Source organism: Empidonax traillii, unplaced genomic scaffold (genome assembly GCF_003031625.1).
Source record: "Empidonax traillii isolate 1590-97213 ecotype Southwest subspecies unplaced genomic scaffold, ASM303162v1 scaffold159:size1039807, whole genome shotgun sequence".
NCBI lineage: Eukaryota > Metazoa > Chordata > Aves > Passeriformes > Tyrannidae > Empidonax > Empidonax traillii.
The window spans coordinates 1-143,556 of record NW_020955352.1 but is presented as its reverse complement, the minus strand read 5'-3'; the positions used below and the strand labels follow the sequence as shown (position 1 = coordinate 143,556).

At 43.0% G+C, this 143,556-nt stretch overlaps 3 protein-coding genes and 1 long non-coding RNA gene across 5 annotated transcripts in view; 3 read left to right on the top strand and 1 right to left on the bottom strand.

Annotated features, from left to right (window-relative positions):
- SLC25A17 (solute carrier family 25 member 17) overlaps positions 1 to 5,538 on the top strand; it is a 17,954-nt gene extending 12,416 nt beyond the window's left edge. For both annotated transcript variants that reach the window (XM_027885034.1, XM_027885035.1), the window contains exons 7-9: positions 522 to 617; positions 4,313 to 4,395; positions 4,892 to 5,538. In XM_027885034.1, the coding sequence (XP_027740835.1) occupies positions 522 to 617; positions 4,313 to 4,395; positions 4,892 to 5,039 (327 nt within the window). In that variant the 3' untranslated portion in view covers positions 5,040 to 5,538. The remainder of the gene's footprint in view (positions 1 to 521; positions 618 to 4,312; positions 4,396 to 4,891) is intronic.
- A 31,656-nt stretch (positions 5,539 to 37,194) lies between these two features.
- LOC114058043 lies at positions 37,195 to 55,549 on the top strand. The gene is made up of 4 exons (XR_003571365.1): positions 37,195 to 37,260; positions 45,611 to 45,673; positions 46,591 to 46,707; positions 55,439 to 55,549. It is a non-coding gene; the product is annotated as an uncharacterized LOC114058043 (long non-coding RNA).
- Positions 55,550 to 84,567: 29,018 nt separating this feature from the next.
- On the top strand, positions 84,568 to 132,593 carry MRTFA (myocardin related transcription factor A). Its single transcript, XM_027885000.1, has 14 exons — positions 84,568 to 85,068; positions 103,084 to 103,149; positions 118,038 to 118,093; positions 119,628 to 119,703; positions 120,365 to 120,526; positions 121,935 to 122,110; positions 122,559 to 122,714; positions 123,216 to 123,466; positions 123,819 to 123,990; positions 124,258 to 125,373; positions 126,549 to 126,662; positions 128,499 to 128,675; positions 129,053 to 129,113; positions 129,551 to 132,593. The coding sequence occupies exons 1-14, from the start codon at positions 84,942 to 84,944 to the stop codon at positions 130,048 to 130,050; spliced, it is 3,210 nt and encodes a 1,069-aa protein (XP_027740801.1). The 5' UTR covers positions 84,568 to 84,941; the 3' UTR covers positions 130,051 to 132,593.
- Positions 132,594 to 134,226: 1,633 nt separating this feature from the next.
- Positions 134,227 to 141,715, bottom strand: SGSM3 (small G protein signaling modulator 3; the record flags this gene model as incomplete). The annotated part of the gene is made up of 11 exons (XM_027884999.1): positions 134,227 to 135,423; positions 135,833 to 135,893; positions 137,303 to 137,425; positions 137,771 to 137,856; positions 138,075 to 138,123; positions 138,462 to 138,532; positions 138,632 to 138,784; positions 139,989 to 140,038; positions 140,468 to 140,522; positions 141,078 to 141,233; positions 141,533 to 141,715. Coding segments are annotated over 11 exons (1,071 nt in total), but the record flags the coding sequence as incomplete, so codon positions are not given.
- Positions 141,716 to 143,556: the final 1,841 nt, after the last annotated feature.

Sequence of the window (143,556 nt, the reverse complement as noted above, 5' to 3'; positions counted from 1 at the left end):
TAGGGGATGAGATTTTTATCCTATGTCATCAAGGCAACTAAAATTCTGCCCGAGAGCATAGTGATTATGCCTTGGGATTACAGGGTGATGTTCAAGGAGTCTTTCATTGTCACCTTTTCACAAGCACCATGTGACTTGTTAGTTTTACTTGCAAAACCTGAAATGCTTATTGATTGATGGTATGTTTAAATGAGACTTCCTTATCTTTTGTCTACTCTTGGTGATTTAAATTGGTCTAGTTGTATGGCCTTGTATCAACTGTGTTTTAGTAACCTAGTTATAGTGAGAAATGCAAGAGCAGGTAGAAGTAACAAAATAAACTCGAGTTGTGGGAAAGTAATTTGGCTGAACTATAACTAACTCTTTAAATTGAGAAGATCCAGAGACTTCCTGAAATCTTCCTGTCAAAGATCCGTAGATAATCTGGTAGCAGGTACCGCTTCAGAATCCCCAAACATATATGGGTAACTGGTTGTTTTGGTACAATCTGGAAGTAAATATGTTCTTTATCTATTGAACAGCTCACATCTTTGGATGCTTTTGTCATTGGTGCAATAGCCAAAGCAGTTGCCACGACCCTCACTTATCCTCTGCAGACAGTACAGTCAATTCTGAGGGTAAGTAATAATTTCCTTTCAGGGTAACTCTGCCTCTGACTTGTTTTGTATCATGCAAGCCTTATTCATATGGCTAGTTTTTATTTGAATTAATGGTCCCATCATTTTGGGAGGTATTTTTGCACGGTGCAGGCCTGATCTTATCAGTATCCAGAATGTGATTCATCAGGGGAAGCTGAGCTCCCTCATAAATGTCTTTAACCACTTGCCTGGCTGTGTAGGCTAATTGTAGTGGTAATGGTAACACTTGCACTTACTCTTACTTTCGGTTCGTATCTCTGCTGGATAATGCTGCTGCTTTCAGGATGTACCAATATTGTTGAAATATTGACACAAGACAAAACTTGTTTGGGGGAGGGGGGGGGGAGGAAGGAGGAGACCTGGCCATGCATAAGCATATTGTACTTTATTTCTGTGCTTTTAAATCTGTTTTTATAACAGTTAAATATTAATAAACATTTCCACATGAAATGTGATGCTATTTTCCTAAGTAAGGAGAAGCCTTAACTTGAATGTATGGTAAAGCCATTATGTTCTAAAAGTTGTATAAACTTTGAGAATTAGTTGAATTATTGAAAATTATCCTTCCATGCTAAGGGTATCACTTTTCAGACTTCTCTAATATGGGAATTTTCTTGTTAATTGTACGTCTGGAAGAAGTAATTTTCAAGCAATTTTCAAGCAATTTTTAAATTATTTGAGTTATTCTTCTCTCTAATTAGAATGGAATAAATGTATTTTGATTTTTCATAACCTTTAAAAAAGTGCTTTGGATGCTATATTTCAAAGCAACAGGACTTGAATATGTTTACTGTGTAATTTTGTCAGGAGCCATCTTTCCTGAAATTTTCATAATTTTTGATCAGCTGAGCTAGTGCTTTCATTCAATGTCTTATACTGTTTTAACAGCCTTCTCAGGAGCTAAAGTAATAAGACGGCTTCTATTACTGGAGTGACAGACACAGAAAAATATTTAAGCAAATATAGCTCTGTTTGGATAAGGTGCAACATCAGTCTGTTTTTAATTTGTGATGTGTTTTCTGCTGGTGTGAAGGAGAACTGGAAGGAAAGTTGGAGTGCTCTGTTTTAGCCTGAACATTGCACAGCAGTGCAGGTTTCATGGGGCTACATCCCTGTAAGAACTTCAGCCCTTGTTCCTTTCCATGGTTGCTATAGAAGTGGCTACAGTCTTGTGGCTTCATGTTTCATCTGTCTCCTTTTAGCTTTTTGAATAAAATTCGTCTGTCTCATGCTGACAGTGTCATTCTTTAAAAAAGAATGACAGCTCTGGTAAGCTGTGCTGCCAGCTCGGTGTACTGCCCAGCTGCAGCTTCCTGCTGACCTCAGCTGCAGTGAGCCAGGACACTGCTGGCTTCCCGAGCAGTGACGAGTTGCCTTTCTGCGGGAGCACAGCTCGCCATCTGTGTCCTGGTGGGAGCGGGGATTTTTTTCACACTGGCCCACTGTGAAATGAAGTGGCCTGTATGATACTTCTCCATGCAGGGCCGTCCTCTTCCTGTGATGATGGGGAACACAAGCACCCTCTCTCTAGTTCTGCAATCACTAGGCGTCACTTCAGTCCCTTTGCTCTGTGAAAGAATAGCGAGGAGCCCTGAACATTTCTGCTGAAAACAGAAGAAATATGCATCTGTTGTACCTGTGCTGTCCAGTTCAGACTTGCTCTGCTTCATGATGCATTTTCTAATCTAAAGCTAGCATTATTCTGTTTAAAGTTTTTGATACTCACACTAAATGATGCTAAAGAAAAAGACTATGAATAAAGGTTTTAGTATTTTCAGAAATAGCATTCTGCATGAAGTATGCTTTATATGGTTGTAGGCAGTTTTTTGAAACAATTTTAGCAGATTTGCACATGAGCTAATACAAGCTGAATGTAATTCATATAAACTTACAAATCGTAACTAAGTTCTGTCATCAAAGTAGAAGTATAGGACTCTTTCTTTTTTTTTCTTTTTAGCCTTTAACCTTTAGAAACCTACTTTTGTTTGGAAGTTATTAGGGTTCTTTGTAATGAAGGTTCTGCACCTTTGCTTTCAACTCTTTGGCACAGCACTCTTCTTGATAAAATGAACAGTTATCCTGTGTAATTGACAGTAGTGGCAGCTTCCAGCTGTGCTATTTGGTATGTCTATCTTCTTTTTAGGATGACACGTGACATACATGATACTGGTTTTACTCATTATGCAGTGAAACTGTTCTTTAGCCTATGTGTCAGTAAAGCTCAGATAAATTAAAATTGCCTCTGGAGATACAGCAACGCCTAATGTTCTTAGTGATCCCAATTGAAGAAATTCTCTTTAAAGTCTCTTTTCTCTGTCCTGGAGAATGCTAGTCCCTTTAGGAAATCTTCTGCAGTAAACACTGAACTGTTAACATCCTAGTGAGAAATTAATGTGGTTTTTTTTCTCTCTTGATGAATCTTTGCAGTACAAAAATTGTCCAGTGGTGGAGAAAAGAGAACAAAGCACCTAATCCTGGTGTAGTTTGGAAGCCTATGAGTAATTGGGACAGTGACCGACACTGTAACTTGGAACGTAGTTAGCAGTTTTTTGGGGGTGTGTCTGAGTCTTTGACAGTAATTCTTAACATTGATTAATCAATATCAAATTAGTTAGTTGCTGGTGAGAAGATTGTGGATTTTGAGCACATATTTTTCCTAATAAAGGGTTCCACTAGCATTCTTTTGTTGCTGTTTCCATCTGAGTTGTTAAGACACACAGTATCATCCTGGCATTTTCCATAATTTTCTGAACTGCCTAAATCAGCTTGCATACTTTACCTACTGTCAATGGTAATTTCTTATACCTGAGATGCAGCAGTTGTTTCAGCAAGTTCTGGGAAGAATTCATGCACACGCAGTTGCTCAAGTTCACCTTTCTTAGCACAGATGCTTTATATAGGCTTCAAAATCTATTAGGCTGTGCTGTTATAAATACAGATGTGCCACTCTTGTATATTAATAATTCATAGTTACAGCTTGCTGACAGTACTATCGACCTGGATCAGATAAGAGTATCAATGAACGCTAGAAAAGAAGTTGCTGAAATTGCTGGTTTAACTCTGAGACACAAAACTACAGGAGCAGCTATTGTGCGTGCTAAAAACCAGTTTGGGGATAGGCAAGTGCAGGGAGTAAAAGAGAAATATTGTTTAGGCCAGGTAGGTGTATTAAACAATTTTGGATTCTTCTACAGCAGTTCACACATAAGTGCTTTGCTTCAAGACCATTGCTGGGCAGATAAGTTTTGTGTTCCGCTGTGCAGTCTCAACGTAGTAATGGTTTGCAGATGTGTGAGTGTTTGAACCTTTGTCAAGTGAAAGCTGAGCAAGCCAGAAAGAACTTGCTTTGAATGTCATATCCCTACTAAGACCCTGCAAATTATGCTTTTGAAATCTTGAAAACTCTTTCTTCCACAGCAACCAAAAGAGAGGAAATGCGGCCATGTGTAACACTTTGTTAGAATCCGTCTTAAACCCAAAACAAAGTATTGTAGCCTACAGAGTTTCAATGCTTGCTTTGTGAGCTTTGGCCTCATTTCCCTGCTGATGGCCATATAACATGGAAAATGTTTAAGGGGGTTTAAGATAGGCTCTCAATATTTCATGTATGTGTGGCATTCTCTGCCAGGCACTGTGGGGAAATAGTACAAGAAACTGCTCTTCCTTTTTTTCAGTTTGGACGCCACAGGTTGAACCCAGAGAACCGGACACTGGGCAGTCTTAGAAATGTTCTTTACCTTCTTCAACAGAGAGTGAGGTGAGCTTTCTAATTTTTTTTTCTCCTACCATGACATAGAAGACTTGAACATTACTAATACAGTGAAAATGTTACTGGATCTGAATTTTGTTTCTTTTTGCCTCCCTTTTTCTTTTTGCCTCCCTTTTTCTTTTTGCCTCCCTTTTCTTTTTGCCATTTCAGTCAACCTGGTTTTTATAATATATTGCAGAATAAGTCCACAAACCCAAATTCTCCTAATTTGTAAGTAAGCGGCATCAAGGATACATATGGATACCAGTTCATTCCACCTCTCATCTTGAAAAGCAGGTTTCTTGCACAAAAGACCTTAAGTTTCTGCAGAATTTTCTCTTTAAAGTATTATTAAAGGTAGCTGGCACTGGAGATCAAGAATGTGTTTAAGATTCCTAGAGGTGTCTTTAACTTGTGATATTAATTCTTTGCTGTAGTGTACTGATTTACTTATAGAAAGCTATTCACACTTGTTTTCTTGTTTGATTTTTTTTCTCCTCCTTAGGCGTTTTGGATTAGTGGGACTCTACAAAGGCCTTGAAGCAAAGCTCCTGCAGACAGTCCTTACTGCTGCTCTTATGTTTCTGGTATATGAGAAACTGACTGCTGCAACCTTCACAGTCATGGGATTAAAGCACTCACGCAAGCACTGATAAAGGAGCCTATGCCAAAGATTATGGGGTCTAGAAAACACATTCCGTTTCTGAGACCAGGCTGGGTAACAAAGGGTCCTCACTTCCTCTACTTCTTTTTTTAGCCAGCTGTCTCCAGTATTTGGAGGAATCTGGAATATGCTCTATAGGACCTGTTGCCACAAATTCAGGGATAGCCCATTCCCTATTGTTTTGTGGACTCACTGCTTTAAGAAACAAACCAGAGACCATATTTAAGCATTTGACATGAAATATTAACTATTATATGATTTGGTTGACATTCTTGGCAAGAATTACTCTCTCTCACTATGCTTTCTTGTTTTCTCTCAAATCGTCCTTAATTATTCTTGTATCTTTACCTTCTGTCAGCAGCTGGTGGGGCTGGTTTTGTTTCATCTTCCTTGGGTGACTCAGACACAGCACCCAAAAAATTGTGTTATTTTCCTTGACCTGTGTTTATGTCACTTCATATTTGGTTCATTAAAATAATTCATAACGAGTAAGATTTTTGGCATAGTTTTCTTTTACCTTCAAGTATGGTTGTGGCATTGTTTTGCCCTGAGTACCTGGTGGTGAGATCTCTGAACTGCTAGAATGTGTGTTACAAGCAAGTGGGCATTCTGTCTTCTTGAATCTACCTATTTTGAATCTTGAAAATTTTGAATGCAGATACTGGCTACATAGAAGGAACACAACCTCTTGCTTCTTCAAGCTGCCTCAAGAAAACGGACTTGCTACACAGAAATATGTGAACTTTTGTAACCCCATTCCTTGTGAGAATATGTGAATTCATTTGTTCTCATGCAGACAGGGGGCACTGCCCTATGCTTCAGAACTGCTCTGCCATCTCAAAAATGTGCTTTAATTATTTTTCCACTGATCTTCCCAGACCATAAAGCATTAAGGTCATAACTGTTGTCCCAGTTAATGTATATGTGTATGTTCTTTTTGCATAGTTTTGGTCAGTAGTCTTTGCCCATAAAATCCACATTAAATCCTGCTGTCCATCATTAAATTTTCAGTAGGATTGTTCTGAAGAATAGTTTTGTATTTAAAGTATATGGCAGTTTAGCACCAAGAACGTATGGCAAAAGACTTAAAAGCTGCAAGAAATACATTACTGAATAGGAAAATGGCACCTTTTTTGGAGTGTTAATTTTAAGTATGAAATTGGAAAGCAATTCTGCAGATGTTGTCTTTTGTATAAGAATAAAGGCCAATTTCTTCTTTCAAGGATATTCAGAGTATCTGTACAAGAAAAATCCAGTTCAACGCTGGATGATTTTCAGTCCAGGTAGGATTTACATATGACAAGTGAGAATGAAAAAGTGCAATGAGCTGTAATTATAGTTTTGTTAAAGGATGAAAACTAAGGAAAGACTGGAGACCTCACCCCTGGACAAGAATGAATGACAATTCTGAAACTTTCTGTGAAAATGCTCTGACTGAAGCAAGGTGCCCCATGGAAAGGTAGTCTGCTGTTTTTTTGGTGTTTTTTTAGTAAGAAATTTGGACTTGGTAGTATGGCTCTTGAAAAGCTACCTCACCTGAATGGTGTTAGAATCACTGTAGGGTAGCATAGTGGTTCTCATGCCACTCTGGCTGAAGTCTCTGGGGCTGCTGGGAGCTGTAGTTCAGCAGCTCAGGTTTCTGCCATCTGTAGCGTGAAGGAGCAATTCCTGCAGAAGTATTTTTTGGTTGCTATACCTGTAAGAAGAAAGTAAATGCTTGCTAGAATTTACTCGCCAAAAAATACTTGTCTGCCTGCCAGTGTGGATTCAAAGGGATAAAGAAGTATCTCATTTTTGCAAAACAGCTGAATACAGAAGCCCCATGTAGCAGAGCAGTGCTGGCCTTGGCTGCGTCTGCATTATCATCAAGTTTGGAAGGAACAGACATTTTGCACTTAACTCTCTGCTTGGCTCTGCTGACCAATTATAATGAAACAGTTTCATAAAGGAATGAAAACAAAAGCTACTGAAGCCAGGAACACCTCTGGTCTCCTTTTAGTGGGAGACCTGTGGCATTTCAAACTTTTTTTGCTTCGCCATTCTCTAGTACTGATTTAGGTATTAGTCTGAAAAAACTGAGAGACTAACGTAGTGTAACTGAGCCAAACTATGGATGGTTGAGGAATTGTTCAGCCATTCGTTCAGTCAGCAGGCAAATGTTCATGTTACACCTGGTACTTCTGCCTTAGTTTTCTCAGGTGTAGTTTGAACAGATGATGACATTTCTGTTAGAATGCCTAAAATTATTTCTGGCTTCGGAGGTGTAGGTGAGTATCTTTGAGATTAAAAAAGTGTAATTTATCAAAGCAAACTGTGAAAGACTATTTCTAATCTTTGTACTTGTAAGTTGTAAGTCACCCTTGGTAGATAAATACTGTCCGGAAATAAAACTGAAATACAATCATTTTACTCTACATTAAAACATATTTATGTAAACTGTTATTTGCTGATGTCCCCCCTCACAAGCAAACATATAATTTCAGGGGGTAAAGACATGATTCAGCTAATCTGGCTCTGTGTAATTTGGTCATTTCACTGGAAAAAAATAGTTGTAGGAGAACTAATGACAGAGTTCCATGTCAAACATCACAAAACATACAAGTGTTCTTTTGGACAAAAATGACTCCTAACAGACACAGTTGTGGCAGTTGAAGCTGGAAATAGGCATGGAGACGGAGTACGAGGTGGTGTGGCAGCAGCACGGGTACCTGCAGTGACAGCCTCAGTTGCCAGTGCACTGTACTTCTGCTGTGCTGTCAGTATGTAACTGTGTGTTCCATTCAAAAAATTGTGTCAATTCACTTATAGAGAACCTAACGAGAAGTATTTTCATCCTCAGGTGAAAAACAGACCTTCTCCCTAATTTTTTTAATACTATTTTTGATGGAAGAGAGAAAGGGAAGATGATTATAAAGGACAGCAGCAGAGAGGATCGTCCGTCTTAGCCAAGTTCCGTCATGGATAATTCTGTCCTTGGCTCAGTTTAGGAGATTTAAATTTAATCCTATGCTGTTCTTTCTCTTCCCCACCCCACACTTAGACTGAAGGTAGGAAATTCCTGTGGTACCGTAGAGATTTTGAAGCAAGTGGCTTCTCAGCTATCTGTAATGTTTGGAATGAATTCTGCTCCTATTTGCATTCAAGACCATGTTTCTCATGATCATAGATTGTTTGCCTCTATAGTAGGACAGTATTTAACACATTTTAACTTATTTACTAATGTTATTTGCGTATATACGTCATATCGTATAACAGAAATGTTGTTCACTAAGCTTCAGTTAGGAGGATGCAGCTGATAGAATATATTCTTCTTGTCTTATGTAATGTTGTTGAATTGCTGAGGGCTGCTAAATAACAGTATCTGCTGCCAGACTGGCTGTACTTTGCTGGAAGCGTCTCCCCATCAAACGATTTTCCTTTTCTGGCTGCACCGGAGAATGTTATTAAAACCTGAAAGCTGATGCAATACCCTATGTGGGAGGAAGACCAAGATTTACCTCCAGTCTGTCCGAAAGGAATAGAGTGTGCTGCACTGCAAAGCTTCTTGGCCAGATTAATCCTTTCATTACATGTCTTACTGCTGCTCATCTGCTGAGGAAGGAAGAGGGGAGTACTGACCCTGGGCCTTGCTGGACTTTTGTAGTAAAGGCAGGTAAACACACTCCATTCAGAGGAAAAAACAGATGAGCTTTCAAGACTGAGATGTTCCTGCGCAGTGGTCTGTTAAAAAAAGGTAGTCATTGTCATCATTGGAATTATTTTTCCACCACATGTCAAAAACATTTCTCAACTGATGAGCGTGTTGCAGGAGAGTGCAGGGCCATGGGAGAGAGGGAGTTGTTTGGGAGGCCTGCAGTGTTTCAGGGACTATGCCCATTGTTGGGTTTTATATCTTTTTTTTTTTCTTTTTAATCAGTATGACTTTGAAAGCAAAGAGTTAGATGAGGAAGATGGATATCCAAACCAGGTGTTTTTATATAACTGTTTAATCACCTAATCTATAAGGCTGAATTCTGTGCCTGAAAGGCTGCTTCATAGGCATTATAAAACTCTCTCTGCCTCTTGCAGTTGCCGTCTCTTGCAACAGAAACAGGGGGGTGTTAGGGCACAGATGGTGTTTGTGGGATGCAGAGTCCTCTTCAAGGCAAGTTTCATGGTATGGAGAGGGCCAGGTCCACGTCTTGCACAAATAAAGCTGTGCGTGACCATGTGGTCTGTATGGGGCTGTTGATGCTGACCCAGTGTAAAACATTACTAGTGTGAGACATCATGTATAATAAAATTTATATAATATTTATAGCTTACAGGTTTTGATAGTGCTAGATAAAATAGGGTGATTTTAGAATTCAGTGATCAACAGCAAAAGAGCTCATTTTGAACTGGCACTACACTATGCAATAACTGCCTTCTAAAGAATTATTTTAACTTCTGTATTCTTTGGTTTGTGTTTGAAAGAAATAGACTCCAGAACTTTCTGGAAAATAATAACTAAACCGAGATCTACCCACCTCTCTGTTTGGTGGACAACATTTTTCTCTGCTGTTCATGGCAAAGTAGTGAATCTGTCAAAGCAGCCTGGAGGACAGCACAGTCACTTCAAGATAAGGAGCAGAAGCTTGGAAAGAGATGGATTTATTTCCCTCTGCAATTGGGGAGGTACCAGTGCAATTACTGCAGCTGGAGCAGAGGGAAGAACAGCAGTTTGGTGTTGGTCCAGATCAGAAAGCCCAGCAAGACAAGAGTCTGCCCCCATGTCTTGCAGGGATGGCGATGTACAAGTGATAACAAGGCCAAAATCTATCTCCAGCACGTTAAGAGATCCTGACATAGCACTTGCACAGTGGGGCCTGACTCATGGGGGTGCTATCGCAGCACTAATGAGCTACATGGATCACATCATCCTCTCAGCTGTACCAGTGCTGAGAGTCTTGGTTTTTACAACCCCTGACTGAAAAATTGGATGCATATTCTTTTGGAGCTGTAATGATCTGGGTAGGGGTTTTTTTCTTGCTGAATACCCCATTACTCAGCACTTTTAATTTGCTGTGATCATTGTAAGAGAGTTGGAAAGGACTTAAAGGCACACGGTTATTGGTCACACTGGGAGCAGTACCTCAGAAAAGCAGATTTTAACCACAGGGAAATCCTCTTCACAGAGTTGTGGCTTTATCTCTAATGCCAAACACCAGACTGATACACATGTGCTGGGTGCAGGGATATCTACGCAGAAGGGGCCTGGGATCAAACATCACCAGCCTCGATACAGTGGTATCAGCCCTAGTTTATCCATAGGAAACCACATTTTTTTAACTTCAGCCAGTGCTCAGCTCACACTGGGAGAATTGCGATTGTTAGTGCTTGTTACCCAGCTGTCGTCACAGTGCACGTTGGTCTTATTCTTAGTAACAGCTAATCTCTTCTGTACGCTTACATCCAGATATGGAGCATGAGGTTGGGGGTTTTTTCCCAATAGGATTTATTTGGAATTAGAGACAAATGCCAACCAGGCTTTGGCAGGCTTTGCTGTGGCTTCCTTACTGAAAATTGTCACTTTTTAATTCTTGGCCTGGCTTTTCTGATCTTCATCTGTGGAGGACAGATTTCAACATGTCTTGGTGGATTTAAAACACGATAGGACCTCTCTTTAAATGCTCCATTAGCTGAGTGATGGTACATGAAGGCCCAGAGCTGCTGTTTTGAACAACAACAAAAAAATCTCCTTTGTCTTGTTGTTTTGGGAAGTTCATTGTTCTTTTAATGTCCTTGAGGAGCTGTGGTGACTTGCTGATGTGAAGGTTTTATGAAGCACTGTCTTTCATGAATGCTGATGTGAGAAAACTAATTTGATGGATTTTTCTCATAATCTTTCCTCGTGCTCGTGTCCACGCAGTCCCAAGGCTCGGAACCACCCTTTGCATACAAAACAAATGGCTTCATTTCTTTTGATTTTTTTTCTCCTAGGCTTGCCTTGTGGCCATGAATCAAGAATACTTTGACACCACAGTTTTCTAGTTTTGAGATTCCCAGGATTACAGCAGGAAACATGTGAGGGTTTTGTATTTTTTTCACAAGACAGCCTTTTCTTGTACTCTTTCTGTAATATCTTGAAAGATGTAATTTGGAGATTTCATATGATGCTTTCAAAACTCTGAGAGTATTTATCAAGAATGAAACAGAATGTTGCAGGAAAACAGAAATACTGTGTTTAGTGGATATATTTTATGTTTAGAGGATAAAGTGAGGAAAAATTATCTTTTTCTCATAAGCAGGGAAGAAGATAAAGAAATGGAGAAAGAATTAATAAGAATTATTTCTTCACTGCTTTTCTCTGGAGCAAATAAATGTAAGTTTTATTGAAAGCTGAAGGAGCAACATTCATGGAAGCCTTTTTGTAATGGAGTGGCATATTGACCTTACCTTTGAGAAAATGTATTTTGTTTGACTAACCTTTTAGAAATGAAAACAGACTCTGGATGCCTTGTAGCTCCTGTCTGCCAGATATTAACTGCTCCTGTAGTGTGCCACAAGCTTTCATATTATTGCAAACTATAAACATACACATATTCATATACATAAAAACTATAATAATTTGTGAAACTCGGCTTGCTTAAGCTCAGCAACTTGATCTCACACCCTTTCTCCTTTAGGAGTCTCTTTTATTCCCTCTGAGTAGGAAGGGGCTCAATTCAGGAAGCCAGAGGGCAGTGCCGGTCTTATTTGTATTTTTGGAGTATTCTTTTTTCGTTGGGGTTTGGTGTGTGTCCAGCAGAGGAAGGAGGCCAGACGCCAGGAGGTGGCAGCCAAGCCCTGCTGCCCTGCCCTGCTCTCCCTCGTTTCTAACAACCCAAGCAGAGGGACTTTTCTGTGAGCCAAAAGAAATCAAATTACAGTCTGAAGATTTGAAACTTAGCCTGGAGAGAGGGCACACCAGAAGGTGGAGATGAGGATAGGGCTGATGTTATTCTGCATAGAAAGGCTGCATCCCCTTGCTGGGTAGGGGGTTGCTTGCCTTTGGACTGTGCTGTGCATCTAGCATTGCTTGTACACATTGGTGGGGTTAATTTTTTTCCTTGATGTCATTTTATCATTGTGGTGAATTAAAACCCTAAGCGAACCTCAGGCCTTCGTTTCAATACAGGTAAAATTTTTGTTTGTTGCCATGTCATAATGTCAGTGAATTGAATGTGCTGCCTATTGCCTTGAATACTGCTGGGGGAAAAGAATTAGCTAGTTGGGAAAATACGTGTTGAATCAAGTGAGGGACAGTTTGGTGGGAAGAAAAAGAAATACTCAAGTGGTATATTTCAGTGCAAGACATTTCAGAGGGGAGAGTGGAAACCATGAAGTTACATGGAATGGAAAAATGAAGTTGCAAGAAGGAAGGATTTGTAATGTGATTGTGGCAAAAGGTTGTCTGAATTCAAACCACCCCAGGGATATGGTAGGATGATATTTTCACATTGCTGTCACCAACACAAAACCTGCCAGTGTCTTGTTTATTTCACAGATTTGGCATGATTTTCTGAGGCAGAGTGAATTACTTGGGCTGGCAGAAGTAGATATTGTTGCTGTGTGAATGTTTGCATTTTGGACAGTTTTCTTATTAGTACTTGGCCTAAAGATATCCCCAAATAATTTCATGGTACAGCCACCATCTGTGATTTCAGTCTCCGGTTTGTGCAACTGAGTCCCTCACGGTAACCTGAGTCTTGAGCCATCCTTCCTCTGCCCAGCTAAAACTACACCATAGCTCTCATCCTGCCTAGAAATAATCTTTTTTTTTTTTTTATTTTGGTGAGGAGTTTGCCTTCTAGTTACATTATAAAGTCAGAGGTGGATGAGAGAATGTGTCCTCATACCTGTGGAAAAACGCTTTTTCAGTTGTAAAAGCCTGTGTGGTTTGTGGTGACAGACTTCCTTCTTTTGAGGTGACAAATGAAGACTTCAAAGCATTGTGTAAGGAAAACTGACTCTTTGCAACAAGAACTGTCCCAGGCAGCCACCTCTCTAGTTGCTTTCCAGAAGCTAGCAGAATTCAGGTTAGTGTCCACAGGGCAGTGTTATGTACACTGGAAGAAATGGGGAGGAAAAGTCAAAAGTGACCTGTTAAATGACAGCACAACAACCTTGAACTGCTTTGTTCTGTCCTGACAGATCTTAATGCTCTGTCCTTTTCTGTTGGTGGAAGGAGGTGTGAGGTTCTGGAAGGCAAAGGAAGGGACAAACGATGTAGCCAAGGAAGGACGTGCTCGTCAAAAGGCTCCTTGCAGCTCCTTGCTCTACAAACATAATTAGCTTTAAAACAGCATTAACAAATCTTGACCGTCCCTTCCTAACTGCTGGAGCAGCTAATGTGATGTACAATATGATGCCTGAGTATGAAGCTCGGCTTTCTGATGCCACACAAAAAGACACCTGACTGCCCCTGGCAGGGGTTGGCAGCAGCAACACCGTGGCAGAGCCTCCCCAGGCTCTGCTCAGCCAGCTGCCCTCAGGAGCAGAGGTGACAGCTATGGCCAGAGCAAGTTCTCCAACCTGGGGCTTCCTCCTGGTCCCTCTCCTTTCCAGATATCTTTCAGACACAGGCTAGGTGAATTTCTCTCTACACCTGCAAGCCCTCTTTGCTGAAGGACTCCAGAGCCCCTTGAGCACTCTATAAGTAGAACTGAAGCTGTGGCCCGTGGTGTGAGGATGATGGGTCCCATCAAAAACTGGTGCCTTTGTGCAAGCTGGGCCACGTGGTGCACCAAGTGGATGAGGCATTGTCCAAAATCCATCTGGCTCTACTGTATGATACAAAATTGAGCACAGGACATACAGTGCAGTTCGCTCCATGTGAAGAGACCATGGGTCTGTGGGCTTCTGTGGGCTCTGCAATCCTCCAGCTCTCTTAGCGCAGCTCAGATCATGTCGTAAACCTTTTCCAGGTGTCTTATGCTGAGTAGAAAAGGGAACATACGCTTGATTTTACAGCAAATTGTGGTCCTTCTGTTTGTCTCATGATCTGAGACCTTATGAAAGTAATTTCCTTGTTTAGTGCTTTGGAGTCAATGCAAATCCTATGTGAATGTGACCTGTTTTTAAGCTGGAAGAGTAAGCTGGCTCAGTGCTGACATTTGGGTGATCACTGCTGACACAGCAACATCAGCTTGCAGAGATGTGGCCAAATCAAGTTCAGGGCAGGTTATGAGGCAAACGAGGTCTCTCTCTGAGAGCTTACAGAGCAGGTTTGATTTCATGACCCTGTCTATGCTGCTGGTACTACTGAGAATACAATTACCTGAAAGGAAGTTGTATAGAGGTGGGGGTCAGCCTCTTTTCCCTGGTAACAGGCAACAAGAGGAAAGGGCCTCAAGTTGCACCAAGACACATTTATATTGGATATAGGAAAAATTTCTTCACTGAAAGGATGACCAAGCATTGGAACAGGCTTCCATGGGAAGTGGTGAAATCACCATCTCTGGAAGTGTTCAAAAACCATGTAGATGTGTTACTTAGGGACACGATTTAGTGGTGGCTTTGACAGTGCTGGGTTAATGGTTAGACTCAGTGATCTAAAAGGTTTTTCCAACGTTAATGGTTCTATGATAAAATGAAGCAGGGATTACAGCTTGGTTACACTTAAAACGCATTGCTGCAATCTAGATGCAGCTGCAGAATGTCCCCTCATCCACTGAGCACATAGTGAGAGATGTGAACCCAACACATCTCCTATTTCTTCTAAACACAGGCAGAGGTGCTTGGAAAAGCCCAGTGTTACCACGAGGAGAGGCTTTGAATAACCCAGGATGGAAGTTTAACATCTTTCTTCTCTTGGCCACAATGCAATTTGTGCTGGGGAAGTTCACTGAGACCTCTCACCTGGTGGGAGACCTTTTAGGAGACCTCCTGAACCTCAACAAGTCTGCCCAGGAATTCCCCCTCTGACTCTGCTTTGATGAGCCAGGCTGAGTTGTTTGATGCAATCAGCTGTTTCTGGAAAGGAAGCTGTGCTGTACCAGCACCGTCACTACTGGTAATGATTTATTCTTGCCTTATCTTGCAAGGATTCTGGTAAGAGAAGCCAAAAAGATCAGGGACTACGAAAGTTGCCTTCATCCTGGTCTCCTACTGATTGTCCTTTGCATGGTGCTGCATCTAATGGTGAGTTTGTATTTTCCATCTGTTGTTGCAGTGATCACTACTATGGAGTATAGGTTAAAAATTTAAGAAATATGAGTATGGTTTGAACTCACAATTGTTTTCAGTAGAGGAATCCTGGAAAGGCAAGTTTGGCCTTTCTGCTAATCATACAGAAGACATCAGAGGTCTTCCTGTTAGCTCTTTTACTGAGAGAATGATCTGGCAGGAATGAGAACAGTCTCTATCAAGCCATTATTTTATATTTCTGCTATCTAGTGTTGATCATTTCAAAAGATGCAAACAGAAAAGGAAAGGCGGGCCTCCTTTCCTCTTCCTACCTTCATTATACCAACTCCTTCTTGTCATGGTAATACACGGGAACCTTATGCTTTAAATACTTTCCAGTGAAAAGCAGGTGTGAAGTTCCTGGTTTAGTTTTCCATGTATCACTTTGATAGTATTGATACTAGTTGGAAAAAGGGAGAAAATACACATAGTGGGAAAACAGTTTCATTCTCAATGGCTGGAGTTATTTGTGCAAAATAAGGGCATAATTTTTCTCTCTGCTTCTCAGTCATAGTATGCGAGGTTGGGGTGAGGGGGAATCAACTGGCTGAACTAATTCTCCTCAGAAGAGAATTAATAATTTTGCAGAAAATTAGTATTTTTTTCCTTTGTCCTTTTTCGTAGTAGTTGAGTGGTGGCTCCCTGTCCTGAAGGGTGGGGAATCATCACGTCCCTTGCCTCCTTCCACTGCTGTGGAGCAGGCTTTGCCCGTAAGGTGGGCCACAGCCAGAAACATCTATAAATTCTTATCATGGGGATAGTGGTTGGCTTCTAAAACTTCATACATGTGTCAGAAAGCAAAAGGAAAATAAATCTGACTTCTTTTGAAACACACAAAAAAAGCTTGGGACTCTCCTCTCGAGTGAGAGCTAGTCTCGTGAAATTTGGGCTGTTTGGTAAAAAATACTGGATGGCCTCAATTTGTGATGCTGATTGAGAAAAGTTGTGGGATCTGGGTTGATTTTCAAAGCAAGTTCCTCTTGCTCTGGTTCAGTTCTCAGGGAGGTCTCTGAGTTGAAATCAGACAGCAGCTATCCATCTTGTATTAAATAGTATATGTCGGTCCTGATACAAACCCCCCTCATATTAAACAGTGTGTATAGGTCACTGATACAAAATCCATGCTGGATTGTTTGAGTACTTTTGAAATATAAGACTACTCTTATAATTTCCCTGGTGAGTCACATACATACGATTTCTACCTCCCTTCACAATCTAGACCACTTCAGCAAGGCAGTGTAGCTGTCACTACATCCCCATGAGCATGTCCAGACAGAGCAGTCGCCAGTGTTCCCGGCTGGGATGGGCAAGAATCCAGTGCTTCTTCAAGCAAAGGTTCCTGCCTCTCATGGTGGTTTCGTAACATATTTTCAGGGCCTCTCAGTATCCCCTTTGGTATTCCCCAAAGACAGAAGAGGAAAGAAATCCTGCCAGGTTTTGCTTGCATAGGAAGGTATTCAGGAGCAGTTGATCAAAATTAATTTCCTGACTATGTAATTGCAGGAACAGGCAAGCCCACGTGTGCTATTCAGGTTAAGTCACATTATTCTTTAAATCCTGTCAGCTCTTGCAGGCAAATGTGTCCGTGAGGGGCTGACAACCCCATGGCAGGGACAGCCAGAGGCTCTCCCACTGCCTGAAGGAGGGGATACATCTGCCATTTTTAGGGCCTTTCTTTTCACAGCCCATACCTTCTTTACCCAGGTGTAATTAAAAAAAAAAAAATAACAAAAACAAACAACACACCAAAACCCAAACTGAACCAAACAACCCCAAAATGAAAAACAAACAAACAAACAACAACAACAAAAACACACACCCATAAAAACCTCCAAACCTAAGTCTTCTCCCTGGAAACATTTAAACATGCAGGAAAAATAAAATAAGTGAAAGGCAACCAAATCAGCCTTTCTGGAGACTTATTTCTATTGCCACCAACAAAAAATCAGCAGTGACACCCCTTCCCACACAGATAGGGATGGTGCCAGGCCTTGCATTGCAACCCAGCTGGGGACCTCCCAGCAGAGAAGGGCTGGGTAGAAGTGTCACATAGTGCTGCTGGTTGCCTTGAAGGTGACTGGGCAGCTAATCTGTGGCCAAACCTGCTGCCATTTCTATCCCCTGCTGATACCGCAGCCTGCCCGCTGCTGCCATCACCTGCCAACTCCTTCCTCTCACCCCGGAGGCCCTATGGAGCCTGGCATCATCAGGAAGTTCAACAAGGGAAAGTGCTGGTTCCTGCACCTGGGATGGGGCAACCCTGGATGTTCATACAAACTGGGAAATGAGATGCTGGAAAGCAGTACCATGGAAAGGGACCTCAGGGTCAAAAGCAAGTTAAATCTGAGTCAGCAGTGCCCTGGCAGTGCCCTGGCCAGGAAGGCCAGCCAGTCAAGGGAGGGGATTGTCCCACTCTGCTCTGCACTGGTGTGGCCTCACCTTGAATATTGTGGCAGTTTTGGTCACTGCAATATAAGAAAGATATTAAGCTTTAGAGAGTGTCCAGAGGAGGGGAACAAAGATGGTGAAGAGCCTTGAGGGGAAGCCGTGTGAGCAGCGGCTGAGGGCACTTGGTCTGTTCAGCCTGGAGAGGAGGAGACTGGGGGGAGACCTCATTGCAGTTACAACTTCCTTGTGAGGGAAGAGGAGGGGCGGACACTGATCTCTTCTCTGTGGTGACCGGAGACAGGAGCCAAGAGAATGGCCTGAAGTTGTGTCAGAGGAGGTTTAGATTGCGTGTTAGAAAAAGGTTCTTCCCCCAGAGGGTGGCTGAGCACTGGAACAGGCTCCCCAGGTGCCCACTTAAAGGTACTGCAAAATGCAGTACTGGTAAAGGTACTGGTAAAATGCAGCCAACCCTGTGGTAAAAGTTCTCAATACTTTTCCTTTCTGTGCACCTGGTCCCTCAGCATCCCTGCCTTCTAGAGCAGCTTTGCAGTTGGCCCCCGGAAACACTGCATTGGAGTCCTGCATGAGTATCCTTCTCTTCTTGTCCTTGCTCCTGGAGGACTTTCTATCTCCTTCGTGTCTGTGCAGTTGTCACCAATTCCCTGTTCCTCTGTGCTTGACAGTCTCCTGCCCCCTGGCCCACAGTGTTTCTTGCTGGTTGGCTGCTCCCTCAGCCCACACGAGGGTCACTGGTTATTTTCAAGTTTGGAATCTGACACCACGGACATGCACGTCCACCAGTGGCCTCAGCAAGCAGAGATGGATTGCATCTGCAAATGGATGGGCTCCTTGTTCCGGGCTCTGAAGTTCAGGGACAGGTGCCCCCCCCACCTCTTTTAGCTGTTTTTAATAACAAAAGCCCTCTTCACCCATCCTAACTGTCATTCAATACTCCTGGCATTTCACACCCATACAGCTTTGCTTCCTCCTGCCTCCATTCCAACCCACCTTCCCAGTAACTCTGCTTTGTGCTGAAATTTTCATCTCTCGGGCAATTGGCAGCTTCACCCCCTCAGTGTGCCAGCAGCCCTGGAGCCAGCAAGAGGGATGCACTTAGGGAAAAGTCCTGCTCTGTTGTAGCAGGTGTCAGACATTCTTTGTGCACAGAAGCTGCTTGTGAGGGAGGCACCGGGCCAAGAGCCAGTGATGGGAAAGAAGGAAAATAAGTCATGTTTTTTTACAACATATCACTTTTCATTGTGAGTACACATGTAAGGGTGGGTGGACGAGAGCCTACAGAGCCCTTCAGAGGAGGTGCTGTGGGGACCAGTGACAGGGATTGCTTCTCTCCTGTTCTTCCCATTCATCTTGCCTTTGTTTTCCCACTCCCTCCCTCATTTCCTCTCCCTCGGTTAATTTTGTGCTGATTCAGCTATCCTTAACAGGAGCTTAGACTGCAGTGCCAGCTGTGCCTGCCTCTGTGTTGGGATCCATTCCAGCTTTGGGGTCCTTCAAGAAGAGGGTACTGCAACTTGATTTCTCTGTCAGTGGTTAAGAGTTTCCCACAATCTCTGGGATGTTCGAATCATAGTAAGGTTTGGGTTGGAAGGGACTTTTAGAGACTCTCTAGTGCAAGCTCCTTGCAGTGAGCAGGGGCATTTTCAACCAGACCAGATTGCTCAGAGCCCCATCCAGCCTGACCTTGAATGTTTCCAGGGATGGGTCATCTACCAGCTCTCCAGGCAATGTGTGCTCTCCAGTGCTTCACCACCCTAGTTGTAAACTTCTCCCTATATCTAATCTAAATTGACCCTCCTTCAGTTTACCTCTTATTCTATTGCAACAAGGCCCTGCTAAAAAGTTTGTCCTCATCTTTCTTAAAGGTTCACTTCAAGGCTGTAATAAAGTTTCCCCAGGGCCTTCTCTTCTCCAGGGCTGGGGTGGTCGTGGTGCTCCAGGAGCCAAGCTGCCTCTCCTTGGCATTCCCTCTGCCCCCTCAATCAGGCCCTGCCTCCTCTGGGAGCAGCTACGGGCTGGATTGCTGGAGGGAGCTGCTGGCCAAGAACAGTTTATCTTTTCTGTACCAGGGCAGCTGCCATGAGATGACAAAAGCTCCTTGGAGCAGCTAGACAATAGCAGAGTAAGTATGTCAGGGTTCTTTATTTCATTTATTGGTAATTTTGCCATGACTTCACTGATGAAGTTGAATACTTTAGTTCAAATCATCTTTTTAGCAATAAAAATGAAGCTTATTTCACACAGAATTTCCCTTTTGTTCTCTGCTTAAATACTCCTGCCCTTTGGTTGTTATTAATTACATCCACAGATTTCTAAACAACTTAATCTGTGGAAATTAGAGTTTATGGGGAGAGCCAAGCTCTAGTACATCTGAGAGCAGTATTCCTGTCCCTTATAAACATGATTAATTTGCATTGAATACAGCAGTGTGAAAACAAAATGCCAGCTGCACAGCAGAGGATAAAAATAAAGGGCAGAGAAGCCAATAATCAACTGCTGTGGGCTTTGCCTTTCCCCTGACTCCTCAGAAGGGCTGGGTTGCAAGGCTGGCAAACATAGGTGTGGGCAGAAGGGCACAATAATTGTCCTCTGAATTTTAAAGGCAAATCGTCACCACCACGTTAGTTACTGTCACCAACCATTAGAAAGGGGCTAAGTTGCTGTTTCAGCTCTCAAGCCATCCTGCTTGACAAATTTGCTTTCAGTGCATCAGAGAATCCTTCGCATCCAATTTTGAGCGATCAAATGGTCCAAATAGCCCCCCAAAGGGGGACAAACTCATCCTTTTATTAAGAAAATCTATTTAAAACTGAAGGGAGAAGTGATTGTTCAACTGTCTGAAAACACTGCTTTTTCAAAACAGGCAGGTAAGGTCTCCCCTAGGACAGTGTGTGAGGCTGCTGCAAGGCTGTTACTATTTAAGGTTACTTCTGCAAGAGAACTTGCAGTTTTGACTTCTTCCAAGCTTCTCTGGGATATCTGAAATCAGCACGTTATCCTGCAGAGCTGCTGGCACTGTAACAGGGGAGTCCCCATCTGTGTGTTCTCTGGGCTACAAAGATAGAATAGAATCATAGAATTGTTTAGGCTGGAAAAGACCTTTAGATTATAGAGTCTGTTAACTCAGCACTGCCAAGTCCACCACTAAACCATGTCTTAAAGTGCCACATCTCCATGTCTTTTAAATACCTTCAGGAATGGTGACTCCACTGCTTCCCTGGGCAGCCAGTTCCACTGCTGGACAATCATTTTGGTGAAGAAATTTTTCCAAATATCCCATCAAAACCTACCCTGGCACAACTTGAGGCCTTTTCCTCTTGTCATGTCACTTGTTACATGGGAGAAGAGGCTGATCCCCATCTTGCTACGATCTTTTTTCATGTAGCTGTAGTGATAAGGTCTCCCCTGAGCCTCCTTTTCTCCAGGCTAAAAGATCCCAACACCCTCAGCTGCTCTGCATCAGACTTGTGCTCCAGACCCATCACCAGCTCCATTGCCCTTCTCTGGACACACTCCAGCCCCTCAATGCCATTCTTGTAGTGAGAGGCCCAAAACTGAAGGATTTGAGGTGCGGCCTCACCAGTGCCGAGTGTGGGGGGATGATCACTGCCCTGGTCCTGCTGGCCACACTATTTCTCGTACAAAATGTCACAGCCAATGTGTTCACGATGTTTATTTTGAACAAAGTTGCCTGCTAGGATTTTCAGCCCTCAGTCACTGGCAGAGGACAATGAGGCAGAGGTTCCATCAAGCATGTAGCTGGTTTGGATGCAGCTGAAGGGGTCCATGTGGTTTCTCAGTGGCTTTTCTTCATTTGTGTTGGGTGAAGGGAAACTCCCAGTGCATACAAGAGCATGCCCAGGGCTTTCAGGACACTCACCCTTCAGCTCATTTGCTTCCTTTTTTTTATTTGCTCCCGATCATATCTCAGACTGAGCAGAACAGGATGTTGGTTTTGCAGTGTGTAAAAGGAAAAGGTTACCATGAAAAAGATTTCCCTTGAAATCTCTTGCTGCCCTCAAGGGCAAACCCTCTGTGTGGGTTTGGGGTGCTGGTGGCTCACAGCATCCACCCCCCAGCACAGGGGGGGACAACTATAGCTGATGTTCTCCAAAGCCATGTTTGAATGTGGACAGACACTTTCTCAAGCTCTTATCTCTTTCCATAAGGATTTGACCAGTGCAGTCCAGTTGGCTTCCACATCAAGCCCGATCCCATTTATCATGCCATGTGGGACTGCCAGCAGCAGCTGGTTGACATAAAAACTGCATTTCCCAGCACTGGAAATAGTGTTTCCTGTTGCCCGTCTTTCATTCCTGTAATCCCAAGTGGAGGGTTTTTCTCTGTTCTTGTTTTATTTTCCTCTTGAGGAAGACATAAACACATTTCTTAATTTCCTGTCTGGAGCAAAGCGGCTGACTCAGGAGCAAAACTGCCTCTGGATGCCCTCTTGGGGTGACAATGGGGGGTTCTCAGATCCCTGACCCTGGGGACTGCAAGCAGTGCTGTTTGTCCTGCAACAAATCCCCCGAACAGCCCAGAAAACTTCTTTGCCAGGTCCTGGGGAATCGAGCTCAGCATCTCTCTACTTTCACCTCTTGTTCTTTCTCCTCTTGTTGCTATCCCAAGCATTTGCATGGTCAAACTGCTCAGGCATCCTGCCCCCCAGATGTCACCTGGTTTATTCTACATCTGGCATCTTCTGCTTGAGTGCTTTGTGCCACCTGGACAGCAGCCAGGCAGGGCCAGGGCAGGGGCGATGCAAGGATAGGAGTAAGTGAGGCCATCCTCACCCTTGTTTAATCCTCACTGAAGCATTTAATGGGCCAGTGGAGGGAGCTTTCCTGTTTGTTTGGTTTTTTTTAAGAGCTCTGCTTAATTTTATTTTATATTTTTCTAAACTCTATCTACTTAGATTGGTTCTCCGTGGGATCAGACAACAATGTTGCCGTTGGTGGCACAATGAGGGTCAGCAGGGTGGCTTCCCTCAGTGGCAGAGCTCTCCTGCCAGGAGGGAGAGGATGGGGGACCATAATACTGAGTGGAAAGCCAGTTTATGAAGGAAATGCTAACATTTTCAAAATCACCAACGAAACTTCCCACCTGCAGACTGAGGGATGGCAGTACCATCAAGCCTTTGCATCCTTGTTTTCCCCTGCCCCCATCCAACAGAAACGGAGTAGCAAATGCAATTCCTCAAGTATTGCTAATATAATAAAACAGCAAGGACAGGAGACACAGGATGGGGAGGACAGACAGCAATTGCCTGGAGGTTTTCCTGGCCACAAGTGAGCTCAGGCCTGAAGCAAAAAATGAGTGACTCGGACCAGCTCTTCCTGGGCTTTGCTTGATGCAGTCATTCCTAGAGAAGTCACAGGCAGCTGGGGCCATGGGGATTGAGCTTTACTAGGGCCTTTTGGACAGGTTACCACTCAAAAAAGGCTTGTAGACAAGCGCTGGCTGAGTCACTGCTGTGGGAGAGGCTGCAGCCAGCAGATAAAAGGTCTGCATCACCAGGAGCTGTCAGAATGAGTGTTAAATTAAGTATAAGAGAGACATGTTGTTCTTAAGGCTCAGTTTACCATTCCTTTTCATCACGAAACTCATGCTTTTACTATGCCTCCTGCTTTTTCACTGAGCTGTATCACCAGCTATTTAGCAATAATATCTGCCTGGGGTTCAGCCCACGTCCATGTGTGAGCAGCTCCTTCAGGGCTGTGGTTGAAGTGTGTGGTGAACTTCAAAAAGGACAATCCCATTTCCCCAACTGAGTAAGCAGAACTGGGGCTGCAGGAGGCTCTGAAGGTGGGGGTAGCTGTCAGCTGTGCCTGCACCAGGAAGCCCAGAACATGTAAGAGGAAGTGGAACTGCAAGTAGAATTGGGGTTTGTGGATGTGATTTGAGGGAGAGGTTTAATTAGGGTTCAGCACTGTGGATAACACCCACTTCTGGGAGTTTTTGTGTTTGCAAAGTGAATTTACCAGTGAAATCCTGTGCAATGACTGTTTCTATATTGTTCTCAAAAACTTTACCTTTCATTGCTGCTTTCTACTCCATTGGTCTTCTCAGTGGCACACAGTGGTCTCAGTGAACTGATTTACCCTCTCTCAGATTTCCCCTGAATGTTGCTGCAGCTGGTGATTCACACAGCTGCTCCTGCTTTATCACTAGAAGCTTTCTAGGGAACCAGCTTGCTGAGACCTGGATTTTTGACACAGTAGACAAATTTGAAGGTAGGAAGGGCACTGTGCCAATCGCTTTTTTTTTTTTTTTTTTAAATCACTGAGTAGTAGAAAAAGTGGGGAAAGAAAGGCACTCACCTTTTTTTCCATGTAAAGAATGAGTGCAGAAACAGTCCCATTCAGTCTTCGTGGATTCATGTGGGGCAACTGCATAGATGGGTTTGCTTTGGCACATTTGCTTTTCCCAAATCAAATGGTCATCCAGATGGCCTCTGGACATTTGTATGGGGTTTCCAGCCGTAAGCAGGTTTCAGAAAGCCTGGAAGTGCAGTACAGGCACAGACTGTACAGTGCCTGGTACCCACCTGCTCTGCCAGGGAAAGGCAGTAGGACCAGGGAATGCTCACGGACCATGCTCACAAAGCCAGGGAGGGCTGCTCATGCTCCTGGCTGGCCATCTGAACCCAAGGACTGCCTTTTCCAGAAGGGCTTTTTGTGGCAACACCAATTTAAAGAGCCCTCTTGTCCTTTTGCCATATTGGGGTGTTAGCCTGGATCAGTTTTCTGTTGGGGTTCAACACCTGTTTCTATAACCCATCGTGCCGGTGCTGCAGAGGTGGCGGTTGTGCTGAGGTGCAGCTGAAGGAAGAAATGGCTGGAGATATAAGGAGGAAGCAATGGCTCCATGAGCATCAGCGTTGCTAGTGAGGACCCTGAGTCAGGAGATGATGGCCTCTGAGATAAACTGCACAGGCTATAGAAACAAAGCCATGGGGCTGGATCTTTTCTCCCTGAGGACCCCCAATGACATGCCTTTCCTCAGCACGGTGGCTCTGCTGCCGGGGATGCCCTCCCTGTTCACGGCACTGGGTTATGGAGCTCTGCTCACAGCAAATCCAAAACACCAATAAGCATGGACTGAGACAGCCTGGCCTCATTAACATCTGTGTGTTTTCCCTCTTGATATCACTAATGAAACAGATCTTGAGCTGGCAAGTGGAAGAATGCTCTGATTATTTTGGACAGTGCGTGGTTTTCTCAGGATATGGATGTCTGAACTTCAAGAAAAGACACACAGTCACATTTGTTTCTGCTGATTCTGACCTAGGCTATGTCCAGCTCCTTGCACGGTCATATTTTCAGGGGCAAGCACAAATCCCACCATTGAATCATTGGTGTTACGGACACATCACTAGCAGCAATACACGAGGTGGGTGCTCAGAGAGGACGCAGGTGTTCTTCCTCCACACCACAAGTCATCCTGCTGGATATCCCTTGTCCTTTTACATTGCTTCCTCTGCCACAAACCAAAAACAATAGGTAAATATTGCATCTTTCTAAAGGTACATGTATGTGGCTCTTCCAGTGCCTCCCCTAGCTATAAAACTGCTGACCCAGCAAGATGAACAAGGCCAGATCTGATTATGAGAGGCACAGGGAGGAAAAATACTAATGACTGAGTTTACCTGACCGTTCCTCTTACCAAGTCATATTTAAAGTTGCTGATAACATTGACAAGTGGTGTGGGCACAAAATTTCTATTTTGAGTGTCTGTCCATGGCCTGTGCTTCTCAGGAAGATTTCAGCTGAAACAAGTCAGTCATTTCTCTATACCTGACTAAGGGAAACAAGGTTTGTTAGTGTAAAAGGAAAACCACATCCTCTTTCATTAAGATTTTCTAACACAGCTATGCCCTGACTTCAGACATAAAGCTAGTCTGTCTATCACCTGCTGCTCCATGCCTGTTGAGGTTATATGCCTTTAAATAAAGACAGAGGGACAGCACGGCAGGACTCATTGGCAAAACAAGACAGAGGATTTAAACTTGCCTCCGTGTGCTTTACCATTTGAGGGGTCAATGCAGTTCATCCCCCACTCTGCCCCAGCTGAAGCAGTGCAGAGCCTTCTCCATCATATCAGCAGTGCTGTCACCCCGGGGCTGCTGTGCCGAGCAGAGCAAGAGCAGAGCACTGCCCGCACGTCTCCCTCGCTGCTGAGGGCTGGGACGGGCTGTGGGCTCTGGCCTGGGGCCAGCTGGGAAGCCTCTCCTGCAAACAACACCCAGGCGCCACTTTGAGCACTGATTTCTGCTATCTGGGATGGGATGGCAAGCATGGGGCCCGCGGGCTTCGTCTTAAGAAAGATTGCAGACATTTGTACGTGCTGGTAGTTCCCGGGCCTCGTACATCTATCTCGTAAAACATGCCAAGGATTTTCCCAGATAAAAAAAGGCACATCATTTGGCAGAGAGTCACATCTGCAAATACACGGGAATGAAAACATCCGGAGAGCACTGCCCTTGAAACAAAACGACAGAAAACTCAAAAACATGGAGAGGATTGGAGAGTGCCGTGATGGTGGCGCATTCCTATCACCTGCCTCCTTCCTGCCAGCAGCCACCAGCCGTCCCAGCCATGAAACACGGCAGAGTTGAGCGCAGAGCTGATGCCTTTGCCACAGGAACCAGGGGAGCACAGCCCGGCCCTGCCAGGTCCATGCAGAGTGGGGTGATGTGGGGACTTGCTTCCCGGCGCTGTGCCCGTGCCCTTTTAAACTTGTCATCTCACTTCTCAGCAGGAACCGTAGGCCTCCTTCACCAAAGCATAAACACAGAACAACGGAACAATGAGTGCTCATTCACTGCACGTTTGTTAGTTTTAAGAACCCGAGTTTATATAGTTTAAAACTTCCACATGCCGCTTTCACCCGTGCCCCTGCAGCCTAGTAACTGGGATGTGATAGAGAGAAATAAGCATTAGAGCGTTTCAGCATGATCTAACAGTGGAGTTATTTGATCTGGGGTTTGGAGTGCACTGAAAATGCCAGCAGTTAATGTACTGTGAACATGGCGCAGCAGCTCTTTGCCTTCCTGCTGGCACAGGAATCGTTGCTTCATAAAGCTCACGAAGATGCTCTCCTTTGCAGCATCTGTCCCACTGATCCAGTGACCAGCCTTGTTTTACCACTCATCTATCAAAGTGCAGCCATCAGTATACAGATATTTCTAGCCTTCATTTTAAAAAAACCCTTTGTTGAAAAATAGAAAAAGTCTGTCTGGGAAGATCAACTTTGATCTCTGTTTTTGACCATTAACCTGACTTTAAATTTCCATATCTTTAAACGTTTGGTTTATCTCCTGCAATAGTTTTCTAATAGGAGACTCTGTGTGTTTTTATCCGAACTTTCAACATTTCCTCCAGTTGGACTGAACATTCTTTATCACATCCTCTAAACCCCAGGGACACTCCAGTGAAGAGAGAGCACTGACAATGTGAGAAGCAGCAATACTGTCCCTATTTCAGATCCCTCATCTGTGCCAGACTCTTACTCAGATCAGACACTTTTTTTTTTCCCTCTGCATTTAAAGCTCACCAGGGAAAGGAGGAAAGAACAAAAAAAAAAAAAAAAAGAGAGAGAGAAAAAAAGGAAAAATTCTTAGAATTGGAAAAAAAGAGAAAAATTCTGTAATGAGAAGACAAATCACTCTTGTCAAATTTATTTGTCTCCATAACGGGAAGAAGTACTTTTTATAGTCTTTTTATTTTAGACACGGAAAATCATGATGTGTCTGTCCTCTATGTGCAGAGCCCAAGAGAAGATTGTGCCATTCACTGTATGCGTCACTTACCATACGTGCCAGGTTTCTGCTCAGTTTTAATTTACTGCTTCTGAGGGGTTGCAGCCTCTCCCTTCTGGGGATTGTTCAAATCAAACAGGGATTATTGTTGGCTCTTTTCATTTTAGGCAGCCACCATCACCGTAACTTTTTGAGTGGCTTCCATACAAAAACCCACAACAAGAGCGAAGCTCACAGAGAACTCAGTGTAGTATCTGGTACTTTTCCTCTTCCAAAATAACTGCTTGGAGGAAAGGTTTTGTTTGGTTTCTTAGGCTTTGTACAGTTACTTATTTTAGGTCGCTTTATTTAGTTTATATTTTTGTTCCTTGTACTGAGCCAAAATTTTCCTTTTCTCAAACTCACTTGGGTCCTCCTGGCTATCACACTAGTACCAGCACAACCACTCCTCCTTCCCTGACATTTATATTCTCCAAAGTTTCGTGAATTATTATCATCACCATTCTCTTCTATATATATAGTTGTCATTCAACCAAATGATATATCGGATTTGTTTAAACATTTTAAAGCATGGAATCACCAGGGACAATTAAACACCCTTTTGAAGTCTTTCTGGACTCCAGGCACCTGTTTAGATCTCCTTAGGTCCCCTTTAGATCAAATAGTTTTAATCTTTGGCTTGCTATCTGCCTCTTGGCAAATGTGTGGTCAGTCCCTGCCAGTCTCGGGCCAAGAGACCCAGTGACAGCTCTCACAACCCACCAAGTACAGAGGGGGATGAGCCAGCTCAGTGCACAGCCCAGGATGATGTGCACTTTCAGGTGCAAGAGCAGATGAGGATCAGGGGGTGTATGTATCTACGGAAGCAAGTGATTCCATGCCCAGTAGGTGGAGAAGACCAGACTGAGAGCAGTTGTGGCTCACTTCACCCTCCGCTGGGCATTTTGCTGGGGCAGAAGAAACTTAATCTTTTGGAATAGCTGCACACAGGTAGTGCCATGTGAGGAGTGAAGGTCACTGCAGGACAAAGCGAGAGTAGAGACAGTGAATGTCACAACCTCTGGGACTAGCAGGGCCAGGTTAAACCTGCCATAGAGCCAAAGCAGGGTAATGCTGATGAGATTGCGCCCACAGGAGGCAAACAATCAAGTCAGCAGGAGGGGACTCGCAACATCTTAGGGAGAAGATTGGTAAACAGTGGCTAAATATCAATCTATGGACATAGCAGTGAGAATAGGAGTGCCAGAGAACTGCTGACATCCATAGGGGGGAGCAAACATAGAGTCTCCCACCATGCCAGATGCCACTGCCCATATGTTGACAGATTCCAAAGATTAAGATGTCTGGAACACGGGAGCAGCAGAGAAGAATGGATTTCTTCACTACAGCAGAAACAGCAATAGAGATGCAGACAATGTTCAGGAGAGAGATGATGCTCAAGATACAAAGTTGGACAATATTAACCTAGGAGATGCTCTGAAGATTGGGTTGCTGTGAAACAAGAAGCATAGTCACAAAATACAGATTTAATATTGTTTTTCTTATGTTTGGGACAGAACTTAGTGGTCAAAAAAATGTGTCACTCAGTCGACCTCTATCTTGATCTGTCACACTGTGTTTTTCAGCCAGTGAAAGTAGCCTGGAAGCAGTCTTTGAAATCCCAGCTCATACCTTTACACCCCAGCAGTAACAAACATGCTGAAAAAAGCACTCCTGCAGGCTATCTGAGACAGAAACTAGCAGAAAATTATTCCCAGAGAAGTTCAAGAGAAGAATAGGATAATTTGCCCACACAAGATGATTTCTAGTCATGGGCTTTTGGAGGTTGCTCTATGCCCCGCAGCTAGTGGGATTTTATCCCTCAAACATGAAAGAGAATAAGAGTAACAACCTCTGATTATCCTCTTTTTTCCCCTCACTAATCCTATTTAAGGCTTAATCTGACTCTTGCTCTCAATGATAGTCTGTGAGATTCTCACAAATAACATTACTCTGTAGTAAATACATTTTCTGTACACACCTAACATTACTCTGTAATAAACACATCTCCTGTTACCCAGTTCGAAACGTGTCATCTTTCAGGTTCACTGCATCCTCCTTCGGGATAGGAGCAATCAGAGTACTACTAGAACACCTTTATAGTCTTCTTTTCTATTAGGTTCCCTTTTCTGAATGACTCCCTATAAACTAAATAATCACAAGGGGCTTCAGCATAGCAGTATCTCCCTCCCTTTAATCATATCTGTCCTTCAATTCCAACCTACCTCCTTTCTCCAGTATCCTTCTTTTTTTAAAAATGACATCCCCCAGATACTTCAGGCAAAGCTGCCTCCTGACATTATGTACCAGCATCACACACATTTCTGGAGAAATCAGCTCTGTGAGAACGCTTTATCATCGGCCCCTTTAACCAGAGCTCTGTCAAATGGCTCCCTTCGAGCAGAAGGAGTTGCAGAGTGTTGGACTCCAAGAAGCTGAGCAGTCCCCAGTGCTAACAAACTGCCCACGAGCACATCTCTGATTTACGTGGGCTCGATTAGGAGAGCCCTGGCCAGGAGCCCGTCACTCTTCCTACGCTGCCAGCAGCTGGAAGAGCTTTTGGTGTCTGACAGGCAACTCTGCCACACAAGGATATCTTTCTTCGGGAGCAAATTGATCGCTCAGTTTCAATGTTGTGCTGCAGCAGAGGCAGGGGCTAGGGGAAAGCAGCTCCATTTGAATTTCACTCCTACTTCCTTTTTTTGTGCCTCTTTGGTTATCTGGGACAATCATTCCTGGACTGGTTATTTTGTAGGAACATCAGGCCTGTCTGAGAGAGGTTGCTGCTGTGTTCCCTAGACAGCATTAAGCACTCCTTTTCTTTTCCTTTCCATTTGATCCCTCCTTTCTCAAACATAAATTAGAATACTCTAATTTCCCTCCAGAGCATTTTCCTCCACTTCCTCCATTATAAGATATATTTTAAATCACATTTAAAAATGTTTCTTATCACAATTGTAAATCTTGTTATTAAGGCTGGAAGGTCGAATGTTATGTTAACAAGCCTTACCCAGATGAGGGAGAGTTTTGGAACTACCAGGCATGTTTTTTGGGTCGAGGTAAACAGATAAATGTAAACTGGGGCAGAAGAGGAGGCTGCATCATGTTGGTGAATGTCAGTGTGCTCTGCCATTGTGCTGCATAATTTCCCTGTGGTCCTTCTTTGTCTGGACACTGTCAAAATCCAGCTCCAGGGACTATTTAATGCAGCTCAGCTATGTGAAACTGCCTGGTAAGATCAAAATGCCAAAGGAACTCTTTCCCAGTGAATGGCCATTTTTTTCCTCTACTGATTTCTGCCTTTGCACTCTGTTTGCTTCGAAGCCTGTGAGGTCATGGCAGTGTCCAGTTTTACTGAGCCTCTTGGATGGCACACTCTCTGCCTAGCACCTCTTTCAGAGAGTGGGACCCCACAGTGCAACTCCCCCAAGCTCCGAAAATAGCTCTGAACTTTCCCAGCCTCTGCATGTGTTCCTTGGAACTGCAGCCCTGCTGGATGAGTCAGCGCTCTAAGGATGACATCGCAGCTGCAATCAGACCCAGGCTTTGCAAAGAGAAATCCAAAGATCCCCTTGTACTCACTTGCTTCATGGGAAACATCTAAACAAAGTAAAGACGGGAGTGTGACACACTTCCTCTCCCCATGCTGGTTACTCACTACTCCAGGGAGCCCCAGGGTTGTGTGGGGATCAAATCTCCTCTTTCTCCAAACCCTCTAGCTGCATCTTCTCTGGCAATGGAAGAAAGCTGGAGAACATAACTCCTTCAAGAGCAGACTTTGGAGTCAGAACAGCAGATGGGAAATAATACGGTCCTGATGAGGTTGTGCTAAACTAGATTGGGCTTCAGCTCCTCCTCCTGCCATCAAGCCTCTGGAAGAGGAGGCTCCATCCAAAAGACTGGTCTGGCACCAGAAAACCCTTCCCAGCTTTCTCAGTAATTTGGTTGTCACAACTTCTTGCTGCATTCCATATGCCTTTGTGAAAGGGATAAAATGACTTCTACAAATGCGCTGATAGGTGTAGAACCACAGGGATATAAAACCAGATGTGGGCTTTTCTCCAGTTAGTTGCACATTACTATCACTAGGATATTACTGACATAGTCTCCATGTATCAATTCATCATGATTTAGTATGAACACTGAATAGCAGGAAAACCAGGCAGACCCTTTAAATGTAATGCTCTTTTGAGAAAGCTATCTGCTCTATGATCTTGCTTAAAAATAAAAGGCTAGCAAAAGGGCACTCTCTCTAAGTTGCCTCAGATGTTTCCACAACACTTTCAATTCCAGTGTAATGAAAACTGTTGCCAAGTAAGTAAAATCAGTGTGGAAATATTTACTCTTGTCCCTTACTGGGATATGAGTGGCTTTGCACTGTTGTGAACAGAGATGTGAAGATGCCTTCCTTGACTCTTGAAATGAGGACAGAACTTCATTGCTGTCAGGAGGGTAGCTGTGGTTTCTTACTCCAAAGATTGGAAATGTTCACTTCTTACCCTGTAATGCTCTTATCCTAGTTTGGCTTACAGTTGTGTCTGTCTTACTTATGCACCTTTTTGATCAGATTGCTGTAATTTAGTTACCACTTCACAGGTGGCAGAGAATATAGAGTCCTCCTCTCTGTTCTCTGAAGTTCCTACTTTATATTGCAAGTAATTGCATTGCATCCATATAGATCCCAAACATTTTGCAGTGGAACACCAGTCACAAGGCCTGGTTGATCAGAATTTTGCCCAAGATCACAGTGTGGCATGGAAGGAAGAAGCCCCCAAGACATGCTTCTTAAGACCATTTCGAATGCCTTATCCATTCAATGTGCAGATGAATAGACCACTAGCAAAAGCTGTGATATAACGTATTGCAAAGGTAATATTTGTAACATCTGAAAAACATTTCCCCTCAGGCTGTAAGGGAAGGTCAGTGTCAGATTAGTGCTTTTGTGTGTCACTGCCTGTAGCTGCTGCAGTGGGAGCTGACCTGGGAGGCACTGAAACAGTATTAGGAAGTCAGTCTAGGGGAATGGGCAGGAAATAGGGCTCAGGGAACCATGACAAAATCTCCTGCTGCATAGTTCTCTGATTTTGGGTAAGCTGCGTGCACTACTGATGAGTCACAGGCATCTGGACGATGTGAGTTTGGCTCCCTCTAAGGGAAGCAGTAAAATACTACAGTAAGCCCAGAAACGAATTCTGGTGTCTTTTCCAGTCCTTTTGAAACAAATGATGGCCAGCCTTCACCTTTTCTCATAAACCACAATGTGCCTTTATCACTTCACTTTTGAACCTATGAGTCTGTAAACTGTATTGTTTACAATGGTAAATCCTTTCCTACCCATGTGGATCACAACTTGGAAGTCACAGCCTTAAGTTAATAATTAATGTATCCTTTGATAGAAGGCACTAATTATTAACCCTGAACTCTGATACTAGTCCCTGCACTTTTTTACAGGCCCTAACACTTCCGAAAACAATTTTTATTCAGAAATTCTTGTGCTTGATATTTGCCTAAAGGACATGCTTTTAAAAAATATTTCAGTTGCCTTTGTTCTCTTTTTCCTATATGTTGCTCACTCTTTGAGCAGCTGAGCAGGCAAACCCTCTTTTCTTGTGAAAGACATATAGGTAAGTAGATTCCTTGCCCAGCAAAACTTAGATTAATAGAAATACGTTATTGTTTATCAAATTGAAACTGTTGACCCATTTCAAAACAGAAAATCCTTATCCTTGGTAAGACAGGAAAATGGGTGTCTCTAACACTTCAAAGTCATAGAACTACCTCTGTAAGACGTTTGTGTCCTCACTCAGTACAGAGTGAGACACTTGTACTGTAGGGATTATAGGAAAGAAACCAGCCACTGATGTGCAGGACACGGAAAATAAGAATAAAAACCATGTCAACAACAGGGTTCAATTAAAAAAGTGAAAGCAGCTGGCCTCTCTGAAGGCAAGGAATTTTAGTAGACACTTTCTCCAGTCATCTCTTATTCTTGCATGTCAGGACTTGATTAAACAATGCTGAGAACACACCATCTCCTCCTAGTTTTACAATGCAACCCCAAGTCAACCACTCCCTTTAAAGCTCTCTCAAGGACTCCAAATGTAACAGGACTGCAGTACCACCCCGGTGAGTTGCAGCAGCTGCCTGCTCAGAGCTGGACCATGCACAGAAGGGGGTCTTCATTGCCCTCTGCTCTCCATTAGGAGCCCTGTCTTCAGTGTCTACAGCCTGCTACTCCTCCTGTGTGCTCAAACACACGCCTGAACTCCAGTACCCGCTCCTGCACCCTCCTATTCCTTTCCCTTCCCATCCTTGTCTGGCACACCCTCCTCCTCACAACCTTTGCCCTGCAGTCTCTGAGGGAATTGTAGGCTCTGGCTCGAGGCCATAACGCAGAAGCTGAGCTGATCAAGTGACTGACAGTGAAGAGCTCATCCAGCCCTGATAGAGGCAATTATGGCCCAGCGGAATCCGTCTACATGCAAGTGCTCCCAGGGCTGTTGCAGGAGAGGCGCCACAGGCGTGGCTTCGCTTGAAGCCCAGGTCAGTGTCTTGCAGGAGCCTGGCCATGGCAGCCAGTGTACAGGCTCTGCCTGAGCCCAGGGCTGGCAATCACCCCTTTTTGGCCAAGTGCCTCTGGATGGAGCTTCCCCAGAGCCCTGGAAAGTCCCTGCACACTCTCTTGTGTGTACACAGACACACAGACACACAGACACACAGACGCACACGTGAGCATCTGCTGCTGTGCTCTGTGTAAACCCTTGGGAAACCTGGAATCTTGCTGAGCTGCTCAGATGTGTACTACCTGTCAGGACCCTAGTTAGCAGAATTCATTACTCCCCCAAAAATTAAGCAGGAACAATTATCTCTGCCAACCAGGTTCTTTCTCCATCAGGAGACAATTTGTCCATCAGCCTAATGCCAAGACAATAAACACTATTAGGCATGTTCTGAGTTGTTGGGTCATTAAGGTTTCTGTAATAGCTTATGGTTCTAAGCAGAGTCATCTTTAGATGGCTGAAGGCCATCCAGTCTTAAATGTTAAGCACAGCATTGAGCCATTTTAAGAAGTTCACCTTTAGAAACACTCTTAGGGAGTGTTTCCCTTTACCTTTGTTCTCGTTTGATTTTCTTCCCCCATTCTTATTGCTTTTCTTTAAAGAGAAAGGAAATCCAGATGCAAAACTGAATCTAATGCTAAGTCAGTGATAACTAAGACATCATGATAGGCACCCAAAAGTAACTTGATTTTGAAATTATGCAATTGAGTTCAGAACTGCACTTAGGATTAGTCCCACTGTAACTGTATTGAATTCTGCTGTATTTTGTTATATTGCACTGGCGTCTCCTTTGTTCAGTGTAAACTTTCATCTAACATTAAATTGAAGTAATTTAATATACTTGATTTGCTGCCTTTACCAATATGGCAGACTGTTCCTATGCATTTCTTAATAAAACGTGAATTTAGTTAATTCATTATGAGTCTTAAGGAAATTGAAAGCTGCTGAAAATAACAAGGCCTTCAAAACTAAAACAAAAAAGCGTAGCATGCAATATGTGTTCTTCACTTTTCACTGTTCCCGGTGAAGACAGAAAGCTTTTATGGACAAGTGAAATGATATCTTTCTGTTTTCCCCTACTGTATATTTATCAAGGCCTGTAAATACCTTTGAAAACCTTAGAAGAACAAGTAACATGTAGAGTTTGTAAATTGGTAGAGATATTAGCAAACCAGTGAAACCTACATATGGAAAGGAAGAGAAATGCTTCTATCTCTTAAATGTTCATCTGTTTAAAGGAAGATACAGCTCAGTGAGTAGGACTCCAGCTTGTGAACTGGAAACATGGGCATAGCTGTGAGCTTTGCCATCACTTTGTGGTATGTCCTTGGACACATCATCTGTCCTCCTCTGTTCTGTAAACAGATCTATTAACAAGTCTTCTAAGCAAATGATTTCAAGAATAAGCCATGCACTATTGTTGCTAAAATTGGCGACATTGTAGAGGAGGAGGACATCCATGCTTTCTCATTCACCTGGAGCATTTTTCTCAGATCCCTGAAGAGCTGTTAGAAAACATGGGAAAAAGGAAGGTGAATATTCCTGACTTGTCATTTAACCTAAAACTCCCAGAATCACCATCATGCATGGGAATGTTTTTTTATTCTATTCTTCAACTAAACTACCTCTGAAGGGCTAACCCTGTCAAACAGCAGGCAGAAGAGTTATGTTACTTCAAAGATTTATGTGCACAGCCAAAGCTGAACTGGATCTCCGGGAATGAAAAGCAAAGAGCTGTAAATGTCAACATTGGAAACTAGGGCAAAATAGTGGCTGACTGGCAGTAACTGGCTAAGTATTTGGTTCTTCTTAACATAACTTGTACCATCAAGTTCTTATCGTGAATTTCATAGATTAATTGTACATGGCACGAACATTTTTTCCTAACTACTTCACATACATTGCTTTGCAGTTATATCATGTCCTCTAGTTCTTTGACTATATGAGAGAATAAGGAAAGGCCAATGACGCCTTCTTTATACCATTTGTTATTGTATACCTCGCTCATGTGCCCTTTTCTTTGTTTCGAAAGGTGATCCTACATTTTTCAGCTTCACTGTGTGAGACAATCCTTCACTGAGCATTCCTATAGTCTCTGTCATGACTCAACGTCATTTTGAGATACAGTAAGCAGGGGTGAGAACAGCATTGCAGGTAAACCACACCAACTATTTATAACGATATTATAATAGTCTAACTATGGTCCTCTGCCCTGCTCTTCAGGGACGGCATCATTCCTCTACTTTCTCCACAATCCCATCTCCGTTAACTGAAGTTTTCACTATGGGCATTTCACCCACTTGCACTATTTATTTTTCTGGCTTTGTACTATATCAAGAAACATTGTGTTTCTGCAAGAGAAGGCCCAGACCACCCAGCCAGGCGCTTGAAGGGGCAGCTGAAACCTCCAATTCAGTCACAGGTTGGGCAGCGGTGGCAGCACAGCCCCCATTGTTGGTTGCTTTGGGATTTTTTTTTCTGAGGCTCGGGTACTCCTGAAGCCTCTTTACACAGATGAAAGTGCAGAAAAGTTAAGGATGCATTTCATTTGAAGATTTCTGTTGGCCAATCCCTGATTTCCAGTGATCTTGGTTCACTGAATATTCTCTCTCAACTTAAGGTTACAACAGCACTGGTAAAGCTGCACAATCGCCGCGCTGATGCATTTAATTTCCAGCATGTAAGATCCAGCCTGTGCTGGGGACCCTCCACTCCCATCCCAAGGATTTGGGGGGGGGGGGGGGAGGGGGGCAGCGCTGGGAGAAAACACGGGATAAAGGAAGGTAAATATTCTTGACTTGTCATTAAGCCTAAACATCCTAGCATTAACATCATGCACCGAAATGTTACACGGTTTTGACCCCCACAAAACACCCCCAACTCCCGCGACCCACGACACCCTCACGGCCAGCGCTGCCCCTTTAAGCCGAGGTCGAGGCCCCGCCCCTCCCCGCCCCTCCCCGATGACCTCATTTCTGCCTTGCCATTGGCTATTCGCCCCGTCAGTCAGACGGCACCCGCCCCGCTCCCGCCCCTCGCCCCCGTTAGCTTCCCCAGGTGCTCGCAGCCCATTGGTCGGCTCCTGTGCCGCTCACCTGCTTCTCGCCGCGCTGATTGGCGGGGACGGCGCGGGGCGGGCGCTTCCGCGGTTGCGAGGCGCCGGCCGGCGGTGGCGCGGCCGCGCTGCGGGAGTGGGGGCGGCGCCTCTCGGCGGGGCCGGGCGCGGGCGGGCTCGGGCGAGATGGAGCCGTGACCAGGTGAGAGCGGGGCTGCGCCTCGGCCGGGACCCGCGGGGCGGCCTCGGGGGCCGCCGCTGGTACGGAGAGGGTGGGGGTGGTCGCGTGCCCGCCTCGAGGGGCCTCCCCTGGCCGAGGCACGGCCGCTCCCCCGGGCGCGGGGCGGCTGCGCCCCCTTCGGAGCCCCCCCCGCTCTGCCGGCGCTGCCCGGGGCGCGCTCGGCCCCCTACCCGTCCGCACCTCTCAGAGGGCTCCCGGGCGCCCCGCGTTCCCTGGGTCGGCGGTGGGGGTTTTCTTCCCGACGTTTCAGGCCGGGCAGTGCTGACAGGAGTCCCCGAGGGCTCGGGCAGCAGCCGCCTCCTGCCGCCCCCACCGGGCTCTCGGGAGCGGGGGTGACTTTCTGACTTTCCCCACTGGAAAGATGCTTGTCCGTGCTATGCCTGGGTGCATATTTGAGGTAACATCCCTGTGTCCCAGCCGTCTGTCACCCTCTCCGTGACTGTAAAATCTTGTGTCAAAGAGGACCGTAATTTCTCATACTCTGCGATCCCGGATGAAAGCTCACCGAGTTCCATGTGTGTAAGTGGAATTGCCTTCCTGAGACCTGGATCTGTGTGCCCTTAAACTGCAAACTTTGTGTTTCACGCGGTTCTGTATGGTGCTGTTTGACAAGATGAACCGTGAGTGGGCTGATTAAGGGGTTTCAGGTTTGCTGCTGCTTTATAGCAGTTCCTTTCTGGTATTGTTTGTCCAGACAGTCTCCGGGCCTTTGCTGTGAAACTGTATCTTAATCTACCATCCCCAGGAATTACATTTTGAAGACATTAAAAATGTTTCTGTTTGAGTCCAAAGCCTCTTTTCTGGATCATGAAAACCAAAATGTGCTTTTTGTTTTTGTTAGGGTCTGAAGAAACAGCTCGGAATATTTGGAAAATATAAAATGTAGCTATTCTGGGCTGAATGTGTATATCTCAACATTCTGTCTGTATGTCAGATTTGTCATCAGGGCTGGTTAGCTATGGCATAGCTGACTTATTATAGCTGAAATTGTGTTTTCTAATTGTGTGGCGGTTTTACTTTCAGGTATGTATACATGTAAGCTTTGGGCACTGATTTCAGAATATACCTTCTACTTGCACAGAACCCTCAGTAGGCTTTAGTAATGCTTTTAGATCTTCATAAGTATTTCCAAAAATACTTCAGTCATTACTGAATATGAAATGAAAGGGACACCCATTTGTTCCTATTTGCTGCAGAGAGTGATCTAATAGTTGTGATTAAATAGAATCTAATAATAGAATTTAAAACAAGTGTGTGATTTGAAGCTGATTGTGAACTCCCGTTCTTTAGATTCATGTTTTCTGCTGAAGGGAGAAAGAGACTCAGGGCTGAAAGCACATGCCATAAGCTTTTCATAAGTAGGCGAATTTGCCCTTCTTAATTAATAAATATTAACTTATTGAGCGCTTTCCATTCCTTTCTCTCTTATAATTTAGATACCAAATGTGATTTTGGGAAAAGAGTGAAATATTGCCAGTTATAGTTTCTTGAGCATCATATTATTCTGTACAAAATGTAAGCAGTGCTGTGTTTGCTGGTTCTAGCAGTTGTGGAAACAGCTTTAATTTCTATTTAATTAAGGCCATCCTCTCTCATCATCATGTGGGAGAAGGCTCCCAAATCCTGAGGCAACAAGCAGATCATGGAATAAAATGCAAAGAAAGGGAGTACAGAAGACATTTTGATATAAGACTAAAAGAATATGGCATTTTCCCAAAAGCAGTCTTTAATTTTTCCTTCTCTTGAATATGAAGTAATGGGAAACCCTTAGGTTTGAGGAGGAGTGCTTGCTTGTGAGTGTTTTGTTGTTTTTTTTTTTTTTTTTTTAACTCTGACTTCTACTGGTGTGGTAAAGCAGCGGCATATTTCACAGACTCTTTCATCCTGATACTTCCAGGTGAAATGTACATTCAGGCAATCAAAATAATAATTATTTAATAATAATAATAATAAAAAGCCATACTGGAATTCCTTCACTGTTGAGCCATGATTGCATTGCTGAATGGTATTTAGTGGGGAAGAGGGCAGCTGTGCTACATAGAGAGGAGGATCAGGACCAAAAAGTTTTGGATGTTAGAGCAGAAAGATAAATTCTTAGGATGTGTCAAAACATTATCACGAGATTAATTATTGCTTGCATTTGGAATGTGGAGGATATCTCCATATGTGCTTTTTACTTCAAAACCACAATTTATAGCAACTCCGAGTCTTTTGTCTTCACTCTCTATACTCAACTGTCCTTCCTGTGTTGTAGATAATACAATTTGTCTGTCTCAATGTCTGGTTACTTACTGATAACTCAGTATTGTGATTAAGGTCCCTTTTGAAGAGTTCAGTTGATTTCCTCCATGTAGAAAGAGGTAACAATTAGCAAATCTTATTATAGTTACACAAGGTTCTTCCTCTAAAGATTTTTTTTTTTAATCAACTTTGTCCTGAGGGTCATTGTCTTTTCCTGAGAAACTGTTGGAGAGGAAGCAGAAAAGGCAACTGTTCAGTGGTCTCAAACTGTCAAACACCTACTCTGGGAAAGCCAAACCTAATTATTTCCTGTTGGACATATTGCTGAACTGAGACTGCAAACAGAGGATGTGGTTACACAGACATTTCTTTTAGTGGTGGGGCTGTCTTAAACAGCTCATATTCCCATCTGCCCTTTTTTTTTTCCCTCCCCACCATGTACTGTCACCTCAGTAGTGGATGTATGTCTGTGGGGCTGCATGCTGGGCTTGTTCTATTCCTCTCCCCCTCAGACCCCCAAATAAAAAATGGGGGAGGGCTGAAGGAATGTGTAGCTACAGTGGAGGGAGAGCAGAAGCGGATTAGTAAGAGCTACAGCTAAAGGGAACCATAGTTTAAAACTTTTCCTGTGATTCTTTTATGCCTATGTGTCAGATGAAATGGATGAGTTTGTGTAAATTCAGGAACTCATTTCTTTGTCAATACTCGGTTCAGTTCTTCAGGGACACCTGTGTGTGGTTAATGTGTATGTTTTTCCTTCCATCCTTTGAGTGCCTTATGGAGTGCAAACATTGGTAAGTGGCTTCTTCGGGGGAAATGAATGGCATTGTGGTGAGGGCAGTTTTCATTACCAGTCTTAGGTATGCCATACTGGTCAGTCAATGCCTTCACACTATTAAATGTGGGTTGTCCTGGTGGAGAACAAGCAAAAAAAAATACAGGAATCTGCCATCATCTGATAGTCTGTTTTCAGACGTGAAGAAACTACTGTTAACAATATCTCCCTTTCTTTGATCCTTTCCTATTTCTTATAAAAGGCAATTATTTTCCACCCAGATAAATTTTAGAGTTTGTCACTGAGCAAGGTACTGTAGTTGTTTAAAATAGATTGGTTTATATTTCAGAAATTGGATTAATGAATTTAGTTTGTGCAGCATTCCTTTCCCCCTCCCTCCCCCATTTTCTTGTGTGTGTGTGCGCAGCATCATTACTCTTGTGTGAAGAAATATTTTGGATTGAGGCACATGGCCATATTGATAACATCTGCTTAAGAAGGTGAAATTTAACACAGTCACAAGTCTTTCTAAGTCTTGAAAGCTAAAGGCTGAGCTTTTAATTGGGGATTTTTTTGCACCTTAACCTCATGCTATCCATCTGCTTTTGCTCTCCTACCACAAACTAGCTTGTTGACTGCTTCGACTTACCCTTCTTAATTAACTTGTGCTCCCTATTTCAGTTTGTTTGGGCCCTGCTGATCCAGAAGAGCAGGGTTTTTGTGGAGCACAGCAGAGGAAGCGTGGTAGCTGCTGCTGCATGTGCCAGCACGTTATTTGTTAAGAGTTGATCATTGGGGGCTGCCTTTGAGGCACTGAAGTAAAAATTTTCCCCTGGACATGGTCAGGAACTGCTGGTACTGCCACTGGCTCTGCTTGCTATGGGTGTGTATTGAAATGTGTATGTACCACAATGCAGGGGCCCCTGGCATAAGGCAGTGCAGAAATTTGCCTATTTTGTCATCTTCAGTGAGGCAAATAAATGTCCTGACTACACGTCATCCTCATGTTAGGGGAACAGGAGCCTGAAATGATATGTCTAGTTTTGTGAAATGAATTTTGGTTTGGGACAGTCTACATCACAGATTGTTTCAACCTCAAATTAATGCTTCCTGTAATATATGGCAATTACGAGTACTTCTAGCCACACTAGGGAGAGGGGGTGTGGTTCCTTGAGTTCTACCCTTTCTGTGGTTTAGTGGAGCACTGAGGATATGTCTTCACTGCACGACTGATCCATACGTTCAGCACCCTCTTTGGAATTACTCAAATGAGATCATCCTTTACATGCAACCATACCCCTGTTATGATGAACTCATTCTTCCTGCAACTGTTTATGTGTGTGAAGGTACAGCTCTGAGCAAAGACGAGACAAGATTCACTTTCTGTCAATTACAGGGAAGCTTTTCCTCCTTCAGGAAGAAATTTTTGGAAAAAAGCATTGAAAGACTCAACTTGAATGATTTCTTTTTAAAAAATTATTACTACTTTTGCCCTCTTTAGTGATCTTTATAGCAATATAGGAAGTTTTGCAACATAACGTGATTACAGTCTGCATTGGAACTTAATTTCTATTCCACTGTGTAAGATGGACCCAAACCTGGATGAGAGTTTTCTTAGGGGGATTGGTAGGGCTAACTTAATATTAGGCCTAATATAACTCTCTGAATTCTCTCTCATATGTCCTGTTGGGCATGCTTTACAGGAACAGATCACTTGGAGTCCGAAACTTTTCAAAGCCTCCACCTGAGAGCAGGATGGGTGTAGGAAGGATGTGATATGAGTTCTGCATTGCCACGTTCAGATCAGACTCGCGAATCCTGTCAGTGAGTTTCTGCATTGTTCAGACGTGCTCAAGCTCCAAGTCACCAGTGAAGGCAATAAGCCATTGTAATCACCGGAATAGCAGCCATTTGGCTTGAACACGTAAACACTGACATATAAACATTTCCATTGGATGGAGAAGTTTATCAGCAAGATGAGACTTCTGCATTTCTTAGAGATGACACTATTTTTTCTTCAGAAAATCTAGGACAGTAGAGTTTTGCCTGCATTGACTGTATAGTGAGAGGAAAAAAGAGTGTTGGAGGAATGTTTTGATTGTGCTATGAGCAAAGAATAATAAAAGCAGTTTAACTGTGGAATTTTGCCAGAAAATGTTTCAGTTATCAGAATAATCTTTGCTTACTCGCTGCAGTATAGGAGGAGCAGTAAAGAGCTTGTCTTTCATTACAGTTGTAAGGCTGTTCTGGTGAATTTTTGTGAAGTTTGATTTGTTGTTTTTGAAGGCAGGGTGTGTCTGTGTTTCTGTGTTCTGTCTTCAAGCTGGATTGAAATTAAATGGAGTGAGTGGATAAGGATAATGATAGGAATATATTATACCTGCAGCATCTCTTAGTTTAATGGCACACACATATTAGAAAAAAGTTGATGACTGTCCATGCCTCTTGCGAGCCAGTCTGTCTCCTACTTGGGGTTCAGATGGCAAGGAGTAAATCTCAGGATGCAATATTTTAATCATCTCTGATTGAGCAGGAGCTTCGAGGACAAATAGGACTGAAAGTTTTAAAGTTGGCCTTATATTGGCCAGAGTATCTGGAGTAAAACTTTAGTCCTTAGAGAAAGAAAGATAAATATTTGGTGTCCTGGAGTATGCATTTTGCATGGGAGAACAAGGATATCTGGACTCCTGAGAAGGCTGATGGAAGTGCTGGAAAGTCAGGAGAAGTAAATAATCTGGGGCAGGGAAGTTATTGCAATAATTTGTCCTGTTTTCTGAGTGTGTGCTTGCATGTACACACACACACATACACAAAAGTTCTTTTTCACAAGGATAGTGCTAAGTTTTTGCAAAGATGCCAAAATCACTGAGTACATGTGTGTCCTGTATTGTGCCAGGTGAGGTGTCTGTCTGGCCTGGTGTTTGGTTGTTGATTACAAATGCCCTGGAAGGGATGTAGAACTAAGGGTGTACAGAGAGGTTCTTCCCCTTCTGCCTCACCCTCCCAACTGAGTAGGGATAGCCTGACACATTCTTTGGAGCTGGAATATTTAACAGTTTGAAGTTTTCCAGAAAAAAAAACTTACTGAAGAAAACACAAAGGTTATTTTGGTTGGTTCTGGGGTTTCACTTCTGTAAAAGATTAGCAGGAGCTCTGTACCAAGTGGTAGGACAGGCTGATCAAGAAAAGACTCAGTGTGGGAGCCATCTGGATTCAAATGAGATTCAGGAGAACGTGGATCATAAGTGCTGGAAATTAAATGCAGCAGCCTGATGTTTGTCCAGCTTTATCAGTGCTGTTCTAATCTAAAATTGGAAGATGATATTCAATGAACCAGGATTACTGGAAATTAGGGATTGGCCAGCAGAAATCTTCAAATGAAATGCATCTCTAACTTTTCCACGCTTTCGTGTGTGAAAAGCGGTTTCAGTGGTACCCGAGTCTCAAAAAAACCCAAACTCCAAAGCAATCAACAAACACTAAATTAAAAAAAAAAATACCACTCAAACCCAAATGATAACAAAACCTTGCACTAAAGATGTAATATATGGATAAATATCACTCATTTATGATTTCTGATTTAACCAACCAACACCATCACAACCAAGCACTGCATACCTGAATTTTGATGTTATGTGCTTAATGCTGTCAGAAGAATACTCCAGCAAAATTATTTTACTAAATTATGTCAGGTACTTTGTTCATCATGTTGGAATAGCAAACTCTTAACAGTGTTTACATCTTTGTAAAAGACTTTCCTTGACTTTCTGAGACCTTTTTGCCTTGACTTTTAGGAAATCTAGTATCTGGAATTCTGTAAAAAGTACATTTTAAATATATACTTGGTTTCATAGCCTTGCATCATTATCATGTTTTCAGTTGTATCAGTTTGGCTACTTATTAAAGAAAAGTAATTGCTTGTTACAGATTATCACGGTAAATTAATTAAGTGGTTGTAAGTAATTCTAAATATTGACTTGATGACAAATACTGTAAGAGGTGGCAGAATGACTTCTTGATTCTGTGATAGGGCCATGATTAATGCGTGCTGACACATTTTATTCAAAGAAAAATAGAAACCTTCTCTGTAAGGGAAGCCTCTAAAGTAGTAGTGTCACTTCTTTTTTTAAATCTGTATCTGTATTGTAAATTGCTTCTTCAGATTTTTAACTGGAGAGTGGACCTCGTAGATGTGCAGTTCATTACTGTAGCTGCTGCTAAACAGTGGCCTTCTTTAATTTGTTGGGTGGGGGTCAGAAAACTTTCACATTTTGTGACATACCAACTATCCAAGCATCGAGACTAATCAGTCTAATTGGTCTTATTCCTTCTGATGTTGAAGTAGTAGATAGCTCATTCTATTTTTTTTGCTTTTTATTGGAACTATGTGTCCAAAGTCCATCCGGTCTGAAGTTTGTATTTGGGGAGGTGCCTGTTTTGTTTAATTTGATCTTATCGACAGAATATCATGGCATCTCAACTGCAGTTCTGTGCTTCTGGTGTCTAGGAAGCCTTGAAGTCTGAAGAGCTTGGAGGGGGAAATGGAATGGAAACTTCATCTTAAAATCTTCCTATGATGATTTGTATTTTTTTAACGGTGGCTAAGGAAGTAGAAGTGAAAGTATGGCAGCTGCAAACCAACTTCTGACCCCTGCCATGTGAGACAACAGTCTTCCAGAGCCTCTAAAGTAATTATTTCCTAGTCAAGTACTGCTATGCTCACCTGTTCAAGCTGTATTGCCAGAGAAAAGTGGTGTGTTACTTCAGTACATTTAGGAGTTTTTAAGGTGCACAGGAAGGTTATCCTGGGCCCTCACCCCCTCAAAAAATGGAATTCTCATTACAGTCTGGACAAATCTCTGAAATGTACTTTTTTACTTTTCCTTGTTTTTGTTTGCATGGATGTAATAAATTAATCAGAACAGGCTACAGCTTCTACCATCCAGTGTTGAAGAATGATTTCAGTACAGGGACAAGAAAATTGAGTGTATCATTTGGTGAATATTCTGCCTTAGTAGATCTCAAACACTGCATTCTTCAGAACTGACAAACCAGCTGTCCTAAAGTAAAAGTTCTGCTCTGCAAATAGCATGGGTATGTGTATGCAAGTGTGGCAGTCTTGATGGTGTTTCAGTCCAACTTCTGTTGCGTGTGCCAAATGAGTTAAAGATTCTATGTAAAAAGAATCCTAAAGAACTTTGCTCCTTACTCTTAAAGCAGAAAATGGGCTGTGTGTGGTTTTGTTTGGTTGTTTGTTTTTATATATCTGAGTATTTGTCCTGTTTTCTCTTTCAGTGACGGGGAGAGAGCTGCTGGCATGGAAGTGAGCTGGGTCTGTCCGTGGGAACTGTGAGTAAGGTGTGTGTTGTGTTCTTTTTGCTGTCTTTAGTCTGCCCCTTTTGTTCTTATGTGCTGAATTGAGAATTGCTTGCGGTCACTAAACGTGAGGGATAGTATTGTTTCGAGATAAAATATTTAAGTATTTTGAATTTGCATTAGTGTCAAGTGTAACAGCTCTGCAGCAAGGACTTTACAGTGTTAATAGCATAAATAGCACACTCGTCCACTTTTCAATGCTGCTGAGCAATTAGTAAGACTTGTTTTAAAGAAAGAGGCAGTGAAGGTTGAATTTGCTTTCCTCTGAACTGGCAAAGAACAGCAACTGTTCCATTTCCCCCACCCCTCCACCATGCTCTTTACCCACATTGATTAGATTTACATGTTAGAGAGCACCTCTTGAGGACTTGCTACTTCATTTCAATAAGCTGGTTGACTTAAGCAAGACAGTAGTATTGATATGTGCTTCTCTGTGAATCCCTGAAGAAAAATCTTACTAATTTTTCAGGAGGGGGAGATCCAAGGGTAGAAAGTCGGTTCTTGTAGGGGAAAAAGGGAACAGAGTATCTAGAACTCAGTCTCAATTGCTGGGCTTTCCTATTACTGGGTGTCGTGCTGGGTAGTAGAATGTGCCAGTAAACGCAAAGAAATTTGAATTCCACACCCAGTGTCCGTTAAAGGGGAGGAGAGACAAAATCAATTCAGATTGGTTTAATTTCTGTAGACAATTTCATAGTCATGACTAAAGAATGCGACTGGGGTCAGAAAACTTCTTGCAGACTCTTTTTCAGGCTTTGGTTTCACATTGTACTTGAGGTAATTGAAAGCTGTCATTTATCAATGGGCCCTGCTCCTCTGTTTGTTTGTTTGTTTGGGGTTTTGTTTGTTTAGGTTTTTGTTTGCTTTTTTAATGAGATCTAACAAATCTGTGGTTGCAGGGTTCAGATTGCTAGCACAGTGGGAAAACAAGCATGTTCCGAGGTGTAGCTTTCCATCAGAAGAGCAAGGTGAATTGACTTGCTCTGTGGCTGCAGTCACTACTTGAAGGAGAGAAGGTGAGAATTCCAAACTGAGGTGAGGTGATACAGTGTGGACCTACACTCTCAGTCACAGCCTAGGATCAGACTGAATTAGTTAAAATGTAGAACTACTTCCTCAGGCACACTAAAGTAAGTTGCCAGAAAACATCGCCGTAAAATCCTTAAGATTCTATAAGTTCTGCACTTTTGCCTGCTACTTTGTGCTGACATGAATGCTTGTGCCAGGAACTGAACTGACTGAAATTTAACTACTTTATCTTGTTTTAACTTTTTCTTTTTCTTTAAAAAATTTATTTTCTTTTAATCTAGATTTGTTCCCTGAGCTGTCTTTCCTTTCTTGCTCAAATCACCACTTTATTAAGTCCTAGGTCATCCAGTTCTTGTCCCAAATTCCAAATCTTCTGTGTTTGAAAGTGTGTTGTTTCTTTCGAGGTCTTATTTTGACACTTCTCTTGTCCGATGTCTGTCTCATCCCAATCTGCCCTAAATCCACATTCAGCAAGAGTTTTTTCATACTTTCTCAGCCATGAATTTCCAAGTCAAAGCTCACACCTGGCTGCAGATTTTCGGCATTCGCTTTTCTAGTTTGCTGCAGCCTCCCTGTTTCCGTTGGCTGTTGGCATCTGTTGCCACATGCCTTTGCTGCTGGCTGAATCCGTTGCTTCCACTAGTTGCCCCAGTGGGGTGGGAAGGAATGCTTTGCCTCTGACATGAAGGAAATCTTAAAAGATGCATCAGACAGCAGTTGCAAGAAAGTCAGTCAGAACGTGGTAGAAAACAGGCAATCCTGTTCTAAACACACTGCAGTTCATCATGTGTTTCTTTGGCAGCAGTGCAGGCTCAAACAGCTTGCTCCCTTTCTCGGCTCCCTCTGTTTTGCTGGCATAGCTGTTTTTGTGGCCATGGTGAGCCACTCTGGGGAACACATGCTCCTGGAAAGAAGTGTTTTCTCCTAGATTATTTTTCATCTGGTCTAGTACATGTTGTCTCTGTAAGATTTATGTTGGTTTCACAATGAGGAAGGTATGAGAGTGGGAATGTGTAGCAGGCTGCTTAAGTTGGCACCACTGCTAGATGTTTAAGTGTGCTCTTTGACATTCCAGTTAAGTTGATCTTTCAGCGTGCTGCTGTTGCAAAGGCCGGTCAAACCTCTGCACAGCTGTGTGCTCCTGCTTCTTCCTTTGCATCAGATCTTGTGATTGTGCAGCCCCAGGGCACATCCAGCTAGCTGACTGATCCTGGAAAAAATGGTTTCTAATCTTTTGCAGAGTGAATTGTCTGCTGGTTCGGCTGACCTGAGTCACCCTGTGGGTGCACAATCATTAGATCAGACAAAAGGGAAGCTGCAGGAACCAACAGCTTGGTAGCAGAAGGCTGGATTCCTCTTTTAATTAGGATGTTGAGCTATATCATGGCCAAGGCTTAAAATATACCGGTGTACCTATTGACACATGACACCTGAACATCACATCTTTTTTGGTCTCTTTTGTTCTTTGAACTTCAGCAGAAATTGTTGTTTCTTTAGTTGCCATCATCTTTAGTCTCACAAACTGGATCGTTCATTCAGCACACTAAGAGGTATGATAGAATTATACATCTGTAAAGTACTTCACCAGTTTAAGGCTCAACATCCTCTGAAATTAGAAGAATGTCTTCCTCATTCATGCTTTGAGCTTAAATAAGAACTTCAGAAATTGGTGGAGAGTTCATTCTTTTTTTCAGCAAGGATTGTTTATTATAAATCTCACTGTGAATCTCAAAACTGGCTTTGGTGTTATCGGTTCTTCTGTGTGCCCAGAGGTCATGAGCTTGAAAGCCACAAAGTTCCTCCAAATACATATTGAATCATGAAAAGTATTTCTTAAAAATATCTGGAATGGCAAGCTACATTTCTTAGCCTATTTGTGGCTTTAAGAAATGAATGTTTAACTATGATTTTTCAAGACCTCTTGAAGGCTTTCTATCACTGTGGGATTGAGTGAAACAAATGTATTTTATGAAGGAAATACTTAGGACTTAAGAAATATCATTCTTGATGAGTGGTTATTAAAATCATGTGCAAGGCTGTGTTTGTCTACAGCACAAATTATGCAGTTGATTGCTTTGCACAAGATATGCATCTTTTCTCCCTCAAGTCCTCACATCTCTATACAGCTGTTCATGCCTTTTGTCTGATAATATTGCTTGCCATTTTCTTGCTGACCCAAGCATGTTTTGACTCTTGTGCTGATAGATTTGCTGAAGGTGGTAGCAGAGAAACACAATGATGATTCAAAGATACCCTCTCTTACTGTAGTGTTACTGGCACAATACAAATACAGATTCAGATTCTTTAGCTCAGATAAAGTTGTGCTCGTTTAAGTTTTACCAGCATCTTTGTTCACATGTGTTGCAGTCTTTGCCTTTATAATACAATCTTTGTAGAGTAGTGGCTTGTGATTATGGTGAAATGGACAGCTTATACCTCCAAATCACAAGTTCTAATCCAGAAAGAATTTGATTAAATTTTGTCTGCTTTTGCCTCCTCCTGCCCCCAATTACTGTGAAAGTGAAGGGAGCTGATGACAGGTTCATTTTGCGGAAGACAAATGCGTGTGGAATGTGTGTGTTAAAATAAAATTCCATGATCTAAGAAGGTCTCTCTTTAGTGGTCTGCATAGTTTGATTTCTTAACTTTGTTCCTCAGGAACAAGTTCTCAAGGCTGTACCCCCTCCAGGGAACAGTCTGTGATGTTGCTTACTGTATTATATAAGTAAGCCTTGTTGCTTCCTGTATTATATATACTTTATGTTAACTCTCAGTTAAGTGGAGAAATAATTCTGCCAACAGTTACGTGCCTGAGTTAAGCTGACTGCCAGGAAATGAAATAATTTTTAATACAAGTTTGGAGGTGTTCCTCTTGGTGATTTTCTTCGATATCTAAAGATAAAAGGAACATCTCTCACTATGAGTATTATAGCTTCTTGAGCTAATGTGATGCTTCTCTTCCAGCTGCTGAAAACTTCACTTCTCTGGGGTTATTATTTTGATTTGTGACGACGTGGTGGACAGAGTTGCCTTTGGGCGTGTCATGGCATTCTCTTCTCACTCATTTCAAAGATTTGCCCACTTAAAGCCTCTTTGCCCCAAGATTGCCTCTTCTCTTGGCTGAATAATCTCAGCTGGCATAGTCATTTAACAGAACGCTGCTCTTGAGTTTAAAATATAAAAAAAAAAAAAACCTGTCTTCTCAAAATAGCCCAGCTGCACACACATGCCGTTGCTATTAGGTGCTGGAGGTTGCTTAGCAATTCTTAAATCAGTAGGAAATTACTATTGCCCTGGCAACTCAGCCCTAAAATGCAAACAAGAGAAAGCAGTTTAGAGAGGTGTCCTTTCTTGATCTGGAAATTGTGCTTTCCTCCCGCTTCTCCCCCTGTGTTTCTCTGATTTTTACTTACTTATTTTAAAATTCCTTTTATGTTTTAATTTTAAAGTGTAAATTCCTATATAGTTTGCTCTGATTATTGAGGTTTCATGTTAGGGAAGGTAGTACTGTTCTTTGTTTCATTTAAATACTGAGTGTCGAGATCTTGATTATGCCATGAGATTGTGAATGTTGCCAAAATCACGCAGGGGCAACAGCATGCTCTCAGGAGCCAGGAGCGCTCAAATTATGTTGCTATAAAGCACAAACCCTCTGTCACAACAATACAAGAACGAGGGGGAAGATGGGACTGCTTAAAAGAAACAATAGACAGTACTCGTAAATATATAAATAATCATTATCCATTTCTGAGTTCTGAAGGCATTCAAGACACTTCAATTTAAGACAGAGAAATAAGGCAGAGTCAGTTTTGCAGAAGTTACAAAATTAAGAACCACGGCCATTAAGAATTCTTATAAAAATATTATCTTTATCAAACCTGCAAACCACAAAGATTAAACTGCTCGGAAGCTCGTTTTACGTGGTAGCTTTTTAAGTGCATCCTCTTGCTGTTGCAGCACAATATCACAGTAAACACACAGTAAACCTGACTAGCCTACTTGCTGGTGAAAAAGGTGTTCTACTTTGCATTTATCATACGACAAAATTACTTATAGAAACTTCTCCTAAAGCTGCTCCTCCGGAAACACTGAAGGACAGCTCAGACCCCGGGAGGTGAAAGGGAAACAAAATAGACAGACGTATGCAGTATGGAGACCTGTCTGACCAACAGTAAGCTAGTGAAAAGAAAACTGGGAGGGGGAAAAAGGGATTAAGATTAGTTTCCTGTCATTTTAGCTCCATTAATCATCCCATCATGAGGGCAGACAAGCACCAATGTTGGCATAGGGAAGCAAAAAAGGCATGCATCCAAGACCGCCCTTTTGGCGGGTGCTTAGGCCAACTTAGCTGTATCATACAACCACATCCTCTGGTTAGACACTAAACTGGCATTGCCAACAGAAGGAGCAGTCCAGCCTGCTCATTCCTCACCGCCTGTCAGCCAGCACAAGCTAAACCAGATCAAGGAACTGATCTGTGTTAAATTTGACCTGGCCGCACACACAAACTACTTGTTTTAATCTGCATCGGTTGCTGATCTGGCTTGCCACCCAGCCACACAAAAACTTGGGTATCGTGAGGGACTATAAGGCACAAGGAAGTGAAAAAGAAATCAGGATGGCTACCTTTGATAGCAGTTGTCTGAAGGTTGGAGATGGTTTAATGTATCCAACACAACTGTCTGTGTAGTTGGCAATAGACTGGGGAACTGATTTTGTTGAATACTCAGGAAGAAATGGCTGGTTTTCAGCTAAATAGATTCCCCAGTTGAAGAAGTGTCAGTGTAGGGATCGAAATGAGCAGCTGGACAGTGGAGGATTTAAGGGTTGGTTAAGCTGGTGTTGCTGCTGTAGAACATCTGTGGTATCACAGCCACTCTTGTCACAGAAGCAACTGGCCCAAAAGTAGAAAAATGCCATGATAGAAAGCTCTTGCCTGGTTAGGCAACAGATACAAGTCTTTGAGGGTACTCACCCTGAAGCCCTTATTGGGGATAAGAAATACTTGCTCTTAATACTGTCCATCAGCTTCTGGATGACTCACTTAAAGATCATGGTATGGTACATTTCTTTATGGGAAAGTTTCTAGTCTGTTCGGAAATGACAAGAAAACAAACACTGTAAAATTTTAATTAGGTTCTAAATATTAATGTGTGTAACTAACCGATTGATCATTTTACAATGACAGTTATAGAGTGATATAACTGCCCGGGAAGTCTAGAAACAGCCTTATGTTGGTTGCAGACAAGGATTCCATGTCTTTGACAGGACTTCCAAATATTGCAGCATGAATGATTATAAATCCTCAAAGCATCTTTCAAATGCCTCTGTGCCCTCATCAGGCTTTTAATTGAAAACATTAAAATCAAATGCATCCAATTATAGCTTTTATTGTAGTCTTGAGGACTGGATGCCTTTTTTTTTTTTTTTTTAATGTGGGAATATGTTGCATACTAAGACTTGGCACTGATCTGAAAAAGAGTTCTCTTTCCCTTAGGTAGAGGCTGGATGTTTGTATGTAATAGTGGTATAAGCTGGTTCTCTCCCTTGTGAAGTGTTGGCACAAGTGTTGGTGATGCTGCAGGGCAAAACTACACCAGGAACCTGATTTAGCAGCATTGTAAAACACAAGACTAGCTTTTACACCTGGGTCAGTTTTCTTGTGGTTTTTTTGTGTGTCATTGCAGATTCTTCTTGTGGCCTGAAATGGGAGGTGATGTGGAGGAAGGAGAAGGCAGGCTTACCTAATGCATTTACTGGTTCATCCCACTTTAGTTTCATTTGAGCTGCAACCCTGCTTGGAGTAACAGAATCGTTGTCCAGACTGTTTGAGAGTCTGGACAGTCAGACTGATTTTTTTGTGTTCTGTGGTGATGCTGCATTGTACTGTGCTGGTTGAAGTGTGCCTTGTATGGAGGAATTGATCCAGATGAAAAATAACTAAGGAAAAATTGCATTTCAGCTGAATCAGCAGGATGTAGAGGCAGAGCAACAATGAATGTCAAGTCAAGGTTTGCTTAAGTTGTGTTCCTTTGATTTGGGACAAACACTGGATGACATGCCAACTAGGATTAAGATACCTTTCATCTGTGTCGTTCTCTGCAAGAGTTAAGTAATGTGCAAGTTCAGGTACAACTCTAGCTAATCCAGCTGCTGTGCTGAAATTTCATTGAACAATTTACTGGAGAAACTCTGGTTTATAATCCCAGTACCAATTAACACCATTTGGTATGGTGTTGCTCAAGGTCGCATAGCAAACTGGTGTGTGAGCACCGATCTCTTATTCTGCTTTTTGTTGTCACTGACTTGGTTTGACTGCTTTTACTGTGGCTTGGTGCTGTGCTTTTACCTAAATTGTATAGGCCTGTATAATACCTAAATTTCAGTGGCCTGGATAATACTAATGTATTTAGATTAGGGAAATAGATTCTGTTTTACAAGTGTTGTTAAAGTGGTGTTTGAAATGTAATTTTCCTAGTTCATGCAGGTTACAAATTCCTCCTTTAAAGAAAATCCATTATGTCAGAAGTTCCTAAGGGCATTTGCTGTTTAGTTGAAGCAGATCTGACGTATTAGAGACACATGAAGCTTGGTTTTCCCCTTTTGGGAGGAGGAAGGAAATCTTTCTTTTTTAGGGTAGATTGAGGAGGGAAGATTGAGTCTGCTGCCATTCCAAATCCCTGCAGGGTGGGTGTTAGATGTGTCTGTCACCTGTTTGTGATTTCAGGCCTGGCTGCGCTTGCCCTTCCGCATGAGCTGACCATCATGTGGAACCAGGCAAAGTGTAATGCCTCCAGTACATCTCCTTCCATAAAGCGAATTGGCTTTGGCTCCTCTAAGATGGTGAGAGCAGTCCTTACCAGCCAGCCTCCTACCTGAGCAATTACTCTTCCTTTTAGCCCCTTTCCACAGGTTTCCCATCCTACAGGGACAGGCCTGAGGCCAACTATATTGGTCATGATTTAACTCTTTACAGCCTTTCAAAGATTGTCAGAGTTTACCAAACTCTGTTCTTCTAAGTCTGTGTGTTCTCAGGTTTTCTCTATCCATTGTAAAGAGAGGGGCATGATCCCAGTTTTTTCTCTTTTCTAGTTACCATTACGATTTGCTTTCAAATGGATGTGATTCTGTGTTTACTTTGGACAGGAAAAATATCGGAGGGGTAGAAGTAGGCACTTTCTAGCCAGATTTTAAATGAAGTAAAAGCAAATGCTTCGTATGGCAGTAATGTTTGGCTCAATCTCATTTGTTTTGTTTTAACAAGTACTTTGTTCAGTTGGTGGTTTTTGTTGTTTTCTGGGTTTTTAGCTCCACCCCTCTTTTCTTTCCTTCCCTTCAGATCATGACATAGGGTCCTGGGAATGAATGTATGACAAATGTATGAAATAACGTGTATTCATTACCATTAAATTCTTATTGTTCACTTAAATATACACTGAACAAATTTTTGAAACAAATGTACTGCCACATATGACTTTGTTCTGGATATTACAGAACAAATGTTACTAATCAACCAAAGTATGAAACTGAAATGCAAGTGGCAAAAATTACTGTTTGAATTCCTTTGTCAGTTTTCAATTTGTTGTTGTTGTCACACTCATTCAGTGTAATTATGAGTGTTAAATGGGGAATACTTAATAAAACACTGTATTGTTAAACACCTTGTTCCAAGTTTATGCTTTTTGATTGATTTCTGGAGGATTATCCTGATGGTTTTTACTTTGCTTCTTTGCAGGTTGCTTTACCTGCATCTTTTTGAAGCTGAAGGTTAGCCTCTGGAAGTACCTTTTGCTTGCTAAATTACGGCAGTGCAGCAGAGTCTTCCGAGTTTAGGCGGGTTGAAACAGCAGCATACTAAGAAGCAGGAGACTTCCATCTTCATTAATCAAAACCAAATACGATTGCCCTTGTATAATGCCCGTTACTGTTTAAATGTTGACACAGTAACCGTTTCACTGGAGACTTACAGCTGGTTTGTTTCTCTTTAAATTACTGAACAGAAGAGAATTTTAATTTGAACATTGACTACTCATTTAAAGAATTATGGAAATATAAAGAAACACTTTAAAATTGTTTATTTCACTAATGCCCTTTATATGTTGCACATTTTGGTTACTGTAGCTGAGGTTTTAGGCAAGTTTGTTTACTTTATGTGGAATATTTTTCTCTTACTCATTTTCACTGATTGTGACTGGGGAAGAGAGAATGAAACAAGAGAACTATTTTTTGAAATGCAGTTGATTTTATCTGAAAATTCTCATTTGTTGTACTCAGCTGTCCTTCCAGATTTATTATGAAGGATTACTTTACCTGATTGGATTTCTAAGAGGCAGTTGGTAGAACACCACAGTTGATATGAAAGGACAGTAATCAAGAGTTTAGCAAGGTTCTAGATTAAGTCATTCCAGTGAAGTCATCCTATCTATGTCTTCTCAAGATTGGGTTCCTAAAGTAGCAAAAGTTGAGAACGTTCTTATACTTTTAAAGAAAATTATAATAATCTGTAGTTTCATCAGTAGTTGCAGTGATGCTGTTGGAGGTTTATGTAAGTTTTTTAACTGCTGAGTGTAGCTAAAGTTTCGATCACTATTGGATTTGGATTGATGTTGATAACACAAACTCTGTACTGAACACGTTTCTCTATAATGTAGAAGACACCATGATGAACTGGACACATGGCTGAGAGTCTCATGTGAGATTTATGGGTTTGTCTTGCAGGTTGCCATCACGAAAGCCAAAGTGGATTTCTCCGGCGTGGTGTGCCTGCCCCCTTCCGTCATTGCTGGAAATGGGCTGGACGGAGGCGGGGCTGGCGAAAATGATGATGAGCCGGTGCTGGTGTCCCTTTCGGCGGCCCCCAGCCCGCAGAGCGAAGCTGTTGCCAATGAGCTGCAGGAGCTCTCCTTGCAGCCCGAGCTGACCCTCAACCTCCATCATGGCCGAAACCCCAACCTTCCTCCCCTCAGTGAAAGGAAGAATGGTAAGTGGGACAGTGCACTCGTGCAATGTGTCCTCACTAAGGATGTACTGAGGTGGTGTAACCGTACATGTTCTGATGACAGGTCTACTTTTTATTACTTCTTACAGCATTTTTTTTGTAGGAAGAACTAGTAATGTAGAGTTCACAAGACTGATTTACATTGGTCAATTGGAAGGATTGATGTTACTGGCTGTGAAAGTTCCACAGAGCTCCAGTGATAAATACTTTTTATTATTATTTTACGTCAATATCAGACACAGCTCCCATGTCCTTTGTGATGACTAAATGTTGTGCAAAGCTGAGACAGTCAATCAAAGGAAGTGTTAGCTCATTTTCAGACTGTAGCCATCTGTAGATCTATTTGCTTTGCCACCTTGGTCTGCACTTACCAAGGGTGAGTAGCTTGCTCACTGCACATGGCTGAAGGGTTCTGTCAGGCTTATTGGAAGGAGAAGCAAGACCTAGAGTGAAAAATTTAATATCCCAATAGGCCTTCTGATCCTAGAATGAGAATGACCTGCCTATGTTTCTCAAGTTGCAGGTACCTTATGGGCAACTATTTAGTGAGTGGCAGTTTAGTGGCAAAATACAGGGTCACTCAGTGACTGGAATTTCTGGCTTTGAAAGACTGTTAACTGTCTGAAGCTCAGGATCACCAGGCTGCTGTGAAAGCCTTTGCATGTTCAGCCTCATCCTGTGACAGACCAGTGAAACCATTTGATAAGTGGTGTCTTCAGTTTGTGACTTCCTTTTGGTGATCTCCCTTCACTCCATCCTCTCAGGTGTATGTTGGTGACTCTTGGCAGTATGAAGGTCTTGCTATAGTCTGAATTCATGCTGTCACCTGTGAGGTTACTATGGATTTGAACATGGTTGGGTTCTGTGCGCCTTACAGTGTTGGGCATTGTAGAGTTGCGTGGCACAGCGTACTGGAAATGCTGGGGACCTTTGGAGTGGCTTTATACCCAAAACATAATGCTTATGGTAAAGTGATTTAGAATATTTGCAGTAATTTGGATTAGAGGGCTACCTCACTTAACGTGCCTGGATCTTTATCTCCAGAAACTAAGCATGCCTTTCTCTGAATAGTGTATCAGTATTTTGCTGTTTGGAAGAATTAATTAACTTAAACTCAAAATGTTGTTTTTTAAGAGGATAAAAAGAGTTTCCTTACATTATATCATCATTATGTGATCACAGTTATGTTTACAGGCCTTAAAATGGAGAAAATAGAAATTGCAAAAACAGAACTAAAAGCTTTTAATACTTAATGTTTGCAGTCTTCTAAATATAAGATAAAAGACAATGGGTAGAGATAAAGGTGGTGATGGTAAATAAAAGAGAAGAAAATTGGAACGTTAGCATGGTAGACTGATCTCAGCACACCTCAACTAGTGGTACACTGGGGCATTTTATAGTTACGAAGACAAGGAGAGATTTCAAATGGAATTTAATTAAGATAGTATTGAAACTGATAGAGAGCTTGAAGGCAACGTGGGAAAAGCACATGAGCCTTTGTTTCCAGCACCTGACAGCTGGCCACCTGAAGGTGAGACTGTGATTTTTCTAGAGGCAGAGTTCTTCTCTTAGCGAATAAGGTGTGATTGAGGGTCCTGAACTGGGAAGAAGCAATTACTTCTTGATGCCACAGGGAAAGGGATACTAGTGTTGGGAACAGATGAGAGTACCTTTTATGAGAATGAAACTTGTAGCAGCACTTTGAATGATATTGTTATGGTCAGAGGAAAGCATATTCTGTTACAGGAATGAAAGTGTCTTTGTAGGATTCAGTTGTTTGGATAAGTTTAAAAATTGGTATCTTGGGAATATTTTACAGAAATAGATGGTTTTCCTCTATCAGAATAATGTTATTTTTATGGACTCAACCTTGGAGCTATATCATTGTGGTCTGCAAATCTGCTTGACTTGAACAGGTTGTATTTAAAAAACATTTGAAAAGGAACACCCCTGCCCATACCTTTTGCCCAAGAAAATTGGGATATTCCCGGAAGTGACTCATTAGGTGGGTCTTTACAGAGCTGATTCTTTATCAGGGCTCAGCACAATAGTGGAAATTTTACTGCTGGAGGGGCAGCTTTTCAGACGAGGCATAAAGTCCAAAGTTCCTGATCTAGATTACCTGAATATTCCTTATCTTTGGAGGTACACAATGCTTTTTTCTCCTAGGCTGCAGTATGCTACAAATTGTTTGTGTTTACATTCATTATAGTACTATCAGACTGAAAAGTGCTGTTGAAATACGGTTATCTGCAAACTGTCACAGTGTAAAAGAATACCTGCTTTGTGAGCTGTTGAGAAATATAGCTGATGCATTTGAATTAATAAATGTCTTCCTTCAATTGGGAACTTCTCAGTTATCTTGGGGTGGAGGTTGCACAGCTGTTGAAAGCTGCTGAGCTCGTTAAAGTTCTTTTTTTTAAATGTGGTGCGTCTTTGTTGTTGTGCCCTTGGCTTCAAACATGTTTAAAAACCTTTAGAGACGATCTCCCAGTTGAGATGGCAATCTGCTTAAACATTTGAGCAATCCAAAGTAGTTGCAGAAGCATATCTTGTGCAGTGGAACCGCTTCTGTGACAACTTGCCAAATTTAAAGTATGAGGAAGATTCAAACTGAGTGGCAGTGGGAGGTGAGGAGATGGTAAGTAAGAGACTTGCTGGAAGCTGCCTATCTGTGTCAAAGGGTCTCCTGTTTGCAGTTCTAAACAGGCACTGCTGACTCACAGCTAAACTAACTACTTATGCCGAGAGCTTCTAACAGATTAACTCTTTGTGTAAGTTTTGCTAAACAGACTTTTCTTATCTATAGATATCTGTAGAAAAGTATTACATGGATTTGTACGGAATTTGTTACTTCAGGCTGTGGTTCTGGAACATAAACTATTAGCAGAGTTAAAATAGAAATTTCTTTGGCCTGTGAAGCATCATGGAATTATGTATCCCATGGGAGAACGAGGAGTTCAGTCCTGTATAGACATGCTGCCATATGCCCTCGGACACCAGATTCCTTTTTTTTTAATTTTTTTTAACTTGTCTTAGAACTGAAGAGCAGCAAGACACAGTTTCTGGGGGTTTTCTTGTTGGTTTTGGTTTGTTTCAGACCCAGACTTCTTTTCGTCTTGTCCCTTCCCACAGCTACACGTTACCCTTGTAGGCACGCGTGCCCTAGAAGGATAGGTACACCTAGATACATGGGTGTAAAGACATTGAACATCTTGACTGCACAGTTTTTACTAACTCACTCTAAATGGAAATGCAATGAAAGATAATAAGGGTATGGAGTTCCAGTATGAAGCATTTGAACATAAGAGATAACTTGGAAACAATTTTTTTGTTACCTCGGTGGAGGGAAGCCTTGTGTGGTAAGGTGTTAGTAAAGTATTTTGATGCAATCATTAGGTTCTATTCATACATCAAGCTTCATGGGACACTTAAGGTGTAGATATTTAATTTGTGCTTCACAGTGAATTTTCTACCCAAAAATCACATTCCTTTTTCTTTTCTACCCATGTTCATCAACTTTAACGATGGGAGATTACCTGTGACTGACTCATTTGTTGCCACAGGAGCCAAAAAAAGTCATTACAGAGTCATCTGAATCTCTTCAGTATATCTTGATTTTTCTCAGTCACCTGTACTAAGATGCCAAGATAACTTTTCCCAACCCTTAGGGCAGGGATAGAGCAAGTCCCTGATGAATGTGTTTACCAAAAAAAAAAAAAAAAAAAAGAGAGAGAGAGAGAAAAAAACCCCCAGATGATGACTGTTCAAATCCTATGCAGTTTGATAATTTCTAAAAAAAAGCCCTTCTACTTAACTTTCATTTGAAATTATAGTAATTGCTCTATTATCTTATTGACCCATTTTCCCCAGATGAATTCACAGTTATCTTTGACCAGTGGTCATGAAAAACATTATGTTAGAACTCTGTGATGGTCTTGGTTTCTTCTCACTGTAGGCTTGTTCAAGATGAGTCACATTCTTTTCAATGAACTGTTGCAGTTGCATTTTATGATTACAGGTTTGGATGAAACTTGTACCAGCTTGCCAGTGTTTGGGGTTTACTTGATTTCTGGGATGCTTGCCTTCCACAAAGTACCACATGTGTTGGGGGAAGAGAGACTAGTTGGAATGTGCGGAATTTCAGTGTGACTCAAGTCATGTAACAGGCATGTGCCTTAGGTATCAGAAGGTACTCCTGTTAGCATTGTACAAAGCACGGGATAAGTAGTCGCTACGTAAGTTGTTGGTAATTATACTCACAGATTGCAGAGCTGAACTTTTTTAATGCTCCTGAAGAGCTAATTTAGTGCCTATGTTCCTATGCCCATTTACTGTTAAAATACAGGAATATTAGGGCACCTTGTTTTATTTTAAATAATTGAGTAGGTGATTGCTCCTATAATTCTTTTATTAGGCTAGACATTCCTATCTCCCTCCCCTTCTTTCCCTTTCCCATCCAGAGTTGTCATTACACTGAATGCAGTCAGTTTCAAATATTTCAACTATAAATTTGCAGATTTTTTAAGCATCTTCTTGCTATCGTGACTTTCGCAACATTAATAATGTGTTCTTAAAATCGTGTCATAAGCTTTCCTTTTAAAAAGTGTATGATATGACTTGTGAACTCATTTTAGAAGTTAGGCGTGTTTACTTATCAACAAGGATGATATTTAATTCCTGAGAAAGGGTTTTAAAGAGACAAGAGTATTCTGAAATGATTTTTCATGTTTTATGTGGTTTGTTTTTATTTTTTTTTCCTAGTATGTGTCTACCTTCTGGAGTAGTGTGAGTCAGAGTTACATTTAATTACCAAGCAGTGGTAACTGCCTCATCCAGAACTTGCATGTGAAGAAGATTAAGTCTGTATTGCAAGAAAAAGACCAAGACAGGAAATATATAGCTTTCTCTGATCTGTCCTTCACATACATTCCAATGAGGCTTGCTGTTTTCTCTTGTGTGAGAGTAAGGGGAATGATTGTTAGAATAAAAACAACCAGTCTGTCTTGGATAGATTTGTGTTAAGAGACTTCATGTCCCTGGAGACTATAAATTTAGCATGCTGTCTGAAAGTTTCTGATGGAGCTCTGAGATTCAGAGCGTGATAGAAATGACTGGCCTGTTACTGATGGGACCTACCAAACAGCTGAGAAGTGGTAATCTCCTTGAAATATTTAAAACAAACTTTTAAATAGTGATGGAGGAATAGTTGAGCTGGAAAGGATAATGCCAAAGGCAGCTTTAATGTGGTGGATTTAACAAGTTGGCTCTCAATAAAGTTTGTGTTTGTTCCCGATCGAGTTAACAAGACTAATGCCCTTCTCCAGTCACTGACTTGTAATATTCCTCTCCCTTCTGTTTTTCCTTTCCAGTTTCTCTCTTTTTTTCAGTTTGCCTTTGAGGTTTCAAGGTTCAGAGGTGGGTGGACATTAGAGATAATTTGATAGCTGTTTAAAAAGCATTCCTTTTTCATGAATTTAAACTGCTTGCTAAACAAGTCAGGCCCAAATCTGGGCAGCTGTTTTGTCTGGGTAAGGACTTCTGTTGCTGGTTTTGCCATTTTAGCTGTTCAAGGTAGGAATGGGGAAAGGAAGTCTGGCCCTTTAAAGGGAGAATGCCATTCAGCAGGATTCTCAATCTGTTCTACTTAAACAGAGAGTGACTGCTTCACGCAAGAAAGATTGCACTATTTCACAATAGTCAATTGCTGCTAGTACTTAGCAAACTAAATCCTAGCTTTGGGATGTGTGCTGCTTCTGTAACATGTGGCTTTCCTTATGAAACTGTCAAGGTTTCTGCAATTCTTTTTTATTGGGATACTATCAGCCACTTCTGCAGCTGTGACTCTCCCCCTGCCTCGATCAATACATTGCTGTGAAGTATAATGAAGCAATCTGTCCGAAGACATTTGGTAGGGCAATCTGCATCTTCCTTGCCGGTCAAATAAGCACCATCCTGGTTAATGCTTTAAATTTCATGTGTCTGTTTATGGTCACTGGCAGTGCACCCATACATACTTCAGGGTACTTCAGTGATGTTCCTGGACACTGTGGAAAAGATTTCCTTTCCACTTCAGTCATACTGCTTCCTTGTATATTTCCATGTATTACCACAAAAATAAGTGTACGTTCTGAAAATTGATACTTTCCTTTATTTATTATGAATATAGATATTCAGGGTAGGTGATAGAGCAACTCATTTCCATCTCTAGTGTCTCTAAATTCTTGGAATACAGTGCACCCCTGCAGTTCCTTTTTGTAAGATTTGCCCTGTGAGAATGAACATTTAGGCCTGCAATATTTGCCTACTCTGGCTGCAAATTTAGAACTGCATAGTATTTGAGTATGAGAGAATCCCAAATGAGCTCATTGTTGTCCTTTTACCACCCACTACTGATGTAGGAATGAGTGGGGAAATCAGATAAATACTACAACATCATCACTGTAAGGGATTTTCCTGCATTGTTTAAAGCTGATAAATGAGTTTTGCTACCTCTTTTTAAGCCCCAGAGGCGTTTCTGTGTGGGAAGGCAGATAATGTTTCTAAAACCTGCCATGCTCTTCTCTCAGCAGCCATGCAGCTGTTGGGGAGCTCTTGCATCTGAGTGCTAGAGAAGCCCTGGAGTTATTTAAGATTGGAGGGGTCAAAAACCAGTGCTGAAGCAGATTTGCACACCCAGTTACTCACTTTTATGAATACTAATGTGACAGGAGAGGGGTTAGGACTTGCTACAAAGGGATTTAAAATCTAAAATTTGGTGTGTATCTTAGATGAACAGCTCAGTGTATTTTTGGGCTTGGTACAAATACGTGCAGTTACTTACTTAGATGACCTAATGAGAAATGATGATGAGCTTTGTGGAAAGGTGGGGAATAAGGGAAAGCTGCTCTGGGGACAGAAGCATTGGAATTAGTTTGTGAAGATAATTAAATTATCTGTTGGACAAATTACTTGAGACTCTTTAGAGACCAAAATTGAATTCCTTTCTGTTGGGAGCTAGAATCATCTAGTGAGGAAAGACTTAATTCTATTTTTATATTTTACTCAAGAAATATCTGTCTATAAAAGTTTTATCCACTATCCCAAATAATTTTGAACTGTTTATCTGGATGTGGGAAACATGACTTAATTTTTTTTTAACCTCTAGACCGGTTGGATGGAGGGTGTGATCCACAGGGCTAAAAGTCTGAATGAGAGAGGCTGGGGTTTTTTGATGTTTTTAAGAAACAGACACTACCATCTGTTAGAGTAGCTCAGCTTTAGTGATCAGCAAGGGCAGTTAATCTGGGGAGTAGTTTAAGAAAAAGGACTGGTAAAGACTGAAGAAAAATGACTGATCTGTCAGCAGGATGTGTATGTTTTCCGCAGTGTTGTTTCAAAGCTGAGGATGTCTGCATGTTTATGTTAACACTGGGTCTCCTTGTCCTTGGAACGAAATTGCCTCATCAGCAGAACCCCTTAGGGGATTGAAAGTCTGCCCAAGACGTCATCCTCCTCTTATAAAAGGGGGAAAAACTGCCAGTTCTAGTGTCTCTGACCCCTTCCTCCCTCCTCCCTTTACTTACAGAGCATCAGGGGGCGGACCCTACTTCTGCAAACTACACATCTTGCATTCTCCTTTGAGTATTCATTTTTCTTCTAGCAGTAATTTGATTCTGGGCTGTTGCAACTTGCCTGTAGTGAATAAGCAGAGAACTGCATGTTGAAAGACTTGAGTTTTCTCACTAGGCACAGTTTTCATACTATATATGATGAGAATTCTTGCAAGTTTTGAACGAGATTAAAGTTGAGAGGTCATCTTGGATTTTTTTTTTTAACATATCTATGTCTATCTCTATAAAAAGAGAAGTCTTTAAGGACTTGTAACTGTTGAGAAAAGGATCGACATGACACTGCTGGAACCAGAAATGCAGATGACAACACTCCAATCAGGTATCACCTCAAACATATCCCATGGGTAAATTTTGCTAGTGAATCATAGTCGCTGAACTCTATAGGAAGTGCCAGGAGGCTGGACTGAGTAAGGCAAATTAGAGGGCTGTGGTGACTTCATGTGCAGGTTGCAGATGAGGCTGGATGTTAAATACTGTTCATGTTAGAGCTTTGTCAGAGATAAAGTTATCTTTCTGTTCTTCATTTGTTGGTCCCCGTGTTAAATTTAAGTGGTTTATGAAGATTAGAAAATCCCAGTCAAGGCTAGTTCTTTTTCTAAAGAAATGTCCTCCATTTAGCTTTTGACTGATTTATGTGGTTTCACTGTTAATTACTTTCTGATGAAACGTATTCTCATATTCATATACTTTGGAGAGCTTTTAAATTGCGTATTTTGGGAAAAACCCTTCTCCTTTGAAAATTTCCAGTACTTGTTTTACATCTTGAAAGACCGTTTCCTTTGGAATGGCAATGGTATTTTATTTACATGATTTGGGCATAAATACTATGGCCTCTTTGTGATACTGTGCTTACCTGTTAGAGTTGCAATTCTGTCACTAAGACATGCTAGAGGAGAGTTATCTGTTAGTGGCAGTATGATGTACTTCTGTAGGGTGTTTTTATCTGAGGCTTTGGGACATTATGTAGTCATGAAACTTAACAAATATATGTAGATATAAATGACCTTTTCTCTGTGGATGGGAACAGATACTGTAACCTTGGTTAGATTTGACTACAGACTAAGTAGCCTAGGAGTCTGGGTTTGCATTTGTGTGCTTCTAGTCTCTTGTGCAGCATTGCCTGAAAAGCAGCACATAGGTAATGCCAAAAGTGTCAAGAGCAAGAACAAGTTTGTTGTTTCTGAAAGTTAAATGCTTTTTCTTTTCCTTAAGTAGTGACTTGGAAAGAGACAAGTAAAACAATAACTTCATAGTTTAGTGTAGGGTTTTGTTTTTTTTTTTTTTTTCTGTATTTGTGGTGTTAATTTCCTTAACTTAATCTTATGCTTGGTAGAATTTCAGTGAAGATTTTGTATGTCTATAAAGATCCTGTATGACCTTTATTTTATAGTCTTGACATACGATTATATTCTTAGTTGTTTAGAGAACCATAGTATGGTGGTTATTTTTGTACCTGTAGATCGGAAAGACAGCCTTACATTTTACATGGAGTACATAGTGTTTGTCTCAATTCAGAGTGATGTTTGGACACAATACATCATTCCTTCAGTTGTAATCTTGTAGTCTGAGAATTTTGGAGGTAGGATGTAGACACTCACAAGGTGTTTGGTATTGAACAGGATGCATATGGCAGGTCAGTATCTAATCTGTCTTTGTTGTAAAGAAAGCTGTTACGCAAAGGCTTGAAAAAAAGATGTTTACCTTAATGCGCTTTGTTTCTAATAAAGTTTTCAACTCTTTTTTCCTCCAAACAAGGAAGAACCATGGAATTTGCATTTCAGGTTCTTTTAGTTGAATTTGTGCATTATATATTCTCTGGAAATTCACATAATAAAGTAATACTTGTTAAAATTAGGGAAACAGCCTTCATGTTAGTATTACTTTTTCTCAGAAGTTTTTTTGTGGCTGTTTATTTTTTTTTCAAATTATGGGAACTCTTGAGGCTCAAATTTAATTCTTAGGGTGAGAGTTTCTCCCACTACAGAGTACTTGTATGGAGCTTTCACTTAAGTCAGCTAACCCTAGTCCTAGATTATGCAGTGGCGTTCTGCAGTGTTGAGGCAATTTCCTGGCAAGCTTAGCTCACATAATGAAGGATACAGATTTATTGCACCTCATCCTTCAGTGGCTGCTCTCTTTTCTCATGGATCAACCGCTGCTAGAAAAATATTAAGCAAGAAGGGGGCAAATGTTTACGTAAATGGATTCACAAAATTGGTGGGGAAATTAAGTGTGACAACAGGATCAATCTTGAACAATGGAAGTATATGACAAGCTTCTAGATAAGGAAAATGGCTTGATGATGGGACCAAATTGTTCAGTTATAATATTTAGAGACTTCAGCTGCTCTTGGTGGATACTCTTATTTGGCTTAGTGAGGTAGTTATCTGTTGGACAAACTGCGTGAGAATTTGGAGACTGAAATTGGATCTCCTTTTAGAGCTATAATGAGGAAATGAGGGAAATTACTTAAATGAGGAAAGACTTAACTTCTCAAATCTTCTTGGTCCTGATGTTTATCTCCAGAAGCCCTACTGGAAAGATGGAAGCCTGAAACACTTGTCCCAGTCAGCTCATCCAAGTTTCTGAACAACCATTTAAGAAATAGGAGAATCAGTGTCTAAGCTAGGTGAATAAATTATCCTGGTAGACTCTACACAGCTTGTACTCCATAGACCAAATGTTCTTAGAGCCTGCAGGTCGTGAGGCTGTGCTTATTTAATGCCTGGGTATAATGGGAATCCACTGAAGAAGTAACAGTATCTGAAGCCATAGCTGACCTAGGACATAGTGTTTGTATTCTGTGTTGGTGGGCAAATAAAAAGCAACACCTTTGATACTAAAAATGAGAAAACACTCTTAATGTTCTGCAGAAAGAACTGAGACGGAGATTGCAACTTTACTATTCTGGGAGCAGAATAGCTTAAGCAGGGAGGGACTGTTTCTTCAGAACAAAAGATAACTGAAGCAAGAACAATATGACTAGTGAGAGGTGCGTGTTGTATTAACCAGAAAAAAATCAAACACACCTGTCAAACTAAACAAAGGAGTAGTAAAAAAATCAATATAAGTGATAATAGTGGAGGAAGGAAAAAGTAAAAGTGAAAAGCAAGCTGAAAAGACATTCCAGAAAGGCAGTACACTCAGGAAAAAATTGCGAAAATGAGAACAAAAGCTTAGCTATTTGACCTCTCATTGGACTACTGAATTACTTGAAGAACTGTGGTGTTACTGATCCAGTCATTCAGAAAGTGGTCATACACACTGAGGCAAAGTTCTACATTTCAGTAATATAGTTTTGGAAACAGCCCGGTGCCATTTTGTGTGTTTTCATTCTGTTGAAAGTGAAGAATGTGTAGGATCTGTACCAAGCTCTTAGCAGTGGCAGCTCCCTCATTAGTGCATTTCTCCAAGAGTTACGTGGTCATGTTTGCTGCCTTGACTGTCTCAGCATCTGACTCATTTGTTTTCTTTATATTTATTAAAAGCTTGTTGTTTCTTTCCCATTATCTACTTCAACCAAGGTTAGTAGCATCTTTTTTGTTCCCCTGAAGCCTTTTTGTTTTTCATGTCACTATCTAAATAATCTATATAGAGATCTTGCAACTTCTTTTGCTGTTGGTCACTGATCAGTCAGGACAGGGACCAAATAGTTTTTGATATGACCTGTCTTTGTAACAGACTATTTGACCACTGAAAGAATGAGTCATGTTTTCTTTCTCTCTTTTTTTTTTTTTTTACCCTAATAAGGAGGCAAGAGTGTTGGAAGCATACTTTTTGGACACAATCTACAATTCAGTAACACTTAAAAATGGGTTTGAACAGCCGTATGAGAGACTCATTTTTAATTGAGGAAATCTCAGGATGTGCTGCTGGCCTCTATATACAACTTTTGTTCTTAAGTGGCAAATGCAAACTTTCAAAGATAATTTCACTTTCTTTTTTATTTTAGTTGTTTTTGTCAGAAATTTTTTTTATGACTTCTGTCGGGTGGCTGGGCAGAAATGTATGTCTAGTACACATACAGAGGTGCAATCAGTGAGAGAGATGAACCCTAAATTTCAGATCATTTCTTTCAGAAGTTTTGCATGGATTGTTAAGAGTTATGGCCTCTTAGGGTCACGTAGAGTCTAATAGTGCATCACCAGAATTAATGGATGTTAGCACTTGGCCAAATGGCCACTTCTGTTAATGAATTCTATTTCCTTATAATTTTGCTCTACATAAAATCTTTGTTTACTGTTCTGGGTAGCATTAGTTTGTTTGCCTTCTCTTGTTATATGTTACACATTAATACTTGTCTCTGCTTAATCTAATTTCTTTCTGTGAGCACACTGAAAAATAATTAAGGTGGTTCAGCATAGAGTGATTTATCAGATACCATCTTTGTGTTCTGATATGCTTGTTTTATTGACCCGCTGAAAAAATATCTTAGAACCTATTACAGATCAAGGCAGGTATGCAAACCAGAAGAAGATTGTTCTAAACTGTCAGAAGGCCAGTTTAGATCAACATGAGTATTTTTTCCATGCATACTTGTAGAACAAAAGAAGAGATGTTTTGGAGTCAGCACTGTAATTGAGCTTAAAAATAATTGAGTTCTCTATAGTGGATAAAACTTGACTTCTGTGGTCTAATTTGCTTTGCATCCAACTGGTCTTAAAGGGAACAGACAGCTTATCTGTATATTCATAGAAAGGAGATGTCCCCCAGCTCTTTCAGGAGTGACAAATATCAGAGCTGGAGTTTGTGTGGTTGGTTTTCTCTTTTTCCTGTTTTAAATAAAGCTTAAATTCAGTATTGGCTTTTTGTTCTCAAAGAATGAGCTCTTAATTGTGCAGTAAAATGCCTTTTAACTTCATCTTGTCTTTTTCAAGTACCTGTTACTAGGATTTGTTTCATTATTGCTGTTTTCATTTCCCAGTGAGAGGTTTTTCTAGTCTTTTTGCGTTTCATTTTGTTTGAAGAGCAGAACTTTAATAGGAAAAAAAAAATTGGTATTTTCTTTCCCCTCCTCTTTGCCCCCCCCCTCCAATTTGGAATTTCAAGGTTGCAATGAGTTCTTTATTCGACACAATTGGGATTTTGATTTGGATGAAGGGTGGAGCTGAGGGGAAAACACTCCTAGCTTTAGAGTTTGCATCATCACTACTTTAAAAATAGAACTTTTGATTTTGGTTTGGAATCTATGGCATTTGGAAATGTAACCTTTTGTATCTAGGTAGCAAGTTCCTGGGGAGTGTAAAGAGTTCCCTGGTTGCTGGTACAGTTCCCTGAGTGTGTATATTCTGAGTAGTGATAAAATGACTCTTCACTGGCTTTTAACCAGAATCCTGCATGTGATTCAAAGACTGAACAAAGTTATGTGAGCTTCGTCGTCGTCATGCAGCGGGAATTCTTTCCGAAGCAGCAAATGGGATGTTCCTGAAGTCAGATTTAAATATGGAAATTTTCATGCCAGACCTACTAACTGCACAAAGTTCTGGGTTGGCTGTTGCAAGACATGGAGTGAGGAGTGTACGACTGTAAGCTGCACACTACTGAGTTATTCCATTCATGAAAGATTTGAACATAACCTTTTACTACCTTTTATCCCTGTGATTAACTATTGAGTAAGCAAATCACTGTGTTGTTGTGTTAGCCAAAAGAGAGTTAAAGGGTTGTACTGAAACTTAAATATATAAAGGATGCTTTTCTTTTTTTTTTTTACCCCCTCTTCCCCCTCCAAGAATGGCAGCCTACAATAAAAACTACTCTTAGAATCACTTAATTCAGCACTACCTATTTCTATGGACAATCTTAAATTTAAATAAGAAACTCCTGGAAATCTATTAAAACTGGGAGTAAGTATTAGTTGAAGTGTTAAATCACCTTTTAAAAATAATATTTTTTTCCTCCATCTGCTTTGAAAATATTCTGTTTATTCATTTAATCCAGTGAGCGTTACACTGTAGGTTGAGAAAGAGGGAGTAGGAAAAAACCCCATTCAGGCAGCTTTTTATCCTTATCCATTTCGTGAACTGAGAGGAACTTGTAAGGGGGCACACACAAGCTGCACTTGTTCTAAAACAGTGGAGATGTGGTAGACACGTCTTTGTTTCCTAACTCTTCTTATAGCTCCAGCTTACTTTAACATGTACCTACTGAGAAATAACTTTAGGATGTTACTTTTAGGTCTGTGCATGTGTGTATGTGTGTGCATGTTAACCAGTTTCCAGTGTACATAGTAAGATTCTCATCATCATCCAACATTTTTTGTATCATTCACCAATTGCTATGAAAAATGAAAGTTTAAAATGCATGTGAAGTCGTGTCAGGTTTTATTGTAACTGTAATCAAAGCAGAGTCTTCCTTGCTGTGCAGTTAATGCGTTATGTGTAATGGGCCCGGTTTATTTTTTGTCTTCGTACTCTGTAAGTTACCTACTCATTTACATGATGAATATGAATTAACCTTTCTTTAGGAACATAGTTCAAGTGTATGAGAAAAATGAAATAAAAAAGAATTACTTAGATCAGGTTCTTCTTCGGGGTCTTTAGCACAATTTTATAGAAATTACTTAATGATTATGTCTGTAGGCTCAGACTGATCTTTGCGGCGCAGGCGGATCAGAGTCACCTTTATGGCCTGTCACTGATTTAGGTTCTGTATTAATAACTGAATGTGTGCTGTGCTGACTTTCTCTAAACTGGTATGATGATTACACCAGGCATCCTTTGCCTAAAGGGATACAGCACAGACACGCATCCATTCTGTCTTCCAGTTACCTGGTAACTCCTTACTATCCAGTGTTTGCCAGATTTAAGAGATGACTAATGTTTAACGAAGTGCTCAAGTTTCCATTCCTGTGTGGAATGTACATGAGCGTTTAGAATCCGGATTATTATTTTTGTAATATTTTGTTTTAATAATGGGATTCATGCCCAGTCTACATTATGGTTGTAGGCATTAAAATACAAATTTTTTTATGTCTGAGCATCTGTGTGAATCAGTCTCTAATGCTCTAATGTGTGCCCAGAGCTTTATGAATCAGTGATGGGGATTACAGGTAACTGTTGATGTTTTGGGAATGTCTCTGATGTTATTGTTTGATGTCATGTGGAAGCTAATATAAATAAATTTTAATATCTAACTGTTTTGTCTGATTTTACCAGTCTCAAATGACTGGCAGCACAAAAAACCCCACCCCAAAACCGAACAAAAACCCCCATGAAAAGTCAACCCTCAAAATCTGAAGTAACCTACTGCTTGGTGTTGCTTTTGGACTCTCCTTGCTGCCGAGGTGCTGCACCTCAGTTCAGACTTACAGCACCCTCTGCTGTTCTGACCTTAGGGTTCTTCCAAGGAGAGATCGGCACTTGTTCCAAATTGCCTTTTCAAATGGAGAAACCTCAGTTGGTTATCTCGAGGTGGGCTGATTTTTCATTTGTGACTAAGGAAACACGAGCCCTGCTTTATGGAGGTGAAACTGGAACTTTTATCTTAATGGAAGAAATATTGCCCCCCTCACCCATAAATTTCTTAGTAAAGAGAATTTTACTAACAGAATCAATATAAGGAACTAGTTCAGTTACATTGGCACAGCTCCCTTTTGTGATTAACCTTAGCATGGTTTAAGAGTGCTGTATAATTTAGCAATAGTATAAGTAGGTAGAGAGTCATAAGGAAACAGAACTGGAATCACTCTTCAGGGTCGCAGAGCCCACTCCCCCACTGCTGCAAGTAATCAGGTCATATATTCCCCTTCATAATTATATCAAGCACCATTTTAAAAAGCATTAGATTTCTCACTCATACTGGAAAGCTGTCCTAGAATTTCTCTCTTCGGTTAAAAATCTTCTCATTTTCAGTATTAAATGAGCATGTGTGCCAGTGGCTTTCAGTGCAAATAACTTCTTGTAGTTAAACTGATGCAAACCTTTAAAGCAGGCGAACTGTTTTCACTAGAAGAAGCTTCATGTACTTACAAGATCCTTAAGTAAGCAAATGCTAAAATAGTATCTGCTAATGTGACCTGCTCAATGCTTTTTTGTATCTTTCTGTAGTGATGCTTATTTTAAAACATCCTCTAAGTAATGTTCGTGGTGCTTCCCAAGCATTATGCACAGCATTGGATTCCCAACAGATTAGGAACCTATTTAATTATCCAATGTGAAAAGTAGGTTGAGAAATGTATTTATGGTTCTTTGTAGTCTTCCATTTTCTTTGCCCTGATTGTTTTTCCTCAAAAATGAGTGTATCCCGAATAAAGAAGTTGCAGCTTCCAGTGCAGCACAAGTGGGCTTGATCAGCCTGTAATGATAAGTGACCTTGATGAGATTTTTTGCCTTTTTTTTTTTTTTTTTTAGTTCTGCTGGAGATACTCTATAAAGCTGCTGTTTCTTATCTGTGTTCTTTATGTTTGAGATTTGGATTTTGTGCTCACCGATGCCAACTCAAATTAAACATACGCCTTTTAAAAAGAAATGGTTTTGATTTACTAAAGTTACTATCTGACACAGAGGTACCACCAATTAAAAATTGCATCTCCCAAAACTTTTGGTTCAGAAAGTGCCTTGAGCTTGTCTTGCTGCAAAACACTCCCAAAACATAAAACTTTCAATGTTCTTTCACTAAAAGCTGAACTAAACAGAAAACACATTGCAGTCCACCTTTGCTGACTTCATGCTACTGCTAACTAAGCAAGAACAAGATCCAGATTAGTAGGCTCCTTATGGAAAAACCTCTATTGCTAATCTTACCTTGAAAAACCAGAGACTAACGTGAGTGTCTGGAGTATGTAGTGTATGAGAAGTGGTCTGTCAGGCAGGAAAATTTCAGCCCATTTAAAAGTCAAAGCATCTTTAAGTTTAAGCTGGAAAGTTGCTGTTGACCTTTAACAGACCAGAAAAAAATAGCAGATTTAAGCAGAGACATGCAGTATTCTACAGAATTTGAAGTTAGTTTTTTAATTTATTTTGATTTCCATATAACTTTAAGTATATAATACTCAATCTCAATTGTTCTGGTTTTTTTTTTTTTTTTTTTTTTTTTTTTTTTTTTTTTTTTTTTTTTTTTTTTTTTTTTTTTTTTTTTTTTTTTTTATTTCTGTAGTTCTTTTCTGATGTTTTGTTTTCTTCTCCTCCTTGTATGGGGCTTTTGCGTTATGGTTGCTTTATAATAAGAGACTGCTCCACTCCTCCCAGTTTTCCTTGGAGAGAGGCACTCACTGTTTGCTGTGGTTGTTGATTTAGTGCCTGGGAAGAATGAGGTTTTTTTGGACCCCTTCCTCATCGCTCTCTTGCTAAGGGAGCCTGCGTCATTGAGAAATGTTTAACCTTGTGGCCCTGAAGCAGGACTGGAAACTTTGCTGCAAAATCTACAAGCTAAAACTAGATCTTGAAAATGTTATTTATGTGAACTACTCTTTCCTTTGATTTAATTGGGACAGGAGATTGCAGAGCTTGATTTAGAATATTGAGTAGCAAGTAATTTGGAGAGTTAGCAGGGGGGGGAAATAATTTCTTTAGAGAAGAAGAGTGAGTAACTAATATAGGGGAGGGGGAGAGAAGAGTTGGGGGCAGAAAACGGAAAAGTGTGGGAGAACTGTGTGGGGAAAACTGTCCTAAGATCGCAATTCTGGCGTTGTTAAATACTTAAATAGTTCTTTCTAATTCATGTAAGGAGGCTGACTGTGCATCATTTTATTCCTATAACATGGTGTTTTCAAGATGCTGATAGCAGAAGAACATCCTGAAAAAGCATCGTGGAGAAGGCATTTTCAGACTTGAAGTGTGAGTTGGTTGTTGGGAGACAGGGACCTAAATTGTGATGGGAATCTTACTTCCAGAGCTTTGATCTAATAACAGAGGCTGCTTCTCATACATGTCTGATTTTCCCAGACTGTCCACTTTTTAACTTCCCCTCCTCCCCCATCTGGACCATGGGGGTTCTTCTAACTCTTGTGCAGAATTTCCAGATGTCTGATTTCCCTGCTGGAACTACACTCCATTAACTGAGAGGAAAGAAACATTCAGAAATCCCAGACATTTCTGCAACATAACCATAATAAATCTGACATATCATGAAAATGTTGTGCTTCTGCTAGTTAAGTATATAGTGTGCTTGTAGTACAAAGAGTAATCCTGACGTGCCCTCGGAGTGGGGATTTTATTTCACATGCTCTGGCAATCTATACAGCTCATGTTTGTATGTTTATTTTCAAGATACTCTGAACAGAAATGTGACAGCTCTGTCTCTCAGGGCCAATCTGTTTATGGTAAAGAGATTGAAACTAAAATGAAGAAGCGTGACTCAAGGGTGAAATAACAGGAAACAGTTTTAACTGACCCAGTGATTTGTCATGACCAATGGAAGGCGTGGGAAGGGGTTGTACTTTCCTTCACTCCTGTTTTTCAACAGCAGCAGCAGCTCAGTGCACCTGCTGCTTAGCCCCAGCTAGCTTGGGCAATTGGACTTTTTTTGTGAGAAGTCTAATTCACTTTTGAAAACAAAGCCATTAAAAAAACCAAACACTTTTCTGGTGGATCAGTGAGCTGAACTAACTCACTGAACTTTCTGATGAAACTGAGAGTCATCAAAAAGAAGGAATGGTGAGAAGTGGAGCAAAGTGCTAGATTATTTCATCTGGCTTGGTAACATCACTGAAACTGTCTGTACTGAATAGTGAAACTGAGGAAGCAGATAAACAATTTCAACTCTGAGTCATCAGCAGGATGAGAAAACAGCTGAAATCTAGATCATGGAACCAGTAAATGGTGGCAGTGGTTGGGCAGTAAGTCTAGGAGACAGAAAAGATCAGACAGCAAAGAAAAATATAGGGTACATAATAGACTCAAATAATTAAGAAATGTGTTAAATTAGAAATGAGTGATTTTTAGGAGAATATTAAAAATGTGTGTATTTCCCCAGTATGAGGTTTGTCATGTTAGAATGTACTCTGTTTTTACTCTGAGGTTGCTACATATCTATGAATGGACAGGCAAGTCACTGGAAAAAGGGTGATTGCACATCTGTCACATAATGGTTGAGGTTGGACTGAAACTCCAGAAGTCATCTTCCCCAAACCCCCTGCTCAAGCAGGGTACCTAGAGCTAGTTGCCCAGGACTGTATTCAGATGGCTTTTAAACATCCCAAGGATGGAGACTCCACAACCGCTCTGGGCAATCTGTGCCACGGCTCAGTTGCACTCACAGTAAAAAAAGTGTTTCCTGATGTTAGAGGGAACCTCCTGTGTTTTAGTTTGTGCCCATTGACTCTGGTCCTGTCATTGGGCACCACTGGGAAGAGCCTGGCTCTGCCTTATTTGTACCTTCCCTTCAGGTTTTTGTGCTTATGGATAAGATCCCCCAGATAAGATCTCCAGTATGCCCATGACTCTCCTGTACTGGGAATCTTGGAGCTCAAACCAGCATTCCAGGTGTGGCCTCATCAGTGCTGAGTAGAGGAGAAGGATCACCTCCCTTGATCTGCTGGGAACATTCTTCCTAGTGCAGCTGAGGATAGCTTCCTTAGCCTTCTTTATCCCAAGGGCACATTGCTGTGTCATGTGCAACTTGGTGTCCACCAGGATCTCCAGGCCCTTTCCTGCCAAACTACTTTCCAGCCCCTCAGCCCACAGCATGTACTGATGCACCCTTCGGGTCTGACCCTTCATTCAGTTTTCAATCCATCTCACTGTCTCCTCATCTGACTCGTACTTCCATCAGCTTTTCTATAAGGATCTTGTAGGAGGCAGTGTCAGAAACCTCACTAAGTCATGATAGACAATATCTGCTGCTCTCCTCTTTTACACCAGATTTGTCTCTCCACACTGTAGCTGAAACCTGAAGATGATTTTGCCCAATAGCTGTCATGCTCAGCCAAAAATATTTTCCGATAGGAGAAAATGGTGAGTTTATAGTAAATTCTAGACTTACTGTAGCATAGTAGCTAGAAGTAAGCATATGGCAATGTCTATGCTGTTAAAACTGGTTTTGTTCTAAAGAGTTAGTTTGTGAGTGACTTGTGTTACTGGCTGTTAGATGTATTGGGAGTGAGCAGCCAAGTTCTGTCAGATCATAAGAACTGGCAGCCATTTAAAAACCATGTCTTTTTCCTTTGCATGTTTGTCTATTCAGTTATGTTGTCAACCTGTTTGCTTTTATGTGGTCCCACTTCAATGGTCCTTCTCTTGTGTCTGGATTCATAAAATAGATTCAGTAGTCAATGAAGGATGCAAGGATTTCTAATTCCAGTTATGACACACGGACTCTGTGTTATGTGTAAATATTTCTGCTTGTTTTAACCCAGTTTATCCAACCAAACAGTTTTTTAATGGAACTGAATTGCATAGAATCCATAAATGCAAGATTCTGCCTGACAGGTTCTGGTAACTTATACCAGGAAGATCTTAAAGGAGTGTCAGGGAGCTGCTGAAAAAATAGTGACCAAAGAGATTTCTCTGCATATTGTTTCAGAGGAGCTCACAGATTTAGGAGGAGGCAAGCAGAACACAGAGCTGATGTCTGAATTAGAATGTAATGTTCCAAGCACACTTAGCTTTACAGTTACAACCACTTAGGCTGCAGGCCTTCCAATGCTTTTTAAGCCAGTTGGGGATTAAAAGTCCTAAGATTTGGCAGGTTTTGCTGGGAAGAGGGTGCACCCTCACAGTTACTTACCTTTTTTATTTTGCTTTCATGGCTGGGATTACCAGAACTCTTGGATATGAGATAAAATTTGTTTTTAAAGTAAGCATGCTCCTTGCAAAGGAGAGCTGTGTCTTTGCCCCCTTTCTTTTGGGTAACCACATAGATCAGGTCAAACCACGTGCAGTATGTTGTGCTTTCCCTCCCTCTCTAAATTTTCTGCCTTCAAATTTTGCCAGTGATTTTAATATCATGGGCACTTAAACTGCAATCTCACGTATGTGGAAAAGTCTTTGAGGCAGAGGTTTGGAACATGGATATGTGCAGGCTAAGTTTAGGATATAAAGCTACAGTATTAGTTTTTGTGGCAATTCCCAGTACATGTGAACTTACACTGAGGTACCAAACAGTAAAAGCAAAGTAGCTCATCCTGGTTTTCACTGCAGGGAGGTCGTCTCTGTGCAAAATTGCTGCTTCTTGCTTGAGCCTGGATTTTGCTGAGCTTTTTTTTCCATCCAGACATGATTCTTCTCAAATGCCTGGAAAATAAGATTTATTGTGAACTGCATGAATGTTTTAGGTCAATTGAGGTTGTTTGGGGGAAATACTACATTTTGGTCTGGTACCTGGGAGTATTGTGACCAAATCAGTGGGGAGAGGCACAAGCAATGTATGAACTGGGAGAAGTTAAACATTTCATACCAAACGTCTGTCTTCTTTTATAGCCTTGAACAGCTTTAGATAAAGGAGAGTAAACCTTTGGTTTGGTTAATGCTGAGTACAATTAATTAAAAAATGTAGTCTATGGAGAATGAAAGGTAGTACTGTCAAAACTGCATCTTTCTAAAGTGATGGGCAAGTAAGTGCCATGATGCAGCTGAATCCCCTGAAGGCATTAAAGGATTTCTACCATAGCATAACCAGAATACTTTTCCTGCTAATCAAAGGCTGAAATAATTTAGTGGCATGCAGGTAAAAGCTATTCTGAATCCAGTCTCAAATTCTCTCATTCTTGAGATTCGTGCTTTATGTTGTACTTAAGGTCTGAAATGTCTGCATGTGTGGAGAAGGGATGAATCCATACAAGATCCTGGAAGTTCTTTCCAGAATCAGCGTGCCCATATGAGTTTAAATGGTTGTGTGCCTTGACATTGTCTCAGGCCTATTTTCTGTTGTAGCTGTAGATTGAAACTCAAACATGCTATATATTTTTATATTGCAAACAGGAATTCAGCTGTTGAAGCCACCATGACAACTTGAGATTGGCATCTCTCCAGAAAATAGCTGAATTTCACCAATAAAGGAGAAGTTTGAGCCTTTGACATTGGAGGTGATTTATAGATCTTTGGCAATGCAAGAACTGAATTTTACATTATAAAGAGAAATTTATTTCCTATCTCAAATAATCCTGACAATAGCTATTTTTTACTGTGGGGTGAGATTAGCATCCATGACAATGGAAAAGAAGATCACTTATGGTGGCAGCTAACCACTGAATTGGCTTAGAAGTATCATAGAACTTCCTTTCCTACGTTACCTCAACCAAACCTTCACTACTGTCTGATTGTGATACTTGAACCACTTTTAGAGAAAAAGTTAGCAGTCAAAAAACCCCCACATCTAAGATTATTAGCATTGGCTACTAAATTATTAAATGAATGGGATGGTTTATGTTCTTTTTAGAAATATACCTCCCTTAGTGCATAGTTTTTTCAAGTTGTGCAGAGGTCCTCCGCAACCATCAAGGGTAGATATTTTAATAAAAATCTATATTCTGGGATTGCAGTTCTGTATCAGATTAACCAATGATAATTATCATTAAACCTCAACAGTGCTGTTACTGCCCATGTAACCGATGTGCTTAGAGAAGGAACAGTAGCTTTCTGGACAGAAGTCACCATCCTGTAGTGAGGGTTTACCTAGTAGCAGTTCTGCTAGTATAAATTGAGAAGTAAATGAAGGATTTGCTAATCCTTTCACAAGCAGTGCGTGAACATCGAGTGCAGCCTGGCAGTTTCCTCTCTTGCTTAGGTAGTTTAAAAATAGACTACATTTTCCAAGTGTTTGCAGGTGACCCCTTTGTGCAGCAGGAGGGTTTGATAGAGAAGAAATCTTTTATTGCCAGAAGCTGAAAGGATGTGGGAGGGAGAAGTGCAGAATATGTGTTGCTCAACAACCACAGAAATTAGTGACATAACTTCTCAAACTCTTAGACATGCCTTAACATGAGGGGAAGCGTGTCTTTCTTTCTCCTGTCCTTTCCCAGTTACTCCCTCCTGAAAAGAAATTGCTGTTTTAAGACAAATTCAAATTGCCTCCTTTTCCGCTCTGTCCTTCTCGCTAACCCCCTTGGTCTGGCAGCCAGAACTTCCTCTTTTTTCTGCTCTTGAGAGCAAAACCAAATGTTTTGGGCTTTGCTGTTTTCACTCGTTCATAGTGGTTTAAATTAAAGCCTGGAATATCTGTAAGAGGAAATGTTTTGAAATGTTTTGAAAAGTCTTGTGCTCAGTGTTCTTCACTGGGCACAGTATATACTCACATGTCAGAGCCATTCACTTAAGAGTTGGACTCGATGATCCTTGTGGGACCCTTCCAACTCAGAATATTCTTTGTAATTCTGTGTTTGTGATTCTTGCAACCTCTGGATGTTCCTGCCTGTGTGCAGTGGTGGGAGAAAATGCACATCTGCGTGTGTGTGGGCACATCTGCCTACCCCTGGAGAGGTTAAAAGTTATTTGGGGTGCATGTGGGTAAATTAGCAGACTAACTGCAGGCAGGAAGGCTGATAAGAACTTGAACCTCGAGTGATTCCCTGGCTTGAAACCTCTGATTCTTTTATAGCAAGTATACCATTGCTCCTAGGTACGAGCAGGGAACTATAACTCCTACTTCCTTTAGTCTAAGTAATTACTTTAAGAATAGCTGAACTAAAGGAATATATATGGGAATTTTGTTGCGATTCCAGCTGGAGTAGCTCTCAATTAAGCCCCTCCCTTGGAGATACCCACCCCACATTTGAGATGTGGTATTTGATGTGTGAGCTCTCACTGTGAGGCTTGTTGGCTTAGCCAAGGTAATTTGAGCTAATCTTTCTAACTTTGCACTGGAACAGAGTGAGAGCATTCATACAACCAGTTCTGGGGGCTCACCAAGGGGTGGTAACTTGAAGAAGGGCTAGTAACTTTGAACTGTAAAGAGATATGCAAGAGTGTTTGCGTCTAACCAGAATTTATCAACCAAAATGGTAAAAATAACAAATAAAATGTGTTTGGATGTGTGCTTTTAATTTGCTTGCTTGTTTTTGTTGGGCTTGTATGCACAGTGGGCTGCAGTTGTTTGGGAACTAGTTATAAAACTCCTTTCTCTTAATCCCTTTACTTTCCTCCTACCCTCTACTGTGAAATTTTCTGTAGAGGATAGAATCCTTCCACTGCTTTAGTCATTTCTTCTCTTGGCTAGAAACCTCTAAATGGGCAACACCTTTTTGTAGTCAAAGAGTGTATATGCAGCTTTCTAGAGCACAGAATTGACAGACCTACTGCCAGTGGTTTTCTAAAGAAAACAACAACAAAGTAAATTTAACCAACTTGTCTTTAAAAGTTGCACCCTTTTTATTGGCTGTGAAGGTGACATTCTCTGAGCAGGTGTAACACTCCCGCGTAGTAGTATCAGGAGCATGTGCTGTATAATGCTTTTCTTTGGGCATGATGTAGAGTAGGATAGACTTCTGGACCATTTCCTTCTCTTTACCACACCCAGCTTCCTGATTAAAACAGGTCCTGGAGGGAGGAAGGAAGGACTGGCACGGGCAATGAGTGAACCAACATCTCTGCTTCCCTTCCTCTCTCTCCTTCCCCTCTTTTCAGCCCTTTTAACGATATTGCCATAGTCTCTTTGCAGATGAACTTTGGTCAGCAACACCAGCTGATTTCTTGGTTTGGGGAGGAGCGAGGTGGGAAAACCAAAAGTTTTGGCTTTATTGTGTCTCTCTTTGCTCCTGAGGTCTGCAGAGCCTGGGAGAGAGGCAGGGCTGAGGGACTCAGTGTTAGCAGAGGGGGATGGGATCGCTGCTGCTGTCTTTCCACACCTCACTTACCATGTTGACTTGCCTTGCTGGTTGGAAACTGCTTATCTACGGAGTTAATCAAATACAGATCAGCGGCTGCATTCCTTGGGCTGAACTGATTCTTCTCAGTCCAGTGTTTTGCAGATAGGGATCATGGATTTCATGTGAAGGTTTTCAGGGAAAGACAAACTGACATCTTGGATGAATCCCAGGGAATGGGGTGGGTGGCAGAGTTTATATATGTGCTGGGGGTTGTCTTGGCTCTGGCTGCTGTGTAAAGTTCACTTTGACAGCTGAAAGATGCAGAGAGAAGCACTTTCAGAATTAGAGACAGTGAGGTAATGAGAAAGTGACATAGGAAAGGAAGTGGGGAGGGGGAGTGGGGGGGAGGGAGGGCTCAAAACTCGCCTTGACATCATCTGATAGGTTTTCCACCCTGTGCAGCAGCTATTTTTATGCTTTCAATTCACAGTAATTACAGCTCAATGACAGCCAACTTGCCAAAAGCGGGGGTGTTGGTATATCCCAGAGTGGGCTGGGGAGCTGAAGGGCTGCTCAAAGGCTACGACAAAGGTCCAGGTTCCCAGGCACGGTTCCTGCTGCTGTGGCCTTTTTTTTTTACATCTGCATGGTGGTTTACCTTTGGCTACCTGTCACATCTAGGAGTTTTCTGAATGCTGACTGGCAGCACTAGCTGTCACCAGCTAGTTTGAAAGATAGAAGTACGTTAACTTCAGGCTTGTCTTGAGAAGTGGAGAAGCAAAAATGTACAGCGCTCCCAGCCTGACTTTTCTTCCTCTTCCTAAGGGTCACTGCTGGTAGGAGGCAGGATCCTGGGAATATCCACAGTGAACTCTCATTACATAAATGGGATCCCTAGCTGAAAAGAAGTAAGCAACATATCTGTCAGCGTGGAGTCTGTATTTTTTTTGAAGTCTAAAATGAATTGAATCATAAGACATCAAGGACATCAAAGCTTTACAGTGATATAGGTGCAGCATTCTATTAATTTTCCAGCTTTTGTCTGCTTGCTAGAAACATCAGAGATAGATCTTCTAATATAGTGGGCTTCCCACTTCTTTCTGAGGTTTCACCTGGTTTAGACCTCGACTGAGATCTTTCTCACATTGCCTGAGTGAGCATTTTTTGCAGCTCTCTGCCAGTTTTTAGCAGTACATTGTTTATATTTCATCACTAAGTTGTGTGCATGCAGATCATTGCAGGCATTGTTTTGCCTGAGAACATTATTACTGGGAGAAGAAAGACAGAGAAACCCGCATTTAGCTGCAGGGAGGACTGGAGGCGAAAGGAGGAAAAAAATGCACATTTTAAGATAGTGGTGGGGATTGTAAGCACATTTTCTGTCTGATTATTAATTTGAATTTAAAGAATCCATTATTTTGGTGGGGAGGGGGAACCTAGTGATGCAGTTTTGGGTAATAGCTGAGCTCATCCAAGGTCTATCCCATGTCAGGATTGGTGTGGCCCCTTTCTCCCTTTCCTTGGCTTTTGAGGATAGAAAAATAAAAGAAGATAAAGTTGATGAATTAATTAAAATTCGTTCAAAGTACTGAGTAGGTAGTGATACCTGACATTCACATACAAGCGTTGCTTTCCTTGCCCACCAGGCCTCAGAAGGAGCAGCAGTATCTGTGCAAGCTGTGTGTACATCTGATGCAGCATCTTGAAGAAGAATATATTCCCACACTGTGTATCTCATTTCACACTTGAAAGTCAAAGGATATAAGGCTCAATTGATGTCTCATGGATAGATGATGAAAATTGGGCCTGATGTTTTTCCAGTGAGAAATCTGTGGCAAATACATAGGTCCCCTTGGTAAAGGTGATCGTTCTGCCAACAGCAGGGGAAAGGTAGAGCAAGACGCTGAATGTTGGGCATGCATTAGTGAAGGCTGATCCTACTTTTCTGTACTAGTTAAGCAACTGAAACTGTTGCTGGAAATCCTACCTTTACCGTGAAATGGACTTGCCTGTCTGCTCTGCTGATTTCCAAAGGAACTGCCAGAACTACTCATCAGGCTTTACTTGTTCTTACAGTGCATTGATATTTCTGTCCATGTGATCATTGATCAGACTTTAGATCTTTTATGAGTACATCAGGATCCAATAAAACAAATTAAACTTTTGTTTAACTTTTTCATGCTCATAAATGTGAAAATAGTGTCAGTGTTTCATACAAGACAGCTTGCTCTTGGTCTTTTCTTATCTGTCAGAGTCCATGTTTTGCAAGCAGGTACTCCACGAGTGCTTGCTCCTGTGTTGATGATATCCTCCAGCCTGGGCCCTTTGGAGTTTGTCTTCTTACTGCTTGGAGGACATTATCCAAGTCCTTTTTGGAGTGCTGTGGCCTAGATAATTTGGATAATTGCTCCTTCTTTCAGAACACTGAATAATGCTGTGCAACAAATTTGGTGCTGTAAGACAGAATTTTAGAATATCTTGCTCAGGAAATAAAAGATCTAGCTACCATTGGGCCAGTCACGTGTTTTTCTTTCCCAGCTGTTTTCTCTACAAAGGAGGAAAGAAAAATATGCCTGTGTACCTGTCTGCAGCTCTGCAGTAATACATTGAGAGGGTCTGATCTTCATCGGTTTCTTCATCAGAACTTGGACAGCATCTTAGAGCTGTGTTGGCAATACCTGGCACGGGCAAGTTTGCTGGATGGAGCAACTGGCTCACATTTCCCAGGTTTCATATGCTGTAGTGACCTGCTAACTCAGAGGCCCTGGTCGGCAAAATAATAGCAGGTTCTGACCTCTCTAGCTGAATCTTGTAATTTTTACCATCCAGGTGGCGTATTGCATGTCAGAAAAAGTAGAACTTGATCTGGCACAGGACAGTTGTTCTTTAGTTATTGCAGTAATTATGGGACCTCTCTGCTGGAAGTGTCAGGCTTGACTCAGTGTGCAGTTTTGTGTTGCTGCTGAAAGGGAGGATCTGGACAATGTGTTTCTTTATCTTCTCCTTCATCCTGGCTTAAGCACTCTTGTGGTGAGCCAGCTCAGTTTCCCAAGGCAGCTCTCCACAATGTCATCATTGCTAATGCTTACCCAAAAGCAGGCTCATCCATTTATGCAGTAATTTGACCTTAATGGCTAAAGTTCACTGTGAAATTGAACCTTTGTCTGACTTTTACAAATCCTGAATTTAAGATGAAGGTTTTTTTTTTTTAAGTATATATTGGTAATATATAGGAGTAATGAAATTGCAGAGCTTTATGTAATCACCAAAGGTATTTTTTTAACCCATAGGAACATTAGAGTTTGGATTCTTTCCTGGGTGAAGGTTGAACATTTCAAAGTAAGAACAGTAATGTTGAAAGTACTCAGAAATTTCACTGATGCCATCCAGCATTTGGTTGAACACCACTTTTCTTAGACATTAGCTTCATTATTAGAGAAATATTTTTCCCCTATGATTGTAATTCAGCCTGGCTTTATGAAATGGCTTGAATGCCTCTCAAATTGTTTGGAGATGAGACATTTTTTTCTTGATTGGGATGGGAGCACAATATGAATTGGAGACTGTTCCTGTAGTGTTTAGAGTATTCACCTCTTTATTTTTGCAATGTCCGTGTCATTATCTTTGCTTCAGGCAATGTCCATGTCATTATCTTTGCTTCAGGCTTGTAGAATGACACTGATTATCTTTTTTTCCTGGAGAGATACAAGAATACCTTTTTAAGGTATGTGTAATCATTGGACAACTATATTTTTTTTGGTTTTGTTTTTTGTTTGTTTGTTTTTTCACCTCAGACTTTATTGCACCTTTTGTGATTCATTTTTAGCGAGGTTAAAACCCAACAAGGCCACCAGCTGTACTGGTGAGAGCACTTCTGTGTCTGTGTAGTGTTTTTAAGTATCACAAATTTTTCTACCCCAGCATATCTCCTGGCTGTTGTTTGGATGAAATGTGTTTTTTCCTGGTCACTTCCAATTCCAGTTCCACGGTGGGCAGTATGTATAACCAGAGTTTGCCAACTATACGGCATCTGTTCGTGATGCACATGAAACAAGCTCCAGGTGAGGTGACTGCGTCCATACAAGCACAGATTCTGGAGTTCTAGTGCTTGCAGAAGAGGGTTATTGATTTGGGGCTGCAGATTGTCTTCAGATGGGTGCTTCTACTAGGTTGGGAGAGAGGATTTAAGGAAGAAGAGATAAGAATATGTGCTTGTACAGAAGCAGCCTGCTATCTGTATGTGGTCTCAGAGCAAATGCGTAAGAAAACTGTTTCCTGGATTATCAGTTCATCTTTCTGCACAACAAAAACTCCAAGAATTTAAGCAAGATGAAAGAAAAGGCGTGTGGTTTCTGTGCTGAGAGCAGTGGTGTTCTGGCTGTGTGCACAGTGTGCTTACAGTGGGGAGGTGCAGGGGGAGAGAGGGTACTGCTCAGTCACATGATATTGCCTGTCTGGCAGGTGTCTGTAGTGTGAGTAGAGAAACCAACTGTTCACTATTTTGGGTGAATGAGGTTGGCTGTTACTGCAAGTGGCCCCAAGAAAATCCATGCATCTGTTGATAAGCAGTGCTCTGCATACTGGGATCCTGAATGCTTATAGCTGCTTGCTGAAACAGTGAAGATTCTGTCTCAACTCTGACATAGTAGGAAGAAAAATTTTGCCAAGAGACTTGCTGATTTTAAGCTTTAGATGTTGGCTATCAGGATTTGTCAGTGCTTCCAGAACCTCTCTGTTCCTGTGCAAGCACAGCCTTGGAATCGAGCAGTAAACTGATTTTTTTTTCCACTCTACCTCTCGGTGCACTGACCGAAGCCTGCTAGAGAGGGATTGCCGTTGGGTCTCTTGTGAGGATTTAAGCACCCCTTCCACTCTCCTGGGACGCCTCCTGTGTTACAGAATCTGCCTTCAGGTCCAGGGATTTCCTCTAATATGTTGGATAAAGCCAAGACACTCCAACCTGCCTATGTTGGGATTGTGCCGCTTGCAGAGACTGTGTCAAAGCAAGGGAAGAGCTGTTCAGGCACATATCAGGATTCATACCACAGCTTACGAGAAGGTTAGCAGGCTCTGCTTTCTTTATTGTAGACACAGTATAATTCATTTGTGGTTTTGTTTTGGTTTTGGTTTTTGTTGGGCTTTTTTCCCCCCCTCTTGCATATTGAATCTGCCTGCTTTTTCTTTTCCGGGCAGTAGTCCAGATTTTGGGTTTCCCACTGACTCCTGTGACCTGTTGTCCCTGAGGGTGCTCAAGCATGTCACTGGACAAGCCTGGAACACTGTATGTAGTGACTTGCAGTGTTGGACCTTGAGACAGTTTCACTTGCATTTAGAAGGTTTTAATTTCAAACTTTAAATTTCCTCCTCTCCCCTGTGTCTGCAGGGCTCTTGTGAGCAGTGTTTTAAGGCTGTTTCATAAAGGCTTGTTCTGGAGTATCATGTTTTAAGTTTCTATATGTTGTTGTTCCGAGAGTGTGCAAGGAGTGTGGTGTGTATACCTAAATGTGATTTTTAGATAGTGGTGTTCTGCAAAGACGTGTGATTTTTTTAGTGACAGTTTGACAACTCTGAAAGATTGTGTAAACAGGTAGAGGTCAGGTTTCAGGGAGTGATACCTAGAAGGAAAGAAGAGGATCTGGAGGGATCGAATAAGATTGAGAAGATGAAAGCAGGCAGTAATCCATTCAGAGTGCACAGCATAATAAATAGCAACAAACAGGAACTGGGAGAAGATTACAGGGGAGAGTGGCAGAACATCACAAAATGCCAACAGCAAACATAGCAATATTTGTGTTTTGTCAGAAATATTGGATCTGTCTGGCTACAAGTGAAATTTTAGCGGGAACTTGCAGAAGTGAACAATGATCTGGAGTACAGTGGCCTCGGAAATAGGGTGGTGACTGATTTCGGGAGCGAGTAATGTCATCTGAGAGGAGGGGAAAATAACTTTCAGTGACATTTTGGAGAGCAAGGTAAAGTAAAGGGGGTAGGAGTTGAGGACAAGAATCCAAATAGAATAAGGCCATGTTTGTTACATAAAGATGGCCAGCGTGTAGAAGAGGATTTTAGCAGTTGCAGTTAGAGGATTTTTCTCTCATTTGTAGCTCTAGGCCTGCTGAGGCTGCCAAACAAAACTGCTAAGTTTCTGCCCCCAACTGTCACTCCCCCTACCAAACCACTTTATCATCTATCAAGAGTTAGCTTGTTATTAGCTTTTAAAAATACTACTGTTTTTTTTGTTGCATGTTTTTGTTGGAATATTCCTTGTTGAAAAAATATGGAAAAGAAAAAAAAAACTGAAGTCACAGTCCTCAAATTCAAGTTCAGGAGTTATAAATCCATTAGTATAGGCAGCGTTCCCAGATTGCTTTATCTGCTCTGGAAGCAAAGAGCTGCAGCACATCAATCTTGTGAGGAAAAAAAACAACCCCAAATTTTAAAAAGCCAGAACTTGCATCTGTCCCGTATTTGCAAGGCATTGATTTTTGCAGAAGGTGAGCACTCTGCACTTGGATGTGTCAGGGTACATCTTTTATCCAATCACTAAATATCCTGAGCTGTACAGTGGGATAAAATGATAAAATGCAGAAAAAGCAATTCTGTCTTTATTTGAACAATATAAAAAGGTTTGTCACTGTCTCAAGTTGAAGTTAATTAAGGCCATTGAAATCTTGTATAATTCTGATTGTTGAAAAAGCTGTGTTGACTCTGCGGAGTCTATCAATACCATCAGCCTACCCCACTGCTAGTTCTTGATTCTTGCTATCATATGTGATGAGGAGGTAGCTGCTTTCCACCGGCTACCAAACGAAGACAAATAGATGCTGCCAGCTTCTTTCATGTCAGATGAGGAAAATAATAACCCTTTAGCTTTGCTGCTGCTCCATTCAAGTCTCCTGCAATCTGGAGATTCCTGTTGTATTTCTGCTGTAGCCTGCACTGTATTTTACAGAGCCACATCTTACGGGTAGTGGAGAGACAGATGCCGCCACACGTAAACTCTTATGGAAGCTCTGGAAGTCCATAACTAGCACTGAGCTGAAACTATAATGACTGTAGTACCTTACTGTTTGGTCCCTCTAAAAATGGGATGGCTTAGTTTTGTTGTCACCCAGGAGAGAAAATTCATGCATTTCTCTTCCTCGCTTTTTACCACCTCTTAATAAAATTGGGCAAATAAGGGCCATCGTATTAATGCTTACAGTGCTCATATGTATTCTCTTAAAGATCCTCATGCGAAGTGGATATCTGGAATAGACTATGTCTTGCTTCCTTGCCCATGGAAAACAAACGGTCTCCTAAATCTGATTTCTTTCTTTTTTTTTTTTTTTTTTTTGAATTAGGACTTGACATTGAAGTTTGGGAACTGTGCTTTGCATTTTTTGAAATATGTGTTAGGGCAGTTATTTTTAAAATTCCTAGAATTCAGGAATCCATAAACATGATTTCTATTCAAGAATGCCTTGGAATGATTTAGTTTTCAAATAACTGAGCACAGTTTGCAGTTCCTAGACCATTAACACAACAGTATGGTAGCCCTTCATGAAAGATATGAAGAGGGAATTGCAGAAAGCTGCTCAAAACCCAGTTAGTGTTCATGTGAGTCTAGCTTAGAATTAAGTACTTCCAGAACTAAATTCCAACTTTTCCACGTCTGTGCTACCTCTTTAATTCATTGGTCTTAAACTAAACACTTTTTTTTGGCAAGTCCTCCCTTCAAAAATGTTCAGTGTGACTCGGGGGCTGACAGTGAAACTCACCTGTCTTTTTCCAAGATTTGTATCTCAGGGCCCAGACACAGAAACAAGTTCCTGCATGCCATCTGATCTGCACTTACTGTGAGCACATTCTTGGTCTGCAGCAAATGGGAGGTAATTTGAGTTAGCTTAGCCTTTGATTAAACTATTAATATCTGTTCGGTACTTTGAAGAGATCAGGAGTCATGCAAGTGCTTGTTGACATAGGGCTTTCTTCAGGAGTGGTCTAGAGCTCATTGTCATTACACCTGTGGACACTTGAAGGTCCAGCTGGCCTGTGGCTGTGCCTCACCCAGGAGGGGTCAGAAGAACCTGCACGTGTAGACTTGGAAGTTCTCAGTCCTAAGGAGATCCCCAGCCATAGGGCAGCCCCTGTGCCTGAGGCATTTCGCAGGAATGCAGGGTGACATTTTTCTGTTAAGGGTGATCTGTGTCTTCCTGCTTCAGAGTGGACCTGAAGATGTTGTGGTAGATGTAAAGTAATGCCTCATGCAAATGCAGGGGTAAGCAGTGTCAGAAACCAGTCACAAAACACACAGACGCCTTTCTGAATTATGGCCTAACGCAGCCAGTGTTCGGAATTTTTTATGCAATTACTACTTTGACACATTAAAACATAGAAAATGTGTTGAACATACAGGGAGCTCATCTGCTGGCATTTCGTGTGGCAAATCCAGAGGCACACCAGATGTACTCCCTGTAGCCTCTTGTTGCAACCACAGAGTGTGACTACGCTTTAAAAGAGATGCAATGAAGTTAAGATGATAGTGTATTTATGTGAAGTGGCTTGAAGTTGGCTGGAAACTTAAATTATTTTTTTCTTAATTGCCAGTGTGCCTTGTTTGACTTTGAGGACTAGAGGTGTTTCAGGGTGTTTGTTAGCTTTATGACATGAGTGGGAAGCTCAGGGAAAGAGTTAACACTGAGTGACCAGGGTTTTTATAAGTCAGTTGTTATCAGTGGAAGGAGAGTCACAGTATTATCCCTGGAGTTGAATTCACATATTTTTTTTGGTCCTGATGCCCTAATGTGTTTTTGGTTTTTTTGGATGTGACATGTTTTCCCCTCTTGCAGTTTACTGAACTATTCCTGTCAGTGTAATGATCCCCAGCTGTTGCTTTAGCCCTAGCTATTTTCAAGCTGGGAATGGGAAGAGGAGGAGGAGAGGGACAGAGGCTAACTTGTTTACCGCACTGTGATATACTTAATTTGTCAAAAAAAGGCTACTATAGTGCTTTCTTTAGTGCAAAGTAATACTAAAAGGAAAGAGTTGCAGATTTGGACCTGCAGGAGCAAGGAGGTGTAAGGACTCGACACATGCAGAAAGCAAAAAATAATAGAAACTGGGTGTGGTGTGATGGGTACAGCTGTCAGTAGCATTTATGCAGACAATGCTTTGAACTAGTAATGGTACCAAGTAAAATTCACAGTGAGTACTTTTCCTGCCCTGTCAACTGAATTTTCTTCACAGTTTAACTGAGCTTCATGTTCAGTGGCAGTGGTGTTGAGGTACTGATAATGCCAGCAATTGAAAAACACGTTAATAAAGTTTGAAAAAACTCATGTGGCTTTCAAATTACTGATTTTCTAATAATTATTTGTTGTTTCTTTTTTGAAGAAAGTATCTATATTTGTACTTTTAAACAGCAAACAGGTGATGCTTAGACTTCCTGGGAGCTACTGAAAAGCAGATTTTTTTTAAACAAAACTATGATTTTTAAACTCAAATTGCTTGCTTTTCATCCAGAAAGAACTTCTGCAGTTAACATGCTTGTTCAGAGTCCTTGCCAGGCAGATGTGACTGTGACTCTTACCCAAAGATGAGGGTCAGTGACACTTGTGGTTTTTCCTTCTGTTTTTGGATCCACCTCAGGCTGCCTGTGTAAATCTTATCTCACTGCTTTTATCATCTCTAAGATCTGTCACCTCAGAATTTTCATCATGCTGTCACACCTGCAAGTCATTGATCAACAACTTAGTGAATATCTATACCAAAAATAAGTGCCTGCTTAGATCTTTCATTTCGTGCCTCAATTCCTATATCTCCAGTCTTTTCTGAGCATTGAATTACTGATTTTGTCACCTGCTGCATCAATAAATTTTAATCCAAAATGTAAAAGCAGCACATTTCTTGGCAAGAACCTCTGCAGCCTTTGGTAGAAAATGGGATATGACTCCTGATGAAGCTTAAGTTTATCAGAGTAAAGCACGTAGTGACCTTGTGGGGCAAAATGTGTTCCTTTTTCTTGCAGGAGGCCTGTGAGTGGATGTATAATCTGCTGAAGGGCATTATCATGGAGCGGAGTTCATGGTTTTCTTTCTTTTACTTAGGCTAGTAAAAGTAGATACCATGTTTTTCCCTTGCATTATGTAAAATTTACTAACCTGGAATCTCTCCAAACTAAGAGCAAACCTGTAGTAGCCAAAATACATTGCAATATGGTGATTACTAAAAATTTATTTTTTTGCTCATCAGGGTATTCAGGATGTTTCCTGGTGTTTGGTGAGATGGGTAGAAGTGTGCAGGTGACCTTCTGTCAGAGTTTATTGTGTGTAATATAGTCAGCATTCTTCCAAGTAAAGAAAGATTTGAACTTTCCAGCCTGTGGATCTGCCATCTAAAGTTAAACTTGGCCTGATGCAGCTAACAAGAAATGTGAAAGGTCAGTAATAAGGAAGAGGGTATGTTGCTTTGTAACATGGATTCTTTGCAAAATTGACAGTAAAAATTGGTGAAATGCAAGCTTTCTGGACAATCTCATTTTAATACTGGCTTTCGGAAATAAACAGCTGTAAAGCAAATTTTGCGCAAGAAAAAGTAGCTTTTTGAAAGTTTTCAGTGGAAGCCTATGATGTTTTTTTGTCCATGACAGGGGCAGGTATCATCTGTTGCAATCATGCTTGTAAAGATCTCATTCTGTGGTCTCCATCCCTTGAGGCAGCTCGTGGGCCTGTCACCATTCTGAGGGTATTTCCCATAAGGACTGTGTTACACCCTCCCAGCTGACACATTTATCATCTTTCTGGTAACCTTCCTTACCGAAACACTTGTCAGGGCACAGCTGGATTTCTGGGGACAAAACTGGCTGATGCTCTCTGAAGGAAGAGATCCACTTTTGGTTTTCTCTGTATGGAGTTTCCCTAGCTTCGTGCTGCTCCATGTTTCTCTAGTAATCAGTGCATGGAGACTATAGCTGTGTTTATTGAAGGAATTGAATTTGCTGTAGCTGTGTTCTTTGGTTACTCAACTCTACAAATTTCACAGCAGTGCTGGAAGGCAGAATGTACAAACTCCCACTGCATAATTTGGTCAGTATTACAAGCAGCGTATAACCTGTCCCCTGAAAACAGCGTGGGTTTCATTACTTATTTTGGTGGATGCTCTTCTGATGTGCTTTTTCATTACTTTCACTTTCCTAGGCTTTCATGCCTCTTTGTGTGTCACACTTATGTGGGTAGGTCCTTCTAAGCCTGCTTCCAGCTCAGTGCCTTTTCTGTGCTCCGATGTCAAATTCTCCCTTTTCACAAGTGGAAGACAGCATTTTAGAAGTAGATGCTAAACTAATAGTACCTTTGTGTCTCTCTGAGAGACTGTTTTACCGCTGCTAATAATATCTGTCACGCTGACTGCAAGCAGTTTAGAGCAAGGATTGTATCTTCAGGGCTGACATGTGACAGTTGATCTGAGTACGGCGGCTGCAAACGCTGTCCCCACGTAGCCATCTCCTGCCTCTCTGCTGGAGGGAGCAGCAGAAGGGAAATGTGTCTGCCCTTCACTTGCTTTTGGTCAGTATATTAGTGAAAGCCCATCTCTTTCAGCAGTTGGAGAGAATCTGGCAGTGTGTGTAATCAGTGTGGGAGTACCTGCTGCTGCCGGCAGTGCCCTCTGTGCCCTTCAGTAGCGGACTGAGCCAGCAGGAGCATTTGAAACATCTACAGAATTTGTCCACCAGTCTGAAGTCAGTGGTCATGCAGGCCATTCTGGACTGCTGGGTTTTTTTAGGTTGCTGGTTGACCTGTTACACAGAATTATATTATTTAAATATTTATAGCTATGATAACACTTGAGAACCACATTAAGCTTCATAGCCGGATTTGTTTTCAATCCTGTGGATCTCCCCTCATGGAAAAACCCAGGAAAGTCTGTCCTGGAGATCTGTAGTCCAGAGCTTTGAAAGAAAGTAAATATCCGAAGAGAAAGGAAGTAGAATGCAGTAGATAAATGTTGTATGTTCAGTTCAAAGATATTGAGGGACTTGGATGTGGTTTTTTATGTGTAAGGCAAATTCTGGGGATCAGCTTCTGTATTGGGCTACTGTTAAGGAACTGATATCTAATGCAGAGTGAATGCTGTTGAAAGCTGAATCTTGTAACTTTTTTACAAGTAGCAACAGAATTCTAATAGAATTTGTACTTAAACTGTAAAGAAGGTGTCAAACTGTTGCAGTACAGAGACCAAGATCTTAGTTTGAACCACAAATGACATGGTTGTGGCACGTGTTCTTTGCAGTCTTTGAGAAAACAGCAAGGATGTTTCTCACTACCGTGAATTGAAGAAATATGGTCATTCCTTGTAGTATCCACCTGAAATTCTTGCTAAGAGAGGATGCTAGGGCTTGGACAGAAGCTGGTGACAGGAATGCTAACTAGATAGGGAATGCTCTGAGTCTTTATTTTGCATGTAATATGCACGTTGGACAAAACCACTTTTGTTTCATGTCCCATGAAATAACTGTCAGCACAATGAACCATCTGAAGCTGGGAGATGCTCAAGCTAGTTAATTCAGAATTATAAGGGCCAGCTTTCTGAGTTCCCTATATAACTAGTTAATTACTTTTCTAAAGAACCGCTGGGTTTGTATTTAAATTGCATACTTCTAAGTCTTTTTTTCTACCACTTGTAGAAAAACACATTTGCTCTCATTTGCATTTGGTTTCAGTCAACCAAACATCTTTAGGTGGTTTAAGAATCTGAGTGGTCCTGGAAATACAGAATTATTCCACGTTTTAGTGGAAAACCCCAAAACACAGGTCATATGTTGAGGTGTCCCAGCTGTTGCCACAGGAGATCTGCGGTATCTTGACTATTAGATGCTTCCTGGGAACTTTCAACCTCTATCTGTAGAGGGTGCCCTGTGGCAGAAGGAAGGCTGAATCATTGGGCCAACAACAGAGTCTCTCAGAATTGTTTGAGGAAGTTTTCGACCTTGATCTGTGAGGCTCTTAGTACACTGGAGCACTCAGCTGTAGCAGAAATTGACGTCTGGGAGGTGAACTATGAAGGAAAAATATTAGACCATGTCTCTTGGTGCTCTCATCATCAATTTTAGAGTTATGAACGTGTCTAATCAATCATGTGTTTTATGGATGTGTCTTGGCACTGCCTCAATACTTGATTTTTTTTTCTGCTTGTTGGAAACTCACAAAAACACATTCCTTGAGCCCAGAGTTTTAGATACAGTGAAAAATTGTTCGGATTCTGCTGTACCTCCAAATATGTTTTTTCTTTTTTCTTCTGTATAATTTTTTAGAAAAAAATATAAACAACTCTTGTGTTCCATCCTTATGGAGAGCAAAAAGATTGGAGCTCTTTCTTCTTGTAGGCAGAGATACCTGTATCTTTACAAGAGAAAAAATGACAAGGGTTCAAACTTGTTTTTCCCTTGTGTAGCTTGCCTTTTGTACTGTCACATTAGTAGACAGCTGTAAATCTAATTGTCAGGGTCTGTCCACCCATTCCTTCTTTTTTCTTCATTTGTCCCCATCTGCCATGTCATATTAAATTATCCGGGAGAAGTTCTTTCTAGGGTCGCCTTTGCAAGGTGGTTAAGGGCAATGCTAGTTCCTCTTTGTTCGTTGTTTCATGGGAATATACAAATCACTACAGAGTGTGACTCACATTTACACAGGGAGTTGGGAAATTCTCTCTGTTTTTCCCCCTCAAGACTTCTCTTTCAGCTATAGATAATAACAGTGGATGTGTAGATGGCATCAAGAAGCACTGATTACAGATACAACAAGCCCTAATTGCAGATAATATTTACTGTATTATGATACCAGTGGGTCAATTTTAGGTAGACCTTTCCACCTAGGTATTTTGTTACAGGTCATCTTGTTGGATCATGCATGGTAGCCAGATTCCACAGATACGGATATGTGCCTAGTTATTCACACCCTTAGTTTTCACCTAACCAGTATTACTGAAACAGAATTTTATAAGGATCAGTACACTGTACAGAAAGCAAACCAACTTTTCCTGTTGACAGGCTTGTTGCACATTTTTACATGTTGCATATCTTTCTAAATATACCACATTACATGTATTTCAGGGTAATTTCTTAAAGTTGTATTTTAACATTTTCAGCAAGTGCTGATATAGACGATTAGGCTTACCAAGATTTTATGGTTAAGAGTGGGCTTCTGTGTGTTCAATAGAAAGACTTATGTACTAATAGTAGTAAATTTATCTGATTTTGAAATTTTAGTATCAAAGAAGACAAAGCTGTCATTACATTAAAAAGTAGCAGTGATTAAAACAGCATTAAGTCTCCCTAAGTCTTATGTGTTTAATGGAAATGGCAGGAGTTAAGTCATGAAGAAAGGATGTAAAGTTAAAAGCCGTAAAATGCACTGGCTGTAAAATTTAGCATAACTTTTGTAGTGATAATCAAGTTTGCAAATATTTAGAGTCATGTACATGAGCAGCACCTGTGAAATAAGCATGTTCAGTTGTGTGCAGGGATGAGGACTGAGGCCGTAAACTTCTAAGGCTGTGAACTGCTTCATCCTTAGATATCTGCGTGTTTTACCAATGCTGGCTTGAGCCTTTGAGAACCACTAACAGGAGTAACTGTTCCATCCTGTCTGGATCTTAAATTCTGTTTATGTCTTGGTCCTTGGATGGTGCTACTGATTTTGTTATGGAATGCTGTGTCCTAACAAAATTTTTGTAAACTGTAGTTTTATCTTCTAGATACAGTTTTTAATTAACTGTGATCTCCATGTGTGTCGAATTTGATATGAAGCCTGAAAAATTACCTGCTGAGGTAGCTTGTTGTTCTGTGCTCACAATGTGAGCTGGCTACCTTGTGAGGATGGAAGGAGATCCTTTTACTTTTGACTGTGCATGTGCTTCTGATTCTACATTCTTTGGGGACCGCTTTCCTCTGATAAATTAACTGTATCAAAGAATCTGTATTTATCTGTCTCCACTAAGAGAGCTATTTAATGCCTCATAAAATTGTCTCATTAAAAGATAATACATGCATATGTTCCATCATCCTTTGAAAATATTTTTTAATGTTTCCTATTTCATATTTCTCCAGTAGCATCTTCCCAACAAAAAGGGACTATTGCTCTGTACCTGTGTTTTTTTTGTTTCTAGTAGCCAAAACTAGTCTTCTGGAACATGGTCATTTAAGCAAGGCATCTAATATATCAGCAGGTGTGTGTAAGCTACATGTCATGTCAATGTTTTTATATGACCCAAGAACATTTTGGGCTGTAGAAGCTTTGAAGAGTGTGATTTTATCAGGAAACGAGCCCTTCTTATCCTGAGGGTGAGAGTCAGTTAATTTTCTCTCTTCCTTCTCTTTTTATGTTCTTAATTGACCAGTCACTCCTTTTTCTGTACTTTTCAGCTGCTTTTAAAAGCTTCTGGCCATTTCAGAGCCTGGAGGCTTTTAGAAGTGCTGCATGGAAAAAGCCAACTCTAGTGTTATGTGAACCAAATTACATCCTTGGATTATTACTAGCACATCTGCTGTGAAATATTTTGAAAATCGTTGCTTTGGAGGTGAAGGATGTGTTCTGTTTTTCAAGAATCACTTGATAGAGTGTTTAGGTCTACATCAGGCAGAATTGTATTCCTATTCTCATCTGGACAAATTCTTAATGTTCTCGTAAACTTCCTAAGAGGATAAGAGTAAAGGTGGTCGTGAAAAAAAGTTTCAAGTCCTCTATACTAGATGCCTTTGAGGCAGCTCTGTGGCTTTCTTGATTAAACCTCCTCTTTAGCTTTGTTCCTACAGTTGTCTGTGTTGGACAAGCACAGCTGGGTAAGGAGTTTATCGGTGTTCCCTAACTTGCCATGAGACACCTTTCCATCTCAGCACTTTGCAGCAGGACATGCTGATTTCTGCAGTGCTGCTGAGAAATCTGCTTTCGTCATTCATATGACCTGCAGTAGGGAAGCACTCCTGATCCTGGTTTTGTTTTCTGTTCAGGATCTACTTCACAAACCTCCTCTTTGGGTGTAAGGGAGAGTGATCCCAATCCTGTTTCTCACAAAGTGAATATTTATATTCACATCATGAATATAAATAAGTGGCTTTTGCCTTCAGTGTGAAAGGTTCTTATAACAGTTGAAGAGAGCAAAACAAATTTTCTTTCTAATCTTTACCCTCCCCAACTCCATTTTCTCCGTAGCAGGGTTGCTAAGGAAGAGCTGAGGAAGCTGCCTGCATTTTAATAGCAGCCGTTGTTGCCTCAGCAGAGAAAAGGGATAGTGGAATGAGAGATAGTCTCAAATAGTAAAGAAATAAACTTCTGCTTAACTGTCCCTTTGCCCAGGCTTGCTCCAAGCTATTCTTTAAAATGCACTGAGATGAACAGAACCCTGTGGCTGCTATTCCCAACAGTGGATGCTTGCAAATTGTGAGGATCAACAGTGTATCTGCTGCTTCTCCTTCACCCCACCGAGGGACATGAGTTTCTGGCATCCCCTTCCCAGGGTAGCAAAGTGTCATATAATCCCTGCAGTTTGGGTGTCATTTACAGTCTGCTTCACTTAAATGCTTCTCTGTTAACTGCACGGTCTGCTTAAATGCAAAGCCAGCATGTATTCCCCATCAGCAGTTAGTGGATTAAAATGCTGTTAGGCTCAGAAAATTGCCTTTAAAAAAGGCCCCAAAAGTTAGCTTTTCTTTGTTGGTAACCCCCATTCTAGCACATTCTGTGTGGTGTGGGGTGTGTTGTCGACCACATCAGAAAAATGCAGCTCTAAAACAAAAAAAGTAATCCACCTCAGCAATTTAAGTTGTTCAAAATTAATTTTGACCATTGTATGTATTCTCACTCATTGATCACAAACTATCAGAGTTGAATTTTTCTCACAGTTTCTTGTGGACACTACAAAAACTTTGGTTCACTAACCTCCCTTAGCTGCTTCTGTACAGAAAGGTGTTGCAACTAGAGTTAAGCTGCCCTTACTAGTGTTTGGACAAGAATCTAATCTGGCTTCCCGTTGAAGCAGGAAAAGGCTAACACAAGTCAACATTTGTTTTGTAAGGTGGCACAGCTGAAAAATGCTCAGAGACCATTTTTTGGTGTGAGGGAAGGGTTTTCTTACCATGTTTCCAAGGGACTGAATTGAGTCATAAATGCAGGATACTGCCTCCACTGAAAACAACAGCTGGTGCACTGCATATTCAAAAGCTGATTTGGGCATCGGCTACTGGTGAAATGTGACTATTTCATCAGAAACTAAGAAAAAAGTTCTCTTCTCAATGTAATTAGAGGGGCTGCTGGCTGAGTGGTAAGTGAAAAGGTGACTTCATCCTACAAAGCAGTAGTTACACAGCACTGTGATGTCCGAGTTAGGGGCCCCAGTTCTGCACAAACAGCTGTGACAGTTTTGTTCAGCCAATATGCCAGGTTGTCAAAGCTGTCTTTTATTGTTGCATATTATAATTAAGTTGGTTGCATATAGGCTGTTGGCTTAATCTAATGGTGTTAAACACATTGGACTAAAAGATTGGAAAGTACGTGTGGGCTTAGTGCCACGTTTCCTTGGCCTGGGTTCTCTGACCCTCACAAAGTAAACATAGTCAGACCTACTCAGTGAAAATTCTCCTAAAATACCTTTGCTGCTACAGAAAGGTAGAGCTGTTGAACTAACTGGCAAGTTTCCATCCCAGCTCATGCTGATTTAATGCTGTCTTGTGAGTTAAGAGGATGCTGTAGCACAGTGTGTTCCAAATGGGGTGTGAATGCAGGGGTGGTGAACAGCATACAAATAAATGACCATGAGCCCTTATGAGCATTAAATTGCTTTTTACTGCTTTTACTTACGCTTGCACTTTCCTCAGCTTAGATAATGAAGTTAGGCTAATTTCACTTGTTCTTCAGTGGTTTCTCTTCCTAGTCGCATGGTTTATTGGTTGGGTTGCAAGGATGAATTTTTCTATCAGGCAGACTGCTTTCACTGAATTTATGAAATTGATAAAGCACATCCGTGAGCATTCAGCCTTCATGAACGTCATTAATATGAAGTTTATGTCTTGCACTCTCCCATTTTGCATGGGTATCCCAGCCTGAATTCCACGGCGTTCTGCCTCCCTCAGCCCCTCTGTAGGGTTTAATTTATCCATAGCAGCTTTCCTTCCTTCCTATTCTGCACTACTACTCGAGCTGTCTCTGTTGTAATCCACCCTATGTGGATTAATCATTACCTTGGTTGGGCAACCTTGAGCATCACTTGGGATTCCTTAGAAGAAAAGGTTTTGTAGCAATGTGAACACAGACTCCTTTTGGCAGTAAGTCTGCACTCAGTATGACATGCATGACGCCTCACCACGAGCTGCAGTTCACAAGCCGTGTGTTTTCCTTCGCTAGTTTTCAGAAAACAGGAAATGCAGAATATTTTTTTAATATGTCGTCACACACCTGTCTTGGTATGTGACAGTCTTTAAAATGAAATTTTTATTTTTTTTCAGCCTTGAAATGCTGAGATGCAGGATCTGCAGTCTGGTCTCTGTAGTAGTTCTAGTCACACTACTAAATACAAAGTGTGGTTTAGAAATAGAAGAACTTTCAGACATGAATGTGTAAGGGCAGGCACGCTGCTGCAGATTTAGACAACGAGCTGCAAAAAACAACTTGGCTCATTGTAGATATTTGGTTTTGCTTCTGCTTGCTGCTAATGCACCCCTGTGCTACAACTGCAGCTGTAAGTGTCCTGAAAGCGTCCGGGTGGGTGCAGCCTCCCTTTATTAAATAAATACTGCTGAATCTGAGCTGCTACCAGCCATGAGTAGCTGGTCTTGGAATATGGCCTGTGGGTTCCCTATTGAGGAAGTTTTATGCTAAGATGAACGAAAAATAATGTGACTTGCTGTATTTTACTATAACTGTTGATGGTAGCTATATCGCAATATTATCTGTCATTTAATACATCCCCCACCACCTCAGTTCTCTGCTCCTTCTCTGAAACTGCTGGCAGCAGTCCTCTATACTAGCTCCCAAATTTATCTGAAATGTTTTACTAACTCTTGGAACAGTCCATTAGTGATATAAAAACCTTGTTCAGACATTAATTCCAAACTTTTCATACTTGTGAAATAATTAAATTACGCCCCGTTTCGAGTGGGAAAATCAGACAAGCATACAAAGCCCACAAAATGTTGCACAGACTGTGTCACAAGTTGAATGAAAAGGTGAGTAGAAGGGTACCAGTTTGGAACTTACTTTCTGGCCAGCAGTTACATACTCCCTTTTGTATGGCCTGATTTATTCCTAATTTGAAAATTAATTTAAAGGTTAAGTGCAGGGATAAAGGAAACAGGAGGTTGTTTATTTGTGATTGAAAGACTTACACTTACACTTCTGTCTTAGAGTAACTTTGAATTTCTCTGGTCATTCTAGACCTTTGGCTGAGCTCCATGTACAACAGCCTTGGATTGGTGCTTGGGACATCTGTTAATCTATATATAGGATTCACACACTTGCACATGTAAACAGGTGATCTCCTAAATATATGAAATGGCATTGGGAACTCCAAGTACTTATTTAAGCCAAAATGTAATTAGAAGTGAACTGAATTAATCCTTTTTACCTTCCTCCCTGTCACAAATGTAAGCTGTCCTGGGAAAAAAAGTGCTTTATGTGCTGATTACAACTTGTGGTTAGTATGTATGTGTATACATTCATAAGTCCAAGGAATTACTTAGTACTTATTAAAAGTATTCTGAAAATGGCCTTTTTTTTTTTTTCCTCCAGTTTAGTTCTCTTGGTAGTTGCTAGTTTCTTACTGTGAAGGGACATAGGGTTTAAAAATAAAAGGTGTGTATCATGGGTAGAGAAAAAGGGTAGTAGATGGTAACTGATAAAGAAATAAGATATATTTAGGAAATACGTAAGGGAAGCTGAAGTCACGAAGGGAATTTTAAGTCATTTGATGAAGTCTGTAGCAGTCTGGCAGAGACTGATTCTAATAAATCTGGGAACAGCAGGGAGACTTCAGAAGAGCGAAAGAGCAGTAGCATTTTGCCTCACTGCAGAAGGAGGATGAGTGAGTAAAGAGTGGCTCATCTGCTAGCAATTCCAGGAAGAAAACTGTGGAAAATTTGATAAAGAATTTAGATGGTACAAGAACAGTATAATCACTCTGCTCAGCTTTTCAGTTTGTGAAAACAGCTCTGCTCAGATGTTGCTTCGTTGTTTGGATATGTGAAATTTGGTTGCTAGAGGTTTTGTCTGTTTGTAATAGACTTTTATAACATCTTTAACTTAGTAGTGTGGTATATTTTGGCTTTAAAAAGTATATTTGAATTTAATGAAGTACTGCTTAGTTGGATTAACAACTGACTGTAATCATAGAAAGCAGAAAAGCATTTTTGGTTGGCATCAGCCCTGCGCAGTCTGGAAACAAATGCAAGATGGGTAACAGTGTGGACAGAACAAGTAGTACTGGTGGCATAAATAATGACATTAAAAAACGGTTTAGATCATTGAGGAAAACTGAGACAAAGTTGAGCAAAGTGTGCATCAGTACAGGTGAGGGCAGAGTATGCACCAAGGAGCAAAAAACACCAGCCACACCTGTGTGTGGGAGCTTTTTGCTGAAAATCCCTAACTCTGTGAGGTGAAAGGTAAAGAGTGGGTGTAGTTGGAAATGCAAAGGAAAGTAGGTGGTCGTAGCAGTTGGCAAAAAGGGCTAACATATATTGCTAGATGTGTAAGTGGGAAGACATAAGTAATAGTAAGATTATCTGCCCTTAAAGCTGGGGAGATGAACCTGATGCTATAAGTCTGTAGATCTGCACATGTTTAGTAAGATGTGCTAATTTAGGGTATGGATATGAGTCCCTGAAATGGCTCACTAGTGGATATAATGCCATGCAGTGAGAGATTTAATGGACCGCTACCTAATGGGCAGAGATCACTTAGTAGCAATCTGCTGTTGGAAGTAGGAAGTCTAACTCCCACCTTATGGTAGTGCTGGCAGATACCTGGTGTCCTGTTCGCTAAACCATAACTCCCGGCTGTATGGTCACCCTCTTCAACTCACTAATGAGAAAACTGCTCCCTGTTTTGGGCGGGCTGTGGTCCATGTCGTGTCAGTGGGTCCAGCCACCAGTCAGGGGAACATGAGAGATGATGGGGGCAGTGGGAGCTTTGACACTGCGGCAGCAAGCTGTTGGATCAAGTGCTCATGTAGATGTGGGTTTTAATAACCTCAAGACGAGTCCAGCAAATGCAGAGCTCTGAGAGGAGGCCAGCTGAGAGGCTGCGTTAGCCCTCACTAGCACAGAAGTAGGAGTGCGATCTCATGCTGGGTAGGAGGAAGAGTCTGGAACTACCACTTCTGTTTGCAGTTTCACAGCCAAACGATCAGTTCCTTCCCCTCTGTGTTCCCTCCTCCTCATTCTGGCTCTTGGCTGATCCCACACTGAATTACCATGGTGCTCTGTACGCCCTCCCTCCCTTTTTCACTTCCACGTACTAAAGAAAGTAATTTCCTGCCAAGGATGCATATATTAAGAAATCGTAGTTTGTCTTAAGAAACAGAAGAGAGGTAACTAGTTTGCACACTGTGCACACAGAGGTACCTCCACAGGTAGGAGGTACTCCTCTCACTGTCATAAACCTTTCAAAGGAAGGTACATCAAGAGTCAGTGGAAGTGGAAGCTAGGCAAATCCAAGAAGAAAATTAGGTGTGCATTTAAGAAAGGGTGATTGGCTGCTGTGCAAACAACCAAGGAAGAGATGGATCTCTTGTTTAATACATACGAAGACCAGAACCCTTATTGGAAGATGTATCTTAGTCAAATGCAAACTGCAAATAGGAGGTTGAAAGAAACAGGTAAAACGTGATGATGTGTTTAATTAGACGTAGGGGCATCTTCTTAAATTTTTTGATCCCTACTTTAGGGAGTTTACAAGACAAATTTGGATATAATGTATGAAATGAATGTACTGGACAAAGAAAGTACTTAAAAAAGGAAGCATGGGGTTGTAATGAGTTTGCATAGTTAGAATGTAGAGCATTTTAGCTCTCTGGTGGTTTCACTACATTTGTGTGGACTTTTCTTATGTGGACTATGCAACAGACATAAGCTTGACAAAGAAATTAAAATTAAAACCGGGGAGATACCTTGCCATTCATTTTATAATATTTTATGTTGAGTATACTTAGGCGTTTGGGCTTGATTGCAAATGGGATTCAATATCTATTCATACTCAGGTTGTCCTAATTTGAAATGTGTGCGTCTACACATGCATGTAAATTTTTTCTTCGGTTTTGAAAGGTTGCTTTCATATGGAAGATGTCTTTGACTGTAAGAACAATCTCGAATGTTGCTTTGATTGTGTAGGTTAAAGGAAAACTGCTGTTATAAACAAAATGTTGAAATTATGACTATTCCAGAGATTGGCACTAGAAAAAACACAGCTAATTGCATTTCACACAGGTCATGAATATGTTCTGTTATGCTAAAATAAATAGGAAAAATTCTAGTGATAAGGGATTTCTTCTGCAGTGGCATAAGGACACTTCCAGACATATCCATGGTATTTCACGAGTTGTTTCTGAAGGTGAATTTCTGAGCTGAGGAAGGAAATCAGCCTTGTAATTTAGAGTAACGACCAACGATTTTGTCATATCGTTTAATCTGCACATGGTAATTAGAGTTTTCAGGAGTCATTAGCAGCTGGGGTGTCACTCTGTGTTTATTGGAGGACTGTCAGCCGGTGTTTCTCTTTGTTTGTTTTTTAATATTAATGGTTTGGAAAGCAGTTGGTGCTCTAGAAAGAATTGAGAAACAGGCCTGGGTTTGTGGATTTTTATCACCCTGCCAAGACCCTGCGCAACTTCCTCTCCCTCTGCCCGCAGCAGCATACGGAAACCTGACTGCTGGAGGCCACTTCTGCAATTGCAGCAGGGCAGGGGAGCTGGGTGGGAGCGGGGTCTTTTCCTTCTGCTGCTCACTAGTGCTTTGCCACCCAAAGAAGAAAATAGGATGCATTTGAAAATGTCTCTTTGGTTGTTTCTTGCACTGATGGGTTTCCTTCTCTCCCCTCTCCTTGCTGTCGTGCAGTGCTGCAGTTGAAGCTCCAGCAGCGACGCACACGGGAGGAGCTGGTGAGCCAAGGGATCATGCCGCGTAAGTACCACTGGAATTCTTTGTCCTGGTGTTTTTGTGCATGCTGTTTTAGCGGAGAATGTTTTCCTGAATGATTTGAAAGATCAGATTCCCTGCTTCTGCATGAACACCATCATATACAAGAGCCCCACCCTGTCCCACCCAGCTTGGTCCTTCTGAAGTGTTGATGTGCTGGTGCGAGGCCACCTCCCATACCGAGGAAGAGAGTAATGACTGCAAGTGTAACTGTCCTCCAAAAGCATGCTTGCGTTTGATCACGCTGCACATCTTACAGGAGAACATACTATGTTAGAAGTGCCTTGCATACTTGACACATGCTGGTAATCACTCTTTGAACAGGCTTCCTGCCTCTGCAGTTTCTGTTCTTGCAGTTTGTCAGCTCCCCAGACCTCTGAGGCAGTTGTAACTTTGTATGTTCATATTCCATAAACTGACTGAAAACAGGCAGTGTGTACAAGCTGTTAACCAACAAGGGACCCTGTTTTACGTTTGTAGCTCGAAAACTGGCTAGAAAGAGCCATATGGGCATCAACCATTCCTCTTCATGCAGGGGAAGGCAAAATCTGTGGAGCCAGAGAACATTTCTGGTTGAACACAAGCTTTAATTAAGTCACTGTGAGGTTAATGTTGGAGAACATATTTTTGTTCCCCTTCTTCCCCCCCAAAATGCAAAAAGTTTTGTCATCCTTTGGTCCCTCTGAACTAGATGACTTATAGTAAACAACTTGAAGCAAGACCAAAGAACAAGTGTTTTATTTTTGAGGTCCCCTCAGTTTCACTCATCACCTTTAGTGAAAGGTAATGGATCAGGGATGTCTTTTCTTCTTTGAAAACCTTTCCTGCGTCCCTGTTTCATAAGCTTTACTTGAAGACAGTGTAGTAATGGGGAGTTTCTCGTTCCTCCTATTTTTGGGGTGCACAGTGTAATAAGACACAGTGGTGTGACTTAGACTTTGCTGAAGGAGCAAGGTTAGACTGTCAGCGCTCTCTCTGAATGAAGAGAACCTGTCATTGCACTCTGTTGGCTGGAGTGGCTTGCTGGAAGGCAGTGATGTTCTCAAGATGTTTCTGGCACCCCTACTTAAAATTATGTTACCAAAGCAGAAAGGAAAGATTGTCCTGTCTGGTTATAGTACATCATGCCTGTTGTCTTATTTTTACTTGGGGAGCTTATATACATGCTTCTACAGAATGCACTTATTTTTGGATGAAAGACCAGTGTCCCAGTTAATTGTGCCTTTTTGCTAATGCTTTCCAGAAGAAAATGTGCCTGACTTCTTTGTGGTCTCCTGCTTTAGGTGGATATGTATGCAAATACTGTATTAACTTATGTTCAGTACTGGCTTTCTTCAAAGTGTGGCTGGCCTAACTTGTGATTCCTGAGAGGGGTCTGTTTTATAGGCCTTTTGAAAATGAGGCCCCTGCAAGTAATTCAAGTCAGGCATCCTGAATAATTAGTGAGTCTTAAATTTGCTTAAAATATAGCCTAAATTACTAGTCTTTGCAGATTTATGCCCTTCATTACTTGATTAATATCTCTTACATATGAGTTTTGTGATGGACCAAAGAAGAATGTTCAGTGAAAAGTAATTGTGAAAATACTGGTGACACATGAAAAGGTCCTTTCTGTAATAGAGAAAAACGACTTCAGCACATCTGTTCTAAACATGATTTGAAATTAGTTCCTCCCAAGTAATGGTATCATTTACCCATACCTGCCAACTGGAAATAACCACGCATAGTTCCCTGAGCCATTTTTAATGAGAAGATCAGATGTGAGATAAATTGTGATGCTTACAGCAAAAGTCTCATTTTTAACCTTAGAAGTACAGAGGATGAGTAGGGACCATGTTCCTCCTGAAAGCATCTCAGAGGCATGACAGCTTTGCTTCTACTCTCATGAGTCCAGAATAGGTATTTTTATTACTGCTGGGAATGTGCAGACATCCTGTTTTCTTTGATCTCTCTGAGCTGCACCCTTGTCTGTGAAAACATTTGGGTACTTAATCTGGTTCCCCTGCCGTCTACTACTGAACATGGCTAGACTGGACTACTCTTGAGTTCATTAGTCAAGAACCAGGCCCCACACAGCCCTTTATGATGATTCAACAAAAATATCAAAGTTGGAATCCAGAGCATGGTTTGGTGCTGAACTAAACGATCTGGAGCACTCTTTCCATGTCAAATGCTGGTTGGCTTCTCGCCTTTATTTTCCATTTGGAGAGTCTTAACACTCTTGAAAGAATTGTGATGGTTGTGGTTCTATCTACATTACAGCTTATGTCAGGAATGTGCTTTTGAAGTGAAGCTCCTGATTGCACCTGCCTACTGTACCTTACTTTGTACCGTGAAATGAAGTTTGAGTGTTGGATTAAATTGGGATGAAAGTACAGTGGAAAATATTCTGCCTAGACTAATATGCATTCAGTCCACGGGCATAGACTACAACTTGTCTGGCACCACACCTCTGTTTCACCTTCACATAGACTGGATGTCAGTTCCTCAGCTTTGACCTTGTTTCTGTTTACATTTGGTCTTACTATGCTACCCTACATGTTCATTTCGATTAGCCTTTAATACAGATCAGTTCCTGTATCTTGAGGCAAACAGATGTGGAAAAATCCATGAGCCAAGAATGGGAGAAGTAAAAGGTTTTGTGACGCATGAAAAGCTATCTAGGATTCGAACTCTGGTACCTTTGGTTCTCCTGAGTGCAGTGTAAATCTTACATGCTGTTTAGATTCAGCTTGGTGCCCAAAAAGAGACATTTTGTTTCAGGCTTCCATCAACACAGGGTTTTTGGACAGTGTAAATGTGAGGAGTGGGAGGAGACACATTTGTGTCACCTTAAAATGAGTGTGAGAGTCATGCTATTCCTGCTTTGCTTGTTCATAACAGAACTGGGAATTACTTACTTGGTGGAATTTTGTTTATATGGTACAGTGGAAAGGCAAATGTTTCAACATTTTTTTACCGAGTACACTTAATCTCGCTTGAATAACCTTCCCAACCCACCAGCCACCTACAGTAGAGCTATGCTTCACTGAAAGATTAGTGTATTGTACTAAGAAATAAAACATTTATAGGCAGTGACAGAGGATTCAAAATAATTTGGTTTTATGCTTCATTAATTCTTCTTGCTTTTCTGTTACCACTTTGTGTAACCTTTCACTAGCAGCAGGATTCATTAGTTGAAGATTAAAATTCTCAATTGCCCATAGAAAAGAGGTGGGAAGCAAGTCTTCACCTGCATCTGACATACCTGTGATTAGAGCTGGAACGACTGTATCTTGAAAAAAGGAGAGCTGAGTTTTCATGTTTATTCAGGTTTTGGCCTATTTTCTGACAATGCAAATAGACAAGCTTTTTTGCTGTTTGCATTTTTTTGTAGCTGTGTAGAGATGATTTTCATCTTCTCGTCCTCACGAAATGCAAGTTAAACAAAATCTGCTGTCTGTGCTCAACTCTTTGAACTCTCTTATGCTGTAGAAGAACTCAGATGCTGTCATTTTTTACAGTGTTGAATTTAGAGGTTACAGGTATTGTAAGCTTTTTTTTGTGGAGTATTGAACAACCCATTTTCCACCCTTGAAAAGAATGTTTAAAACAGTAGCTAACGTACATCTGAGTAGAAAGATATGTGGAAAATATCTTCAACTAAAACAGCAAAAATTTTTAGGGGAAAGACATTTGGCAAATGTAGCAATACACTGCTATGCAAAATATGTGCCTCTTTTTCTCTTTTGCAAGATTTAAAGCTTCACATGCCCTTTGTTTTATCCATCAGGATTGTGATCTTTGGCTTCTGGCTGCAAACACAAAATGTAGGCAAGCACGCAAGGTTGTCATGTGGCACAATCCTGCAGGAAAGCTGTTTTGACCATCAGATTTATCTAAGCAGATGAAGCAGAAGTAGAAAATTTCTGGGAACATGGCTTGTGTTGCTTTGTGAGTATCTGAAAGATGACACAGGCAACCTTTGGAAAGGGCACTGTCTGGACTGAGATCTAGAGGGAAGGTGGCTTCTGTACAGGCTGAGAATTTCCAGGAGCTCCTTTTTCACTTCAGTGTATCTGATGTTTGCCAGTTTTTGTGCCAACATCCAGCTCCCCTGCCTGTGTGTTTATGTTCCGGGTTGCAGTATCTACAGAACGCATGACTGCCTGTAGATCCCAAGAGGATGGAGTTTGTGCTGGTTTTCTACTGTGACTGCACTGTGACAGGTGCTGAGGTGTTTCCATGCCATAGGTCTGTTAACAACACTCCAGTGCGTTTTTCCGCTTGGATGTGCAGCCTGGTAGATGTTTGAGTGTGTTTCAGAGTACAGGATTTGTGAATCTTGTGCTGCTGTGTTTCAGACTCTCCTGAGCAGGGTGTGCTTTATCTTCAGACTACACGAAGGGAGCGTGCCATGGTTCAGCTGCAACGTGTCACATGATTAGAAATGATGGTAATACAGCAGGCAGTCTGATGATTATAATCTCATTAGATCTCTCATATCACTAGCTGCATTTTTTGTGGCCTTGAGGTTGTTAGAGAAAATGTAACATTTGTTATAAAACTAAAATGCAGTATTTGCTTTTTTGGTGTCTTTGAGATGTTGCTGAGGACAAATTCTAAAGGAATTACCATTTACTGGGGTCACTTGGTGATTTAAGGGTACAGAACATAGGTTATGCCATGGCATATCAGTGTGATTCATCATCTTGACAAAGCCTGTATTTGGTCTTCTACATCCAGCACAGCTACCATGACAAAAAAACAAGGATCTTTGAGGTACTGATTTCAGGAAGCAAAATGCTTGCCACCTGGGAGTTTCTAAAGTTAAACCATACCTTTAGACTTTAACATCTCAACCCCAAAATTTGGCCATACGTACGCACTTGTGTTTGTGTAGTAAAAATGCTATTTCGGCTTTAGCCTTTACCTGATAGTCTGACCACTTCTCACCTTTAAAAAAAATTGGTTTTTAAATGCTTGATGAAAATTATGCACCTCCAACTTAATTGTATGGCTCTATATTTAATATTTATGGTCGTATTTTCTTATTTATTCTTCCTTCTTATTATGGAGCCGGTCAATTTAGTATACGTGCTGTAATCAAAGGAGACCTGTCAATTGGCTCCTGTTACACACAATACCTACGGTAGAACAAATTAAATGTCAGAAACAAAAACAAACCAAGAAAGCTAGTTTTATAAATTGTTTAACTGTTAATTGTGAAGGAGGAGCATCTTTTAATGGAGAAGCAGGAAGCTGTTATCTAATGTGTAATGTTTTTCATGGCACAAACTGTTCTGTTGTCCTGCTGATGACTTCAGGTACAATTCTTAATGCCTCAGCTCTATTTTGACTTCCACATAAAGGCTAGGATAGATTAAGTGCTATGCCTGTGAGGACTTTTACTGGTTCCTCACTGTTGCAGTGTGGCTACACAGCCGACATTTCAAGGTTGTTGTGTGTTATATTTGAACTGCAGCTCAAGCAATTGCTTAAACACCCTGAAATAGCTCTTCCTGCTACGCAATGTGCCCCCGTCATTCTCTCACTGCTTTACATATCAGGTCTTTGTAGTGACATTCCTTATAGTTTTATGGAATCTTATTTATAGTAACAAAGCAAAAATAACAAATTTTTACTTCCCTGCCATCTAGTGTCCGCTATTCTACCCATTGACAACTGCTTCACTTTCGTACTTAGAAGCTGTACTTTCATTTAGGATAAGGAGTTAAAAAACAAATATATGGACTGTAAATGTTGTTACTCCCAGAGTTGTTTAATAAAATGTCCAAACTTGTAAAGTCTTTAAGATCTAAAAATAATAACAACATATTTTAATACTCTGTTTAACCTCCGAATCTCTGCTGTTTCCTGATTTGCAGTCGTATAGGACATAGCACAGGACCTCACATGTGGGAGCTGCAGCTAGACTTTTAATGTAATCAGTGACATACTCTGAAAGTAAGACTGGAACACTAAGCAGGTATTGTGAAACAAAAAAAAGGCTTAGAGGACACTTGCTGCTGTATTTCTGTTTCTGGCATGTTACTGTAACTGGTTTTATTTTAGTTTGATCATCTGCCTATAACTTCTCTCCCACGAATTATTTGCTGGTTATTTGACTTTGATGTCTTTTTTTGAAACACAGTTTCAAAGCCTTCAGGCTTTGAGTGTAGAAGGAGTCTGTACATTTAAGCTTGAGAGTCTTATTGTCAGAGGCCTAATAACTTCACCTAGTTTGTTTGTATTTTTAGATATCTGTCTGTGTGTGTTTTCCATGTGTTTACATCATCTTTGATTAATAAGACATGATAAGAGTAATAAAGTTCATTGTGTTACTAATGGAAATGTGCAGTTTGCCCTTTCTGAAACTGTGGAAAGAAAAGGCCATGCTCAGGTGTTTGATAGGCTGCATTTAGTCCTTGATCCCTGCCATGATAAAAGATTTAACTCTGCCAGTTGCAAGAGAAACATAATAATCCAGGGGAATAAATCTGATATGTAATACAATTTTTTTCCTTTCATATTCCCACAGTCGTCTTAGTTTAATTCTTACTTTTTGACTGGAAATGGTCTCTCCTTTTTGTGGCCTCACACCTTCCCTACCCTAAACACTCCAGAAAGTTGTCAGAAGAGTTTGCAAGGGCTGATTATCCATCCAAGAAACAGGCATGAAAACTGATCAAAGGCTTTCTGGTAGATGTTCCTTGTCTCCCTTTTCTTCTTCAGTTTGGACGTGTTATAATCCAAATTGTAATGAAGCTTTACCTTCTTTTTTTTTTTTTTTTTTTCATTGCATTGTTTAAGAATGTCTTTTGAATGCCAGGAGTTACTGGCAACGGACGAAGCAGGTTATACATTATCTGTAATTGCTGTGAGTGTTTTTTGACACAAAGCCGTAGCCATAGTCACCCACAGATCTGGTAACTGTTACCATGGGTGACAATTTCCATCTTGCTCCTAAAGGGGATGAACTTTCTGAGAAATTGCACATATCTGTTAGATTTTAAAATAACTCAGTGTTGGGCCTTGAAAAATCTTAACCCTTTTTGTCAGTAATTTCACGTTTACTGTGACAAAACTGTACTTCAGGCTTTTCACACAGTTCATGAAAATCTTAAACTGCATCATAAGGGAGACACTGCTTAACGCAGTTACTGACAGCTTTGCTGGATTTGGGCTCTGGAGTGGTGTCTGTTCCAGGTGTTGGGAGCAGCTCAGCCATTGGTGTTTCCATGGTAGGCTGGGCAGAGGCAGGGTACCACAGTTCCACCTGTGCATGTGCTTGTGCAGCCGGGGCAAGCCCAATTCAGGGACCTGGAAAGTGGCTTTTTTGGGGAAGAACAGCTCCATGAGCCAGAACATTGTGCAGGCTCATGAGTGTTGATCCATGAGAAGGGGTGGCTCTGTGATGTAGGTGTCAGGGAGGCAGGACTTCAGCTCCAGTTCCAAAACAACCCGGGTCTCTGTCTATGTTAATTGGATGAGCTCAGTCGTGGGGAAGACTTGGTAAAGCTGTAGCACTGTAGCTGTAATACCATGCTTTGGCAGTGCTGGCAGCAGTAACAACATGGAAAGGACCTTTCTCCAGCATTTCTTCTGTTTGGGACTAGGAACACTCATAATTCTTTGATCACTGTAACATTGTTATTGAAGTGTGTTCACTGAAGGGCGACGCTGCATTTGTTTGTGTGCCAGAGATGTGCTTCTTAACCTTCATAAATATATTTGGATTGGCTTTTTTAGGTTAATCTTAATTTTTAATTTTCTGGGTTTATGTATTTTGGGATTTTGAATGATCACAATTTACCAGTTGTGGCTTCTTTTCCTATCTTTTAACTTGATACTCATAGTTTAGCCTTAATCCAAGGTCACTTACCAATGTCGGGGCATGATATCAGCAAGAATTCTCAAGTATGATCAGATATGTATACTGGATGTCAAACTCTCTGGAGCTGCTAATGGAGAAAAGAGTGCTGATGGAAATCTCTTTTCTCTCAGCTGTGTGTTCCCCAGCCCCTTTTCATATTTCTACAGCATTCTGCTCTTTGTTACTGCCCCAGTAGCAAGATGACAGTCCCTTCTGTTTACATGACCTGGTTTTTTAATACCTTTTTCTTCCATGCTATGAGAAATGCTTTTTGGAGGTGGGGTGAAGGTGAAGGGAGGAAGAAAGTGCTAACTGCCTTGCTCTGTGGTTCAAGGTTTGTGTCTCTTACCAAATGCTATGGGTTGGGAGCCCCACCCTGAACCGACAGAGGAAGTCATCAAGCCTATTTGCAGCACTTTATTTCATCTTTTTACGAAAGCATAGTAAACAAGAGAGATAAACCAGAATTTGGTTGAGAGCAGGGTGAGGAGCTGCAGCAGAAGGCCTTCTGCCGTTCTGAATTAAATCAGTGTGTCTGAGGTTGGGTTGGGATGTGACACAAGCTTCTCTTTTGTCATAGCAAGGAAAGGTTTTTCCTTTTCCTTAGGAATGGATCTAACGGATGAGCAAAGTATTTGGCTCAGTATTCTGAATTTAGCTGTAGCCTTTTTACAAACACTGCACGTTGTCTTACCAACTGATTTGCAGTTCAAATATCACCTCGTTGTCTATGAAGAGCTAGATGCTATGGCCAAGGAAACCTCATGTACTGCCTCTCCTCTGTCAGTCCACAAGTCTGATAGCCTAGAGCAGTGATCTTACTCAATGCAGAAGGCTTTGCAGCCTCTTTTCCCCCCAAGACACTTGAGCTGTGAGGATCTGTGTAGATCCTTTTGCCTTTCTTTCTTCCCTGTATTTGGTTCTTTTCAAACCTCAGTGTCTTCTGTCAGCTCCATAAGTAAATGCAGGGTGTATGGATATTTTGACCTCTTCTTCTCAGCAGCTGGGCCAGTCCCCTTCCCCTGCTGTGTTTCATTCTCAGTGTCTTGATCTAGTTCTGATTCCACTTATTTCTCACACTAGGTAACAGGAACTCAAAGATCTGCATATGAATATATTTGAAAGCTTTGCAGAGCTAAAATCTGCTTTCAAACCCTGAACAGTAATGTTTTGATCCATTTTGCCTGGATTTTTGTCTCTGCTGTCATATTGGAGATTTGAGTTTGATTCCTGGGCCTTGATTCAGTTCATTTATAACAGCACCAGTTTGATGCTTTGCAGCAGTATCTCAAGGCCAGGCTGGATGGGGCTCTGAGCAACCTGGTCTAGTGGAAGGTATCTCTGCCCATGGCAGGGGGGTTGAACGAGGTGATCTCTAAGGTAGGTCCCTTCCAACCCAAACCATTCTATGATTCTGTGTCTCATTCACACTTTACCATCTTCAAAATGTGGCTTGGACTGAGGGAACACCGAAATCATGCATTGCAGTTTTGGACCCAGTTTCGTAGGAATGAATACATTGCTTTGAAGCAAAGATCAGCAACTTTTGTCTCTGCACTTTGTATGGAAAGGTGTGCGTCAGTGTAGATGGTCTTGTGTGCTGTGCTTAGTTTTGGGGGGGGTCAGATGGAAGGACGGTTGTTGCAATGTATAGCTGCAACATTTTTGAAGCAGGGTGGAGGCACAAAACAGTTGCATCATTGATCTGCAGAGAGATTTCTCATGGTAGCTAAGGGTGTGACCGCAAAGATAGTAATGCTTCAGGAATTCTGGAGATGCAACATCAGAATGCTCCACAACAAGCAGCAGAGAGACTAAAAAAATAGGCTGTATGTGGTTGGAATTTCAGGAGATTCTTGCTAGCTAGCCTGTCTGTAGTAGGAAAATCATGTCCTGCTGTCAGTCATATGACAGGTGAGGGATAAAGCTCATCCTCCTGACAGCAGATGTTGCAAACTGGCAGACATTTGTCCAAGTGGGACAAAGGTATGTACAACTCAGTGAAGGGCACCCGCTGGACTGTGCTGTCCCAAACCCCGCTGGTGATGCTACTGTCCCCTCTGTCACTGAGCCAGTTTCAGTGCTTGTTCGGCCATTTGTAAAACCAGGCTGTTCTCCTGTGGAAGATGGGATGATTCAAAGATGTGGGGGCTGTGGTTCAGCAGCGTGGGGGCTCCTGCTGCAGTGCTGGCCTTAAACCCAGCCTCTCACCTCTGACTTGGTCTGGCAGAGCAGTTGTGCCCAGCTTTGCTGACACTATTATTTGTGGAGCCGTGCTGTACACCAGCATACCAGTCCAGGTTAAAATAACTCTTTCAAAACAATTGTAATCTGAGTCCACAAACGGTTTTGTCAGCATAACCGAGGGCTAACATGCTTTGTCCCAGGCCTAGGTACAGGAACGAGGGCAGAAGTGTAACTGCAGTTTGCTGCTGATGAAAACACCACATACATATCATGTAGAAACAAAACCAGAAAGGCACAGGAGGTACACCTGACTGAAATTGGGCATTGCAGAAGCTACTTCTGCATTCTCAACTATTTCTTTTCTGCATAGAATGGGAAACAAAAACTCAACAGCTAATACTACGGTTGTAGTTTGGCAAGTTTGGTGGCTTTTTTTGACAGAATCAACTATGTTGGAAAAGACCTCAGAGATCATCGAGTCCTCTGGTAGCACTCTGTTCTCATCAGGGGCTCACCCAAAGTTAGCTAGTTAGTTAGATCAAGGATTCAAACCAGGGTAACTCTGGGGAGGGGCAAGTGCCATGGGGAGGTGCTGGAGTTACTTTATGGCAATAGTTCCATAGTAGAGCTCCCTGTGCAGTACAAGTACAGTTGGAGCATCAAAGGCAAGGCAGAAACGTGGAACGTGGGAAAGGGGAGAAAAATAGATCATTACCTAAGCTGGACCTGCCAGCAGACTAAATATTTGTTGAACTGCCTCCCAGGGAAGTCAGGGTGTTAAATATGTTTTTGCACTTCTTGGATTTAGTAAGGTGCTTGAGACAGGCTTGCCTGATGTTCTTGGAAGCAACTTGGGACTACTTGAAGCTGCCTATGCAACTGGTGAGGGAACAGTACTGGAATAAAGGCTTGGTGTCAGACTGGGTGGGTGTGCTGTGCAGGGCTTTTGGGTGGGGTGGGAAGGGAGAAGATCAGTGTTTGACATGATTCGAGATTTTCAGTAATTTGACGCAAATGAGGAACAGTCTGCATGTTTATTAAGCTTGCAGGTTAGTAGGGTGGGAGGAAGACAGGACTGGGACTCACAGTATTTGGAGAAGCCAAGAATGGATATGGGATGAAACCAAAGAAAAGGGCAGACTGTCTACATTTTGTGATCCTTAGTCAGTGGCATGAATTGAGGATGGAGAATGGCTCACTAGGTAGCAGCTCTGCTGAATAGAATTGGAGACCTTTCACGGTTTGGGAAAGAAGCGCAAGTGAACGTTACGCATTTTATGTACCCAAACTAAAGGCAAACTGGCTGGGACATATAACTGAGAAGTGTTATTTAATAATGATTTAACTCTATAAAAGCTGATAAAGTCTAGGCTGGAATATTCACCCAGATCTGGACACTATACTTCAGAAAAAATGCAGATCAAATGGAAGTCCAAAAGAGAGTAAACAAGCAAAGGTCTGGATAGTGTTATCTGTAGGGGAAGGCTGAATCAACTGGCTTTGGTAATTTCATATAATGGAAGATTGTAGGAGAACCAAAGTTTTCAAATACCTGGGGATAGATGCAAGGAGGAAAATAATAAATTGTTCTTTGTAACGATTGCAGGTAAGGCAGAGAATAAACTGTAGGAAGGGAAATGCAAGTTAGACATTCAGAAGGTTTTTAAATAGTAAGGACATCTATGCACCAGGATAATCCTCTGCAAAAATATTGCATTTTTCATGAGAGGTCTCCCAAGAACAGGTTAGACAAACTACTGTAAGGAATAGTTTGGGATATTTTATCCAGCCTGAGCAGTCAGAAGGCATCAGGTGATTGGAGTTTCGTCATCCCTAACCATCTGTGGTTGTATCTGCTGCTTCAGGTACCAAGAGCTATCGACATGGATCCTGTCTCAGTGATAAAATGCTGCCCCGTGCCCACCTGGTTAGCAAAGCTTCTGCTCCAGCAGCTCAGCCACTCATTTATGTGCACTGTCAGAATGAGCCAGAATAGCTGATATGGCTTTACTGGGTAATTTGGGGTAGAATGGATAAAGCAGCACTCTGGTGAGCAAATCAGACAAGTTATGGGGGATAGGAATAGTTTTGCAGGAATCCGAGCTAAGTGGCCAGGAAGGGCAGTGGTGGGAGCTGGAAAAGGGGGCATATCTGCACTGTGGAGCTTACCCAGAGCTTTACTGCTTCTGAGTTCTTCAATGGATTATATTTTTCCTTTTCTTTCATTTGCTGTAGTAGAGTTAACTGAGTTGCTCCACAGCTCTGGGCTGCTCAGTCATTTCAAAGCCAGAAAAATATACAAGGCTTAGTTCACTTCAAATGGAGTATGATTTTACAGTAGACACCCTCTTCTGACATGTCTGCCCTATCCTAGATTGCTGAGGGAAGCAGTGAAGGATTTGTGCCCTCTTGACATTTTCAGAGTTCGAATATGAAGTCCCCTGTCATGTTGCCAGCCCAGAGAGCTGCCTCTCAGTGCACGTTTCCAGAGGACTAGTCACGACAGACTGAAGTTTTTTTTTTACAGTATTATTCCTGTAGCAGCTCTGCATTACTTACTGTTTAATGTGCATGTGTTTTGGGGGAGGGTTTTTCTTTTTTACTGCTCAGGGATTCTTCTCTCCCTTTGCTCTTTTGTATTGCAAGAATTTTCCTGGACTACCTGTGACACCTCCTGAACTCCTGCAGTTGACTTTTCTGACCATTAGCTGTGGTCAGGGAAATGTCACTTAAAGTTCATCTGCTGTCTCATACTGACAGCAGAGCAAAGAATTACTGCCATGCCTGCACATTCTGGTGGTAGAGAGCTTTTGAAGACACGAGATGAGTCCTGCTTCACTTGTCTCCAGGGTCGATGTTTATGCAGATTTATACACTGCATGCAATCTTTGCCCAAGTATACCTGAGCTTTTATTTCACTCTTCTGTGATATGCATACCATGCAAGGAAAGTGTGTTTAAGTTCAAGCACTTGTGCATATTCACCAGCAGTTCACGCGACTTGAAAAGAGTATTATTTGTTTCTTGCTCTTCGCAAGAAATATGATTTTATATCATATTTCAGGCTCAGCTGTGCCTGAGGCCTAGTTGATGCCTCAGCTAGCCAGTGAAGTTTTTTGCATTATTTTTGTAGTTACTGCAAAGCCATATCCCTACCGTATCTCTTTGGTTTATCTCAAAGTGCATTTCACAGCTTGTGCAACTTACTCTGGTTATTTCTATCCATAACCAGATTGTGTGAAACTAATCTGAACAGGAACTATTTGCCCCATTGTTGTAGGAGTCTGTATACTTACTATGGTTAGCTTTCAGTTATTGTTAATTTATTCTACAGATTATTCTTGAATCACTTCTGTAGTCTGAATTCCATCTATGATGCTGTGGTGTGTTCAGAATTCCTGCCTTTTGGACTAAATTCTACTTTTTAGCCCATTTGTGTGAACTAGAGGGACTCTGTCTGTATTTCACAGAATGTGTATGTCCTAACACCTTATCTGTGGCTACTCCATTTCACTCTGTAGGAAAGAACACATGCATTAGAAGAACACGTTCATTAGAAGTAGTTTCTTACCTTCCATTTATGCAAGGGCTTTTATTTTTGAATAGTCTTTTGAGATTTCATTATGAAGTTACGTTTGAGAAATATTTAATCATTGGTGTTAAGTTAAAAATAACATGAGCAAATTATATTTCATAGGACCTAGATACAATACTTTGGAGTTACTAACTGCATGAGTTTAGTTTTCTGTCTTCAAAAGACTTGCAACTTATCTTTAAAGCTAAAGGTCTTTGACTTTTCAGTTTAGCTTGATGGTAATTCCAGCAGTTTAAAATATATTTTGGAAATAGGAAAAGAAATTATTATGCCCCCTTCAGCTAGTTCTCAATACAAGCCCAAGGTGATTGTTTAAAACAACCCAAGCTACTTGCAGCTTCAGGGAAACAGTGAGGAGCTAGTGACACTTACTGTTGTCACCCTCTTTCTCTGGTCTTACTGTGGGACGTGAGGTTTGTGTGCTCCAGAGGAGCCAGGCAGAGTGAGAGATTCCTCCAGGGTTAGTGCGGTCCTGGACAGCAGAGGATCAGTTTCTTAAAACATGATCCATTTTGGCTCTGGTTTTATACAGGGCCCGAGGGGGCGAGAAGGTCTGTTATGTGGAGAGCTGCTGTTAATTCCTCAAGTTGTGGCTTTCTGTTAGCAGACAGATGTGCTTTCCTGTCCAAGTGTTCCTGTTCTCACAATAGTTTCTCTTACATGGAGCAATATATATGTCCCGTGGACCTGCAGAATGTGCAGCCAGCCCTTCCATGTATGCAAAACACAGGTGCAGCTTAAGGGAAGACTTGGAGCTTCCTTTGACATCAAAAGATAGCAAAGAGGATATACAGTTCATTAGGATTGTACTCCACCCTTCCAACCATTTCATGTGTCTCTTCAGTGTTTCAGAACCATTCTCTTAAGGACCCTCTTAAGGGTCCTGGATCTCCTACTCTCTGTTGAAGCTTGTAAAAGACTTTTGTTGAGGGGCTGGTTTTGACTCATGTTCTTGGACCCAACTTTGTGAACAATGGTTTGTTTGACTAGAAGTGTACCTGGTATTAGACTCTCCAGCAGCCCACAAAATCTTCAGGTCAGTTCCTGTATCTCTTGTGCTATCAGAGTATGCCAATTGACATTGCTTTATACCAGCTAGACATCTGGTCTGGTGTGTTGGAAGGTGCAGGAGGCAGTTGCTGTGGTGTATTTGTTAACTTACTTTGCCTGAAGGGTTGTGAAATGAGAGAACTTCCATCATTCTAATTCATTCTCCAAATGTTTTTCCTCTCAATAGCTCTGAAAAGTCCAGCTGCATTTCATGAACAAAGAAGGAGTTTGGAGCGGGCCAGGGTAAGATGCAATATAATCTTCAATGTTTTGGGCAAGTCAGGAATAGTATGTCTTGTGTTTTGGGCATCCGGTAGCTGTTAACGAGATGCAGAAGGGAATTGTTCATATTCTGGATGTAACAGCACTACATAGTCAGAGGTACTGGATGGGATATTCTGTGGCTTACATGTGGTGGTGGTTAATCCTCAGTGAACTGGTTGTGCCTAAAACCAGTTGAATACGATGCCTGGATTTTCTCTGGGGTCTTCTTTCTGGAAGTCACTGATATTCTTCTTCCCCACTTTACATTTCTGTTTTTATGGTATCTGTTTTGCCCTTAAGTGCTCTTACCATGTTGAGCTCAATTCTACCTTGGAGGAAACCTTTTCTGTTACCTGCACATGCAATTTTGTATCTGGGACATTAGAAATTAAAAATTTACCAGAGGGGATCCCTCCAAAATCTTGTGATGCTGAAATTACAGAGATTTCTGGCTCTATAGAAAGAGGAAGCCAGGCATCACACTTCATACGGCACCTTTGCTAACTAGGGGGTTTCTTGATGATTTCTGTTCCTCAAAAGGCCTCTGGGGATATTTTTTTTTCTGATTAGCCTCCAGCAGAATGAAACCTGTTATGACTGCAAGGCTAAGTTTTGTTTTAAAAGTGAAAGCAACATAATTAAAAAAAAGAACAGCTGCGATTAAGACCTGTAAGGGAGTATTAGGCCTTTAAAGAGTGGAAGGATTGGAACAGGGGACTTTGCATTAAGACCAGTCACCCAAAGGCTTTTGCTTATTTCTCCTCTTTTTTCCTGAAACATTCTTATTAAGTCAACTGACCAATTGTGGTGCAGTTTTCTGACTGACTTTAATATTTATTTTCTCTGAAGGCCCATCCTGATGGCCAGTACTTCCCAGTCTGTTACCCACTGCTTCCAGCTTCCCATCCCTGGGCTGTGTAAAGGGTAACATGTTCAGCCCATCAGGGTCATCTCTTTACATTGCTCTCTAGTTCATGCTCCAAAGACAGACCTAAAGGCAGCTCTGGAAGTGAAATGCATCTTGTCATAGTATTTAGGTTCTGCCCACCAAGGGGCTGCATGGGGTCTTGAGCTTAACAAATAACATATCTTAAAGCAACTGAAGAGTGTGACCAAACCACAAGCCAGTCCTGAATGCCAGCGGTACATGAAAGGGTTTGCTGTGAACAATGGAACCAGTGGATTTATCTTTAATGTAAAAAGAAATGTCGTGAATTTCACCCTGACACAAGTCAGTGGTGGTGCATAAAAGGGGGAAAGAGGACTCCAGCTCTTGAGGAAGTCCTTTCCAGTTTCTGTTCTGTGGAGCAGTGTTGTGCAGTTAGACTGAGGTGATTACAGTAGAAGGTCATCTATAGAGTAAGCTCATTGTCTCGGTACTCTGGCACAGTGTTTATTTAGATCTCAGTAACAACTAAAGGTGGTTGTTTCTCTTCTTTGTGCCGTTCGAGATTACCTCACTCCTGTGTCTGATCAACTGAAATTGGTTCTTGCTTGTCTGTTTTTGCTACAGACAGAGGACTATCTGAAACGGAAAATCCGGTCCCGGCCGGAGAGATCAGAGCTGGTGAGGATGCACATTCTGGAAGGTACGGCACGTGCTGAACATGAAAACATGGACAATAAACTTTATCATAATTACTTTTTTAACAGCTTTTCTATTGTGACTCCCAAGTCTTCCTTTCACTTGGGAGTGGGCAAGAAGATCATGCCTGTTGCATGATTCCTTGGGAGGGATTCAACTCTGCTTGCTTGGAGATTATTCTCAGAAGAATCAGGATGTGAATTCAAATTGTGCAGTTTTGTGTAGCTGAGCAACAATAAAAATAGAATGACCACGGATTGCTCTTCTACTAAGCTAAAACACCCTGCAAAACATCCAGGAGGAAGTGAGGCAGATTTGATCTATTTAGGAAGAGAGGGAGTGCTGTGCTGCTGCTGAGCACCACAACTTTGGACACAAGCAGAAAGGAAAAGATGAACGAGAATTGGGTGGCATCAGTTTGAGAACAGTAAAGTTGTCTTATTTTAGAGCCACAGGGGCTACTGTGGTAATCCTCATAACTTAAATATACGTAATATCTAGTGTGTCTTTATAGTGCATAGTTATCCATTGTTATCTGCAACTATTTTTCTATAGTTACCTACTGTTATCTACAGTTACCTTTCTAATAGAATTAAAATACTGCTGAAGGGCATGGGTTGACCGTTGCTGGATTTATGCCATTTTATTTACTTTCCCCCAAACAGAGACCTCAGCTGAACCCTCCTTGCAGGCTAAGCAGCTGAAGCTGAAGAGAGCCAGACTGGCAGATGACCTTAACGAGAAGATAGCGCAGAGGCCAGGCCCCATGGAGCTGGTGGAGAAGAACATCTTGCCTGTGGAATCGAGCCTGAAGGAAGCTATTATTGGTAAGGCGAGAGGAGGATCTGTGTTGAGGGCATTTCCCACAGGTGGCTGTGATTAACTGTCAATTCACCTGCCTGTCTAAGAGAGTGCAATCCCACGGCTGGTCTTGTTTTCCTGTCTCAGAATCGTGGGCTTTCAGCCCCAAGGATTCTGAAAAGCAGAACTCCCTCTGGCCCAGATAGTGCTACAGAAACATTAAATTATAGGGAGTGGGGACATCCCAGAATAATGTCAAAGGAATTGTATACCCTAAAGACTAGAAAGAATGTTGAAGATTGAATTCCCTAGATTCTCTCCTTAAAAATCTCTCTCTCTCCCTGTAACATGCCAACAACCTTGGTCAGGGAGAACCCGATGACTTACTCAGATCAGCGAGAGGAGACAGGATATAAACAGGTGTGATGAAACAAAAGATGTCTGTGAACTTAAAAACTTCAGAGGATTCAAACCCATTAAAAATAAACCAGAACAGATGTAAATCATGCCAGTGCCATTCCAAGGGCTGAAAGGAATGCTGAGGAATAGCCTTCCCACTGCCTCAGCAGTGCTCTTTCCTGTCTCCCCAGACTGAGCAGTCTGTGTGTCTGTGGTTATTCATTCCCTCAAACATGCACAGCTACTTCTTTAAAGACAAATGGGACACAACTGTGAACAAGACGGAATACTTTTCATAAAAAAGGAAGAGGACAGTGTTGTGGGAGAGCATGGCTTCACTATTGAATAAGAAGTAGTTGAGGAAGGGTGAGCTTGTGAACTGGATAATAAGAGATGTGGCTTCCTTCTGACTAAGCAAAGTACATCTCTGGATTTCTGTTGCTTTTAAGCGAGGTGCACGTGAAAGTATTTTCCTTCTTCACAGGATTAATTTGAGAAAATGTAGTCTAAAAAACATTGGTACATTACACATGTACACTCGTGAATTTATCTACTGACAGAAATGTTAATAGCAGTCAGAGCCATCACCACTTAATCCATAGCCTTTTTTGCTTGTAAGACAGAAGAATCTAAGAGAGATTCTACCTTCCCCCACACAGGATGAACACCAAAGAAACCATAACTCAACCTTACACTGTCTGACCATCTTCTTCTTTGGTGCCAGTTGATAATGAAATAAGCCATGCCATAGAGCTGGGTTTGGGCAGAGTTTAGTGTCTCTTCTTATACTTACTGATTGTCTGGCTAAGAAGCAAGGGAAATGGTTCCCCCCAGTCTGCATCATGTTATTCTACTGGTAGCAGAGGTGAATGTAAACACTTAAACCTGATCCAGTTTGGGCTCTGTTCTCTCGTGTTCAGTTGGTGCTTTAGGCACAGCTCTCTCCATCACATCCCTGTCTTTGTGAAACATCTAGTGTCAAGTGAAGTAATTTCTTGTTCTGCTTTACGGACATGTCGATGTTTGTGTTTTCAGTTGGACAGGTGAACTACCCAAAGGTTGCAGACAATTCCTCCTTTGATGAGGACAGCAGTGATGCCCTCTCCCCAGAACAGCCAGCCAGCCATGAGTCCCAAGGGTCTGTCCCATCACCGATGGACTCTCGGATTTGTGAGCCTCTCCCTAGCACCACTGGCACATCACTAGCTCAGGTGAGAATATGGAGGCCTCCTGCAGTGCCCTGGAGCTTCACTTCTGAGGATCCTAAAAAGTGAGACTGAGGGATCCTTAAAAGGTATAGTCTGTGAGATTTCACATGGGGTCTTGGCTCCGTGTGGTGTTTGTGACATGCTCTGCCTATTCAGAAGCCCTTGTCATGGTGTCAAGGGTAGAAGGGGACAGTCATTGCTTGGTGATACAGCCTCTCTGCAACTGATTCTGGCAGGCAAAAACTGGGAGATACAGGTGTGGGATTTTGGTTCCTTTTCTGCCCTAGGAAGTTGTACTGCTTCTCAGGGACAACTGAAGCAGTGGGTTAAAGGAGTCTGATTAATGATCTGAAGCCTGTGCTCCTTCCCTCTAAGTGGACACTTCCTGAACTCTGTTAATCTATTTCCCTCCTTATAAGTGTACTCATTATGCCTTTTTCTGTCCCTGCAGGGTTCATCCCAGTTGCAGATTAGTGCAGACTCCAGTGAAACTCTTTTTCTACCTGAGCAGCCACCCCCGCCTCTGCCACCTCCACCTCTTCTGCCCCCTAGTCTTACCAATGGAGTGGCTCTTACTGCTGCCAAGCCCCCACCAACACTCATTAAGGTACTATTTTGGCTGATTTCTTCATTGTTGTAATCTAAAGATAAGGTGGTTACTCTGAAGCAGGTTTGGAGTTGGAAGTATTGGATTAACAGATACAAAGGAAGGAAACTTACTTCTCACTAGTGCATTCCTCCGACACTAGTTGTAACATTTAATAAGGTTTTCTTCTCCGTGATGTATTCATCTTCTGTAAAATGGGTGCTGAATGCAAAATGTTTTGAATCAATCTGTATTATCCCTAATTAGAGTCAGTGAGTCTGCACTGGATGAGCAGATGATCTGGTGTGCTGGGAAAGGTGATCTGCGTTATGGTGCAGTGTAAGCTGCTGCCAGTGCTGTGTCTACAATGTTGCCTGAGTTAGAGAAGTATGGAAAGACCCTCAGGCCAACAAACTGGAGAATTTCAAAATGAAAATCCCAGTGTGTGTTCTGGTTTACATGGCGTGTTACGTTATATCAGTGTTTCCATGCTTACTTGCTTCCTCCTTTTCTTCTAAATAGCAAAGCCAGCCCAAGTCTGCTAGTGAGAAGTCTCAGCGCAGTAAAAAAGCCAAGGAGTTGAAGCCGAAAGTCAAGAAGCTTAAATATCATCAGTATATTCCCCCGGACCAAAAGCAGGACAAGGGAGCTCCTCCCATGGATTCATCCTATGCCAAAATACTGCAGCAGCAGCAGCTCTTTCTCCAGCTTCAGATCCTCAACCAGCAGCAGCAGCACTACAACTATCAGACGATCCTGCCAGCCCCACCAAAGTACGGGTCCACAGTGGCAGCTCCCTTAGGAAGGACTTGGTTCCCCAGTACTGTTGCCAGAAATGTGATGTTTTTGGTGTGAGGTGTGGCCACCAGGTGTAACACACTCAGTCTTGTAGGTTACAGTGGGCCTCAGAAAGGGCCAGTGCCACATGAATCAGACAAAAGTAGCTGAAGTGAATTGGTTGGCACAGCAAGGAGCACGGATGTAGGTGAAGGCTTCGGTGTGCTTTAATGTCTAGGGCAGCACCAGTGACCCAGATGTTTCTGAACGTTTATGATTGTTGACACTGAGGGCCTCCAGTGCCTTTCCACCTTGGTTTTGATGTCCGTGCCTTTTATTTTCCTGTAGGCCTCCAGGGGAGCAGCAGAGCGGTGCCAGTGCCCCTGCTGTGCGCAATCTCTCTGCCACAGTCAGCAATGCATCTTCAGGGTCCTCTGGTTCCAGTGGGTTGATGAGACAAAACAGTAATGCTGCGGTGGGCAAGCCTGGCCCTCTCCCTGCCAACCTGGATGAGATGAAGGTAAATGCCCTGTGAAGCTGCACAGCCCCTTTTTTGCCATCGTCAGCAGGCGGTTGCTGCCCCAGAGCAGGGCTGAGGTGAACTGACAGGTGTTAGTGAGAGCAGCTGGGATTGCTACCCTGCAGTCTGTACCCGAGGTGCAGGTTTAATGGTCTCCAGGAAGGATCAGTTTAGTCCTTTGTCTCATGGCTCTGGTAGCTGCTGATAGTTGTTTGGTTAGGAGTGTGTGTTCTCTTAACGTTGCACTCTTTGTCCCCCCTGCATCAGGTAGCAGAGCTGAAGCAAGAGCTGAAGTTGAGGGCCTTGCCTGTCTCAGGCACAAAGACGGACCTGATTGAGCGTCTCAGAGCTTACCAAGAGCAGAACGGTACAGCCGGCCAAACAACCTCCGCTCCCAAATCCAGCACAGCAGCTGTCCTCGCAAAAGCTGCCGAAGTGGTGGTAGCCTTCCCAGCTGCCAGGCTGAGCACAGGGCCAGCCCTTGTCACCACTGGCATTGCACCAGCAGAAGTAGTCGTGGCCACAGTCACAGGTGGCAGCGTGATGAAGTTTGGCAGCACAGGCTCGACTCCTCCTGTTTCTCCGACTCCTTCTGAGCGCTCACAAATGAGCACAGGGGATGAGAACTCGGGCACTGGAGATACCTTTGGAGAGATGGTGACCTCACCCCTGACCCAGCTCACCTTGCAGACATCTCCAGTGCAGTTCCTGGTGAAGGAAGAAAGCACCAAGTCTGCCTCCTGCAGCATAAATGCAGCACCCAGGTCGGAGCGGTGTAGCACTGGTAACAGCAGAGATGCAGAAGTTAGGGACAAAGACCAGATGCTGCAGGAGAAGGACAAGCAAATCGAGGAACTCACCCGCATGCTGAAACAGAAGCAGCAGTTGGTTGAGATGCTTAGGCTACAGCTGGAGCAGGAGAAGCGCTCTCAGCAGTCACAACTGGCCCCAACGGCTGCAGGAGAAGGAACAGCCCTCGCCTCCAACCCGGGAGCATTTGGCATCCAGGTCAAGAGTGAAAACGGTTTCCTGAGTTGCCAGTCTGCGAAGCAATCCAGTGGCCAAACAGACCAATTCAGCCCTGCACCACCCGCTAGCCAAATGGACACTTCGAATCCAAGCCCAGTGCCAAAGAAAGCCGTGACGGTGAAGCAGGAGGTGCCAGCCGCGGAAGCAGAGCCGTCGTGCCAGTCCCACAGCCCGCGGCTTTTCCTTGGCCAGCAGGGGAGCGCCCTGAGCGACCTCATCAAGGGCACCCCTCCCCCCACCCTCATCACTGACTCCACAGGGACCCACATCGTCCTCACCGTGACCAAGCAGAGCGCCGAGAGGCAGGGCCTCTCGCCCCACGGGAAGGCAGGGAGCAGCTGCCCGGCCTTGCAGGTACGCAAGGGTCAGATCCCATCACTCCTGCGGGCAGTTGGATTCCTCTCTCCTCTTCCCACTCCTATGGCTGAGGTTACCATAGGATGACTTAACGAGGTGGAAATTCAGTGCAGTAAATACTGAAAGGGCTGAGTTGCTCGCTATGGTGGCCAGTAGATAGTGGCTTTGTAAAACAGAGCGGTGTAAGCAGATCTTCAGCAAAAAAGAGTGGAATTTGACAATGAGCTGTGTACAGCAATGCACGATTGGCTGTGTGCATCACAGGCTGTTCAGCATTCTTCCAAACACATGGTTCTGCCTTTTGTCAGGCAGGATCTCGGGCTTGGATGACAGGGTTTGCTGCCACAGTTCACTAGTTTTTGAAAGAACAACTACGCCCATGGTAGTAAAACAAGCAGAGTGTATTTCGCCTCTTGTCCTTTACTGTAGAGATCGTAGTTGGAGTGATAGATGGGTCACCTTATCTACCAAGAGCCGAAATCAGACCCTGGAGCAGACAGTTTGCCTTTTGGCTGCTTTTTCTTTTAATGCGTGTCAGTATTTCGGTGTTAACAGAGTCTTTCATCAGAGATGATTTACTGTTCCCCTGCTGGCATGAGCTCACCACTTAACAGAAGTGTTCCAAGCGTTTCTTCCAGGAAGGGATAAATATGCCCAGGTTTTATAGCATAAGTCAAACCCCAACATCTTCCATGACATCAGAGGAGATTTTCATTCTTTGCTGGTACATTTCTTGCACTTTCTGCAGAGCAAATGGCAGTGTCTGCCATCAGGGATGGGCCCTGAGCAGGCTGTGTTTGCTGTGTAGCAGGTGAGATGCCAGGCAGCTCACCTGCTCTAAATACCAGCATCCACTGTCACCCTTGATATCCCAGAATATCTCACCTGAACTCCAGCTGCTGCTCCAGAAGGGCACAGGTCTTGTGTCAGTTCTGTCAGCCGTGAAGGCACGTCATGGGTAGCCCAGGGATTTAGACTGGTACTACCTCCTCTTTTAGGAGCCTGAATCACACCCCAGTCTGACTTCTCTGCTCAGTGAAACAACGATTGACTGAATTTCCTTAAAAATAAAGAGTGGGGAAAATAAACTTTATAAATCCTTTAAGAAACAAAAGCCCTGCTCCCTGTCATGCCTGGGGAATAACTTGTTACGGATACACTTCCCTTTTCAGAGAGTACAATCATCACCTGCTAAAACTCCCAGCCAAGCGCCGTGTCAGCCACCTGCAAGCACCCCCCAGCAGCCCCCGCAGCAGCAGCAGCCCAGAGGACTAAACCAATCCAAGGTAGTTTGCTGTCTGCTCACTTTTTTCCTTGTTTGTGTTTGCCTGCTGCCAGGATTTGTAACACAAGGGCAGATACCAGTGGGAGTTTTAAACAAGCATCATTTGTGAATTAAAAACAAGGAGAGGCCGGAGTGGGCAGCCTCGGTTTATAGAGGCTGTAAGTAAGAGATGTTCCTTACTCCTGAAAGAGCGCAGCTGAACTGAAAAGGTGGCTGCCGCATGAGGAGAGGGTGGTGTGGGCATTGTGTCTGCTGCTGAAGGTGCTGTATGAGCTCAGATGGGTAAAAGGGATGTGACCTTTTACCCTCTGATACTGCTGAGCGTGCTGTGATTTCCATTCCCATGCCTTGAGCGTGCCTGTGAATTACTTCTTTGTAAAGCGCAATGCTGCTTCAGGAAAGAGAGCACCTCAGACTTTACCCCCCTTCTCCAGGTGATAGCTGTAAAGAGGATCTGCTGTGCACCTCCTCCCTTTCTAGCCTGCTTAGCTGTCTCTCTGACATATAATTAGGATAAGATACAGAAAGATTATGAAGAGATTTTAGAGCTTGGAGGATCATTTCTGACTCAGTTCCTGGAAAGGACTTCAAGACAGGAGTCTAGTCAGAGTGAGATATCTACTTTGCAAGGGGTCAGTGCCTTGGTTTGCTTTGAGACCTTTAAGAAAGTGCAGAAGGTAAATGAAGGCACCTGTTTTCCTCAGAGTCCCTTAGCCTGTGAGCTGCAGAGGCATCTGTGGGACTCTCCCAATCCTTTTGCCTCTCTGCAAGGTCAGAAGCCAGGTCTGCAGGTGGTCATGGGGCAGCTGCCCCACACCGTGTTTTCTTTCTTGGCACCTCCAAACCTGCTGCCTTTCTTATCCGATGGTTTCCACAAACAGTTGATAAAAATTGGTGCTTTTGGCAAAACCAGCCCACCTGCTATGTCCAAAAAGGTACCTTCCCAGCACGTCCCCATGGCCTGTGCCACAGTGGTGATTTCCAACCCCAGTCAGGAAGAGAGTGGACCCCAGACCAGCTCTGCCGGCTGGGGCCTGGTGTCGCTCCTCTACCTGTGGGTCACAGAACAGATGAACAGCTTTCCTGGGAAAACAGGATGGGGAAGGGCATCAACACTTACACATGTTGGAAGGGGCATTCAGCAGCTGCCCAGGGATCACTGCTCCAGGGGTGCAAGTTTCAGTGTGGTTCACGCACAGCTGCTGTAGAGGCAAAAGCCTGATCCTTGTTTGAACTTTTCTTATGGGCAGTTATGTGCTGATTCATCTGGTAAAGCTGAGTCACAAGCACCACTTCCTGCAGCCCTTGGGGTTTCCTTTGGAGCTCTGGTGCTGCTGAGTGCTCTGGTGCTCTCCGCCCACCATCGGGGCAGTGAAACTTGCTGCCTAGTGAGGCTGGCTTGTGTCCCCAAAGCAGGCACTGCAGGGGGATGTGGGTGAAAGACAGGCCCTGGATATATTGCACAGAGTAGGCTGAACACACAAGGGAAGTGCCCTCTGTCTCCAAAGTGCTAGAGGACTTCCCCACTTGGACAGATGAGGCTCTCCCCGTCCAGGAGCAGCGAGGTGGTGGTTTGTGGTGTGGCAGCTTTAGCATTAGAAAAATCAGCAAAAGATTTCCAGCTGTGAGTTGGAGGGGAAATCTGTCTTCCTCCCCTGCAGTCGGGGCATAGGGCACAGAGTCCAGGGAAGAAGGCAGACTGCTGAGAGTAGAGCTGGGCAGACCTCTGTGCAGCACTCAAAGAGGGAGGGGTGATGACAGTCTCTCAAAGCAGCTGTGAGACAGGAGTTGATGTGTACTTTTCCCTTATCACCCCTTCTGCCTTCATTCTAAACAGCCCTCATCACAGCCCAGCTCTCCTGCTGCCCCTTCCCCATCCCAGATGGACCTGGAGCAGCAACAGCACACGCCGCTTTTTGGAACTCCTCCACCTGCTCTTCCTGTTGCCTCGGTCCCAGTGAAAGAGCCACCATCAGGCTATGAAGAGGCCGTGAAACAACAGCCAAAGGCTCAGGTGAGATCCGTTGTTCTCCCTGGTTTCCTTGGAGAGCAGATGAAAAGCTGCCATTGTAAACCTGCTTAGTTTCCAGTGATAAGGAATGGAGACGTAACTGCACCTTCCTAGTTAAATTCCTTCTGGAGGGTTTAGGGCAGACTCTAAACCGCAGGTGAAAATCCCAAGCCACTCGCTGCCAATTGCTGATCGTACTTTCCCAGCCAGTAACAGCCTGGGGTTATGGAGAACTCTGGTGCCATGCTCTGTCTGCTCATTCTTGGTAGATAACAGCCCCATCCCTGGAGTGAGGGAGGAGAGCCAGCAGCCAAGGGTGTTGCTGGAGGTGGGAGCTCCCCTGGTAAATAGGAAGCTAATTCTGCACTTGCTCTCCCCAGGAGAATGGCTGTTCCAGCCAGCAGATGGACGACCTGTTTGATATCCTCATCGAAAGTGGAGGTAAGGAGACAAAGCCAGCACTTCCCATAGTCTCTGGGTCTGAGTGTGGGGATTGTAGAGCACTGAGGAGAGAGTCTGTGATGGCCCCAGTCTTTTCTCCACTGTCCCTTGCAGTGCCTTTATAGCATGGGCAGTAGTCGTTAAGGCACCGAGGGAGATGTCAGTCAGACACTGGTGTGATTCTGTGATTCTCAGTGGCTCTGCTGCATCAGACCTGGGCACATGGCTTCTGAGATACTGGACAGAGACTGAATTCCTCAGAGGTGGGCTGAAAACTCCCATAGCAAGGCAAACACAAGATGAGTTTTCTTATCCTGCTGGTGGTCAGAGATGGCTCAGTCTCAGGGAGCTCCTGTGGCCCTGGTGGGTGAGAGGGATCCTTCTGATGTTCAGCCAGGCTTTTCCTCACCTGGCCTGCCTGGTTGTTCCCTGTACAGAGATTTCTGCTGACTTCAAGGATCAGTCATCCCCAGCTGGGAAAGAACCACCTGTGGCCCCGGCCTGCTCCCCACCGCCCAGCAGCCACCATTCCTCAGAGCTGGCGGTGCCAGTGTCCTTGGGACAGCCAGTGCCTGTGGGCCGGCTGGAGGACTTCCTGGAGAGCAGCACCGGCCTCCCACTGCTGACAGCAGGCCATGATGGGCCGGAGCCCCTGTCCCTGATCGATGACCTCCACAGTGAGATGCTGAGCAGCTCGGCCATTCTGGACCACCCGCCTTCACCTATGGACACCTCGGAATTGCACTTTGCTCACGAGCCATCTGGGAGCATAACCCTGGATCTGGCTGAGGCTAACTTGGACAGCATGGACTGGCTGGAGCTGCCAGGGGGGCCTGTCATGAGCCTGGCTCCCCTGAGCACCGCGGCTCCCAGCCTCTTTTCCACAGACTTCCTTGATGGACACGATCTGCAGCTGCACTGGGATTCTTGCTTGTAATTCTGTGAGCAGAGACTGAAGGGAATGGGAGTGGGAGGGCACAGGCATGCAGGGGGAAGAGGCCAGTCAACCAAAAAAAAAGAAAAAAGAAATGAGCTCCTAGTATTTGTACTCCTCCCCTAACAGTGTCCTTCCTGCACAAAGCCGGCAGCGGGCCAGGCCAGGGCAGGGAGAACTGCTGCTGCGGGGGGAAGAAGCTGCAGGAGCTGTGGGGCTGGCGGCCTCCTGCCCACTCCATGGAGCCTGACCCAGCCCAGGTGAGAGCAGAGCTGGCAGCCCCTCTTCCTCCAGGCAGGAGCGGTGACGGCAGTGCATTGCAGCCAGGAATTAGTTCCCTCACGTGGGACAGAGCTGGGCCTGAGCTGTTTCCAGAAGCAGCACTCCGCGCCTTCCTCGGATTGGCAGATGAAGGGGGTTGTGCTGCCCCAGCACGGTTGGTCTTAACGGTTGTGGAAGGGGATTCTACCTCCGGAGCAGGACACAAAAGCAGGAGGGCTGGCTGGGGGTCTGGAGTGGCTGCCCTCTGCACCACCTGCCATCTGTCAGGGGAGGGTCTGATCTGCCGCAGGGCTGTGAGGAGCTGGGCAGAACAGGTACCTTTTCTAAATGTAGCCAAAGGGAACCAGGATTCCCCACCAACCTGGTAATGTCTAAGCTGGTTTCCCAAATATTGCTGAGCTTTGCAGAGGCCTGCCTGCCTGCTTGCTTCGCTCACCTTGGGCCGCAAAACAGATTTTTAAGGTGCTAAAATCAGGTCCTTATATGTTAAAACTGCTGTCAGTCACACCCCATTGCCCCCAGCTTCCAGGGCACTTGTGACATCCCCGGGTGAGCAGGGCAGTCGGCCTGTGCCAGGGGTAGGGACAAGAAGCGCCTGTGTGCCCTGGGGAGCTGGTGAGGGGCACAGCTGGCAATAAGCAACATATCATTGGGGGCCACGTGCAATCTGTTCTCCTGCCTTTGCTGTGTTGGTGCCTCACTGTACCACGTGCCCCAGGGGAAAGAAGCAGCTGGGGATGGATGTCAGACCCACTAGGCGAGAAAGGGGAAGTGGCACTGCAAAAAGGGTGTTGTACGGTGTGGCACAGGTCCTGGCTCAGCAGTGCAACTGTGAGGGCCCCTTTCTGGGGAGAAGTGCAGGACAGCTGATCTCTGCTCTTCCTTCCCTCCTGTCCCATGGGGTAAAAGGCAAAAGTAAATGGCTGCTTAGTGTGAGCTGGTGCCCTGTGTCCCTGCAGGGCCCCAGGCTGGCACCTCGGGGTAACTGCTGAATGAGGAACGGGTGGACGAGCACCCCAAGCCCCCCAGGGCCATGACGAAGCTATTCTTGTGCAGGGTTCTGTGTTGGAAACCCAGGCATGTGGCTTGCTCTTGCGTTGTTACTTCTGTGACTTTAAATTCCTGTGTTAGTAGTAGCTCATGGCCATCCTGAGCAGGTGGGACATGGCTTAGGTGGGCCCATGTAGTCACCTGGCTGCACAGCTGTCCCGGCTTTGGCACTAAGCTGGGTCCAGGCTGCTCTGGCTCAGTGAGGCTCAGAAGCTGTGGCTCCTGAAATCCTACAGAGGTACTGACCCTGCTCAGGCAACGAAAGAATCAACCACCGTCCTCAATATCTCCTTGAGGATGCTGTCCCCATCTTTCCCTTGCACTGGGCTGCAGTGCTTCCTGCTGGGGAGGGGTAGCACAGCCACATGCTGCTCCTCTGCACCTTTGGTACATGGGCCTCTTCTCGGGGCGGCAGGGCTGGGCCACAGGAGTGTTGGTACCTCTGCTCCACGGTGGAGCAGGTGAATGCCAGCCCTGCACAATGTGCTCTCCCTCAGCCACTAAACTGGCAGCTGGCTGTAGTCATGCCTGTTGGAGCTGGGAGAAACTCCTGCTTTCCTGAGCCCTATTTGCTTGTTAACTGCATGGGGAGCCACTTACTTAATCATTTGCAGGGGGAGCCTGCTGGCAGCTTCCTTCCTTTCTGCCCCTTTCTCTCTCCTCTCCCCCCTCCCGAGTTGTAAGCAAGTCACAGCCTCTTATCTGCCTCCCTCAGTGTCTGGGCTGGGGAGGACACTGCCCCCCTTCCCCCTAAGCTTTCTGTTGCTCAGGCTACAGCATCACGTTCTGAAAGTCAGAATAACAGAGACTGGTGGGCACTCCCCTCATTCCCCTGAGCCCTCCCTAAATTCTCTCCTGGTGCAGCCGCGGTGCTGGCTGGGAGCAGTGAGTACATTAGCAATTGCCTTGCAGAGCTCCCACCAGCTCCCCCTGAGGGTTGCTGCCCAGCCGTGGGACCAGGTGGGTGCAGGAGGCAAGGGGTTTCTTAGGAGGAAAGTATGGGAGCAGTGGGAGGACCTCTGAAATGCTAAGGGGAAAAAGTGAGGCTGCCTGTTTGTCAAACTCTCAAGCAAAATCAGGTAGCCCTCACAAAAACCAGCTGTGTGATTTCCTTCGTACAGATAGTTACAAAGCTGCAACCAGTAAATAAAGAATGAAATTATCAAAGTGCAATGAGCTCCTAGAGGAAGGTAGGAGCTCTCCAGCTGCAGTCCTGGCCTAACCCAGCCCTGGTTCCTTGCCCTGGGCCAGGTACCCCACTCCTTGGCAGAGAGATGCCAATGCCTGTTACCAATTTACCTCTTCCCTGGGGTTGCTGGTGAAAGACTGAGCATACAGGTGCTCCCTTTCACCTTTACCTGTCCAGCTGTCCTACAAGTCTGAAACTGTAGGAATTCAGTGACCCTGACTTCGCCCAACACACTTGGATTGGCCAATGGGCTGAAGAACCTCAGGGAGCCCAGACAGAACCACGACCTGGATACAGAACCACCTCTGGAGGAACCCAGCTGACCTGCCAGAGCCCCTGTGCACAAAGGGCTTCTGCCAGCAGAGCGAGGAAGATGGTGCCTCAGCCCAGGAAGTGTTAGGGAGTCTTTTCCCCCAAGCAGTGCCCAGAGCAGGCTTGCCCAGTTCTCTGCTTTCTTACTATTATTTGTTTGAATAATAGTTCAATAGTTCTTTGTCGGAAGAGGTATTCCCCTGGACATACATTTTTGCACCCACTGGGAAAAACGAAGTCTGATGTTCTGCCTCTACCTTGAATGTAATCCCGAATCTTTCTGCTGTAACCACTACTTGTTTGTAATGTGTATTTGACTAGCACGCACTCTCCCTCTTCCACTATGCAGCAAACGGCGAGGGGTGATCAGCACCATCAGAACTGGATGGTGTTGGGGCATCAGATCCAGAGCGAGTTTTCAACTGGAAAAGGATAAAAGTGACAAGTTAATGGGGGAGAGAATCGATCTTTAAATTGAATTATTTTTTCAGTTACAAATATTTGAAAAAAAAAATCCATTTTATTAAAAAAATTCCAAACAGCCACGTGCTCAAAAACTTCTCTGCTATGCTGGTGGGAGGGCTTGGGGCCACTCTGCCTTTTCCAGCTAAGGGTGGATTATCCCTCTGGGTCTTTCTCAAACCTGAATAAAGCAGCTTAAGTGGTGGTGCCTCATCCTTCTCAGCTGCAGGGAGATTCCCTCAGTGTATGGAAATTACCTACCCTGCAAGCAGAAGTAGGTCTTATGCCAGAACAGGGGCAGCTTTTACAGTCTCAGCCCAGCAGGCTGGTCTGGACCCCAGCTGGTGGTGACCACAGCCACATGCCAAATGAAAAGACTCACTTTGACTCAGTACAGACTCTGCAATTTCCACCCTCCCAAAAGCTTGGACTTCTCAACACAGTTGTCCCCAGGGCCTGTGCCCTGTTACTGTCCCACTTTGCAAATAAGACTTCACTGCTGCCTCCCCTACCCAGCCCTGCTTTCTGCCAGCCCCACTCCCCTTCCTGAGGGCCCTCCTCCTGCAGTGTCCCTACAACACCTAGTTTTCAGTCTGTCTTGCTTTTCTGGGGCTCTGCTGCAGAGCTGTACTTCAGGGAGGGCTCGTGGTGCAGACGCAAGGCAGGGCTGCCACTGCTGGCAGCAGAACTGTCTCTGCCCTGGGTGCTGCCTGACCTCGTGGGCTGCTCTGACGCAAAGAGCTCCCTCGGTGCGAGCGCAGGTTGAGCAGAGACCTCAGCTTGATGCTGCCAAGAGCCAGCGCAGAAATGGGGTCGCCATTGTCAAATGGCAGAAACTAAAAACTGAGTCCTGGCCCTGTCAAAAAACAAGGCAAAGCCCAGCACTCTCCCAAGATGCAGTTTTTATTTACAAACCCACCAAATAAAGGAAAGTAAGAATCTAGTGTCATCCCATGAGTAGTTTGTGCTCACAGACAAGCGCTTTCAGTAGAAAGTCACAGACTCCATAACCAGAGCCACCACCACAAAGCAGCAATTCTCCACTCCTGACCCATGTCCCCACTGCCACTGCAGGGCGAGGAGGATGAGTTAAGTCTCCCTGAGCCAGCTCCAACCTAAACCTTGTCCTGAGCTACAACAGTGCCAAAATATACACGTTCTTGGAGTAAATTTACAGCTTTTTGGTTAACAGTAAAAATCATCTGGAGACTAAAATGACAACATGAAACACATGTTTAGGGGAGAGGTGGTTTTTGTCTGCTCCCAGAGGAGACAAGGACCATCCCCTAAGGCTGTTACAGTGGTAACAAGCTGGTAAACTTGGGCAATTCTTGTCAACACCCCACACAGCAGTGCCAGGGAGGTGGGATGATGCTGATGCCAGTTCCCTATTCTCAGTCCCGGCTCCAGGGCAAAGGAACTTTTCCACGTGTCCCCCCGCAGAGGGGAGCCCTTGGCTGGCATGGGGAGGGGATGTGCTCTCCCTGCTCCTCTACAGCAATGAGTCTCTCACCAGCCCAACTCCTCAGCATCTGCAGTGCCAAGTGCCAACGGCTCCAGCTTTCACAGATCAAAGCCATCCCACAAGGGCTGTCCCCACAGCCACAGCCACGCTCACACACCCTCGCAGCTGCTGGTCCATGGGGCACGAGGTGCTCCGGCCAGGCTGCTCCCTCAGGCTCTGGTGGGGAGGCAGGGCTGAGGCAAGAAGAAGGGGATGGCAGAAATGCGGAAAGCTGGGAGGGGGCACTTGGTAGCCAGAACAGACTTGTCCCTTTGCAGCACCACCCTCGACCATCACCTCCCTTGAGCTGGCAGCTTGGCCTCTTGGTGCTGCTGCCGCCATCTGTCCCAGGTGGCCTGGCAGCACCCCCCGAGGGGGATTTTGTCACAGATACAAGTGGGTGGGGTGGGGGAGGGCAGGGAGTGAGACATGATGGGGGTGGGGGAGAGGAGTGTGTGCAATCGAGGTTTCCCAGGATGGGGCAGGGTGGGGGTCACCCATCTATGTCCCAGCTGAAGAGATGGTGCTTCACGAGCATGTCCTGCACCCCTTCCTTCAGTGGCTTCTTCTCCTTCTCCTGCAGGACAACAGAGGCCTGGGTCAGTGCACCACACCCAGAAAAGGGAAGGTTGTGTCTGCGGGCAGAGCCCAAGCACACAGAGGTCTCCAGCACCCAGACAGAGCAGCCTTTGCACTTCCCACCTCTGCACAGCTGAAACGGGGAGGTCCCGCAGTTTGGAGAGCACTAGGGAAGGGGGAGCCTGCCATTTCCTCTGCCCCAGCTGGGCAGTGGCAGGCAGCCCCCTCTGCCAGCACTGCCACACAGCTCCTGTCGCACAGCCTGCCCTGGCAGGGAAAGCAGCCCCATCCACTCTGGTACTGGTTCAAGAGGAGGCAAAGGATGGGCTGGAGCACAAAGCTGGGAGAGGGAGGGAGTAAGCAAAGCCCCCAGCTGAGTGAGAGAATGAGAGATGCCACCTACTTACCTCCCTCTTTATTGGCAGCTCCCAGTCCTGAGAGAGGCTGAAGGCAAATTTGCAGAGGACCCTGCAATACAAATGGAAGAGAGCGATGGTAAAAAGTACCCAGATCACACTCCCAGATCACACTCCCAGCCTGTGCCCACGACTGCTGCCCCAGGCACACCAATGCACTGTCTCCTCAGCTTGTCCCGGCATGCCACTAAGCTTACAAGGGTGAAATTCCTTGTTAGTGTTGATAGTGTTGAAAAGACATCAGCAGTCACTCATTCCCTGTTTCCCCCTCGCTGGGATTCACATCTTGCCAGGCCCAGGCTGGGAAGAGGAGCTTGAAGATGTGACTCAAGTGCAGCCCCTGCAGAGCCTGGTACAGCAGCACAGGGAGGCAGGGGCAGCGCTGGGCTCTGGGGCACTGCAGACATGCCTGGCTAAGGGTTGCACACAGCTGGCAGTGGGGGTTGCAGGTTCACTCTCCAGAAAGCAGATCCCTGTCAGCAGCACCTCAGAGCTTCTGCAGCCCTTCCTCTACCTCCCTGAAGTAAGAGAAGTGTCCTGACTCCCATGCAGAAGTGCTGCACGGAGTTGGCATGGGGAGCTCCCTTGCTGGCTTGGTGAAGTACGGCATAAGACATGAACCAGTTCCACTCGGCCCTTCGGCTTTGCTGGACTGGCACTGCCCCCATGCTGTGAGAGAGCAGGCACAGGACACACAGCACAGAGGTGGACAGAGCCCCCTCCCATTCAGCAGCAGCACAAGGAGAACAGAGCACCCTGTGGTATGTGCACACAGGCCTGCTCTGGATACAGATGCTCCCGCTGGGGCCAGAGGCAATCGCAAACAAAAGCCAGTTCTCACAGAATGGCAGCAGCAACCAGGCTGGAACAGTGATGATGGCAGGAGATTTGCCCTCCAGCTCCGTGGGACCTCACCTGGCTTTGCAGAGTGCAAGAAGACCAGGAGTACACCCATGGATGTGTGCCCTGGGCTCCAAGTTCCACACTTTGTGTGAGCTCAGGCACTAAAGCTGCTTCCAGCCCCTGATATCACTCCCTTGCTTAACTAGGGAGTCAGTCGATAACTGACTCCTTCTCAGTCAATGACAGTCCAACTATCTCCCCAGCACATTCCCTGTTCCCTGCTTGGACTTAGGGCGGCTGGCAGAGGACATCAGGCGGAAAAGGCAGTCTCTCCATCAGTGTAGATGCAGGACACAGCAGGAGGTTACTACCAGGCAAAGGCTACCTGCTTGTCACAACAGGTCCCCAAGCAGCCAAGCTCTGCTCTTGGATGAGGCAGGCACAGTGCCTTGCATTAAACCTTCTAGAGAGCTGCTGCTGCCTCAGCACACAGACGGAAATCTCTAGGCAGCCCGTGCTATGACACACTGGAGAGGGCCCAAATCCAGCCACAGCGAGGGCCACCTCCTGCAGAGGAGGAGGAAATCCATTCCAGACCCTGCCCACGAGGACACTTACCTCAGCTCACATTTGATCTGCACCCAGCCGGGACTGCGCAGGAATGACCAGGGATGGAACCACTTCTCCACGGTCTGCAGGCTTGAGCACAGCACCTCCAGCCACAAATGCAGCACCTGCTCACTGCAGCAATGGGGTAGAGAGGCATGTTACTCAGCTGAAACCAGGGAAAGAACCCCCATCCCTCTGGGATTGTCTGTTTTCAGCTCAAGCCTTGACCCCCGTCCTGTCCCAAGTGGAAACAGGATAACCCAGTAAACTTGTGTGAGCCACTCAATGCAAAAGGAGCTACTTCTTCCAGCTAGGATTCAGCCAGCACAATCAACAAGGAGCAAGTCCCACTCAGTGGCTACAGTGAGAGGGAGGAAAAAGACACTGTGCCCTAAGGTAGATTGAAACCACTGCTGCCCTTAAGCCCATTCTGTCCCTTCCCAAGCTCCCTGCCCCCACAAGGGCCAGATGACTCACTTGAGTCCAACACAGATGAGAGAACGAAGCTTCACGTCCATCTGTGCATGTGCAGCATCGTGTGTCATGTTCACAGCCTGAACCGCCTGCAGGGAGGGAAGATGTGGTTACCACTGGGCAGCCGTTTCAGCAACACAGCCATACACTGCCCTCCCCGGAGCTCCCACCCTCACCAGTGCCACCTGATAGCACCACAGGAGCTAAAGGAAGGTCTGGGAGACTCTCGAGCATCTCCCTCCAGCAGCTCCACAGAAAATTTCCTGAAAGTAGAAATTGGGCTGAGTGGGCTCGGGGCAGCACTCACCCGGTAAAGCAGCTCCTCTGGAGTGAGGACTTTGCCATCTTCATCAAGCCTGTAAAGATCACAGCAGAGACTTAGCTAACCCCAGAGCCACCCTGGGCACACGCAGGCCTTTGCTGCTTCGTATCACAACAGCTCTCTTGCTACTGCTGAGCCCACAGGGTCCCTGAAGCCATGAGAGAGCAAGATAAAGACCCAGATGCAAACACAGGAGCTCAGGGAAGGGAACAAGAGCCACTGCTGGCCCCAAGTCAGCACAGGCACAACCACAACTGCAGGAGGATGAAGCAGACCATGACCCTTCCCAAGGTGCAAGAGAAGCATCAGTTTGATGAGCAGGCAGGGGCAGGGCACAGACCCATCTCCTTGGGGTGACTCAAGTGGCCTTACCTGTAAGTCTTGCAGAGCACGAGGCGAGAATACACAGAGTCAAAGTCCCGTTCCACTTCCCGGCTTGCAGCCTAGAGGAGCAGAGGGACAGTCAGCACACTCTGCCCTACAACCCCCTCACCCCAGCCCTTTGCCAACACTGCCTCATGAAAGGAACTGGGACATCTCACCTCTTCAATGAACAGCCAAGGGTGGCAGGGCCCTCCCAGCAGAGACGGCTTCTTCAATCCATGTTCAAATATGGACTTCAAGGCTGGACAGAGTGTTCCTCGCACCAAGTCAGTCACCCCTTCTGTGACTGAGTCATCTCCAGCAATGGAATACTGAGGAAGATGAAGAGCCAGTTCTCAGCATACTGGTGAGGGGGCGGAACATGGAGGTGATCCACTCACCTACATCTCTGCACAGATCAATTCCACTCCCAAGTGCCAGCCAGCCCCCACCTCCTTTACCCCTTATGTGCTTGCATAAAGCACCATGTTCTGAGCTGCTGCCTGGGGATCTGCTGGGACACCGGGACCTTTGTGCTTTGGTGGTCCCTAGGAGACCACACAGGTGACCGCAGCACCATCGTGGCAGCGTTCAGCACTTAGGAACTGCTGCGGTTTGGTGTGACACTGACTGAGCTCACGTACGGAGAGGGACTTGCACTGAAGGTCTCTGGGACTCTGTAAGTTGTGAAATGTCAAGACAAATAGGGACAGATAGGAATTTCCAGGTCAGGGGGGATACTCTGTTGACAATCCCAAGAGTGGGATCCTCTCTGTTTCTGCAGTCAGGAGGAGAAACACTCAGCAGTACAGGGCATGTTTATACACAGAGAGGTGATCTGCATCTAAGGAACCAGCCCTGAACAGGGGGAGGAAGCAAGTGCAGCCTCAGGTCAGCCTTTGAGCTCTTCCTCACATTCCAAATGCTTAGAAGAAGAGGGAGAACAGGACCCTAAAAATTGCTTAGGTCAACAGCTGCTGATGTTTGTCTCCTACTCATTACCTCAGCCTTGGGGACATATTGAGGTATCTGTTCTAGATAGGTGGTATCTCACCCTTGCCAGCTGTGAGAGGAACTGAGACAGAATGTCCCCTTGGGCACAGCTGTTTGGGGAGAATTCACTGTCATGGCCACAAAGCATGAGCAGGATCCACAGGCACAACTTCAAAGGAAGAAAAGAACACAGGCAGAAGACAGAAACACTACCCAGAGAATCTTCCTGCCTACCTGCCTGCTGCTTTCTCAGCTTTCTTGAGGTTCATCTCTAGGGTCTTTGCAACCCCAGGCATCCCATACCGGCTGCCCTGGCACCCTCTGGGGCCCTCAATCTCCGCGTGGTCAGCATGAGGAAGTTGAGCAAACAGGCTTAGGAAAATAACCTGCCCCACCATACCACAAAGAGCTCAATAGCCAGAAAGAGCAAACAGACTGAAGGAGGGAAATATATGGCTCCTTACATCTGTGTTTTATCAGTTATGACATAACTCTTTATTTTAGTGTGGGGAGTTTTTTGTAGTTGTGGGGTTTTTTAATTACCTCTTTACTCCGCTCATCCAAGATCTCCACAAATTTTGCAGGAAACCAACCTACAAAGAGAGACAAGGAGATAAGCCTGACAAAGACACTGAGAAATCCCTACAGAGAGCGCAGTGGGAGCTGAGAATAAATCAGAGGTCACAGGGCTCAACCTCAAAGAAGGAAGCGAGCAGCCTCAAAATCACAATAATTAAGGCAACTGCATGAGGAAACCAATTACAGGACACTGCCCACATGCAGCAGTGATGACATGCATCCAACTGCCCTGTGCCAGAAGAATGGAGCCTAAACTTGCTGTTTGCAAGAAGTTACCAGGTCACTGCTCTCATACCCTGCTTTAGCATTTCTTTTGTCTCTGGCAGATACTCTGGGTACCTGGCAGAGCCTTTGCTGCAAAGGGATGAGAGCAGTTGCCACGGATGAATGGATGCTCTGCATCCAGGCCTCACTCTCCCCAGTGCAACCCATTCTGTTCTCACCTCTCAATCCATTCAGCTCTCCCACCCAACAGTGCTCATCCTTCTGGGAAATGATCTGAAAAACAGGGAGAGGAAATCACCAGTTGAAGAGAATGCAGTGGCAGGAGGGCTACAGCTGCCCACAATGTGTGGGCACAATGACGAACTGCTTTCTTCTCAACTGTTTTTTCAATGTTCTCTTCTCATGTGGCCTGGGGCCTTCAAGGGCACAAAGCTACTGCAAACACAATGTTACTCCTGTTCTCCCCAGTTTCAGATGGGATAACCACAGCTAAAATGCAAATGGATGCTTTTACAGTCTTACCACAGCTCAGTGCACAGTGTTAAACCAGGACTCAGGTTGGATCAAATCCACCTTTTGCACAGCTGTATAACAGCCAGGAAAGGAACTCTGTGGTTGCAGTGAGAATGACCCACAAGGCAACACTCACAGGAACACACTGCCTCACCCCCAGGCAGCCCCCACAACACCAGCTGCTTCTCTTGGGCTCCTAACTGGGCTCTGAGCTTATCTCCTCCCTTTTTTCCCTGCAGAAGAGGTCGTGCAGGGTCCCAAACAAGCCGGGTCTGTGTGGTCCTGCCCCGGTCCCTGTCTCCCAGGCTGACGCACCGTGATGATGTCGTTCTTGCGGAAGCCCAGCTCGTCATCATCGTGGCGCTCGAAGTCCAGCAGGGCCTTGGCTCGCCGGCGGCGGTTGCGGGAACAGGCCACGTAGTTCTCATGGTCCCGCTGGTGGCTCTCCATGCTGTAGTCTGGAGTCAGATCCTAACACGCATGTAGATGGGAGCAGAGAGGAATGAATAGCAACAGGTGACTCCCAGCTGATCTACTAAAGCTTGCGTGCCCCTGTTCCCAAACCTTTTCCTGCTCCTAGCCAGCAGACAACATCCCAGCACAGCCTTCCTCCACCAGGGATGGGTTAAGCAAGTCTCACCCTTCACCCGTTACACCTGGCATGTTCCTTCTCAAGCCCACATTTCAGGAGAATTTGAACAGCCCTGTCCTGACACTCAACACTCATGCCTGGATCACACGGCAGTGCCGATCCAGCTGTTTCTACTCACAATGCTGCAGTTCTTGGGATCCACGCACTGGAAGTGCCGTGCCACCTGGAGAATGGCCTCACGCAGGTCAGCCACCAGCTCCGTCTGCTTGATGTTCTTGGCTTTCAGTGCCTCCAGATCATCATCCCCTAGTGGAGCCAATGGAGCAAGAGAGAAGGTGAGGAAAGGAAAACAGGTATAAAGTGTTTATTTTTTGTTAACATTAGAAATCATTGGTTCTGCAGAAGTCAAAAAAGCTTGACATCAGAAGCGCCTACACTAAGGCAGATACTGCCAATCTATTCAATAATGTAAATAGCAAATACCAAACTGACTGGATCAAACTTTAAGGATATGGTATTTCAAACCACATGTGGAACTCAAAGACGTCATCTTTGATCTGCCTGGGAAACTCAGTATACCAAGGTATTACTTTAAAGAAGTGTCTACAATATATAGTTGGCTGAATAATGGGACACAGAACTGGGGAACTTGCAATAATTCCCTCCAACTAAAAGTCACTTGAAACTGAATCACCTGTTGGTTGAACTACCTCTGATATTTGTATAACTCACAGGCTGAGAGCGTATTCTTCACTGAGTCTGGAAAGAGATTTGAAAAACCATGACAGCCCATTTTCCTGTGCCAGTCTAGAAGTCAGAGCCACAAGAGAAAAGCTGCCACCTGCTTAAGACCTCAGCCTCCCTAAGAGCCAGATTTCAAAGGTTTGGGGTGTATAGAAACAGTCATAAGCACAAAGTAAAAGTTATTAATTCCCCCGGGAGTTTTTACAGCCTATCTCTATTACTTTATGCAGAAAGATACCTATTGGTACAGATTCCTTAGACAGTTATTGTATCTGAATGCTGTAAATATTGGGTACCTGATGTTTGGGAACAATGAACCATTTGCTTCTTTTTCTTAAAAAAAAAATCAGTTTGTTTTAAATTCAGAATATATTTTCATACATCTTTTTCCTACATTTTTGCTCTCTCTATTATATAATGAAGATGCGGTAGCTTGATTAGCAAAACCAACATTTAAAACAATTAATTTTTCACTGAACTCCAATGTTTAAAAACACAGCTTTTATTCAGGACCCAACTGGCTAGCAAATTAGTACTCTGCTTATCTTTTAACAGCATTGCAGAAAACAATACAAATAAAGCGTGATCTGAACTGTACAGCTACTGCAACAGCTTAACACGTTAAGCTTCTGCTTATTGAAAAGTGACTAACAATATCTTTTCATCATGTGATCCTAATTAAATTTTAGAAACCTAAAAAGAAGCACAAAATTAGACTTAAAATTATTTTTGTAATTGTTTTCTGTTTGCTAAATTAAATGACTGGAGAATCAGACACACAAATCTTAAGAGAAAACTGAACCTCACTTCTGGGCTAAAAAAACTGTAGGTCACAGTTACTCTCAGTGTAATCAATAAAAAGAACTAACAAAATCTCCTCGGTGGCCAGGGGCAGGAAACAAAGCATGCATGAACTCTCACTACAGATTCAGAGACACAAAGATTGTAAATAGATAGGTTATCACGTAGACATAGGGGATTCCCAGAAAATTCACGTTATTAAAATAGAATGTGACTAAAGAAGAAACCCAACCACAGCCGCACTAGCTCTGTGGGCTGCCCTCATTTACATAGATCACCGATTCTTTCTGTCATCATTCAGTCCCATCTGGCCAAAATACCATGCTCTTCCCTCTGCATTCAGATCAATCCCACCAAAACACAAGCAGAAGACACGGGAAGCTTTCTCCCACCTTAGAAGGTAGACTGTACAGAAGAAAGCAACTGGTGTTTCCACCAGATTCACCTCACTGCACTCAACATGACTGCACCTACATTTCCAAACAGGAAACCAGTGCGTGATCAGCCACATATGAGGAAGCTCTGCTTTGAGCCTGCAAAGACTGACTAGCTGCACAGCTGTGCAGAGCAGGACTAGCTCTCCTGCATTTCCCTGTTGCAGTGCCCATCCAACAGGAAAAGAGCAACATGCACATCTTGCTCTCCACCAAATTACTT

What these genes read in the sequence shown, in the direction of transcription:
- MRTFA (XM_027885000.1), top strand. Translation starts at nt 84,942, where the DNA reads ATGTTGGATAAAGCCAAGACACTCCAACCTGCCTATGTTGGGATTGTG. An exon ending in ATACCACAGCTTACGAGAAG is followed by an intron (nt 85,069 to 103,083) that starts GTTAGCAGGCTC and finishes GCTGTCGTGCAG; the next exon opens with TGCTGCAGTTGAAGCTCCAG. An exon ending in CCAACCTGGATGAGATGAAG is followed by an intron (nt 123,991 to 124,257) that starts GTAAATGCCCTG and finishes CCCCTGCATCAG; the next exon opens with GTAGCAGAGCTGAAGCAAGA.